This window comes from Leptosomus discolor, chromosome 5, assembly GCF_034619465.1.
Source record: "Leptosomus discolor isolate bLepDis1 chromosome 5, bLepDis1.hap2, whole genome shotgun sequence".
Classification (NCBI taxonomy): domain Eukaryota; kingdom Metazoa; phylum Chordata; class Aves; order Leptosomiformes; family Leptosomidae; genus Leptosomus; species Leptosomus discolor.
Genome location: NC_141395.1, coordinates 46,860,944 through 47,005,122, shown reverse-complemented (window position 1 = coordinate 47,005,122; position 144,179 = coordinate 46,860,944). Strand labels below are relative to the sequence as shown.

Genomic DNA, 144,179 nt, shown 5'->3' with positions numbered 1-144,179 from the left:
GCAGTCTCAGCACCTTCCTTCTGCCAATACCGATGTTTCTTCCTTGGTGGGTCCTCCTGGTCACTTTCCTTTCTCATGGTCGGTTTGATGTTCATTTGTTCCTGGGGTGTTCTCACCTCTGATGCTTCCCTTCTCCAGCCCCAGGTCCCACACTGCCCCTTATGTCCCAGCATCCCCAGCTCCTCTCTCACCAGTCCCTTCTTCCTCCTCACCTCTCTGCCTATTCTTCATGCTTTTCTCAGCCCCAGAGCTCATTTTCTCTCATCTGCTCTTCTTTGCCTGCATTTGAATCAACTTCTTTCTCAGTCCTTCCTGGACACAACACAGAGAATGAAGGGAAGGAAAAGATCATTAATGAAAAGATAAACCCCCATCTCTGCCCTAATTTTATGAGAAAGCCTACTTGGAATTCCCCAGAGCATGCCAAGTGTGGACAGACTGGTCCATACGATTGACCTGCTAAAATGTAGTATGTTGTCAAGTCTCTACCGCGAGCTGTGGTTTTCCAAGATTAATTATTTTTTACCAGATTCATAGGGAAGTTAGTAATTATTGCTCTGAAATAAATTTCGTGTTCCTCATGTATAGTCCATCTTAAACGAGAAGTTCATTATTTTGAATGTGGCGGAATTGTTTTCTTTTTTATCATTCTCAGAAACGGCTGAACAATTTTCGATGGACATTTCCTATCAGTCAGCTTCAAATTTGGGAAGCTGTAAATTTGCAGTGGAACTTGTTCCCCTAGTAGTTAAAGCACGTGTACATTTAAGTTTTCTAGGCCTCTGCCAAACAACCTGGAAAGCAAGTTGAAAAGCCATGTCTTCTGCAACTGCCTTGCTACCCTTTCACTGTTGAGCTGTAAGGCTTATAAGTGTTTTTATAGTCCCAGTCATTCAGAGAATGCTTAGATTACACCTACGGACTATTAGAACCACCTCTGTATAACCCACGCAACTGTTAAAATACTGTTAGTTTCAGAGAAAGCAGTAAGAATGTGCATCCTATGTATGTTTAAAGCCCACATTTACATCCTCTGAATTTTTGCTGCACATTTCAGAGAGGTTTCAGTCTAAGTCCAGGTGTATGAGTGCTTAAAGGCAGTTTTGTCTTTATACTTGCCTGTTAAATATCATGAGTGCTTATAGTTTTGTGATCCATACCAATGTTAATTTACTTAGGATGAGTTACAGTGCATTGCTGGATTTTCTTGACCTCAAGAAATGAGACAGAAACTTAACTTAAAACACAGAAGTAGTTTCCTTAAATTTAAACTGTGACTATAAATAATGCACACACTTTTGTGTAATGAAATAAATAGTAATGTATCCCAAATTTAGTTATAAACAACTAAAATTAATATTTAATTTTTTTTAAAGCTCAAGTATTCTATAAAATGCATCTAATAACTTTATAGAGCACCACAACACAAATCTAAAGAAAATATGTACAGATTTTAAGGAACCCCTCCATTTTAAATTGGTCACTTAAGGTTGATCATGTATTCAGAGAAAACATACAAACATTTTGTTTTCTTTTTCAGATATTTTTTACGTGATCTGGCTTTCTGTGGGATATAACAAAGTATTAGTACCATTGGTGCTGAATACCAGTAAATCATAACCTAACGCAGAGTTTTCCAAGGCCTCCCTCAAACAGTATGAAGACTTCTTGTTTCGCTTCCTAAAATTTATTAGTATTCAAGTTCAGTGAAGCTTACATGAATAACTGCAGAAAATAAACACCCCTAGGAAGTCTGAACAAGGTGAGCTATAGAAGCTGCTCTTACGCCGAAATCAGATGAGATCCACATTTTGTTCTCTTTCATGTTTCTCTTGTGATTTTTCAAAGGAAACGGTACAATGTCAATGAGCGCTTTTAGTAACACTCAGTAATGCCACAGTGTTAGGACACAAACCATTGTGAAGCAGGGAAAAAAGGGCTAAAAGTGACCAGCAAGGACACTTTAATGAACACTTGAATGCACCTCAAATGAAAACCAGATGTTCTTTGTTAACTTCAGCAGTAAGCCTTCTGTTCTGATTGAGGAAACTGTACCTTCATCAAGGACAGAGAACAAGGAGAGCTCTTTCCAACAACAACGCATATTTTTTATGTTTAATAGATAATACTGCAGAGGTATGTTTCTGTACCTTTCTGAACCTTTAAGTCTTACGTAACATCACTGATATAAATAACAACCCATGGCGCCGTACTTTTATGATTTGAACAGTACAGTTATTTATTTAAGAAAGCCCTGTAACACAATTTGCTCAACAAATGGAAAATATTTCTGCAAAATAACTACCCAAAAAACCTACAAAAAAGAACTATTTCCTTACTATTTCACTATACCAGAAGGAATACTGCAAATAAAGTGATGCTGTAAATAGAGTTTGATTTTCAGCATAGTTTTGATTTAATAGATCGTAAATACCATTTTTTAGCTATCCATTCTCCAGGTTCTAGTGGGACTGCCTAGGTCTGGCAAATCAACTGCTGACAGGAAACTAAAAATTCCTGGGAGAATTAGTTGCAGTATTAATGGGCATGTGTGTATCTGTATCAATACATAATACCTAGACATTCAGAGATATTGTAGCATTGTATATAAACTCTAGACCTTAAAAACATGTTGGCTTGTAGAACACCTACAGCAGCTAAGGCAGGTATTAGGTGCTGCAGTTACCCCTGTAGACCTGCATTCTTCTACAAGTACAACTTGAGGGACACTGCTGGAGCGTAACAACGGTAAATTGTCTCTTCAGACTTTAAGGAAAGGGTTTAATCAGAGATGTTCAACACTAATTGTGGAAACCTATAACATTCTATAGGTTTAGCACTGATTTCTCCAGGTCATCAGGTTGTTCTGCAGCACGTGGTGTGTGGACAGCTGAATCCTTGGTAGGTAGTGAGAATCTTGTTTCTGCCCTGGAAAAGATACAGATAATTTTCCTGTACCATCTGTCCCCTTTCCCATTAGGAGAAGTGGGACTGGAGGCAGAGACAGGTCATGGTGGGGCTAACTGCTCTGTGCTTCATCATTTGTTGGACTATATTAGTGGAAGTACAGGTGGGTTCCTGGTTATTTTAGCTGGAGGTGAGGAATGGGGAGGAATAGCCAGCTACTTGTAGCTGTTGCTCTCCACTATGTCTGAACATAGTTTTAGGATTATGTATATTGTATTATTTCATGAATTACTAATGTAATATGAATCATTTCTGTCTGCCACGTCAAGGCCTACTGAATGGAAATGTAAAGTCTCATGCCAAGATCTAGTTGGAGATAGTTTAATTTATGGCCTATTGACTAAAATTTGTGACCATTTTCTTCTGAGCTTTTAATATATGCTGCATAAGGGTTTATCAAGGCACTTGTATTATAGTAAGTGATGTAGGAGATCCGAAAAACTAACATGCAGTGGGTAATGCTAAGTAATATACTACAGTTCTTTTTTGTGCAGGAATTCTTCTGTAATACTTAATTATTTAGCCATTCATCTGTTTAGATAGTTAATAATTTACAATGTTAGGATGATAGGAAAATTCAGTTTGGAAGGCAACCTGAGAGGTCCCTAGTCCAATCTACTACTCAAAGCAGGATCACCTATAAGGTCAGACCAGGTTGCTCAGAGATAAGGTCAGACCAGGTTGCTCAGAGCTTTATCTAGTCCAGTCTTGAAAAACCTCCAAGTTTTTCACCTCAGGGTGAAAAAGGTTTTCCTATTATCCACTCTGAAAGTCTTGTGTTTCAGCTTATGCCCATTGTCCCTCATCCCCCCACCAAGCATCACTGTTAAAGAACCTGGCTGTTGTCTTCTTGATGACTCTTTGCAGTTACTGGAAGGCTGCTGTTAGGCTCCCCTTAAGCCTGCTGAACTTGGTAGAGTTTGCCTGATTTAATCCACTGGCCCAGCCACATGTTCTTTTAAGGAACAGAGGCCAGGTTTTAATCTTTAAACAACTCCCAATAGCTCACTGTTGTCACATGTTTAGGTCCTTCAGATTTTTTGCCCTCCTCTTTGTTTGTTAGTACTGAGCCTCTGCGCTGTACGAGTGTTGGTCTGACATTAGTGAGCAGTTGTGAGTGTTGTGCCCAGAGGTTCAGCATCAGGGCAACTAAAATGTTAGGGGGATGTTTAGGTTGTGGATACTCGGTGTTCTCTGTTGGCTGCAGAAGGGTTTTGGTTTCATGTGCCTCTTCACATAATAGAGGTAATGTGCTATTTACATTAGTCACGCAAGGTTCCTCCAAAGGTCAGTGGATCTCTCCTCTCTTGTGTTGTTTCCATTTAATCTATTCAGGAGGACATACCCTCTTTGCATCCTTCTTGCTTTCTGCCCTTTTGCAGGGGATTTTAAACTCTAAAATGAAAGTCAGATCCACAAAGCTACTGGGAACACCAGTTCATCTTCAGAGAACTTCTGTTTACCTCATCTTCACCAGATTATACCATTTATCCTACTGCTTAGAATTCCATAAAATACTTAGGACATCAGGTCTTTTTCTTTGATTGTTAGCTGGTTTGCTCTGCGTATCTTTAGCACACGAGATGTCTGAAAATGTTTGTGCTATGAAAAGTGGTTCATCTGGTTTTATGGACAGGGTTTTTTTTTAAACCAAATGAATCTGAGCTTCCTGAGAATGTGTTTCAAAGTTGCCATTAGCTGTCTTCAGTACTTTGCATTCAAAATTTTTTTGTTCCTGTGGCTGGATTGAGACTGGACTGGAGCTAGTAGGTGGGGACATTCCCATATGTCCTCAAACGGAATTCAAGGGTTTATCTTACATTTGTTTCAAAGTAAAATGCCAAAATTGACCAAAAATAAGCATTGTCTATATCAATCCTATTTTTTTTTAATTTTCCATTTGAAAGAAAAGATCCTGTGTATGCCTAGAGATAAAAGTGAAAATCTGTTACTTACTGGCCAGTAGTTTAAGAATACAGAACTGATTTGTACAGCTGAATTAATGAGTTTGCATACAGCAGTTAAAGCACACCAGAAATCACTGCATGTAAGGTGTTGGAAAGACCAGGTTCATAGATATTTTCAGAGCCTTGCTCATCTGTCACATCTTTATGCTTGGCTCCAGTGTTTTCTGACTTCTGATTCAGCAGATCATTTTGAGCACAAACTGTTGGCAGGAAATATGAGGAATTCACTGAGATTCTCTGACAGTTTTATACGTGGTATTTGGAGTTTTTTCCTAGAATATATAGTACTTCTACTGTCAAGACTCAGTTTACTTTGTCTAGATGTAGAGGTGGAAACCTTTTCTTTTTGATTTCTGCATTTATGGAAATGAGTGGCAGTTTAGCATTTTGTTCTCATCCTCAGAAGACTTGTAGGAGATTTAGTCCCATATGAGACTGTGGGGAGATGCACTAGATGGATGGAGAGAAAAGCATGAGAAGGGAGGGGAGCAGATCACCATGTCCTTCTGCATATCATAGAATAGTTTTGGTTGGAAGAGACCTTTAAAGGTCATCTTTTCCAACCCCCCTGCAATAAGCAGGGACATCTTTAGCTAGATCAGGTTGCTCAGAATATCAGAAATTGTGATCATTTAAGATTTGATGATAGCTGCTGATGAACACTATCTATGTGTAAATAGATGGACAGTTTGCTCTTTGAGCAGATTTGCTGACTTCCATTTGATAGCACCCCTGCAATGGCTTGGGAAGGCTTTAGTTAGCAACATGTACCCAGTTCTACAGATTTTGACTAGTTCTATCAGGATATCCCTCCCGTGCTGCAAGAAGGAAAAATATTAGTGTTTTGGTTTCTTTCTATTTTAAGTAGACTTTTTTCTCCAGTGTAACTGAAGTTTTGTTGTTCATTATGCCAACTAGTATGTCTCATGGAGAACTGAGGTCATGGAAATCGGCTGGGGAAGGACTTCACAGCAGCAGGAAGGAGTCCAGAAATGGCAGTAAAACTGTGGTTTTTTTCACATGGTTATTGAGGCCTATTAAGTTCATGTTTTAGTGAGCAAACTACGAGATATGAATTGATACACTGAGAAAAGAAAATTGGGGTCATTCCTGTATTTCAAGCTTTAGCAATTAAAAATGTAAATTCATATGTTATTGCTTGTTGTTTTATATAAAAGCCAGGCTGGGATACTGATTCATGGGATTTGTGGAAATAGTAAAATATATACTACTTTGGGAAGTCGTTCTTAGGTTCAATTTATGTATTTTGGATACTTTCTTCACTTCTTGTGAAGTTTATCCTGATGTCATCATAAAATAGATTCACTCCTGCTTTAAGTGATAGTGGTACAACAAAGTTATGTTCACGGTTCACGGAAGTAGATTTCAAAAGAAATATTAGATAAACCAAATAAGCCCCAAATGCACAATAACTTCAGTACAAATGAGGTTCTAAAAATGAGTTTTGGGTTACATTTGACAGGGCAAATATTACATGTATTCCTTCTGTTTCCTCCTGGTTCTGTGCATGGAGATTCAGTAACGCATGCGCGCAAAAAGCAGAACTTTATGGAGGCATTAACTGGTGTACTCATCAGTGCCAGATACCGACTCTTTACTAGAAGACACTGACGTGCAGAATCACTAGTTAGAAAAAAACCTGGATTTGCAAGCTCAAGTTACAATATTTCCATACTGTACTGGTGAATTTACTGTTTTAGAATACATGGAGCACCACAAAGCGGTGTTAAATTTTGCATATGCTGGAGTATTGCATGAAAACTCTGACTGCCAAAGTTTGGAGTTTAAGGTGGCTGACGGGAATTTCATAAAGAAAAGAAACCATGAAAAAGGGAATTATACTACTTAGATATACTTTCAATTCCCACCAAAATATCTCCATGTTATTTTCTTATTTGAGTCTTTTTTTGCTTTTATGACTTATTAGAATTTTGTCTTACAGTCTGGGAAAGCGTTGTAACAGGGAGTAGAAATCACAGATTATAATTTAAATCTATGGTATGATTGCTATTGCAACGTTGGTTATAGCTGTCTGCTGAGGTTTTGGTGTAAGAATACTAGTTCCTGGGGGGGAAATGGAGTTTGTAACTTACTTAATAGGAAAAATAAATAGAAGGTCCTGCTCTTAAACAAAATCCCTCTGCCCATAACCCCTTAAAGTTTGGACAGCATTCAAAGAATTCAGAATTAAAACGGTACTCCAACAAGCCATTGTGGAAATGCAACCTGAAAAAAGAAGAAATAAATGTATTTTATATTCATCTTGTATTTTATATAAAGCAGAAAAAGTCTTCATTTTATAATGCCTCATTTATATTTTAGCTTGGTTTACTGGAGGTCTCCTTAGAGAAGCAGAGAAGTGGATGGAGAACTTCATTAGCTCTTGAAGGACAGAACAGATTATTGAATAATCAGCAGAGATCTCACTTCCCAGCTGTTTGAATTAAATAAGCTGTAATAAAATGTACACAAATCCTCCCAGAGATATAAGTAGATGACTGTGCCTGAGGAAGCTGAATTATAAAAGAACATCTTAATTTCAGTCCACTGTCTCTGGCACTTTCATAGGCACTGAGAATATTTAACTCTCATAGAAATCAGGCTACTGAATTCTGGGCACCCAAGTCAGAAAATATAGCTCCTTATATTTTCCCATGACATATATTTTTGTTTCTTTATTTGCAGAGAAATAGATGGAAAAGCTTATCTTATAAATAACAAAAAATATTTTGTGATAATTTTTCTTTGGATCCTTTTGCTAATCCCCACTAGAATAAAAACTATCCAATTATTCATGTTGTAAAAGCCAAAACGTTAATCAGTCAGACTGTTAAACTGTAAGAAACTAAATATAATAGTTGAGAAGGGAAGAGGCATTACACCTCTATAATGACTCATGAATGATTTATTTATGTTAGTGTAAAATTAAACACCTACTTTTTATACAAAGTTGAGGAACTGTTTGTGTTTATAATGCTGAAGGAGGCACTAAACCAAATAACGGAACAGCAGCAAGAAAGCCAAACGGCATTGTATTTGTTCAGCTTAAGAAGGGGTTGGTTAAAAAAATGAGTAACAATACTGGAAAGCACTGAGACATATTTTTGTACGAGGTTACCAGTGAGTGTGGAGGTGTAAATCCCTTGGAGAATATATGTGAGACACAAAGAGGCTTCTGCATTCTTCATGTGGGTCACTGAGAAGGTGAACAAAAACGAGACAGATATGGTATATTTGGATTTTCAAAAAAGCTTTAGATTTTCACAGGAAGTGATTCAAGAAACATGTTGCTACTGACGTCTGTGTGGGTTGAAAAGTGGCCAGGAGAATAAAGAACAAATAGAAATAGGAGATGGATATTCATCATGCAAGACCTTCAGCTTCTATCCTACAAGTACTTCAATAAATACACTTATTAATCAACTAACAATAGGATGAGTGGAGAGGTGGCAAATTTAAGGTAATGTAGGTGAAGAAGATTAAGAAAGACTGAAGAAGTCCTGTGGGACTCGTTATAATTGGCAAATATGATGCAAACTATTTGGAAGGACTGCGTAAGCTGCTGTAGCCAGAGCTCCTAGAGGGGTTCGAGCATCCTTTTGTGTAGCTCATTGCCACTTCTGCTCAGAGCACAGCACCTATCCAAAATTAAAGTAGTTTCATTGATACTGGAAAATATGTTCTTTGTGCAAGTGATAAGCCTGTGTTAGCCATAGAAGCAAAATTACTTTTAGAGTTCAGGAAGTTTTAAAAGGATATTAACAAAGATAATAATGATAACGAGAGCAAGCATAAAAAGATATATTTTTTTTTAATGTTACATAATCTATATCCTTCAGAAGGCAAAACCTTGGGCAGTGATGTCCCTCTTTTGTTGTTCTGGAAGAGCAATCGACGTCTCTCTGATAAAATGGTACCATCAGATAGGTGAGAGCCTCTAAAGGGACAAACCACAAGGCTGCGGTGGTCACTGTGTTCAGAGTTCACCAGCAAAGATAAAAGTTCCTAAATGAGAAAATGCTTGTGCATGTACATGTCATCAGAAAGTGGAAGTTCAGATTGCAACCCCACTCCATTTAGCTTCTGGGTTGCACATTTACTGCGTGCAAGATGACACTTCTGTCTTATCTGAAAAAACATAACCTTCACTATTCATATTAATTCATAACTGATCACCTGCGAATGATCTAACTACTTAGACTTGTATGGTTTTAGTATCCTAGCCTAGCTAAGTGCTTCTGGAGACTTAGAGCTCAAAACTCGGCCCACTCGAAAAGCTTGTTAATGGGTCCCACATGACATAGCTATCAATTTTTTAGTATCAGATATACATGCTGTATCCATTATAACTTTCACTTAGGGGCAGGCTTGCCCTAACTGTGCAGGAGCTTGTAAGGCTTTGCTCTTATTTTGGGTCTGTAAGAAGGAAAAAAATTAACAATGTTAGATGAGAGTGAAACTGTGTCTTGCAAAAGACAATGCTCACTGTGTGTCTGGCAGAGAGAGGCCTGATGCATTGCAAAGGGTTGCAAGACTCACTCTCTGTTTTTAACATTTCCCAGGTTGTTTAAATGTGCGTTGTAAGCAATGATAAAATGACAAGTTATCATTGATCTGTCCTTTCCTCCATCTCAGAGGGATTCATTAAATAATGCATGCACCCATGTGAATTACCCTTCTTCACTATACTGTCCCCAGACCATTAGCCAAATATAGCAACAGCAGCATCTTTCAACCCCTAGAAACCCTTTGGCTTTCATTTAATTAAATTATCCCATTATGAAAACTCTTATAATGAGATTAAATTTAATTATTTATTAGACACTTATTTGCACTAGGGAACCTATCAATTATGCATGGTTGTGCTAAACATTTTTCAATCCATCACCTTTCCTTTTCATGGAAGGTGCAATTTATTAAGTGCATCTGAAGTACTGTAACAGAAGAGCTTTGGCAGAAATGTACATGCCATCCTCGTTCAATTACTTGCAAATGTGCTAGGAAAATAGAAATACAAAATTTTACTCTCTCTGCTTTTGAAATACAGCACACTGACAGTATTGCACAGTTTGCAATTATTTGGTGCATCTTCTTTTTATAATCTACATAGCAAAGTTCATGGACAATCATTTTAATTCATGGTTTTTTGGTTGTGTGTTGTGTGTTAACGGTTTCTAATTGCACAAAAGTTCAGATGTAATGCCTAATTAGAATAGTCCAAAGAAATATTTGTAGCACACTGGTTTGTAGCTGTGTACATTAAGAATTTCTCATTAATTTATAGAGGATACTAATATTCTCTTAGTATAAATTAGTTGATCATAAAGGTTAAATTTTACGCAAATTGCTAATGCATATAACCGTAAAACATTGTCAGTCACGTCTTCTTGATAGATATTTGGTTATGAAAGCAAAAACATGTAAGCTACCAAGAATTGTGTCAAGCAGAATGACATTTTCTGATGAATGTTAAGAAGAAGATATAAATGTCAATACAGCTCTGAGCTTTTCTTTTATAAGACCTTGTCAATATGTAATTAATTATTCAACTGGAGTTCTGTGGGGCTCAGGGCAGCATTTCAAAGAGCTTTCATTTATAAATTGCAAAGTCATCATAAGATTGCTTTTACTTTTTTCCTCTCCTTTTTTTCACATTTAGAAATAGGATATGTATAAAAGCTCATAGACACCTGTGAGGTGGCACACGCAGTGCAATGATAAAGTGAGGAGCAGTAGGTTTTTTAGTAGCAGTGGGCTTTAGCAGATGCTTTTAATACATTACAAAATTCTGCCTTGATTTAAAAGTACTCATGTTTCATGTTCAGATGTGAACGGGGGTCAAACAGAAAGATTTATGTCCTTTTTCTCCTCACTTATGCATGTAAGAGGATGTTTGCTTCATTAACTTTGAAATCCACTGGCCAAATAGACTGCATATTTTCGAGGATTTAGGTAAATGTGTCCCAAAGTTCATACAAATTACTATAGAGCGTTTCAATCCTCGTCTTGAAGGAATGAGACAAGATGCATCTGTTAATAAAAACAAAGCAGTGCTGCTTGTATTTGGCAAAACGGTCATATCTTGTACTTAGGACTTGATCAATGTCACTGGTTGTAATTATTTGGTACTTTCTTCCTGAAAATCAAGACTATTAATTAAATCTCAGTGTTACCCTAGTGGGCTTGATAGGATGGTTTTATTCCTGTGAGAGAGTCCATTAGGACAGCTCTCCAGATGATATTCAGAACTGAAGTTTACTTTTTGGTATGCTGCTTTTGCCAGCCAAGGATCTAGTTCTCATTTTCCAGCAGACCCACCCATCTTCCACTTGGGTAGAGATGCTCATATGTAAGCCCCATCTGTAAGATCAGTACATAGTCACACACAAGTAAATTTCTCCTGTTGAAGCACCAAGATCATATATGAAGAGAGTGGTGGTACCATAACTAGTAATTTTGGTCTCTGACACTTCCTCTGCAGACAAACCTCTGAGTGAAGCTAAAAAATAATCTCTAGACCAAACCATTTTCAACATAACTCTGCAATGAGATTACCATCTGCAAACTCTTGAATGGTGAAAGGGTGAGTTACGTTTTACATCTTCTCAGCCTAAAAGCAGCATTTTAATACATTTTTCAGCAAGTTACAGCAAAAACTTCATTTTAACTTTGGCAAAGATGTGACGATTGCTGTATTTTGCATTCTGAAACCTAAGTGCTGCAGTTAGCTGCAGAACAGCCCATCTTAGTTTGTGTTGGATGCTAGTAAGTTGGCAATGGTTATTCTCATTTTTCTCATTGTATAATCAGTTGGCAGCTTTGAAGTCTACTTTGAAATCTCCTTTAAGGATCATGTAGGCTACACACTACAATACATTAAAAATAGTTTTAAATGCATACTTGAGACATGAAAATGAGATTAAAATGAAAATGAACATGAAAAAGCATGCTTGAGACATGACATCTGTCAGCCACCTGTTTAAATTACAGCTGTGTAGTCAGGCTACATGCATTGGTAGGTGTGCTCAATTTTTACACCTATCTTACATGAAGGTTTCAGTGTTTGCAAATTGCCTGTGGTTGCAAGTCTCCATATACTCCTCTTTTCCTTTCACATGTGCTAATATCTTTTTTTTCTCAAGTGGTACAAAAAAGGTGAGCCTTCTAAGAGCTTCAGATGCTGCAACATTAAAGAAAATGTACAGCCAGCTTGTATTGTGGAGCAGGCTTTTTGGATGCAGCTTTTCAATACTTTGGATACAGGTTTTGACAGTTTCACCTGGGCAAAGACATGACCTATGAGGAAAAATAGAATGGCAGTGATGATTTCATCATTGATATCAAAAACATGTTGGAAGGCTTTTCATTTACAGCTTGCTAACAGCTTGTTAACTTTAATTAACATTCTTTTGCTTGCATTTTTAATAAAGACAACAATTACTAGGGTACTGCATAGGTATCAATCTGTTAAAAAGCTACTAATTTCATCTGTGTACCTTTTCAAGCTTTATTTTTAACACTCATGGCAAAAACACATGGTGTGGCCCAGTCTAGCTTATTATAATCGTTTGTCTCATGTCTTTATTAATAAAGAACAGCATGAACTTAGTATGGTTCTGAATTAATGTAATTTTAAAAGAAAGATATGAAGTTTAGTAATATTACTTAGAGGCATAAGTTTCCACCTTCGTTGCTTGTTTAATGCTTCCCCCTTCCATAACTGTTTAACTAGAAACAGCTTTCTGCGGAGGAGTTAAGATATGAGTAAAAATAACGTTGTATCAGGGAAATTATGTTAAAAAGGAAAAACTTGTTAAAAATGGAGGGAAACATGGGGTTTCAGAAAATTGCAGGATGCAGTAAACATTTTAGGACACTTTAAATGCAAAGACCTTTCAGCTTTTTTTTTGTTCTTACAGCTTTTAAAATATTTTTAGACAAGTGAAACTTTGTTTAGTTTGGGTGAAAAGACTTCTGATTTCAGATTTGCTTGGTTCAGGAAAAGATTCCTTTTCAACAGAACGCTGATGATTTTCCCGATAAAGACAACCATAGCTGGAAATCTTCAAGGCATCAGGTCATTAAGCCAGGGAGAAAGACTCTTGCTCCCCTATGCCTGATGCAAAGCTTTTTTCCCATCATTTTAGGCTCTCAGGTTGCCAACACTCTTCCCATTTTCCTTGAAACAAAGCTGACAGCCTAAGGCTTTCCAGCAGGCTGTGTAACAAAGCCCTTTCAAGGCCTAATTGATGTAAAATCAGGTTCATTATGAGCTCATACATTGTGTCCGTTCTTGTGGCTTTGACTTCTTTTCTAGTGGTCTCATCCCTCACTACGTTCCTATGCTGCCTTTGATTTTATTTGCTGGTATTGATCAAAGCAGATTGAACAAATGGATGAAAAAATAAGATCCTCTTCACTGATATCACTCTTACTCATGACCTGCTGCTACGTGGTGAAGAAGACAAAGTCAATCTGGCCCATGTATGAGACAGGACAGTTCAGCTGTGTACAGCACCAGGTCTGAGATGAAAAAAAAAAAAGTTCAAATGATCCATAATGTGGAAGAAGTGACTTCTTGATTGCAGCCGTAGCTAGGCCCTGATAACAGGCAATGTACAACCAACTTGGGGAAGGATTTTGTGTCTGTAGTCTGTAGTGTTTTCCTTCGTTCAGCAGCTCTATAGGGTGAGCCTGATTTCTTGAGGTACAGCATTGCTTATATAGGTAGGGACTGAAAGGATTTCCTGTGACAACTGACAGATCTTACCCTCTGGGGAACCGTCTTTCTATGTAAAATGAAGTTGCTCTGTCGGCAAAATGAAAAAGGTCATTAAAATAGCTGAACAGAACTTTAAATGGAGATCAGGCAGTTTCTTGTTATAACCTGGCTTCCTAAAGAAAAAGGCCTTTGCAACCACATTCTTTGTACATGTCTGTCTAGCTGTATGTCTCCTAATAATAACCTTTTAATTGGTTGGGAAATCTCAATCCAGTCTGACAGAGAGCTAGCAGCCTCAAAAATATCACTCTCCTTCAAGTTTTATGAAAACAGGCAGATGGGTTCTGGAGAATGTGTGTAGATGTCCTTGGCTGATGAAAGGCTAAAGTCAAATATATCTTTCAGTAGACATCTGTGAATCTACCTTGTACTGACAATGGAAAGGTTGGAGGTGTGCGGGTCCTCAGTACAGGCTGTCTGCCTTTTGGCCCTGGGGGTGCATTTGGTGGGTGCAGCTCATTGTGTGTCTCTCTCCCCAGACTGGGGTTTTGGTAAGAGGTACATGGTTGGTCTCTGTCAACCCTAAGCCATACACCCTCAGCGCTCCCAAGCCCAGAGATTGCATTTTTAAGCAATTTGCACCCCAGAAGCTAGACGCTTTCCTCTTAGGAGCTACATCAATCTCATCAGCAAACCTCGCCTTCTTCCCTGTCCCTTGATTCCCTTCTCTTAAGCTACACCATGATCTTCTCTTCGAGTTTCTCAGTGCAGAGCCTTCAAACCCACTGCAGCTGCTGCACCACTGGATTTCATCGCTCTTTCAGGTGCTGCTTTGAGCTGGCTCTGCTCCCACCATCTGCCTGGGTTCACTGCCCTGCCTCCGTGGCCTCTGAACCTCTTGAGGTTATCTGTGTGGAGAAAAAAAGTCCTCCCTTTCCCCACTCTTGGTTTTCAGGAGATGTAAAAAAGCTGGTTAGAAGCAGCAACTGTGAAAATTCAAGCCTATGAGCTATAAAACAGAGGGAATCTCTGGCAAGACACTGTAAGTAACTCTAAGCCTGTAATTCTCTCTACTCACAGCCTTGCTCTAAAATACCCTGGCTGACCTTCCTGGCACATTGTGGGGAAAGTTCAAATACAGTCAAATGACAAAAATCTTTCACTTACAACTTGCTGTCATTAGCTTCTGGGGAAGGAATGTCAAAAGCACGGTTTCTGGGACTGTTTGATGGGTTACCAGGTTGATTATGTATTATAATGGTTTTAGCGGTTCTTTTGAGCCTACTTTTTTGGTAATTGTACTTTTAATTATGTCAGAGGTTCCCAGGATATTAATTTTCTACATATCTAAATAGGCATTTTAGCAAAGGAATTAATGGAAATGTCTTTAGAGATGAGGATTAGGAGCAGCATGAGGAGTTTAGTAACTCTGATTAGGTGGGGACTTTTTCCTTTGGGTATAAAATGCCACTGGAGCATCCTGAAGCATCTGTATGAAAAGACCGCATGCCCCTTGTGTATTTATAGATTGTAGAGAGGGAGATGCAGACAGTACATACTTGGAATTAGACAGTTATTTTAGATGGTGGAAAGCAGGAGGGAAATTTTCAAATTAGAGTGTGAGAATGTAACCATGTGACTCTTATTAAAATTAATAGGAACTGTATAGTATAGTCCCTATGCACCTCTTTGAAAATTTCCCTGGGTGTTTCTCTATGAATATTTATGCAATCAGAAATAAAATGCAGACAATGAAGCAAAAGCTAGTGTAAAAACAAAGTGATCATGTAATTTACATGGTTTTAATTATTTGACATAAACTCCACTTTTGTCCAGTAATAAAAAATGCATAATAATGAAGAAAGTAGTTAAACACAAAAGAAAACAGTTTCAGCAATTATTTAAAAAGGAAATACATTTCTGATTTAGTTTCTAAAGTTGCTTGCACTTTTAACAAAGGTATTTCAGATCAGTAGTCCACTCTGGTTTTTTTTTTAGAAAAAAGACAGATGATTGCATCACTCGAGAGGTTTATGTCAGTCAGATGACCAGGTATCAAACAGCCTTCTGGTAGTGTACTGAGAGTCTTAATTTGATCTCAACATTGGGTGAAACTAGTTGTTTGTATTCTGAAGACTGTATGTGCACCAAAGGATAATATGAGGAGGTAAAAGGAAAGGGGTATGTATTTGCTTGAGAACCCCACCTATCTACCATGTCCTCTGTCCAGTTGCTGCTGACTTACTGAAAGACACAGGGTGCTTATCTTTAATTAAGTCATGAATGGTGTTAATTTTATTATCCACTGGTCTTTTATTCAACAGCATGAATCCAAAGCAAGGTAACTAGCAAGGTTCGTGGCTCCCAATCATCAGCTCAGCTCAGTAAAAGAATGAAAATTATGATATGGTGTCTGCACCCCATCCAAAACTCAAGACCCGCAGAATTAATTTCAGCTGTTAGTATTATTGTACCACCTTTGCTTTCCCAAGCAGATGCAGCAGGTCAAAGAATGGCAATGAGAATAATTCTGAATCAGTACAACCTTTAAGAAACCTGTTAGGAAAAGTAGATATTCTGCAGTTTCTCTGGACTTCCCTGTCTTCCAAGTGATTTCTACATTTTGAAGTCCTGTCAAACTGAGCAGCAATCTTCCGCCAGATAATTCCATCACCAATTAGTCTGTCATAGGCTTTGTCAGTTTATCTTAATTTCTCTGTCCTATGGACTGAATACTGGATACCAAACAAAGATCAAGAGAAAAGAAATGTTATGCTTTCTCTCTGTACAACACTGCCTTAACCCAAACATCCTCCTCCCCTGAAGTTGTGAAGCAGCGAAATTCCTCCTCAGGACCCCAGACTGGAAAAGGAAACAGTCACATCTCTAGTAGGACCAAGCTGTTTGTACCTCTCCTAGCGAGACCCAGCATAGGAATGGGTAAAGGGGTGAGGAGAAATATATAACGAATTGATCGTTATCAGAGAGAGCGATCCCTCACGTGTCACAAACAAAATACAAGCACCCTCTCTACCCCATGGAAAATCTAAGGTAACAGATTTCCCCTGGGAAATACATGTGGTTCTTCCTCAAGAGAAGGAGAGTTTAACTGACTTGTGTAAAGAAAGACAATGGTGTAAATCGGTTAACCAAAGGATAAATTGAGAGAGGGCTAGGTGTGTGCCAGGTTGACGTGGGCATCTCCAGCTGTTGACAGCGGCTCATGAACAGCTGGATAGCAGGACCAGCTGGCTCGTATTGCAACAGGGCTGTCCCCGCTGCCAATATGATTCAGAATATCTGTGATTCGTACTTCAGTGGTTCAGATCAAGAGAGCTGGTAGAGTGAACACCAGAGATCTAATAAATACATCCACTCCCTTTTCTCATCTTCAAAGTCAAGAGAAGGGAAATAAGCTTCCAACACACAATAAGGCAGTGACCCTGTGTAGGAGAACGGACTCCTCGGAAAGTATTTATAACGTGGTTAGGGGAGGGACACCGGTATGTTGGACGACATGTTGACTTCTCTGATAGACATTTTCTGAAAAGTAATTTCCAGAGCTAACAAGGACTTAGGCAAATGGAGAAATAATCAGGTAAGATGATCAAGACTGAAGAAATTAAACACTCTTTCAGGGTGCAGTTATGAAGAGATGATTGGGATGCACTTAGCAGATTTCAGTTAATGAAGTCAGAGTTGTGATTGCAGGCACGTGCAGAAAACGAACAAATTTTAAATGGTAAATCAGTATTTATGTTTTCTAGACTTGCAGGAAGTCAGGGTTTCATTTGTTTCAGTCCAAATATTTGAAAAAAAATTTTATGGGAAATTTTGAAAACGTTGTTAGGACTAGCTCTTTTTGAGGGGAGAGGGTTCCCTTAAAAATATAGTTTTATTTTCACTGTCAAGCCAAGCTACTCTGCTGTGCTGCAAGAGGTGCAGTGTCTGGCCCTAACAAATTGCATTTGCATGAGGATGTGGGTGTTGTGATGTTTTCTGTCTCCTGGTTGGCCTTAGCAGGGAATGGTAGCCTAAGCACAGTGCTCAGCTCTGCAAGGCTCAAAATGGCACGCAGTATGCTCATACCACAATTTAAGCACCAGTTCCTATCTGACATCATTAATTGCTTCATTTTTCTTAGATGATGTTTAATACAGTTATTTGGGTTGTGTCCTAAGTTAAGTTGAAAGCTAAGGCCAATTCATGGAGGTGGGAGCAGTTTGAAGGTATTTGTTTTTTTTTCTGATAAACAAGAAAAAAATATCCTTTCACTTTGCTGATCCAATTGATAATTATCCAGTATAATGACTCATAATATTAATACTTCGTTGTAAGTTTTATTTTTCATTGTAACTGTTAACCAACAGTCATTAATAAGATGCTAACCTTTACTTTGTATTCCATCTGTGACTGGAATACCAGAGGTCAGGTATCAGTTTTAAAGGCTGAACATCAGTTTCCCCATTTCAAAGCATACTTGTTTCTGTCAAGCTTTCATAAAAAGATGTTTCAAAATTCATTATTTTTTTAATTCTATTTTGTGAATCCATTTGCACATTTCAGAAAAGCAAGCAGAGTAAGGAGTAAATTTGTTGGGATTTTCAAATTGTGGAGCTAATCCAAGATCCGTTCAAGTGAACAAAATTTACTGGATTTACTTCTTTCAGTAGAATCCACCCTACGGAGATGTTGGTTTGGACATCATTTCATTTGATGTTAGGCAGGGAAAGATGCTGTGTCATATTAGTTCTTCTAGGGTGGGAGGAAAGAAACACATTTTCACATGCTAAAGGAGATACTAAATGGATTGGCCATTCCCTTGAGCAAATGACACCTATGTGCTTATGGCATGTTGCTATGTGGAAATCTTATAAAGTCTGGATATCACTATTTTTATCATTTATTAGGTTATCACATTTCCACTGATGTCTGCACATGTACTTTCATGTTTGTTGACCATTAAATGATGTCACTGCTTTCTGATTGCTAATAGTTTGCATGACTGTTACTTCTCAGCTGTTTGAGGGAAGATTTATTGGTATTATACACGGATCATTCTAGCAAGAGAAAAGCCATGTATGTCCTTAAACAGAGCTGAAGCTGGAAATTTGGCAAGTATTTTTAAGCTGTGCAGTGCAGTTTTAATAAAACAAAGAAACTTATGTCTTACAAAGTTACAAGCAAGCTTAGGTGAGTGTAAAGGTTTAGCAAATCAGTGTCTCAAACCAATCTCTTAAATCACTGTGATTTATTCTCTTTTTATTCACAGTCATGAATTTCTAAACCAAATGTAAACAGCAGTCTTCAAACCTCTTATTCACGGTCTCTAAAGTCCACTTCTCCTACTAAATTAATAGGAAACATTTTTACTGCATATTAACTTTCAGCTGTTTTTTCATTGCCATTCACTTGAAGTCACTTTATGGTACTCATTCAAATTCTGAGAAACTGGTGTCTTCATGGACTTCAGTGCATCTAAACATGAAGATAACTAGACCTGGCTCCTGCAACCTGGGCTGTGAGGGTAGACTCCAACACTGGTACACAGCCCTTTTTTCAGGTCAGAATGACTATTAATGGGTACCACAGTCCACCTTTGGGTCGCGGGACAGTGGCCTGGGCTGAAGCAGACCCCAGCACTGGCTGACAGGTCCCTCGTAATGTAGGACCTGCTGAAACCTATTTCATCCTGCACATTTATCGGATGGTAAAAACAATTTTAAGCAGCTCCATATTAGATTGCCGTAAAAAAATAGTTGACCTACCAGTTGTTACTTTATGATGCGCACTGCATAACTATTTACTATTATTTATTTACTATTATTTACTTACTGACCAGAAAAACAGGAGCCAAATCCTGGAATTCATCAACTAGTAGAGGAAGACTTGTATAAAGCTCCTGCTGTGCTTGGTATACCACATATGTCTGAGGCCAGTTCCATAAAAAGAAACTTAACATTGAGTTGATCCTACTTTAATTTAAGCTTTAGAGATGCATACAAAATGTTTTACAGTATTTTGGAGGTGACAATATTGATAGAGTTTCCTTATGTAAGAAAAAAATAGAACTAAAAATGACGAGGATTTTATGAGAGGGGAGACAGGAGGGAAGAGAAAGCCATTGTAAGGGTATTGTTGCTGCTTTGCGGCATTTTTTTCGGGTCTTACAGAGGAAAGAGAGCCTTACGGTGCCCAAGCTGTACCCAGCTGAGGGGCAGCCACTCTCTATCCCTTGGATTTCCTCCTTCACGGCTGCAGGCACCATGCAGTTCCTGAGACTCTTTCTGAATTCAAACCCCTTTCTAGATGTGGTTCAGGAGGGGGAGCCTTCATTCTGGACACTTGTTTTCCTTTGCAGGGAGGGGTGGGGAAGCAATTCATCAGTGGCTGCAGGGGCCAGGGATGCTTTCCCGTATGGCCACTGCCCGTGGAGCACTGCCAGTGTCCTCAGCCAGGGCAATGGAGCCCTTGTTTGTGTCCCAGGCACCATAAGGCATCACTTGAAGCATTCAGTCTCCAGCTGTATATAATTTTGACTTTATTTCAATAAGCAGTCATCTGCAGTGGAGTTCTTTGATGGAGTGTGTTTCAAGCTAATACTGCATTTTTAGGCTGCTAAATCTACTAAACTTTCCAAGGTATCTCTAATTTAGGGTTTGCCGCTTTCCAGAAGAGCTCTTGAAGATCAGCCTTGCTACACAAAGGTACCCCTTTTATGAGTATAAGGAAAGTGGCACTAGATGCACTGGAGATAAATAAGCACTTTTGAGGTGCACTCACCACATTCCTGATAGCTGCCAATGATTATTTTTAAAAAATCAAATTATAGGAGTTAAAACTGGTTTATCTCAGCTTATCCACCTTTGTTTCGAGTTCTTTGTGCGGCTGCGTTCTGCTGTATGCATCGTTGTGCCCTCTTCTCCTTACGTTATTGCATTCCTCTGGTGTCACTGCGTGAGAAGCATCCTGCCTCTGCTTGGCGTGCAGCACCTGTGCTGTGTCTTTCAGCACATAAATTGGCATCCAGTGCAAGGTGTGTTTCCCTTTGCCTGTGTCTAGTTTAGCAACACTATTTAACGGAGGTTGTTGTGGCGACTCCTGTGTTACAAAAGGCAGGAAATCCTTAAAAACACATTTTCAGAATTTCGTCAGGGGAATCGCTCGGGTGGATAGGAATGCTTCAGTCTTTTGTGCCTGCAAATGTGGTACAAGACAGAGGGGCAAGGTATATGATTTGTTTTTTTAGCTATTGAAATCAAACTTCTGCTTGTTCTTAATTCTTCTGAAACCCTCTTGAAATCCTTATTTTAACCTGTTTCCCTCTAAATTAATGACAGGTTTGCAGGGACGAAAGTACTAACTGCCCTCTGTGATTTTTTTTTTTCCCCTTGAGCCTAAGTTTGAAAGGGATCTGTCATCTTGTGTTTGTGGGCTGAAAATATAGGTGTAATCATGAATAATTGGTTTAGGAATTAAATATTTCTTTGGAAAAGGTAGATTGTCAAGCAGGAAATATATGTAGAAAATCTGTATAATGCACTTAATTTAAAAAAAATATGTATTAGTAGCCTGGAAGTATCCAGGCAGTAAAAGGAGTTTAAGCTTTGTTTACATTTTGGCTGCAAGAGGTGCCTCTCTTTAAGTATTTATATAAACAAACCAAAGCTGCTGTTTTCATTAGCATGTAACACAGAGCCCAGTTTCCTTACCTCGGAGAACATTAAACTAAAATTTGGTGGCAGAAAGCAATTCAATCTCTTGCAAATATGAGTCCTGATAAACCTTACAGTATGGAAAAAAACCCCACAACCTTCAAATTTCGTACCTATTGACATTGCTTAATAAAAACATCTCGAGTGCTGGTGCTTCTGGGTGTGTTTCCAATAGCAATGTGATTGCAAGGCTCTGTGGATAAAGTTACCAATCCTTTGAATTCTGACCTTCAGTCTAAAACAGCTTTAGAGGTTACTCTTTTTCCGATTTGTGAGATTGCAGAGAAAAAGTTAATGCTGCTGGAAGGAAGCGGGGGAGGGAGCCAGGCTTGGAGATGAGAACTGGGACTTTGAAGCCATCTGAGAAGTTGTCCTCTGGCCTTGATTTGTAACAACAAATATTGTCAGTTTGACTCTGAGTAATTACACTAAGTTTCAAAATAAAGCATGCAGCAATTGAAATTTCTGTGAACACAATTACTATTGAGACCAAATTGATTTCAAGGGAAATTAGGCTGTTGAGTTTAGCAAAATCTGGATTCTTAGGGGGAGCCATAGCTGTCAAAACCTGAGAGCTAGCTTAAGCCCATCATCTGTGTCTGCGGGGAGGGGAAACCCCAGAACTGAGTGCCCCCCCAGACACATCAACTGGAAGTGTCTGTCTCTCTACACTGAAGATGACAGTTGGGATGATCCTCTTAAATGAAATGCTTAATTTTAGATGGTTACAGTTAGGTGAGAATCTAACCCCTGCTGAACAAGCGAGGGTCATGGTGTAACTACCGTAAGGTTCAAAATAATTTATTGTGGTAAATTTCTTAAAAACAGTTTACAGGAAAAGCAATTGATGCAAGTGTAAAATAAATTGCCCTTGTAATGATTATTTTAACTTAGACTTTTTCCTTCTCATGACGAGGCCCAAAATGTGGAATATTTATGAACTTCACTTTTAGAAGATACTTCACCCTTCCTGATCATCATAAGAAAAATATGTGTGACTGAATGTTTCAAGGTTAAGGACATACATATTTACTGTATTTGACTAATGCAAGGTTTGTGATTTGAACGTGTGTTTGTGAATCACTTATATTAGTCATAAATGCAGTCTTGTCTCAATAATTTGTCAAAGTGAGCTTGGATTGCGTTCTTGCAACTTTTTTCATAAGTGCTTTAATTAACAATTAGTTTCTCTATATCATTTTTTTAATTTGCTTGTGCAGTCTTCTATGTCAGCAGCTGAAAAATTAAGCAAAAATTGACTCAAAAACCTGCAATACAGTAATGATCCACTGCTCCATCTACTGTTGAACAGTGACATGAATAATGCTTCAGGAAAAAAATACGGAACACATTTAGGAAATAATAACAAAATGGAATTTGCAACAAATAAACCTATTGTTTCTGTGGTTAGTGAACAAACATTTTTCTTGCAGAATTAAGAATTCTGAGTACGACAGTAATTCAGAGCTGAAAAATAAAGAAGAACTTTCCATCTCCCTTTTCACCTTATAGGAGGTGCTGACAAAACTGGGTTACTTCATCTTAGTGGAAAACAGTTGGAGAAAAGACAGTCTAGCATTACTGAGCTGACTCATGTTATACAGTGCGCTGTGTTTGTGCCACTGGCAAAAGTGTAAGTTATTGCTGTGAAAAAAAAATTTGCAATGGTTTGTAAATTCTACCTTTTTTCTGGTAACACTAAATGAAAGATGAGGTAGGCTTAAATAGTTGTGGGAGGACAAGCTATGTAAAAATGGCATGTGTGTGAAACAATGTGTTTTATAGTCTTTAAAGAACAATTACTTGATTATTTTGTCAGCTCGCTGGTAATCTCTCATTTGTACTGCATTCTTCGTGCAGGTAGCTTTTATTGCCTGTTAAGAGTGCTAGCAAGGTGCTCCTCATCATCACTGGTGCGTTGGATTTGACTTGTTGGTTTTTGTAAGCTAATTGTTATTCACACATCACAGGGAAGGATGATTATTTTCAATTTTTAGGCAGTTAGGTTTCCATGCTGAGCTGGAGTAAAAGCTTGAAATGTAAATTAGAAAAACTAGCTCTTTCTCAAGGATGCTCACAGGCTGCAATTTACTCCTTTCGTTTCACCCCTTATCTTGCAAACAGCTAATTCTCCAAATAACTTTGTTCAAAGACAATCATGTTGCCTTCAGCAGAACTACTAAACAGTCACTAACATGTTTCTGTATCTTTTGAGCTGAGGTTCTTGTGCAAAAATAAAAAAAGTTACATTCTCCCTATTCTTAAGTAGATAGATTAAAAATCCCCCTGTAAAACTACTGAACTTGAAAGTGGAAAATAATTTTCAGTAGTTCAACTTCATAGACAAGACATTGCTTAAATGAAGGCTGTTGTAGTTAGAAAAGTTACATGACTTTTAAATCAGGAGTAGATCTCAGAACTCTGCCCTCAGAGTGTCACAGACCTGATGTCTCAGTCTTTAGGGAAGAGTGATGCCATCACTTTTGGGCAGAGGATCTACTCCAAGACGTATTTTTGTGTGGCAATCATAAGTATAATTACCTTCATGAGATTTCTAGAAGAGAAAAGTTATGTAGGAAGTTTTCAGTTGAGTGTTAGATAGTATTAGATATATTGAAAACTTACCTTCATGTTGGAAACATTTACTACACCCTGCCAAACTACTTACTTATTTTGCAGTTAGAGTACTGAGCATATTTATAGTTTATACTGTTTGTGTCTATAAATATATATTATGCTATATATTTTCCCCCTTGTACACGTTGCTTTTAAGATGCAACAAATCTATTGGAAAAAACATGCATATCTTGATTTTGGAAAGTGAAAAATTGAGAAACATGAAGGCATTTGCTATCAAACTAGACTTTGACTGCTTTTTCTGTGGAAAATCTCTGCATTTATTTATATCATCATAGTCAAGAACTATTTCAGAATCATGTCAAGTCATACTCTCATTCAAAAAGCTAAAGCAGTATCTACTTAAGATTAATGAAGACTGCTGTTTCCTATTTTAAATTAAACAAAATGATCCTGTACTTCAGACTGAAGTTGCTGATTAAAAACAAGTACAATTGCATGCAAACTAGGAAAGGTGTCATTAGAGCCAGCAGTTCATACACATTTTGACTAAGGACGACAGTTAGCAGCATGCACCTTTTCTTATAACACGTTACACGTAGACCTTAATTCATTATTAATTTTATCCAGTGTATCTTGAAAGAATATAATGAAACTCTCTTTCTCAATCACACTGATAGTTTTTGGACAGAATAGTTAAAACGGTTGAGTTCTGTCACTTTTTTCGTTTGTATTTACCAAGATCTTTCTACTTTTGCTCACGTGAGTAGCATGAGACAATAAGGGCTCCTGTCAAACGCTGCAAACTCCTGCTCCAGCCAGGGACGTCTCTAGGCAACAGCTGCTATGTGTAAGATAAAACTTGTATGGAGACAGAGGAGGGATGTCTCCCCTGCTTCAGAGGGTTCTGGCGTTGCATTGCAGTTGTTACGGGAAGAGCCAGGCGGCGGCTTTTGGGAGAGATGGGATGCACCTCTTGCTTTAGTGAAGTGTGGTCTTCCTGGGCCTATTTCTAATGTTAAATAGTTCAGTAGCATTTCCTACTTGGAGACAAACATGCAAACATCCCACTGTTCCATAGCTTACATCTAATTTTTCTTAATTATCAGCACATCTGGCATTGTGGCACCTAAGCGCCCAGTAAATACTGCGTTCAGGATGGACCTGCTTTACTTCTGCTAAAACAAGTGTCTGACACTGCATATGGAGTCAAAGCCACATTGCAATGACTAACAGTTGTAAAAATATGCCAAATCGCTTGTTGTGCATTTAATATTATGTAATAGGCCTGGTCCTTTACTTCTTATGACTTTTGAGATGCCAGCTGCATCAGCAGGAATGCAGGATGAGGGCAAATTCAGGCATGACATATAAACACACACAAATCCCACTGAAATCTCTGTTCCAAACCCAGCATTAGCACAATTGTGGTTTAAAATTGTTGTTGGGTGCCAGTGATCAACAACTCAGACTGCACTGATTCGGTATGCAGTTAGTTGGAAGAACAAAACCAAAAAGCCAAATAAACAAACCCCTTTCGAACAGGTTTCAAATAGGTGCAGTGCTCAGCTGGCATAATCAGATTAGCTATTGAAATAAAAAAACTGCACTGACTTAAACCAAATGAGGATCTGCTCCATGGTATCAGCTGTAGGGTAAGTTCATAGGTTAGACCATAGCGTGGGGTAATGATATACACTAATCTGAAGCCCAATCTTCAGACATCAGATAAAGAACTTTAAGGCACTGTTTAATGGCTGTATAAACACAGAGGACCCGACTTTATCTTATATCCCCCATCTAGAGCATTTATCTGGCTTCAGTTCCCATACTGCCTACATGCCATACTACAGAAGAGATTAAAAATTCAAAGCCGATTCTTTTCTTGCAATGCATCGTCAACACCCTTTTTCTGATCATCTTAGCCTCTGTGTAATTTATCCCATGTTTATCATCACATCATCAGGCTTGGGGGGGGGGGAGGGGGGGGGGGAAGGGAACTGTCTTAGTTTAGTTAAATACAGAGACTGGGCACACTCCTAAAGTTATTACTTAGACAAAACTCCCATAGGGACTACAAACTCTAACCAACAGTAAACCTGTTTCAGTAAGCTTTATATTTAGACCAGTAAAATTTATTCATATATTATTTGTGGGGGGGTTTTAAAATATGGAATGATGCAGATTTACGCAAAAATTCACATGCATCACTGGAAGTCACAGTGGTATTTTTTTTTGAATCATTTTTTGATTTCCATAGCATCATTTAAGTATCACTGTTTTTGAGAAAGATTTTTGAGTTACATTTTCCAGTGTTGGATGGTACCTCAAAACAACAGTATGATTTTTTTTTAGTTTTTTTCCAGAAAAAAAAAAAAAAGTGCTTGTTTCCTGAAAGTATGTGCCTGATCTTTGTCGTGTAATAGACGGAGCTCCTACAGGCAGTGAAGCAAGACGTGTGTCTTTAACTTTGTATAGGATTGGGTAGGGTTTTTTTAAAATGATCTTATTAACACTGGTAAAGACTTCAGGGGTAAGCATTTTCCAGAGGATCATGGCTGCTCCAAAAAGCACATGGTTGAGAATGATTGCATAGTTTTGTATTTCAGGATTTTGGTGGATTTTACCTGACAGAACCGCGTGCCTCTGCAAGCAGTAATTTATATTTCTTTCACAGTTTAATATAGAACATCATAAATAGTTTTCTTGGTGCGAGAGCTGGTTTGGGACTATGAAGAAGTAAAGGGATCGTGTTTGTGCTGGCTATGCAGACGGGCCCAATCGAAAGCTGCTTATTTTGACCTGGGTTCCCATATATGGTGTGTGACTGTCCCGAGATCCCTTTTCTCTGCTAACCAAAATGAAATCCTAGGTGCCTTTTCAGCTCGAGGTTGACTTGTAGCTTTGCAAACCGATCTGCTTTCCTGAAGTATTCCCCATGTACGTGCTACAAAATAATGTCTCGCTTACTGGGATGTAGTAGCCAGAAGACATTTCTTCTCTAGAAGTATTGCTTTCATTCACAGATTAGTTAATTGAAGGTAAGGATGTATTAGCCGTGAATAACCACAGATTTTTGAAAAGAAAAAAAAGTTCTGTTTCAATCTATTTATACAGTATAAAGGGTTTTTTTATTATTTATTTCATTCTGTAGACCTGGCATAGTATTAAGACTTCTTCTTTTGGTACTGCAAATCATTGTGCTGTTTTCCTCATCATATGTGGATTACGTGTACTGAGAAAGTGTAGAAAAATAAGTCTTACACAAATTGAAAGATACTGTCTACAAAGTGGAAATGCTCCGGAGAACCCTGGTTAAATTTAGTTATTGTGTATGCTGTCATGTTTTTTAACAAAATGCATATATTTTTTAAAAGATTTTTTTTTGGTTATGAGCAACTAAAAGTGCTGTAATAGAAATGTATCATAAACCCATTTCAGTTTAATGGCTTACGAATTAAATTACTTAATTACTTATTGATTGGTAAAAGCTAAGCTTTAAGGAGTTACTGTTACTTAATGCACAAATTTAACTCTATGCAACCGTCTCTCTCTTGTTTGGAAATATTTACAAGGTTTATGGAAAGGGCCTTTACACAGTTTTAAATGTAAAACTTTAGTAGGTGAGTAGTAAGAATTTAAAATACATATTTGGCTATTTTTACAATTGTTTTTCGGGGTATAGATATTTCACATATCTGCATGGTTGACGCCATTTTAAAAGTTCCAGATACTTTATTTACTAAATACCTTCAAATTGGAGAAGGCTGGCTTAAATAGTTTTAGCAGACCCTTTCTTTACAAGGTTGCAAGAATCTCAGATATTTGAGAACAAATCTGTTACATATCCAATCAAAACGGCATGTCCGGACGTGCGTGCTGGTTGTATGCTGGGGAGCCTCTGTGAGTATCCTTATTTAGCTTCTCTCATTGATATAATGGTGGTTTAATTCCAGTTATTCTATTAGTGCAGCTTTTGTTTAAGCCCGTCTTACTAGAGGGGATGTATCTACGCACAATTCAGCTTTTTCAATGAGGAGGGACCCTAGGGATTCATGAGTTGTTCTGGGGTGAGGCTGAAAAAGGTGCACAAAAAAAAAAGGGGGGGGGGGGGGGGGGGCGGGTGTGGTGCTCCTCTGCCGTGAGGGCCGCCGGCCAGGGGCGCGCAGGTTCCGCGATCCCGGCTCCGTTCCGCCCAAGCGGGAAGGTTGCCTTCGGACCGCTCAAGCCTCATTGCAGTTGTTGCTTTGAAACCAAGAAGGTTGGGACGAGAGAGCAGCTGCGGTTTGCATTACAAAAACAAAAAGAAAAAAAAAGAGAGAAAAAAAGCAGCAGCAAGGGCGGGCGGCGGGGGGGGGGGGGGGGGGGGGGGGGGGCAGCGTGCCCCCAGGCACTGCCTGGGCAGCCCCACACGGCTCAGCGAACAGGCGGCGGGGCTGGAGGCAGCCGCCCTCCGCCGCGGCTTTGTCTGCCGCCCGCCGCCGCCCCGGTCCCGCTCCCGGCCCGGGGCGCGCCTGCCCCGCCGCGCCATGGGAGGCGCCGCCGCCGCCGCGCTCTGAGCCCGCCAGCGCGGAGGTTGCGCGGCGCGGAGACGGCGCGCGCCGGCAGCGTGAGTAGCGGGCGGGCGCGCGCTGACAGCACCGCGGGGGCGGGCGGGGGGAGGGGAGAGGGGGAGAGGATGGACGCAAAGCAGCGCGGGTTGCGCAGCGGCGGGGGTTAGGCGTGCGCGGGGTTTGCGCGCTTGTGGCGGGGCGCGGCGCGGCGGTGGGCTCTGGCCGCGTCCGCAGGCTGCCCGCAAGGCAGCTGTGGGGCGGGCCGGGGCGGGCCGGGGGTTCTCCCGGTTTCCTGATGGTCCGGCAGAGAGGAGTAACGTGCTCGTGAGCTGTTAAATTGGGGGGGGGTGTCGGGGAGTGGGCGCGTAGTGTAGGAAAGCCACGGACCCTTCTGAAAGAGACATGGGAGCGTGAGAAAAATAAGGAAAAAAAATTGGAAGGAAGAATGCCTGACAGAGATTTTGACAGCGCTTGCTGAAGCAGGAAATCCTTTTGCTTAATGTGTTTAAATTTTCCAAACACCAAGGAAAACACACGGATCCCCACAGGAGAACTTTTCAAGATGACAGAATAAACATCTACACAACTGAAATACTTGACGTTTATTGACGTTTTAGGTGGCTTATTTAAAACGGTGATCTTAGAACGAGGAAGTTAAAGACCTTTTGAAGTCTCATTAAATTTACATCGTGCTCTTGAGCAACAGAGACCCAGAAAACATTCCCAAGTAGGTATTTCTCTCGGTGTTTCTGACAGACACCAACAAGGGGATGGACTGCATTTTGCAATGAAAGGTTTATGCAGGAAAAGTTAAGGTGTTAGTGCATTTCAAAGCATTTCTCCGAAGGTGGTTAGGTTTCAGTGTTGTTTTTTTATTTTATTTTGGGAAGTAAATATGTGAAAACAAGGCAAGCTGAAGAGATAAAAGCTTTCGGAAAAAAAAAAAAAAAAAAAAAAGAAGAAGATAGTATATTTCATGTAGTTTGTTTAAATTTAAAAATGATCCCAGGGAGAAATTTGGGATGAGAAGTGGAAATGTTGTGGAGTGTGTCACTGGAAGTTTTTAATATTAGTTCCCACGTATAAAGAATCTTTTCTTTTTCATCTCATACTGAGACAGTTCGCGAAGGCATCTGCCAGAACACAGACTGCATGTTTGGTGTGTATAAAATGAATTAATAATGTGTATATGTGTCTGTAAAAATACATACGTGTGTGTATATACGTTACATACTTCTATGTCGGTAAACATGTACGCTCACAGCGTTTCACATGTTGCTTGCAAGCCCCTGACATGCAGTATTTAGCCAAGCACCTCGCTGCTGTCGGAGTTTTCCCAAGGCCTGGTAGAGTTTGGGAAGGAGTAGCCATCCGCTCGTAGCATTTCTGTGCAGTGACAGGCGGCTGGAGTCACGCTTCGCCTTTGGAGAGTGCTGAAAAAAAGAATGAGTAATCATTTTGTTTGAATTGCAGTAAGTATGAAATATTTCTCGGGAGCCAAAAAAATCTTGGAAAAGCAGAAGGACGTTCTTAAATGGCTGGTCATAATAGGAGCATTGTCACGTTGTGGTGCTTCTTTCTTAAAGGGAAGAGAGTGTTGGGGTTTCAGAACATTTCATTCATGAGCGTATGAGATGAGCACACAGGATAGCACTTTTAGAAGAATTTAAACTAGTAATTAAAAATGAAATAACTGTAATTACCTGCTTCTAGTTTAATAAGCGCAATTTGTCTTTGATGTGAGTATCTAGTGAAGAAGCTCTACCTCTTCACAGCCCAGCGATCCAGCTGTGGGAAGGGGGAAAGTATGACCAAGTTCAGTGTGTTGCCAGCAAGGTGCCTTTTTGTAGCCAGTTTGCGTTTTAGTTTTGTAACGTTTTGGCTGTTTGAAGCCATTATGTCTCTGGGTGCTGATTGCATAGGGCTTCTAAGGAGGCGAAGAGCGCTGTTGGGGGAGAAGTCCTCTCCCTCCACTTCTTGCTAAAAAATGACAGATTTTTTTTTTTTTTCCCCCTAAGGAGGATCACTCTGATTTGAAAACTGCCATTGTCTCTGAAATTTGCTTCTTTAAAGTCGAACTGTGTTTTAAGAACAAGCGCGTGTGCTGGCAGTAGTTTTCTGGGTTAACTTCTTATTTTCACTTAGAAAATTTCTTTTCAGCTGGAACAATGTTTTAAATTATAGCCATTTAAAAAAAAAAAAAAAACCTGCTCCTAGCAAGCAAAAATATTGTGGAAAACCTGTAATTTACACAAGTACCTACATTTTATTTGCTCTGTACTGCTGAAATTCAGAATCCCTTCCCATTTACAGTTTACGTTTCACAGAAAATTATTAACTTTTTGGCTTCGCACATGATCTCCTGTCAGATGCTTTTGATTTGTAATTTAGCAAAGTATAATAAACAGTGCAAAAGTCATGAATTTTCCTCCGCATCCTGAGCTCTGTGGTAGGGAAAATGTGATAAAATGTGTACCTTAAGTCTTGTTTGATGATCTCTCAAAGCAAGTTTCCCTTCTGGAAATAATTTCTGGGGTTGAAGAGCATGGTATTAACAGATTTAATGTGGCTATTCAATGGATTGGTGGAGTACTATGTGAGGTTTAACAAAATGAGAGAGACAAATTGAACATCAACAAAACCTACATCTGCGAAGAATTATAAATTTAATTAGAAAAAAGGCAAACTTAAAAGACCTCATTAACTAATCAGAATTTGATGTTACTGATTTAAGATTCTTAAGTGGATGAATTTTAAGTAGCTTTGCTATCATTGTTCTTTTTTTCTTGCATGTACTATGTAGTGCCCAGATCTGCAATCCGTATTAAGGAGCAAGATGTGAGTGTTACTGACAATAATGAAATTATACACAGTAATATTTTGGAGGTATTATTTAGCATATAAGGTGGTTTAGTTTAAGCAGAGTGCAGAGTGGGCAGGGTGAGTGACAGCTCCTTTCTTCTCTTTTTGATTTTTTTTTTTTTTAATGTGTCCCTTTGGCGGGCTGGATAAGGCTGTTGCTTTTTTTTTTATTTCCCCTTTTTGTTTGATATGTGAGTTATGTTGCAGAACTTCAATTATCCAGAAGTCTGTTGGCAAAATGGGAGAATGTATGAGAGCAAGCACACACCACCCAGAAATGTTTTTATTCTATGAACTGGTCGTCGTAAGTGTGGTTCCTTACTACGTTGTAATTTTGTACTACACATAAAAAACTGAAAGCATGTGAAGTGTAGCATTTTGTAAACTGTAACTAATTTCACTCACATCTGTGTCTAATTGTTGTCTGCATTCGCATTCTTGAGAGTAGATTTATTTTTCCTGGACCACTCTGTGGATTCAGCTGACCAGCCTAAGTGAGGATTAGTTGTTTTAAAGTTATTTTGATTAAAGAGTCATTTTTAAATATGGTAACGTGCAACATATGGTTTAAATAATCCTTGAGACACAAAGGAATATATCTAAAGTATGTCTAATGAAAATTAAGATTGTGGATATGAACTTTAACAAATCATAAAGTGTTAGAGGACATATAAGGTATATATTTAATTCACGCTGAATGAGCTGTATTTTTTTTTGCCTTCTCCCATGAATCCGTAAGTGAAATCTCCCTCACTATACACATGTGTGCATGTGTGTGTATATATATTTGTATGTGTTATTATTTTTTTAATTGGGATAAAATAAAAAGTGAGGATTAAATGTAGTTTAGAGTTTAGTGAAGTATGAATAATACTGTAGGGCACTTTGGAAAATATCAGTTAATTAAAGCATCTGTTTGGAAAAGGAAGCTTTTTCTATTCTAAAGCGTATGTTTTAAAGGATCCTGTGCAAGAGGGAGTGAAGATAGCTCTGTAAGCAAACTTAGTTCTCACCTATAATTTTTTCCAGGTGTTTAGAAGTAACAGCAGAAACATATCCTAAGGCACTCTGCTGCAGTTGCTGGGGTAAAGGACTGGAAAAAAAAAATCTTTAAAACAAAATGCAGCGTTTTGAATCTATCTTGCTTGTGTAGTTTGATTTGGCACACGACGATGTATTGAAAAGCACGTTATGCACTACTTTTAAGTACTCAGTTGTAAAAAGATTGATGTTTTTCAGCGTGCATTAGTGCATGCTCCTTGACATCATTTGTAATCTTCTGCATTGCCTGGCTGCCCCTAGCAGTTGTTTACTCTTGCTAGTAGTAATTCTGTCTGTGATTAAAAATAACAAAAAAAACCCCCAAAACCCTACAGACACATAAGTAGGATTTGCTTGGATGATTTTTATGGCACTTAAAATGCCTCATCTCTCTTGTCTTTGCTCTGTGATCGTTTAAGAGATGTCAGTTCAGGTTGAATGGAAACGCACATGAAGGATTCTCAGTGCAGACGTTAAGAGGATATATACCTTGCCCGGAGAAACTTTTGTGTGCTTTTAAGGTAACAGTGTCTAGCAGCATATCTTCACCTGAATTTTATCACCTGCTGACAATCGTTACCGCTATAGGGAAGAATCTGTTAGCAAAGCAATGGTGTTTTTCTAATAGGATATGAAAATCTGTTACTCACCTGAGTTATGAAAGGAGTCATTTTATTAAACTGGAAAATTATTGCTGGGCTTCCCAGTGGAATCAGATTCCTTTTCTTGATGAGTGATCTTAAAGGAAAATGCTACAGCTTCCTCCTATTTATTTAGCCAGAAGTGTTCTTTTAAGTCATTTTATCAGAAATCTCATTAGCGGCTGGAGTTTTTACGAGTAAGACTTTGTGCAGTAACGTGTGTGTGGGGGGTTATTCTAATTCACCCCGGTCAGAGATTGTTTTGGGGATGGTTGTGTAATACTGTTGGTCTTTACCAACAGTAAAGATCTTTATGGTAAAGATCTGAAAGTCTTTACCATAGGTAGGTAGATTGGAAGATCTTTACTGTAGGTAGACCTGCCTCTTGTTGTGTGGCCCCACCCAAAAATAGTGTCAGCCTTTGGGGTGAGCTGGCTTGTGGGTTCGCTGTTGCCCAGGTGCAGAGGAAGGATGGCGAAGAGCGGAGGAAGAGGAAAGCCAACACGACGAGGGCAAGAAGCTGCCAAGAGTTAAGGGGATAGGAGGCGGAGAGAGCTCCGCTGATGATCACCAGAGGGCTGGAGGATGCTGGGGGGCTTGGGCCAGCGCGGCTCCTGCTGCCCTCGGCGAGGCGGCGTGGGGCGGCAGGGTTACCTTCGCGGGGGTGTGCGGGGGAGCCATGCCGTGGGAGGAGTGAGCCCCTCTGCAGCTGTCATGGGCCCCTGATGAATCACTAGCCCGTCACTTGGCCGCTGGCCCCTGGCGCGGGGAGGAGGGAGAGAGACCTGCCGGGGAAACAACAGTTGAGCCTTCAATTTAAAGACAATATGCCTTTCATGGGCACCGCGCCCTCCTCCTCTCCTTTTGGGTTTAAAGGACAGAATTGTCATCAGCGGTGATATCCTTTCTTTAAGTTAAGGCCTCATAGTAAAGCGGAGTAATAGAGGCTTCTGTTTTTCCCTGGTTTACAGGTGCAGAAGTCCCAAACCAGTTCAGATGTTGCTGTTTCCTCAAGCTGCAGGTAAGGATTGGGTTGAAAATTGCTATTTTTCTGCAAGCCTTTTTTTTTTTTTTTTTAATGTCATGTAATAAGTAAATATTTATTCTTGTTTTCTGCATTAAGCAGAAGTGCTGGAGCGTCGCCTTTACATGCATGTAACAACGTCTGTAAACCACAAGCACGAGCACTTTTTCACCAAATTGTTTGACTTTATATTAGAAGTTGGCTTTTTAAACTCATCATGATGTTGCCCTTCTTTATGTGTAGATCGGTTTAGGTAATGAAATATGAAATGAAGGATTTGTGTTCAGAACTTGGGATAAAATCTCAGTTAAAATGTGAGAACTTCATAGCTGAAATGACACTTAGGCTTAAGGATATTTATACCATCAGTGTGGGAGGAATTTTTTGTATCAGTTTAATAGTCTTTAAAAGAGCCTAAGCATTTCTTTTAAACCGAAAAATTACTGGTTCAAATGCCTTGGAGGCACACACACAGTAACCTATGAAATTTCTACTGGGAGCGATTACTTAGACTGAATACATCAAATAACATTATCAGAAGTTTTAGGTATAAAGGAGCAAAAGGATGGGGCAGTTCAACCAAGGGATATGTCATGGTGATGATGTCTATTGGCCTTTTTTTATAAGGCTCTTAAAAACACAAATCGGAAATACTCAGCTGCTTGGGTGTTGTATAAACATTTAATTTTTGCTTTGAATCGGAATTGCTCTCTTGTTTTGACTAAGCGACAGCTGCTGAGATACAGCAGAGTGCTAAGGCATACTAACACCAGTGTGGATTCACTGTATGTTGGTCAGATCCCTTTTCATTTGGGCACGCTTTATGTAATCCACAAAGCAAACAAGTGAGCAGACATAATAATGTTTTAATGCTGCATTTGTTTCAACGGAAACAGAGGAACAATTAAGTAGTTTGCCAGGGTAAACACATACATCAGGAATATCTCATTCCCTGTCAGTGGATGATAGGTTTCCACAATTGCTTCAAGTGTTTTATTTGGTTTAGAGGCTCATTATATTGCCACTGAGTGTTAAATCCTGAAAAAGCAGAGTGTTAATTTATTAAGAGAATATATGTCTTTGTATATTGGTGATTCCGTCTTTGTACATATCTTAAAAATACCAGGTGACATGAATGTTGAAAGTACAGTACTTGGTATCTAAATTTTATTCTGTTAGAAGCTGCAGAAATAATTATGGTAGGTGGTTAGTCGTGTGTGGGGCTACAAAATGAGCTTAGCCCTAGAAAAGATCAAGTTGGGAGAAGCTGTTTTTTTTTCCTAAGTGTTTTCAGGATGTTGATTAAGAGTGGGCAGCATCTCATGTGGGTAATTCCTCTGTAATCCATGTTAGATATGTCACTAAAACTAGTTGCATCTTGTTTTCAGGTCTATGGAAATGCAGGATCTAGCCAGCCCACACAGCCAACTCAGTGGTAGTAGTGAATCCCCCAGTGGTCCAAAACTTGATAACTCCCATATAAATAATAATTCCATGACACCCAATGGCACAGAAGGTGAGCCACCGTTTTTTTAGTGTTTCCTAGTTTGTTTTTTCTCCTTGTTGCATTGGTGTTCTTGCCATCAGTAAGCTACGTAGAGGAAACGTTTTTAAGGTGTTCCGTGTTTATGTAATATGGTGTGGAAAGCCGATGTTCAATGTTTATCACTAGGTACTACTGTCAAGTTTCAGCAATAGCTTTCATTCCAGGTTTATGCTCCTTTCATAGACTTTGAATGGACTGAGCAGTGCAGTATGTGCAGAGCTTAAAAAAAAAATTCCAAAAAACCTGAAAGGGTAGTGTAACGATGAGAAAAAAAGGTGTTTACAATCGTCGTCCTACAAAATGCCATCTTTCAGTCTTTTTCACTATTTCAGTATTTCTTTATGTTCTCACTTTTTGCAAGCTCCTAAGGCTATGGAAGTTTTGTCAAGTAGGCTAATAAAACTAAGTGTTGAAATTTCCTCGGGCTAGCTTGCTGCTCTGATGGAGTGGCCAAAATTCAAAGAGGTGTAGTAATTCAGTGGGGTAAAGTGATACCGATTTTTCAAGAAGCAGTCAGGCAGTTGATAAGTTATGTTTGTTCTCAGTAGAATACTAACAGCAGACTAACCTAACTAACAGCTTTGACGGTAATATAATACATACATAATACATATAATAATACATCTAATGAAACACAGAAGGATTTATATAATAACCAGCAAAAAATACTCTTTCCTGTAACATTTCTATGGCAATGGTAGGAAAGATCATACATGACATTTGGCTAGCTATGTGAACAGATTTTAATGCATTACTAGAAAAGAGGGTCATGCAGCTTCAATATTGCTGTTCGATATAAATGTATAGTTAAACAACTGTAGTAGCAAAAATACGCCTTTTTTTCTTAAGAACTGGGTCATGTTAGTGATGTCAGACTGTTCAGGATTATGGACATACATTGCATTCTTCCAGGAAAGGCACATGTCAATCAAACAGATGTCGTCCCCCCTCAATTCCCCAGACATCTCTGTTATTCGTTCTAATTGGAGTCCTCTGTAGTGGGGAGGGTTTATGGGTTATCAGATTAACAGGCATTTGTGCCAGAGTTGTGTGTAATGTACTTTTTGCTATTGCTGCAGAAGTATTGCTGCAATTAATTTTTAAGCCATTTGAAAAAAAAAAAAGTAGCTTTTTAAAGTGTGAATACAGTGCTTAATTAATATGTTAATATAGTTTAAGCAGAAAAATCTTTCATATCCACAGATGAGTCTTCTTCCTTTAAAATACCCAAGTAAATTATTATATTTCCATATTGTATTATCAGGTATATACCAGTTTTGCTACAGGATAAAATTGTTCAACCCTTTCAGATGAAAATTCCTGTAGCTCATGAAAGCCTTTGCTGTAAACTTCACCAGCTTTTGTACCTTCTGTGTAACTTGAAGGTCCTTTAGCAGCACAAAAATAGAGAGTGTTCCTTGAAACACTGAAAGACAGTCACCATCTGGCTCGACTTTTTGTTCTTGTGTGCAGGCATACGCTCTGAGAAATGGGGTGCTTAATGTTACTCTGCCAGGAAATGAGCTGTATCTTGTGTCTATTCATGCACTGACCTCAGGTAGCAAATAATTTTGGAAATAATATCCAAACTTCTAGGTAGGTATCATAGTTTATTGAGGAAAGTAAATTAAACCACGATAAATTACTTATCCGACACTAGAATTTTAAAGTTCAGGCTAACTAATTTTGGGTGAGTTCTACCCAGAAAGCGCTAACTTGCAATACGTGTTTGCCTTCTGAGATGAAGCCAAACGGTTTTCTTTTGTTTGCAATTTTCCCTCAGGTGACATGACCCTGCTCAGCACTGCGGACTGGTTGCTAAGCCCTAGCAGACAGAGCCCCACAGGTTTGGGTGGCTGTGGTGGGCGCAGCAGGCGTGGGCACTCCGCATGCATTTTCAGATATGGTCCAGAAAGCATCCTGAGAAATAGCTTGTGCTTAGCAATTCTGGTCTAAACTTTCTAAATCGAAAATTCCTGTCTCTGGTTGTTCTTGAGTGACAAAGACGGAAAGGTCTTTGAAAGAAACGTAATCAAATACTTTATTTGTGAATTAGATGTGTGCCAAGAGACAAAATTTGTGAGCGAGTCAGATGCCCAAGAATCTGAATGTGGAAATTTTGCTGTTAGTCTGTTTTATCTTGAGGTAATGTTTGATTTGGGTTCCTTGAGCTGCTGAACAGGCGTAAGAAAAAATGGGAGTGAATGAAGCAAGGGTTTCTTATTTTTTTTTTAATGAAAGGTGGAGTGAAATTATTTTTTCTGAGATTCTTGAAGCAGAATCCTGCTGAGACACAAGTGGCAGATTGTAAGGATGCAGTCGTAAGGGCTTGCCAATTGCCTTTCTTAAAATGTTGCAGTGTGGTTTGCTTGCTTGTTGCACGTGGAGTGGAGATGTGGGTTGCTGAACCTTCACATGTTAAATATAAATGTGAAACCAGCTTCTAATTTTCTACGCACTCATTCTCACTAACATGAAAGAGCCTTCCTTTTCTGGCATAAGGGACCTTCATGTGAATGAGCAACAGACCCTCTAGGTATTTGCATGTTATAAATATCTCGTAAAGATATGTTAAATTTGATTTGACTATGGGTGTGATTTCGGCAGGTTTCCATACCCCGAAGTGCAGGATCTGTTCACTAGATGAGGGGGAGAAAAAAACAAAACAAAACAAAACAAAACAAAAACCAAAAAAAAACCCCACCAAAAAAACCTGTCCCAAAATGAAATGGCACTGTTTCAAACAAATGTTCATTAATTCCTCTAAGGCACATTTTCAGACTTGTCTCTTATTGATGTTGTTCTACAAGAGGATGTGGTTGGAAGATAGCTCATTGTAGTTAGCTAATATTTTTAGCTTCACGCTTAGTGGTAAATTTTCAAAGCACTGAATGGGGATTTAGTCGTGTGATTGAGTTTAATCTCTGCTTGCAGCTTTTATATAATAACTCTTCATGCCCTTAATTTCACTTTGGTAGGGCAAAACTACTGTAGTGCAGAACTGACCAGGTAGTGCTGGTCGAGGACTGCTGCTGAAGAAATGCAGGGAGTTTTGGGTGACTGCTATTTATTTCCTTTTATCTAAACATTTTTAAACAAGTCAGATTTACTACTTCTTGTCTCAGATAGCAATTCCTCTGCAGGATTCTTTTAGAGCATAGTGATTGCTGTAGAACAAACACTATCCTTTTAAGTTTGTAGCAGATCATGAGACGATCTTCATAGCTCTGGATGTATGTGTGGTGAGGGGAAAAGAAGCATTTCCTTAACATCTTGATTAAAAAAAAAATCATAGCTAATAAGAAGTAATTACTTTGCTGGTGTTTGGTTTCTTTCTTCCTCTTCTCCAGGCCAGGCAGCATGGTCTTCAAACCAGTGACGGGGAAGTAACAAGGAAATTATAGGCCTTGACCCGTCAGCAATTTCCCAGGATCAAATGCAGAGGAGTAACACTAAAATGCCTGGCTAAAGGCGTTCAGATAAATCAGTCCTGGCATTCCAAGATGGTGCCGATGGTAGAAATACTACAGTATTTGAGTTTTCCATATTCTCTTTAACTGTTTTTCCACAAAATACTCTCTGTCACAGGGAACAGCAAACACTGGACACCATTAAAAATTTGGCCCTGTATGACTTGCCTAAGAAAATCTGTTAAAAAAAAAAAAAAAAAAAAGGCAATTGAAGTAGGCATCAAAATGCTCATAGTTTTGCCTTATCTCTAATCTTCCTTTGTCAGCAAATTGCTGGGGTGGGTTGATACTGAAGGAGTTAAAGAAACAATAACAACAGAAGCTAATAAAATTGCCATTCGTTAAGTTTTATCAGACAGCTAGTGGCTATTCCAACAACAGGGACCATTTTTGTAGATGTACTTTAGAGGGGAAAGGCTGTGAGTAATCAATAAATTTGAAAGAAGTAGCAAAGCTGTTTTCCATAGTAGACAACTGCATCCGGTTTCTGCCTACAGTGATCTTTACTTTTATCTAAAGAATGTAAATCAGTTCTGTTGGATGACATAGAGTGAGAAAGAAAAGCACGTGGCCCATCGTGGTAGTGTTTTATGTAACTGGGATAGAAAGGACCAGATGAAGACTGGGAGAAGGAGCCATGGTTTTCCAAGCAGCTACACTTCGTTCATGTTAGGAGTATGGAGATGCTGCTGCCCTCATTTTTGAGTGTTCAGAAGGAAGACGAGAAGGCATTTTCATATCAAGCAGGAAGGGAAAATGGATAACAAATTGAAGATCAGATTTTCAAAGATACATAGGAAGGGAGGCTTCAAAGGCAGTTGGACATCAAAATTCCTTTGGGAAAAAAAAGGTTCTTGCTCTTTAAGTACGTGCTGCAACATGAGAATGAGATCCCACACAAAGGCAGTCAAAGCTCCCCACTACGTGACTATCTGATGGGTGGCTATTAGAAAGGTTGTTTTAAGTCTGGTGAACGTAAATCTATCTTCAGGGTTTCAAAAGGCAGCGCTGTGTAGTATGTTTGCTGTTGAGTTGCGATATTGTAGAACGGAAAAAAACCTGTTCTCAGTGTTTTCTGAAGTAATGGTGGAGTAAGGTATTGGAATCCATAGAGAGGTTATGACCTGGTGGTTGTTATGGCACGTGGTGTAGATTTCTGTAAGTAAATGATATGTTGAGTATTTGTTGTAATTCTAACAATACTTTATGGCACTCAAAATAGTCTTTCAGTATTACAATCAGGCGTGCACATTGGCAGTGAATAATTTTTAATTTTTGCTGAGTAGTAGTTATTCATGATTTTGTGTACTTTGGGGTGCAAAGTTGTGGTAGGCAATGGCATTCAGACAAAATGATCCTCCTTTGGCAGATGCTTGGGTTCTGGTATCTTTTAATTGCTCATTTCTGGACTTTCTGTCAGTTATGCATGCTGAAGTTTCCAGACATATGTTTGTGATGAAGAGCTTGATGGTATGAAATTTGTAATCAATGCAGGGATACCTCTGTATTTAGAAATAGCATTTTCCTGAAAGAAAGGACCTTGTTTTAAGTGAATAGACAATAGCAGCACTGGTTTCCATAGATGTTTGAGGAAAAGAAAATACTCCAGCTGACGAAGGACTTTAAAAAAAGAATGGAACATCTTGGAAGCACCATTGTTTTAATATAATTTATTTTTGCAAGCTTTTCATAAACATGTTCACAGCACGTGCCATTCTAGACTGCAAGTGGAGCGTGGTGGTGTGAGACCACCCTCTGAGTGTGACTGAGGGTCCCAGAGCCCCACAGGCACAGTGGCTTTGCACAGGCTGCGGTATGTCAAGAACCTGTGAAGATACTACTTCACCAAAAACTCTGTCTACAATACATCACGCAAGGTGTGTCATCTCTCCAGTGGGACCAGCCTGTTAGGCACGATCTGCGTGTGTACAATTGCATGGTTGCGCAGCATAAGATAGAAACATGATATGCCTGGCCAGTAATACCGATGAGAAGGAAATCCAGCCCCTGCTGTTGGTGTGCACTGGCAGAAACTCCAGGGAACAGGAATGGAACATCTTGGTTTAAGATCACACCTTAATAGACAATAGGTTGGTATTGGAAGAGCCTTAGCAACTTCAGAGACTTGTGACTTGATGATTTAGCACTTGTATTTGCATCTTGTAATCTTCTGAGGGGTTTTGCTCATAGGTATCAAAAAAAACATGGAACTTGGTTACACTTCAGGATTAATCATGTCATCTGACCCGTGGTCGTTGAGTGAAGTACCTGTGCCACCTGGTTTGATGAGACAAGCTGGAGAGTTTCCTGCTGCTTCTGGGTGGAGGGAAATACAAATCACCAGCTTTGTATTGCCCTCTTTGTTTAGGTAAATTTGGCTTTAAGTTTGGCAGTCCTGCAGTTCAGGCCCTGGCCAAAAAGTAGAGGATGTTATTTCCTGCTTATGAAAGGTCCCACCCGCTTTGTGGTTCTGCTTCTGTCTTCATGTCTCAGTTTTGAGTCTTGTACACCTAAATGGCAGAGCAGGCTTGACGTCTCCATGATGCTCTGTGTTCACTTGAAACCCTCCATGTTCCCAGAAGGTAGGTGAAGACAACCTTCTTTGCCATTAATGGCTGGGGCTGTGATGTTGTGTGGTCATTCTGTCTGGCTTTGGTTAAAGAGTATGGGTGTTTTATGTGGACACTCTGCAAACTGTTACCCATGTGCAGGGGAGTTGCCATGGTCAAATTCCCAATCGAGGATTTAAGAAGAGCAGGAAAAAAAAAAGGAAGTGGGCCATAACACCTCTAAAAGGATTGTTTCTGGCTATATGCTGCCTCCGTTTGGACAGGAGAGATACAATCTTTTGGTATAAATCAACAAGTGAGTGTGAAGGGGTAAGACCATTAGTTTGACTCTGATATCCTGATCTCCTAACTGCAGTGAATGAGGCTATTTTAACCCATGGCTGTACTTGTCAGATGAATATCCAGGCTAAATCTTGATTAGCAGCTACAGATACCATCAAAACTTGTCTTCACCCAGATGTTTTGAATTTTCTTTCTGATTTAACACTGTAGTGGTGATGCCATTTCTTTGTAAATTTAAGGTTTTTACTGCTAGATGAGCAGTACAATGACATTAAAGCTCTTTTGGTTGTAATGCGTAATGTAAGAGGAAGATGAGGGTCGTGGGGGAACGGTGCCACACCGTGAAATCTAGCTGTTAGCTGCAGCCCAAGTACTGTGGAAGTTTTGAAGCCTTCTCACATCAGGAGAGCAGGAAACAGTCTGGGCTTGAACCAGAATGTGCTGCTTTGAGCAGGGACTTTCTTTGAAAACTGAACATAAATTTAGGATGGAAATTACCTTATAGTAATTACCTTCTGGTAATTTCCAGACAATGAGATTCAGGAAGAGTCCTCTGCTTTGAGAAGCAAGAGCAAGTAAGTTTATCGGACTTCATAGTCAGGAGCTGATGATTTGATAGTCTGTGATAAAAAGAGAGAATATCCTGGGTAGGAATTAGTATAATTGAGTAACTTGTTTATAAGTAACCTGTAAACTTTAGTAACCTGTTCATAATGCAAGATTCTTCAGTACAAACAGCGGAGAGTTTGAATAAAATAATGGAAAATATAATCAGCTTAGAGATTCAAGGTAGAATTTTTGTTCTGTTGTTAGTGATAATTGTCTTTGAGCTTTCAGGTGAGCTTTGGGCTTCTAGTGGGTACAGAAAAGGATGGTATCAAGAAAAACAGTGTACAAATGGAAATGGATACATAAAATACCTAATCAAGATGTCTACCTGGTGTTTAGCTGCTAACATTTTTTGCAAATGTCACCTTAAGACAAACCAAAATAGGGCTAGAGATTGTATTTATATGTACGTCTATAGACAAACTAACAGCTTCACTTACTTTGTTGAGGCTCTTTGTGCCCCATGCACACTGAGAGCTGTCAGCCAGAAATGATTTCGTTTTGCCCACTTATTCGTATAATACAAAGAACATAACATTAAAGTATTAATTCAGTCTTAGAACTGCAAAATTAAAATCATTCATCCATGTTTACAGTATTTCTATTCTGGTTTAATGTGTATGGCATAGCTGTTAACAAAGATTAGTTCAGAAGAGCAAGCCTTACAGGTACTTTAGATAATGTAATTTTAAGAAGATATTTAAAACCCTTACTTTTTGCATGCTGCAATCTTTGTGATTTATTCAGATGACTTCTGTGTTAGGAATGGCCAAATGTTAGGTCTTGAAGTCCATATTTAAAACAGCCAGCATCCTATTCCCCGTAACACACTCCACTGCTGTATAGGCCAGTGACTGCATGACAAGCTGTGAACTCAAGAGTTGTTACTTGGCCAATGAACCACATGAACCTGTGTGTTCTGGTCTGAAGTTCTCTCTCTTTGTGGAGTTCAGAAACTGCCATGTAAGTAATTTTTAACCACCTTTTGTAATACGGCATTTTTGCATTTGCGGTCTCTGAGTGCCTTAAGAAGAAATATCTTGACAATTGATACAATGTTAGATGAGCAGTTATGCTGTCTCAGAATTTTTGTGCTTTTTTTCTCAGAGCTAATATGTGTGTTATTATCTGTTATTCCTATTTTTGCCATTATTTGGTTGTGTTGTTTTCTTAGACAGTTTCTTTTTAAATTTTGCTTTTAGAATCTCCTAAATGACTAGAAAAGGAAAAATAGGGAGTAAAAGTGTCTCTCTGTTGACATAGCTTCTTAAGCTCCTTGGTATATAAACCAAATCTGTATCAGTAATTCTAAATAAGTGTTGAATTTTTTCAGCAGGTTGGAATACGTTAGAGTTCTTCTTGAACTTCTTACTGGCAATCTGTTTTATTGCATGAATGATTTTGCTGGCACAAAAGCTTAGTAGCATATTGCTAAATCAGTCTGTCTCTATAATGCAAATCTGATAATTCTGCACCTCTGAAAAGGTCTGTTTTGATAAAAAAGCAGCAGAAATGGGAACTCCCCTGTTTCACTTCCTGCGGTCCTTGCCATGATGGAGCACGCTGTTGGCAGTTACTGGCAGGCTTGCAATGTGTTCTGTGTAGATGTGGCAATATTCCCACTCATTGCCCAGGGTCATCCTGTGAAAAGGTTAGGACACATTGCAGAAGTGTTAATTGTCATGGAAAAAATGGAGAGCTGAAATCTAGAGAGTGCTTAAGGAGCACATGGCAGGGCCAGGTTCATGCCTGTCCAAAGCCTTGCCTCCTTGGACAGCTTCCTATGTCTCTCATGATAGACATGAATTACTGGTGCGCTACTGCAATAGACTGGCAGACTTGTAACCTTAGGAAATCCCTTTGCAGCTGTCTTTCCCCATGATTCTGGGGTGAAATATGCTCAGTTGCAGGTCAGTTTTTGCCTTGGGCAAATGAGAGACCTTCCTTTGCAGTGACAATAGATGTGGTAAATATTTCCAGTGGGTAAAACTATGGCTGTTCTTCCCAGTTTATTTCTTTGTATAGCAAGCTTTCATCCTCTTGAAATGTGTTTAGGCTCAGATAGAAGGAAATATGCAGTCATTGTCTGGCAGTTTGATTAAAATGCTTGGGGAATGGAAGGCTTTTCAGTTCCTATCCGTCTTCATTAAATTCCCGACTAGCTGCAGTGCAAAGGTCCGTTCAGGTCATGGTTGTTCCTAAAGGTGGCATGATAGGGCTTATTTATTATCACCCTACTAATGAGTATCCAGATCAGGAATAATGTGAACAGCCTTTCTTATCCTGTTTTTTGTATACTCAGTAAATAAAACGGCTGAGAGAGGAGACATAAGGAACAGTTGTAATGAAAAGTTTGTGAGCACCTCAGTCAGCAACTAGAATTAATTTCCATGAAGAAGGCACTGCAGTGTATTTCATACATGTTGTCTGGTATGTTCAAAAGTAGTATGTCTAGTAAACAGCATTCAGTTATAAAGTTATATGCACTGAAGCGTTGCTCATGAGTCAGAGAGACAGAAATTTCATTTTGATGAGGTTGTGCCCAAAATCATCTCTTGAACAAGCATCTGAGATCTAGATAGGTGCAAAGGCACATGAAGTGGGCTTTTAAACCAGTGCCAAGAGAGGTGTTTACATCCACTTAGAAAGAAATTGTCCCAAAAATCTTTATCTAGGACAAATTATGTTATAAGTCTTTATATTGTGTGAGGTAGCTCAGCGTAGTCCTTGAACTGCTAGTTTGTGGTGATCCAAACAATGACATTTTATTTTATAAGGAATGTAGAAGAATTGTTTCTTGGGTAGAGAAGAGGGGAGGAGTTTGGAGAAAGCATGTACTGAAATCTTCCACCCTTTACCCCAAGGAAGTCTCATCTTCCTCCCTTTTCCTCCCCCACAGCTGTCAGCTATAGAGAAAAGCATCTTTCATTGTTGTTTCCAAAAGCATAATCTCATTATGGAAATTAGGTTCAGAAGACTTGCAAATTTTGGGGAAAACTGGAGTAATCTATGAAGGAAGTATTAGTCTGACTGTAAAATGTAGCTATGATAAACTTCTAAGAAAAAGCAGAAGATAATGTAGATGCTATAATTTTTGGTATCTAAATTTAAAAAAAAAATGTGTAGAACTTGCTGTAAAAGTATGGTGGTTTCTGGAAAATTGCTTGGGATAGATTCTTTTACAACAAATATTTTGTTGCATCTGTGTGTCAGACTTTCAGTATTTAATTATGGAATGGATGTTGGATATGTTATACTCTGTGTTTTTAAGAAATACATTTGTATTAGAGTTGTCATTCAGATCATGAGTGCACTCTTGAAATGAACCTCTTGACCACACTTCCTTACCACATGTTAATTCACCTTGTGGAGTCTCTTGGACTTCACTTCTTTGCAAAAAAGGTGCTCTGCAGAAGTGCAGCTAACATTCTGCAGCTGCTGATGGGTGCTCCTTCCTTGGGACCACACTAAACCTAGCATGAAGTAACCCCCGCTAATGCCTAAACTGTGGATACCGGACCCTCTGCACCAACCATTTCACTCCATGAAACTTCTCTTACTGGGCTGCACTGCTTCTTAATGCAGATGTAGCAGAGTTTTGTGTGGAGCTAGTATTGCTCTCCTGAGTTAGTGTGTGCAGAAAAAACACCCTGTGTGAGAAGCAAAAGAAAATAGTGGGTGATCAGTAAAATCTTAAGAGATTGCATGTAAATCCCATGGTTGAGTTCAGGTGAAGAAAATAGTTAGGCATGTGGAAATAAGAATTTGGTTTGTCAAGGCAAGGAAAGGGAAGGTCCTTTGTCAAAAGGGGGAAGTGCCTCTCCCTCACCCTTTCCAAACCTGGCACCAAAAGGGTTTCTGCTAGTGATGGTTGTAATTCCTGAACACGTATATGTAGGCAAACATACATGCATACACTCAACACCCATGTCAAGATGGCCCTAGGGCTTTACTTATCAAATAGGGTGCAGTTTACTGTGGTTTTCTTGGATTCACCTTCTGCAGTGTTACTGAACTGCCTGGCTGGAAGGTCAGGTATGCAACAGCGCTGATGCGTGGGAGGCGGTGACTCTGTGTGTCAACAAGAGCGAAAACAGTGGGATGTTGATAGTAAGATCAGCTCTGTTGTTTTCCGAAACATCATCCCCAGTTGCTTTAGGTGTGCTGTAACTCCTAACGCTAGATATGTAAAAATGGATTTGAGAGATTGCCGTGCTGATCCGATAACTCCCTGGGAGCAGGTATTGTGCTGCTTTGCATCCATTGCCAGGTCAGCCCCATCCTTGCTCCGTGGATCCGGAATACTGTTGTTACTGAGATTGCACTGGAGTAACAGAAAGGGCAGTTTGTTTATTTACTTGGGCTTTATTAAAAATAATTAAGTAATAATTAATTATGAGGCAGGAGAGGATCTTTCTTACTCTCATTCTTTTTTACTCTGACAGCTATGTTGGGTTGTGGGTGCAGAGGGAATAAAATGCAAAAGCATTCTTTAAAGTGTCTGGTGAGGACTGTCCCCTTTGTTTATTCAGGGTTTCTGAGTATAAAGTTGGGTTTCATTTTAAGAGGAGAAATCTACTGTGAGGAAAGTGTTTTACTTGTCACAAATTCTTATTTTACTTAATCACAAATTCTCATTTTTCCTCTGAAAAGTTGTTTGGATGGAAAAAAAAATTGAACAGCCCTCAGAGAAACCTATTTAAAAATTATTTCCTTTTTTGTCTGATTTAAATTGCTGTCCTTCAAGCCTGTAAATGTCTGTGTGGCCTGATCTAAATGTGGACCCTTATTGTTGGGTCTGCAGGATTAAGAGGAATCAGGACAGGTGCAGAGAGTTGCATGAGGACTTCTGGTTTGTTACAGTGGCTCTTATTCCTTGGGGACAGAAATAACACTCTTGATCATTTTATATGTATGTATAAATCATAGCTGCCAGTACTTTGCATTGTTTGTATACACAAATACACAAAATGCAAAATATCGATAGCCATGATTTAAAACAATTTTGGCAGATTTTTGTTTTATTGAATTTGTGGCTGCAGTGAGTGTGTGTGCATGTGTGCGCAAGAGTATTAGGTGCATATAGAATATATTTTATTTATATTTCTATAGTTAAAACAGAACCAATGAGCAGCAGTGAGATTGCTACTACTACTACCACAGACGGGTCTTTAGACAATTTCTCAGGATCAGGTAAGGAATAAACAAAGGTTTTAAGCTTAGCGTTTTTTCTTTTACTATTTTGTTATCCCACGTGGTCTAAATCTATGCACAGCTGTTAAAAAGCCTCGTGCATTTTGCAGCTTATCCCTATTTCTGTTCATCTTACTGAGATAGTGTAAGTCAATCGGAGTTTTTCCTGAGTAAGGAGCGTTACAACATCAGCCTTATTAATGTCCATTTGTGTCTTTGGTGGGAGTCTCGCTAGGGAGTGTTCCGGCCCAGAGTAATTACTCTCTTGTTTTCTGTGAGCAAACATACCTGCCTCTGCGATTAGCGTTGTAATTGAGGGGCAGGTCTTCCTCATTTATTGTAATTTCTTGGTATCAGGGTATTCGTTCTTTTGTCAGGCTTATTTTCTTCCTGGAGGCCAAACGCATCTTAGCTTCTAATGTCCAGGAGGCAAATACTGTCAGAAAATCCTAAGATGTTTGCACAGTTTTGCATACCTATGGATTAACTGTGGTATTTCTAGCACATCATTTTTATGGTGCAAATCAAATAAAAAAGGATTTAATACTATGTTGTGGGATTATCTTTTCAGAGTAGAAAAATTTCATGTCTTGCAACCAGTCAGGCTCCAAGTAGCCAACACTTTTCTGGTCTTGTCACAGCCTCCATTTTCTGCACATGCTTTGAGTAAGAAAGTATCAAACTTGAAAGCCAAAAAAGTGTTTTAGAGCATTTTAAATCTCTGAATGAAGAAAAGGTAATGTGTTTAATAGTAGCCACATACATATGTGGTGATCTGACTAAAGGCTGGACTGTAACATTTCACATATCTGCAGCCTCACAGGCCACAGAAAAGAAAAACTTTCGGGTGTGGAAAGCACAGAAAGAGATTCCCTGCTTTCCTCCATGCTTTGCGAGTGCTCCTGGAACATAAAGATGATGGATTTTCCCTGTAGTTGGCCAGGAAAGGGGTAGCAGGCGAAGGGTAATTATCCGTGCCTTGTTTATTTCCAAGTACTTAGCAATAGGGCCTGTTGTTTCTCTGGCTGTCTGATTTTACAGTAGTCTCATAACCTGCCACTGACCCAGTCCCGGCAAAGGCTTCAAACCCACCTTGGGACCTAGAGAAGAAATGCCACCCTAACGGTAACCAGAGAGGGAAGGGCTCCCGAAAATAACGCCCAGAGCACATCTGCCACGCTCCGGGCGGCATGCAAAAATACCGAAAGAAATTGGGATGGGTTGGCGTAAAGCTCTGTGCCAGCAGCCGCTGGCCTGCTGGGGGAGAAGGTTGCTGTTTAGCCTCCTAGCTTGAAGTGTTTCACTAACAACATTTGCACATTGGACGTCTTGATGCAATACTGACTGATTCGAAGGTCTGAAAGCACTTTAGAAAGCAGATAAGATGAGGGGGAAAGAGAAGGAAGTGTAATATGGTAATATATCGTTTGTGTTATGGAATTTATTTTTTTTTTAAAAAGAGACACGTGCTCTGAAGCTGGCCATGTGTTTTCAATCGAGGCACGTATAAAGCTTCTTCATAAAATGTAGGTCTTAAAAATTCTAAAAGTTAATAAAATGTTGCACTTGAGATATAAATAATCCTTTGAAAATATGAAGGGAAGTGTTTCCATTAGGAAATAGGTTGTTTGCATTTGAAAATGTTGTCTATGTGCTAGCAAAGAATAAACTATTGCTCAGGAGTTGTACAAAGGGGCAATTTAGTATTTGAGATTTGTAATCAAGATTTTAATGTTCAGCATTCTTGTATAGTTCCTGATAAAATATTATTTTCTATCTAAGGTATCAATGATATTTGAATTTAATTAAAATCTTGTTAATACTCTGAAATTCTATTAGGAAAAATAATATTTGTCTTTGGTGTGTGTATTTACACTTTTGTGTGCTTTCTTTTCTCCTTGGTGCAGCAATTGGAAGCAGTGGTTTCAGCCCAAGACAAACACACCAGTTCTCCCCACCACAGATTTACCCTTCCAAGTATGATATCTTTTAAAAATAATAATAGTGGTAGTAATAATAATAACTGAAATAGGCAGATTTTAACCTCATTTGAAATAATAATTAGGTCCATCTGTTAAGTCATAATTTAAACCGCAGCAGCTTCTAGGGAAAAAAAAAATAATTTTTAAATGCTAAGAATGTCTTTGAAAAATATTTGTAAAGTTCTTATTTTACTTATTCTTTTATTGATTTCTTATTGTTGTTTTGTCTTTGTCTTACAGTTTCTGTTGTCTAGCACAGCCTATGATCATGTGTTAATGAAGTAGCAGGATTATAATATGGCTAAAAATAAGTACACGCATGTCTGTCTAATTCAGTGTCTGTCCTATTTTCTCTCATTTGCAATCAATAGCAGACCATACCCACATATTCTTCCTACCCCCTCTTCACAAACGATGGCTGCGTATGGGCAAACACAGTTTACAACAGGGATGCAACAAGCTACAGCTTATGCCACTTACCCCCAGCCCGGCCAACCCTATGGAATCCCTTCATATGGTAAGAAATCACATCCATGTTATTTTATTCCTGAGGTAAATGTTTTTTAGATCGAGATTACCTAACCGTTGCATTAGTACTTAGTGGGACAGCCATGCTCTCGAGCATTTCTTGTGGAAGACTTGTAATGTCCCTGTTGGAGTGAGCAGTGCTTAATCTATGTATTAAAGAGCTAAGGAGCCACTCAAGAGGATGATGACTCTGTTTTGGGATCAAGTAGAGAGATCCATTAGGCTTTTATTGATGATATGAAAAAACCCACACTGAAATGGGAAAAGAGATCTAGGGACTTCCATTACACAGGCGCAGCTCCTGGTGACTTGCCAAGGAGCCCTGCTCTCCAGCATGCTGTAGGGTACGTTAGTACCTAAAGGTCTGAATTTCAGCTGATCCAGCTTACTGGAACCCAAATGAATCAATGAAGCTGTGCTGATTTTCAGCAGGTGAAAAACTGATTTTAAAAAGACCCCCACCGAAAAAAACCCTCACTTTCAATGTTTTAAAACTCCCTGGAGGTGAAAATTGAGGTAAATTGCCACTAAAGCTCTGTCTGCCTGATGAAGGAGATGGTACTAAGTAGCAAATATTTCCAAAAAAAATTAATTTAAAAACAAGCTGCTGTGGGTGAGACCATTTTGCTGCCAGACTGTCTGCTGGCAGACGACATAACAGTTCGTCAGCGAGGATGCATTATTAGAAAATAGGTCTTAGACTCCTCTGGAGGAACATATTAAAAAATATACAATCCACATGCTTTTAGCAGTATATTTTGTAAAGATACATTCAGGTAATGTAAGTTTTATACCAAAAGGACATTATAAGCAGTGCCCCTTAAAATCATTAAAACTTTTAAGTGCAAAACTGTTGAGTCTTTCGTCCTGAAATCTGCAAGTTGAAGTCCACTGGGTCTCAAGGGTATCCTACAGCAGATTATTGTGAACAGGTTTTTTTCTGTTATTTCCCCTTACTTTAAAAATGTGTTTCATTAATATATCATCAATAATTATGATCCAAGGAAGCATTCTTCCTGTGGTTACAGCCTTCATTACTTACAGGCAAAAATATGGTTATAAACATGAACTGGGTGTTTCAGTTTCAGTTCCATTCCTCATATTTTAAACTTACACAAACAAAACATTTTAAGGATATTTAAACTACATCTTCAAGGCTACAGAGATGGGGATTCTTCCCCCCACCGCCACAAGCTCGTGTTGCTGCTGAGAGCTTGTCTGCTGTTTCCAGCTGGATCAGGTGGTGTGATAGCAGACCTTTCCCCACCGTGCTCTTCTTGACCTGTTTCTCCTGTGGACACCTCGTGTGAATACTTGGCTGGGTGTGGTGGCTTGGGCAGCCCAAACAGTGCCTTTTATTTTTTTGCTTGGTTCCTCTGGATGAAATCCTGACCTCACTGAGATCCACTATAAAACTCCCACTGACTCCACCAAGGCCTTGATTTCGCTACTTGTCTCCTGTGTTGGAGCTGTAATTAAGAGTTGCTTTACTTGGCAACTGCTTGCTGGGGGTTAACATGCCTGCCTGCTCTTTTGTTTTGCTTTTTTGCCCTGTCCATCTGCTGTGCCTAGGACCTTGGATAATTTTGCCTAGTGTTTTATGTTGCAGAGTTGCTTTTGACCACTGAAACTCCCCACTCTTGAACCAAGTGGATTTTAATGCATTCAGTTCTTTTCAGACAGTGCCTTGTGGTTGGGGCTAAGGTGCTCCTCGCTGCTGTACTTTATAGGAGTAATATTTAAAAACAAGTAACTATTAGAAAGTTTTACAACCTAACACCATATATAGTTTTGCATATTTAAGGCGCATCATATAATCCATGCTCCCAAAATAAATTCTGTGGGGAACACTGGGATGCTCATTTGCAAGAACTGAAGACTTATTTGGAGCCAGAATTCTCCTCTGGTCTGCAGCTTATACCCCATGTACCATCTGCCTTGCCTTTCTCTTGTCCAGGCAGAGAGCTTCCAGCAGGAGGAGAGTTAGGAGGAGACTTAGGAATATGTGAAAGGAAGAACTCTGAGTTGGAGTGGGGGGGCTTCTTTCTTTTTGTTTCTTTAGTCTGGGGCTTACTGGAAGAAAAAGTATTTGTGAATTCCCGTATCAGCCTCTCTCAAATTTTCTCTCTAGGGCAGAGTTTGGGAAGGTGCTGTCTCAATTGCATCTCTGGCCTCTTCATTTTTCTACTCCCCCACCTCCACTGCGGTGCAGCCACACAGGCAGGAAGGGGGGTGGAGGGGAATGCCACTGACAGCTGCCTCTCAGGGGCCCTTGGCTCTGCTTCATCTGCAAAGCCCTTGAGGAGGCTGGAGAATTTCCTGAAGCACCCTCCTTCTGCCTGCTCTGGTACCAGCATGAAGCAAAGGCTTCGCTTACCAACTTCTTTTCTTTCCAGATCCTGGCAGTCCCCTTATGTTTTCTCACTGTCCTGTCCCGCTTCCTTGTATACATTAGACTTGGGAGAAGGAGAAGGGAGCATCAAGGTGTGATGAGTGAAGGCCTTCTGGATGAGAGCTGGTGGGAAGAATAAGTCCCAGGAGATGAAAGGCTCTTCATAGCATGGAGGTTTGCAAAAGGGCATGTCAGTGCCAAGTTGTCTTCACTCAAGTGGCATCCTCCTGCTGCTGCCTTTGATCATCTCCTCCCTCTTCGTCTGAGGTGGAGAGATGAATCAGGCTGTTAAAGCTGGACTAGAAATGTAATGCTTAATTTACTTAAACTTTCCCTGAGCAATATTTAGTCAGCATTTCAGAAGTCCTTAAACAGACAACAAATAGGGATTGCTGGTACCAAAACATCCGTAGCAGGAGTTTCCTTGTGGAAACGAGGTGTCAGATTCGTCATTGCGATTGTTTAATTGTAACGTGAAACAGAAGAAGCAAGTAAGCATCAGGGAAAAACAAGCAAACAGGGTTAGTCTGGCGCTTAGTCGGTCTGGCAGAAGGAATTAAGGGTAATTAATGACAGCAGTTGAGAAATAGTGATTTAAATGGCAGAAGAAAATATGCTGCCATTTGTATATAGGGAGATACTGAGGTTTTGCAAACACAGTAACTTCTCAGCCCTCTCCTACCTTCAAACGTTGTTGAATATTGCTTTAAAACAAAAATCCAAGCAGGAAATGGATTTAGGTTAGCAATTATTTTCAAAGGAGTGTTACTGATTCACACTTAGTTAATTCAGTTCAAATAACGGTGGTTTCTGAACAATGAGGTATCACTGAATGCCACGGTGAAGCCTAAGAGTATTGTATTACTTTTCCATTGCTTTGGCTGTATTTATTTTAAAATCGTAGTTCATGTTGGGACAACCTTATAATTAAAACTAAGGGACAGAGGCTGAATTGTGGGCATTTCCTCAGTGTTTCACTTGCTGATATTTACTTGCTTGTTGCCTCACAAATTGGAGGAAGAATCACTGAAGCTGGGAGGCAAATCATTCATGTAATTGGACTTTGGATTCTTATATTACTAAATTTGGAAGTGAGAGGGTAATGCGATGTGTAATGGATTTCCCTGTCAGTGCAGATTAATGACTCTCTGCTATGCTTTTTCCCAGTTTGGGAGATTGCTTCAGGAATAGTTCCTGTCTAAGTTGTTTATTTGTTAATAGACTGAATGCCTCCTATAGTGTTTAATAAGCTTTGAAAAATCATCTTTATGCTTAATGCTACAAGTTTTCTTTATCCACTTCTAATTCCTTAGAAAGCTATTGGACTCAGACCCATGTAATTTTCATGTAGGAATAATATACAATGCAAATCTCAGTTATGTCATTGATGGGTGGATGGTAGGAGAGCCTGGCTATGCTACGTTTCATTAAAATCATATAAAGTTGCTAATCTACTTCTGTGAAATGTCATGAATATATGGAAAAGTTAGCCTCTGGCAGGAAAGGAAAAAAGGAATAATGCAGCTTCCTGTTCATGTATAAATTTCTTTTGCAGTTATTGGAAACACAGTTTTGAATTTAACCTCTCCCTGGTGAACTTCAGTTTTATGTGTGCTTTTGGACTATCCTTACCCTGTTCATTTGTGCATGCTCTCAATGTTCGTTCTTTCATGCATGCAATATTAGGTATATGTTAAAAATGCTGTTAATGAAGTGATTTTCTTTTCCATCCCTTTTTGAATATGAACAAATAGATTTGCTGTCACTAACTGATTTAGGTGCATTGTGGGCAGGCATCAAGACAGAAGGTGGATTGACACAGTCACAGTCACCTGGACAGACAGGATTTCTGAGCTACGGTGCCAGCTTTAGCACACCTCAACCTGGACAGGCTCCCTATAGCTACCAGATGCAAGGTCTGTATAAACAGATATTACCGTTAATTAGATATAGTTAATGCTATGGGGTTTTTTTTCCCCCTTATTTCTTTTCATTCCTAGGATAAAAATGAATGTTTGCTTGAGGACTTCCTGCTGATGTTATTGCAGTTGAAGCTGAAGTGGTGACTGCCTTTTCTGAGAGCAGCAACAGGCCAGCTCTCAGCAGTTTGGAAGATCCCTTGCTTAGTGACTTCATTAATTTTTAAATCTTGAAGTGTTGTAGTGTTATTACAGTAAAACTGTATCTCCGAATAGCAGTAATTTAACACATAGTGAATGTGACAGAGCGAGTTCTGGAAAATGTGTCAGGTTTATGAATTTAGGAAGTGCCAAATATAGTTTGACACCTGAGTGTGTTCAGGCAGGCGAAAGGAGATAAAAATACCTACTGCAGCTGTGGATGTGGCTAAGTAATGATTGCAGTCTGTTTCTTTGAAGTCTATTTAAAAACTGTAAGTCTGTGTATGTACGGGCTATTATTATCAATTGTATTTTGTAATCTTGCTTGTCTGTTTAGTTTACTTAGTATCTTTCCACCTTATTCTCCCAATTCCTTTTTCCCCTCCTGTATCGGGAAGTTGCTGGGTGTACATGGCTCTGGATTTTCACCACTTTAAGGGATATTTTAAAGAAATCTCTGTTTACAACAAGTAGCTAATTTTGCATGTCTGCTGCAGGACTTTTCACCCCTGAATTTGACACTTGAAATCAGGTGTGTTGCAGATTTTAGGATTGTTGAAATAGGTGACCACTCACAAAATCGGACCACGTTTTTTACAGGTTCGGCACCTCTCCTTATTATTATAATGCTTCATTTAAATTGTGCGCCATCATGTAAATGCTCCATAATATGTCCTGAGGCAGAAGTGCTTTCAGAGACCAAGTGGATGAGGTTTTGATTTTGTTCCACAGCTTTAAGGGTGTATTGATCCAGTCCTTCACTCAAACACAAGAGAGGTGTTTTGAGTTGTTTTTTTTTAAAAATCCCTTTTTGAACTGTGTGTTGAGTAGCTCTGTAGGGCAGAAGTAACCATCTGACATCTGAAGTATTGCTTATGTAGAGAGCTCTGACAAGTGAGAGGAAGATGGTATAAGAATAGTACGCAAAATTCCATCTACGTGCTGAATAGTGGTGAACTTCTGCTCATGGGAGTATATATAAATATAACCAGGTTATTGGTTTTGCTTTCTGCAGATAGCCACAATTAAAAAACCAAATGCACATGCACACATCTACTGAAAAAAAGCCTTACCTCTCTGTAGGAGAGAGCTCAAAATGCTTGCCAGCAGCAACTACAAGGAACTCCTGGACTGACATTCCAGCTCTTAAGGAACTGATAATTCATGGTCTCTAGGAAACAGAGTTATTGAAAAATCCTGTCTGTGTTGCCTATAATTTCTATTGCAGTAGTGCCTTGGTGCCACGGTCACGTATCCTGTTGCGCTAACTTATATAGCCAAATGAAAAAACAACCCCCGTAGAAGTTGGAGGCTAAAATAAAAGACACAGGCTAGGAGGGCATAATATCGCAATAAAGCTGACACTGTTTAGGCATAATAAGCAGTCGTCACCCCATATTGATTATCTAACAGCTCTAAAGGTGGGGGGTTTTTTGTAAGATACAGAGCAGAGGGTTGTCAATAAAAAGGGGGTTTAGGGAGGACAATGAAGTAGTTTTGCAGATGTCTACAGGAAACTCATTCGGTGGAGGGAGGAAAGGGGGAGCAGCATGGGATAACGTGAGAGGGTGCTTGTTGGAAAATTTTAAGAGTAAGCAGTGAATTCTGGCATTAGTAGAGCTAGGACTCAGTCAATGGAGTACATAGAGGTCTGTCATAAAGGGTATTGCTTTATTTTCTGTGATATGCAAAATGTGTATGAGATCAGAATTGTCAAGGTTGTGAAAGGGTGGTAGTTGTCAAGAGGTGGAATAGTAAGATCTTGGAAAGCATTTCAGCTGTACACATCGAAAGGCAAGGATCTAAAAAAATTCTGCAGAAGAACTGTGTTGAAGATGACCCAGTTGTGAAGCTGTAGTGAGAGGAGAGTCAGATGCCTTGATTTCATGACAGTATTGTCCGCAGGGATGAGGAAGGAGGGGGTCTGAGCCTGGGTTGTGCTCCAGCTGTGCCGTGCTTGGGCTAAAAGCTGGCTGCCCATGGGAGGCAGTAGATTGCTGAGAGGCTGGCTTGGGTGAAAGAGCCACAGGTTGGAGTGAGAGAGTCTGGATGTCCCTGTGGTATGTATGTCATTTCTGTTGTGCTTGTAAATGGCATGGTGTGTGGATGGGAGCAAGACTGGTCTCCTACAGAAATGTTACAGACCATAAGAATAGAGATAAGGAGAACATTTCAAATTAAAATATTAGTGGAGTTGTTAGAAGCTAAGTAGAAAACAGTCACCTTTCTAAACAAATAGGTCTTTCTTGCAGTTAAATGTTAACAGTATATGTCTATACTATACATGAGAACATATGTCTTTTTAATGTTTTCATTAGGCCAACTTTTGAATTTGAAGCAACTTTAAATTGACTTTAATTCTTCCTTTTGATTGAACAGATGTTAAAAGTAAACAGGAACATTTGTTTCCCTTTCCTCATTTAATTTTGGAAGGAGAACCTATTCATAGTTTCAACTATTATTTAAGAACAAAATTGATTCTCTTGACACCAGACGGGGGTAGTGCTGCTGCTGTTTCAGTTGTTTGTGCAGAAGCCTCCAGAGAGGGAAATGAGTTTATTCTCCCTTTCCCCTCTAGCAGTATTATGGGCAGGCTGCAGCCCCGGCCTTGTCATAGCCCGCAATAACCGTTCTTCATCTCCTGCCTGCGGCTGCTGAGCTGCTAAATGGAGATAATGGATCCCACAACCTACTTCACAACCAAGCGTTACATGACAGCGTGCTCGGGGCCCTGCTGGCATTTTTGCCTGCAGTAAAGGGGATTTCCTAGCAGCCTTGCAGTTGCTGTGCTCACGCTCCCTGGTTGGGGTTACCTCGTGCTCAAAAGCTTTGGAGTTATTCCGGTTCTTCTCCCTGGGGCAAATGTCCCCCTGCAACGTAAAGGCGCTCCCTCATGGTGCGTGTGCAGCCAATTAAACCCAGTGCTTTTCCTGACCCTGCTAAAATTACAGCGTGATTAGTCACCGAACAATAGCGGAGGGAGAGACTGCCAACTTTTGAAAATGATGAGGAAAATCGCTGCCTGTGACTCCTTGCTAAGGTTATTCTGGTAACTGGATTTTCATTTGTTACAAACTTACCATCCCTTTAACAGTGGGTGCAGAGGGGAGAGGGTGGGAAGAGGAGCTGGGTGGTTCTGCCACCCCATCCCCCCCCACCCCTCCACCCTTACTTTAATGAGCGTATTCCTTAAGCTGATTTTCATATAAGTTGCTTCAGAGATTTTGAAAGACCACTTACATGACTAATGGCTGTGGGAATGGGCCGTTGTTCCTATATTGGCAGAGTTATAAGGATTGCCCAGTGAGGATAAATGAAGTGAAGGACTGGGGGAAACGCCAAGGAAAGACGTCCATTTGCACCTGTCTTCTTGAGTATCCTGTGATTGTGATAAAAGCGTGATTTTTCCCCTGCACCCGATTCTTCTACCACTGGAAGGGTTCTAGACCTGTGATGAGCACCAGCATTTTTTGGTTACGAAGACTGTGATGTCTGAGAATGTGCTAACCAATTGGTTTGGGGATTCATCCATAAAAAAAGTAAACGTTAAGGTATTCAGTTATTGTTATACAGTATAAAAATATTGTGCTGGATTGCTAAGCTGTTACTACGACAACAAGGGGGTGTTTGCCAAGGTTTTTTTAACACTGTAAGCAAACGGAAGAAACCTTGAGTTTAAATAGCCCATCTGGCTGTCTTAGGCTTTCCCAGGAGAGCTGCACTAAACTTCTGCCACATATATTGTACCCTGATGATAGACATAGCCCATGGCAAGGAGGCTGAGCTAGGAAAGCAAATGGACTACTGTGGCAAATACACAGGGGAGGACGGCATCCTGCGCCTCGTGGCGGTGCGGGGGTGAGCCCCACGCCTGGAGCCTGCGCCCTAGTCCCAGCAGGGTCCAGCCGCCTTCCGACGCTGACTGGGATTCCCAGCTTTAATGTGGGTCTGCACTCTTTGTAAAATAGACCTTTGACCTGCAATTTACAGCTTTTATCACATTTTAAAGCTACGTAGCTGGACAGCTTGGGGCAGTAAATCTCACGCATTTCATAGATACTCTTATTTTTGTGTCTGTTCAGCTAAGGCAGGAACAGCAGCTCTATGCCATGCCGTGGCCAATTATTTCAAAAACAAATGGCAAAATTGGAGCATTTTAAAAATTACTTTAGGCCAGTGGTTCTGGGTGGCCCGTAGAGCTGTTTCTGAGAAACCTGCTTCATGTTTGTTACGGTCTAGGAGACCCCTACCCCTCCTCTATAGGAGCCAGTGCTGACCATGAGATGAAAGAGAGAGATCTGCATGTTAGTGTGTGTGTGTCTTTGTCTGAGAGGGGGTGATGCTGGCTGGCATGTAATTACTCTGCTCATTTGCTCTTGCAAATTATTTGCCAAACTTTCTGTGGAAAGAGAATGTATTCATCAAAAAAAGTTTTGTTTTGGTTTGTTTTTTTTTTTCTTCTTATAACTATGAGAGGCCTTTTATATGTTTTCAGAATGGTTCAACCGTGCACCTATAAAACTTGTGTTTGAATGCATTACTGAATCACTCAGAAATAACTATGGAAATAAAGAGACACAGTGACTTCTTCCAGCCAAAGCACTGTTAGAATAAAATAGCATTTCAAAGTTTTGCAATTTAAAATATTTTTCAGCTGTATTTTGGCTCTGGGGTTTGTGATAATAAAAAATAACATCTGTTTTCCAATTTTAAATTAAATTTAAAACAACATGTTTTTCTCATTAGTACTGTTTATCTGTACTATCTGCTAAACTTGAATGTCAACTCTTCTGCTGAAGTAATCTGATTTTAGTTCACAGGATTAGTAGCATCTATCAACAACCTCAGAGCTTTTGCACTAATAGAAAATACAAGAGAAGTGTTTACAGTCATTATCACATGTTAGGTTTGAGCTTCATCTTTTACTCCCAGTTCTGTTGGGCTTCACGTCTCCTACTTTGAGGCTTAACTTGTATGTGTTTTTAGTAACTTTTGCAATCAAAGCATTTAATTATTTTTCTTTCTGATTTCTTATAGCTAGAATACTTATTGGTTTGGGTTTTTTTGTTTGTTTGTTTAAAAAAGTAAATAGCTCGCAAATGTCTTTCAGGGGTTGTACTAAGCATGCAGCCCTGCCTGCATTTCTTGCTGTTTGGAGTTGCAAGAAATGTTGCTTTTCTCAATAAGTAATGGCTGCACGGGATGTGGTTGTTAGTGGAGTTGCGTTAGGTACCTCAGAGGATGGATGCATCTGTGTGCCTGGCTCCCTGTTGATTTCCATCCCTCCGTGCCTCCTTTGCTCACCTGCAAGCTTTTACTCCTAAGGTCTCAGTATAGCTTTTCACTAAGGCAGGTTTTGGTGGCAAGGGAGGCTGTAAACAACCCATGAGCTTTAATGTGAGCTCCTCGCTGGCTGGTGCTCTCCCGCTGGATGAGTTCAATAGGTTGCCTCATTACAGACTTTCTGGTGGCTTATGTAGCTTCACCCTGTGCATCCATATGTCTCAGCTGGTGGCTGTGTCACTCTCGGGTTATAACCAGCAAGGGCAAAACAGCTGAAAGGGGGTTTCTGCCCTTTTAGTGGAACAGCTTCTCAGGTTAGGTATTAAACAAGAGCCCCATCTGTCTATTTTTCGTGGTTCATGAAGAGGGGTGGAGGGAGGTGAAGGCAGTAATTCAGTCTCTGGGCTAAATTCGATCTTGGGTCACCCCTCTCAGAGAGGTACTTTTTTCCCCTGTGTCGTGCCTGGTAGACCATCAAAAAAGAAAAAGGTTTGCGGCCCAAGGCTGTCCATGATCGATTAGTGAATCCTAATGGCTTTGCAGTTGGGCTGAGCTGCTTGGAGCAGGGAGTTGCAGCTTTTGCTGTTCTGCTGAGGGGCTGAGGCTCAGGGAAGGGAGGGGACCCGGTTCTCAAAGGCAGTAGGAGAAATGGGGCCAGTGGGCTTCACGGAGGGGAGATGGGATCTCTCGGGACAAGGCTCACAGTTACTGTTCAACAAAAACTGGAAGTTAAGAAACCCACCCTACTTCCACAACACTGAGTGTTATTCAGAGGGGTGGGATAGCCTAATACTCAGCAGACCTGAGGTGGCCCCAGATTCCTGCCTAATTTTCAAGTTTTTCTTTTTATTGCAATAATGAAACACAGGGTATAGCAACAATGAATTATCACTTTCCACATATTAACATGTTATAGAGCTGATGACAACCAAATCAGTCAACATATGGGAAATATTACAAATATGCTGTATCCTTCTGATATAATCGCATGATGGAAGTTATTTTCCAATACTGTGTTTTAGTAATTCACATAATTTTTCATTTCATTTCAGGCAGCAGTTTTACAACATCATCAGGAATATATGCAGGAAACAATTCACTCACAAATTCTACTGGATTTAATAGTTCACAGCAGGTAAATTTGTAAATACAAGTTGAGGAAACTTTGGCAAACTTAGAATTCTCAGCCACTGAAAAAATGGAGCCCATAAAAATGGAGCTTTTTGAAAGAAATTAGCATCATTTGAAGTTACACTAATGTTTATAAAAGGTTTTTTTTTTTCAATTTGTCTTCCTCCAATAGTAGAACTAATGGTCTGGGCTTGATGTTCTTATTCATGTATCTTCCTCAGTGTGTCTAATAAACTATTTGTATGAGAAGACATGCTAAATTATGTGTAATTCAGGTTTTGTTTTACTGCCTCACAGTTTTAGGTCCTGCAGCATCCAATCTAGGAAGCATACGTGCTGAAAGTCTGACATATGTTTGTAGTTATATTTTGGAATTCATACTAAAAAGTAGCAAAACTTTGATGGACTATTCAGTTGCTTTTTTCTCTTGCAGGAATATCCCTCTTATCCGAGTTTTGGCCAGGGCCAATATGCACAGTATTATAATAGCTCACCATACCCTTCACATTACATGACAAACAGTAACACCAGCCCGACGACACCCTCCACAAATGCAACATACCAGCTTCAAGAGCCACCATCTGGCATCACCAGTCAAGCAGTTACAGATCCTGCAGCAGGTAATTACATGGATTTTATGGTCCCTGTGAGGCACATTTTTGTAAGTTGAAAGGGGGTTGAACTGGATTTTTTTTTGTGTAGTTGTTGAAATTTTTTTTTTATTATTTCTTAATCCTAAACCTGTGGCATGTCTTGCACAGATCCTAACAGAAAATAGACTAAAGAAAACTGGGATCAGTAAAAGTTTTAAAGCTTGTGAAAAAGTTCAAGTTGTTTGTATTTATTTGTAAAATGCTTGTGTTAAAAATAGCAGGATATGGCAAAGTCTTTACACTAAACCAGTACCTGATGCTTTTAAGTTCTGTCTTCATTAAGATAAACCCCTTTGATTTTTCCTAAGATGGAAGTCAAAAGGCCTTCAGACCATAGCCCAACTGTCCACTTGAAAGAGAGCTTTTGTGTTTTTCACTTTCAGACGACATGATAATGCTTGTAATGGGGAGTTGAGATTGCACAAGTGTTTCCATTTTAAGAAAAGACTTTCAGTGGCTTGTCCCTTTTCCCAGTCATTTTACCTTTCTTGCTGGAATTTGGCAGTCCTTTACTAGTTGAGATTTTTTTTGAACATTTATGCCAAACTGCTCCAGCTGTTTTTGGAAATGAAGGGTGAAAAGTATTTTTCACATTATTAAAAAACTTACTTTTTTTAACAGTTCAAGCATGTCAGTTGTTAGTAGATGGCAGAAGTTTGAAAACTGTCAGAGAGGAAATCCAAGGTTGCAGTAATGCAGTGAGAAGCAACTATGATTTGGTAATGTTATCAGGAGGTTTTGTTTTCAGATTTTGTTGGGGGAGGTTGTTTTTTAGTTTTCTTGAAGTGTTTGATAGGACTGATACTGCATGTGCAGTGTGAGCTTTAATATCATTTGCTAGGGCTCTCTTGCTTTCCTGCATGAGGGTGTACCTGAAGGAAATGTGTGTGGTGTGGTCTTTTTTGATACATTTGATGAAAGTAATCTAAATATGTGAATGGATATTGGAGTCTGTGACTTTGGGAATATATAGATGCATATTGGAGTCTGCGTAATTACTCTGCTTTTCACTTTGTTTTTAATTTTTTGGGTTTGTTTGCATTTCAAATTGGAAGCAGTAAGTTCTTTTTACCCCAGAAAACAAATGTGATCAAGTTCCTTCTATCAGTTCCTTTTTAAGAAGTCTTTCTTTTCTCCCTCAAGTCTTTCATGCTCTTGTTAAGAAAGTTTTGTCTACAAATTTGGAAGAAGTTGTTGGGCTTTCTCATGGATGGGTCCTGCACCTAAGCCCTCTTCTAGTTTATGCTTTCATGTATTGAAAGCTGTATACTCATGGGTGCCCTACCACAGCTCACCTAGACATAGCCATTCCTTGGACATGGGCACACCTCCGCTGACATTGCTGGGACTGCCGCTCTTTCCTGAGATATTTGTTACTGATTAAACAATTCTGAAAAAAGTTTCTTCAAATAGTTAGTAAATAACAAGTCTTAACGTAGCTATAGGGTTATCTTGGGCTGGCTGCTTGTATCACAGACAGGGACATGTTTAGGAAAGTACCTGCTGTGGGCCACTGTCTATTAGCAGCAGCTAATGGAGTCATAGAATCATAGGATATTTTGAGTTGGGACCTTTAAAGGCCATCCAGTCCAACCCCCTGCAGTGAGCAGGGACATCTTTAGCTACATCAGGTTGCTCAGAGCCCTGTCCAACCTGGCCTTGAATGTTTCCAGGGGTGGGGCTTCTACCACCTCTCTGGGCAGCCTGTGCCAGTGTCTCACCAGCCTCATTGTAAAAAAAATCTTTCTTGTATCTAGTTTAAATCTACCCTCTTTTAGTTTAAAACCATTATCCTTGTTCTGCTGCAACAGGCCCTATAAAAGTCCCTCCCCACCTTTCCTGTAGGCCCCCTTTTGGTACTGGAAGGCCACTAGAAGGTCTCTCTGGAGTCTTCTCTTCTCCAGGCTGAACAATCCCAACTCTCTCAGCCTGTCCTCATAGGGGAGGTGCTTCAGCCCCCTGAACATCTTCATGGCCTCCTCTGGACCTGCTCCAACAGCTCCATGTCTTTCTCATGCTGGACACAATACTGAATCACAGAATGGTAGGAGTTGGAAGGGACCTCTGGAGATCATGTAGTCCAACTTCCCTGCTAAAGCATGTTCACCTGGAACAGATTGCAGAGGAAGGTGTCCAGGCAGGTTTTGAATATCTCCAGGGAAGGAGAATCCACACCCTCTCTGGGCAGCCTGTTCCAGTGCTCTGTCACCCTCAGAGTAAAGAAGTTCCTCCTCATGTTCAGATGGAACCTCCTATCATAGAATCATAGAATCATTAGATTTGAATAGACCTCTTAAGATCATCAAGTCCAACCATTGACCTAACACCACCATGCCCACTAAACCATGTCTACAACTGCTACATCAACACGTTTTTTGAACACCTCTAGGGATGGTGACCACCATTTCCTTGAGCAACCTGTTCCAATGTTTGACTACTCTTTGTTCAAAGAGTGTGCCCGTTACCTGTCGTCCTGCCAGTGCGCAGGTACTGCAGGTGGGGTCTGACCAGAGCAGAGCAGAGGTGGAGATCACCTCCCTTGACCTGCTGGCCACCTTCTCTCAGTGCAACCCAGGATACAGTTGGCTTTCTGGGCTCCAAGCACACATTGCTGACTCGTGTCCAGCTTTTCCTCCACCAGTAACCCCAAGTTGTTCCTGACAGAGCTGCTCTCAATCCCTTCATCCCCCAGCCTGTGTTGATACTCGGGATTGCCTTAACCCAGGTGCAGGACCTTGCACTTGGCCTTGTTGAACCTCATGAGGTTCTTTCTGTTCCCTTTCACCAACATGGTGGCAGTCAGTAGAAGGTGTAGAGCTAGATCCAGATTTCTCCATTTATCTTTACACACTCTACTTATCCTTATGCATTTAAGTTAGGATCAAGCCCAGTTAGGCTCCTTCAGTGGAGAGAGATGAGCACCTCTAGAGCAGTATGTAGAGTTCAGTTTAACTACCCTTAATCCAGAGGTGCCATAGTTTCTGCCCTGGCATGAGAGCAGTTTAAGGTGGTTGACATACCAGTGTTGGGTTCCTAGGTTAAAATTAGGTGAGAACCTTTTGCTGCCTCACAAACCTTGAACCTGGTAGAAAGGAAGTGAGGACCAGTCAGAGAATCCAGTGCTGTGTGTGCCATTTCCCCTTGGACAGTGTAAATTTTTTTACTTTCCTCTTGCTGAGGCTTATTGCAGAGCCTCAGCTGAGCTCATATACAGTATGCTCAGGAGACAGAGCTAGGTTGAGGTCAAAGAAAAGAGGGATTAGCATGGAGGAAGGGAAGTCTGGTGGAGTGGGAACAAGCGAAAGGTATATTAGAGTAAAAGAAATTCACAGTTGGATCAAAAATACAGAACCAAGGAGCAAACTAACCAAATTTTAATTACAGTTAGTCAGATTTCTGTAGGATATTTTGCCACACCTGGTCAGATTAGGCTGCTGATTCTTTACCACAACTGGAATGCTGCATGTGATTCTGTCATATGGGGAATGGTGCGGAGCAGTGCAGAGCAATCACGTTAGGCTGTTGTACCCCTTTAGCAGGACAGGCTCCAGCTGCTGAATTGCAGCTGCTCTTGCTGGATGTTGATATCCCTAGATACCTTCTGTAATTAAAAAAAAAAAAACATGTAATCTGTGCAGTTCTGAACTATGCCAGGACAAGCACAGAACAGCCTTCAGACTTTACAGAGGCACCAGAATAATTTGACAGACATAGGTGGTTCCTATGAATTTGGGCCAATAAGTGAAACAGAAGAGTCTAGTAAGAGACATGTGAAAAGAGAGAAAGTAATTATGTGCTCCTGTGACATTTTTAGTGGCGTTTTGTGGACTCAGAAAGCTCAACTAATTTCACTTAAAATATGTTTAAGTCCTTGTCCAAATATAAAATAATCTTTTTATGGTTTCCCACAGTTCCTAGCTAAGTATGCAAGTTTTTACCACGCAGTCCAGGACGTCCAGGGATTCTTGCAGAAGAACCTGAGATTTTCCATGCTCAGTGTTTCTTCTTTCTCTTCCCTTTGCAGATCTGAAAAATTTCTTTGACCTCAGTCATGAAAAAACCTTTTGATTGCACAGAGGTTGATAGTCCTTGCCTCCATAAATCACACATTCAAATTAATGTTATTTTCTTGTGAAGAGAAGGCGGTATTTTTGCTAGTGACATAATCAGAAAATTATTAAACAGAACAATAAATCTCAGTGTGACATTTCAAATTTTATGTGTGCTTTGCTTCAAATTCATTCAATTCAAAAGTAAGACTTTTCAAAGTTGTTTTTTTTCCACTTGTAGTATTCTAACTTTTGCTTAACAGAATAAAATGTTTTTCATCAGAATAACGACAAAATATTAGGTTCCTTCTGGGTTGAGCTTTCAATCCATACATGAGTAGATTATGCCAGGTATGAACAGTGAGTTGCTGATTTTTCATGTGAGCTGTAATATGTAAGAGAAGTAATAATAATTAAAATTATATAAAAAAAAAAAAAATAAAAGTAGACTAATAAGCGGAGATTAACTCTCTCTTCCAATACGCAAATTCATTAAAGTAGGTTCAGAGCAAACAAAAAGAAATAGTACTTTGTTGCATACAGGTAAGCTGTGCAGCGCCTTGCTGCAGGATATTGTGTATACAAAGTTTATGCCAGTTCAAGCACTGCTTAGACAAACTCAAAGATTGGATTTACACAGATAGTGGTGTCAATTCAAGAAATTCTTGACACAAAAAAATCACTGGAGACAGTGGATGAGTTAGCACTGTGTGTATGTCTGTCCTTTTTATGCTCACTCTCCTAGTCACCTGCTGTTAGCCAGTGTTGAAATTTATCCTGGACGAATGGAGTTTTGCCCCAATCCATTATGGTATTCTGAAATAATTAGAGGAACAGTCATAACATGTATTTCTAAGAGCTAATGTAGAAAATGATTACTTTTTCTAAACCTTTAATAAATTTCTCTTGCGGTATTTCAACTCTATCAGCTGGTTACAAAAAATGTTGATTTGTGCAAATTTTTGTTTAGAAATTCAGTCAGCAAAGATGAACTTATCCTTCTGTTTCATATGATGCTGTATTTATAAGTTATTAGACAGTATTTCTTGCAAGAGAGACTTGCATTGTTCTTGAGATTTGATCTGTCTCAGTTTTCTTGGTTTCTGCAATAAGTATGTTTAAAATATTACTGGAAGGGGTTTTTCATATTACTCACATACTTCACAATGCAGATTAAAAACCCCACAAGGGCTGTGCTAGCCAACAAAAATTGTTCTCAGCCATGGGTTACCATTTTGCTCTTAAAGACTAAACTTCTTTTTCCTTGAACACTGTATCATATTTAGTATCGCAAAAGGGAAAGCTGCTTTTACAGTTTCTCGGTATCATATTTCATAACAATAAACTAGACATAGGAAAGTGAACCAGAGCAAATAGACTATATAGGCAACTTTTCACTAATACCAGTATGGAAAAAAATACTGTTTTATTTGCAGTACATTGCTAGTGTTCTGATATTTGCTCTTTTTCATAAACATAAACGAAGAGTAAATCTGGAGTATGTGTTTATATAGGAAGGAAACTCCCATGAAAATTCTGTAAAAGCAGAAACGAGATTGAATGCAATAATGAATGGTGAAGTTCAGCACTGGTTTTGCTTTTTTGATAAAGGTTGTTCTCATGCTCTTACATTCACAATGTACAGCTTTTAACTCTTTTGCATTCCATCCAGCAATATATAGCCTGAATCGCTGTCACGAGATGTGTTGAGGCTAAGAACTTGATGCACTTTTCAGTAGACATTTTAGTAGATAAATAGGATGTTCATAACTTGTTTTAGTAGGATTAAAAGTAACAATAATTTCAAATTGTTTGAAAGTGTAAATAATAGTAAGGAAGAAATGCCTACAATGGAGAGAGGTACTACCTGCCCATTATGGGATTGCGTCATCTTTTTTTTCTTCAGCATTGAAAGTGGGAGAAAGATCTGGGCCACTACAGGGTTTGTTAATACAGTTGTTGTCATACGTAGTTAATGTATACTTTTATATATAAGATATTCTGTTAATATGATATTTTGTCATTATTTTGAATACACAATCCTAAATCAAAAAGTCGCCCAAGCCTTGAAATAAATAGGCATTTTTTGCCAATATTTTTAGCAGACTATTGAGGATTTCTGTCAAGTTTGTAATAGCATGCTTGTAGTCCTCAATAGACAAACATTAGATTAGTTTTTCAGGTGAAGATTTTGATGTTTTGTCAAAACAGCACTAAAGACATCCTTCTATGATCCTGTCATCCGGCATTATTCTATTTCTTGCAATACTTATTTAGTACTTTTTCTTACCTCTAATGTAGTTGTCAGACTTTTTTATAGAGAAGTAAAAACAAAAATTAAAAAATCCTCAAATACCAATGTGATTCTGCTGCGTTGTTTAATCCTGGTCCAGTTTTATGTAAGCAGTAGAGGCAGAAGTTTGTATAGCGATCATGAAATTTTGTGTTTCACTTTATTTACTCAAAAGTAAACTATGCAAATTAAGAAAATCATAGCATGAGACTGACATATTCAAAATACTTGTATCTTATGTTTTTATTTTGCTGTACAGGAGTTGAAATAACACTGGCTTGGGGATTTAAGGTCTTTATTCAAAATTAAGTATAAGATTTGAGGGGAAACCATTAATCAGGGCACAGTCTAAATGGAAAATACTTGTACATGCTACTTGCAGAGACATTTGACTATACTAGCTATCCTACACCCATCTCGTCCATGTGATTTACGTTGTGACATGAGATATGATTACTTTGATAATTTGTCAACAGCAAGAGCTCTACCCACACATTCTCCAGTTGGATTTACCGAGAAATAGACTGGATTTTGGGATTTCTGGGGTGGCTAGCTTTCCCCAGATTTGTCATTTGATACTATTACTGTATAGTGCATTGAAATCAATAGTAAGAAAATACAGCAATTATTTAGGGGGGATTTCCATAACAAACAGAAGGGAGTTACAGAATATGGCATTGCAAATGGTATCTCTATGGCTGTATTATCTATTCATAAGTAATCGAAGTATTCTTATTTATGAGGTGATGGAAAATTGTCCTGTGTGACAAAACCATCAAAACTGCCCCACAATGATGTGTAAAAGGGAAATATATGCTTGTGAAATGTTATCTCAAGTTGCAATAATATGGTGCCTTGAAGCATAGGGGGGAGTCTGCTACAGTATGGTTCATGTAGTTTAGGTAAACCAGAATGTAAACATTCCTCACAGTTAGGTGTAATTTTTGTCTGGCTTGGTGTCACCATACACTACAGGGGTTACTACCAGGGGTCAGGAGCAGGGGGTACCCATCACACCTGGAAAAGGAAGCATACATTTATAGAATCTGGGTTTAAAATGTTTTTCTGACTGACTAGAGAAGTCAAGATTGGGTCTATTACACTTGGTCAAGGTTGACCCTTACACTCCGAGTGTGTGAAGCAGAAACAAGCTGTAATGTTTAGTGTCAGCCTGGGGCAGAGTGCAGAGAGATCTAAAATTACGTGTCTGTTAATGGATGTAGAAGAGTAACTATTGCTACATTATTAATATAACTTTGTGAAGGCACATGCAACACATAGAAATGGCTGTAGTGGTCCAGATCGGTGGATCAACTGACCCCGTACCCTGCCTGCTGCAGTGGCCATCAGCAGACGCCCTGGGAGCAGCAAGGACAGTCTAAGCTTGTATAAGACTTGCCCTAAGTGCTTTTCCAGCTTCCAGATATTTTCACCTCAGGGGATTTCTAAAGCTGCTGTTCGTATGTTTAAGGTGTGCCTACATTAGCATTTTAGTTTGGAGCAGGAGTCTGTTTTGAAGTGAAGAACTCTGGCTCAGCAGATCAGTCCTAGAGCACCCAGCTGGAGTCTTTCCAAACTAACCTGGAAGGTGTCCTCCAGGACAGTACCTAATTCTTCCAGCTCCTATTGAGGATGCGTAGGACAATAGGTCAGGCTGGACCTACACTGAAATGACTCCCAGAAGCAGGCACTGAAGCCTGGGGTCATGTCTACCACTTGTTTGGTCCCACAAACCCAACCTGCTAATGCAGCATGGCTGTAGCACCCCTGAATGCTTCTTTTCCAGGGGTGTCTTCAGGCTCCTCTTGAACCCTTGTAATCTTTTGGGAGCCTGGAATTTTTTTACAAAAGGTGTTGCAAATCTCCCAGGTTTTGTCTGAACTCCTTGTGTTTAACCTGGCTGCTGCCAGCTTGCGATCTTGCTGTAGTACTGGGACAGGCAGTGGAGAGCTGATCCTCATTCCCATTTCCGCTCATGCTTTTTTGGAGGGGTGAGTTTTCCCCTGCGCTACTCTGCATTTGTGGTGCTCAAGAACAGGGTAAAATTTAGAAGCATAATAATTTCCTTTGCTAATGTTAAAGTATGTCTGTTACTATGAAGTCAGCTGAGGTTGAACAAATTAACCCCCTCATATCAATGAACGTAGAATGATGGGTATAACAATAACATGTTTTGTGGCTATGTAGCTTGACTTCAGCAAGGCTTTTGCTGCTCTGATGGTTAAATCTTTTCACTTAACAGTCATATAAGCAAACTAGGCTAAAGCAGTCTAGTAGAAACTGCAGCAGAATGGTACAAAGCTGTTTAGGAAACCATGTTCAGAGAGAAGTCAGTGAGAGCTTGCTGTTAAAATAGAAGGATAGCTACAGCAGCATTCTTCAGTGTCTGCCTTGGGCCCAGCATTTTCATTAATCATTTAGATGACGGAACAGAATGTGTTTGCCTATTAAATATGTAGATGACACCATGCTGAGAGGGGCTGCAAGTTGTTTGGAGATAGGATGAGAACTCAAAAAATGGAGATGTGATCTGAATAGGAGCAGGTGTGAGGTATACATTTAGGCAGGAATGATGAACTGCACAAATGTGGGATGGGGAATGTTGGCAGCTCCTTCCAGGCTGTACCTTTCCCTGCAGGCTGCTCTCAGTACTCCAAATATTAGTGGCACACTGAGTACCCTCAGACACTGTTGTTTTTCTTGCTCCAGAATTTGTCAGGGCTTGGGCTTGCTGAGGCTCAGGGCTCAGCTGGATACTGAATTCTTTACTTGGGTTTCCTTATGAGGACCTGAGAGCGACCATTGGACAGTGAGCTGGTAACCCAGCCATGGACATGGAGGCTGCCCTGTTGAGTACATGCTATGATTTCCCTTTACGTACACGGAATAAGTTTCTTGCACACGATGTCACCTTCCCCCTGTTGGTTACTGCCATCTGTCACACTGTTCATAACAGACTGGTTGTTGTGTCTGTTTCCTGTGTAGGCTCAGAAGCTCCAGGTAGTCGCAATGTTGTGTATTCAGTTCATGTGCAGTATTTGGCCAAGTCTTTTGAGAAGCGACCAGTTGGGTGTTGCTCCCTCCTCAGAAGATGATCTAGAGGTCCTGAAACTAAGATTTATTGAAAAGATTGCAGAAAATGCAAATTGTTCCTTGCCAAGTGGTGCTGAGGGGAGGGTAGCCTGTGGGACATGGGAAGTAAAGATTTGCTTGACTTTGCTTTGGATTACTTGTCCAGTTTGGAGAGACTATAGAGAGCGATAATCAGAACCTAGAAAAGAGGCTCATCATTGAAGGGTTAACCTAACAGCAAAGGCGATCTGAGAACAGACTTTAAATGCATGCAAATGCAATGAAGGGCATAGATTCCTTCCCCCACCCGCACCCCAGCCCCCTTTCAGAGATTGAACTTATATTGCTGTAATGAATGCTGAAGCTGTATGTTCTGTTTCTAATGGCATGGCTGTTAAAGCAGCAGAGTAGATTTCCTGGAGAGATCCATAAGAGCAAGACAGACAAATCTCTTGGGAATGATGCAGGTACAGTGGTCTTGAGAAGAGTGGGCTAAGGTGTTCCCAGCCAGCCTTGGGGTCCTGAGGCAGGGTTGGGAGTCTTTCTGTCGGCTGAGGGTCTGGTCCACTCAGACAGGTGACTTGTGCCTGTGAAGGGGAGGTGGAAATGAGCCTCCACCCAAGCTTGCAGCCCTGTGTTTGAGGTTTCGCTTGCAATATACTGAAATGAAGGTGTTTGCAAAACTGGAGAGCTGGGTGGCTCTTACAAACAGACTTTCTTCCCTGTCCTATTTCTGTGTTTCTCACTCAGAGCACACACTGTTTTTACTTGGGTTTATTTGTTGTGAAGGTTTGCCTATACTTTTTCCATGCTATCTGTTCTCTGTTTTATTTAGTATTATTACTACCCTGAATTTAATACCTAAAATTTTTAGGCATATCTGTGAGAGGAATTTTAAAAACTGGGATCTAAAGCCAAACTCCTAAAAATATTGTTAGAGACCAAGAGCAACCCTAATTTAAATTAGTCAATAGGAAATGCAATTTTTCATTACCTCCGAATTTTAGAGCACTTATTTAGAACATCGTTGGCCAATATACCTGTTGAAGAAAATCTGATCTGTTTATTTTACTGGCTTATAATTTACTTCAAGGCTTTTGTGCGTTGTTTTCTTTCTTTTCTTTTTCTTTTCTCTTAAGGATTTTAATAATAAAAATAATCTATAGCAGGTAAATTCATTTAGGTTTAAAAGGCTGGGAAAATTTGTACTAGTTGAATTATGATTTCTCATTCATGTTTAAGTACAGTGGGTGAAAGCAATCAGCATTCAAATTTTAAATAGTTTAAATAAATATTCTGAAGTATACATTGTCATAGGAAAAAATGTGTATAATTGGAACATACATGATCTTCAACATTTAAACCTCTGTCTTTAGTAATGTAGACTAACGTGGCTGGATGATTTTTGTTGTTTGGCACATACACAGAGTAACTTTTAGGTATAGGTCAAGTCTCTTTTGAAGGTTCTTTGTTTTACCTTGAGTTACATCTTAACTTGGTATTCTGCTTTGTTTAATGTAGCCTGAGATACTTAGGTAAAAGTATAATGTGAAATACATTATGTCCAGTTTCCATTAAGTGTAGATTTGAAGGCTGAACATGAGAATTTCAAGACCTTTTCCTTTCATTCAGCACAAGCAGCCTTTATTGAGTAATTGTGAATGTGTGGTGTTACACAGATGTCCTTAATGTCTCCTCCTTAATCTAACCTTTGACCTCAACAGGATGTTTTTTTAGGAGAAAGAATCACTTGTGTGAGAAGGGTACCTGTCTGTTCAAACTGGAATGCCATCACCTATGCTGATCAAAAAATAAAATTAATATTGATACAACTATGCACATCTACTGAACTCTAAAGAGCAGTTAGTGAAATTGATAAATATATCATATGCTGAAAATTCCATCTGCCTTCACAGAAATAGTTTTTTTAGGAAAAAAAAATCGATAAACATCAAAAAAAGTCTTTTCTCTGTGAACTTAAATGAAAGGAAGTCTTTAAAAGAGATTTTAAAATGTGTTGTTGCATTTCTGAGGAGTATGGTGCTTCTAGTTTAATGAGTTAGGAAGGATAATTTATGCTGGGTGTGTGCTTTGTTAATGTTTGAGCTCTTCACTGTTACTAAGTCTATGGATGTTAAGAATAATAAAACACGTTTCAACTAGCATGTTTTCAGGAAAACTTTGTTCTTACATGCGTAAATCATCATTATTTTTTACCTTTTCAACAACAGTAAATATTTTTGTAAATAAATTTTGCTGAAGCATAATAGTTAATGTACAGTACTGTTTATAAGGAATTGTATCCTGTCTTGAAGGTGCTCATTGGAAAGGGTCAATGTTGAGTAGGCCTTTGAGGAACACTATAAATTTCATATTCATAGTTGATGCATATTTAAAACTTACTAACTGAAGTTACCCTGGCAAAATAAGGACTCTGTTTTATGCCATATTTAGAAAGACTTCTATATTGTAGTGTCACAGGTAAAACCAAGTTTATTGAACATTTTGAAGTTCAAACTGAAAGGTAAGAATGTAATTTCTTTATTACAGCAGAATACAGTACAATCCACAGTCCATCAACACCCATTAAAGATTCAGATTCAGATAGATTGCGTCGTAGTTCAGATGGGAAATCACGTGGACGTGGCAGAAGAAACAACAATCCTTCACCACCACCTGACTCTGATCTAGAGGTACATTATATTAGATGTATTTGACCTGTTACAGGCTATTTTTATCATTATTTTGCACAGAGAAGTATTATTTACACATCAAAAATAAGTGGCATTGGAGCTCCCTTTCTTTTTTCTTGTAACAATATTTTCATAGAAAATAAGCGTTTTTCTTCTAAAGAACCATCTTCATGAAGAGCACCTACTTTGGAAGATACTGGGGGTTTCTTTCTCCTTTTGTTTAAAAAAAAAAAAGAGCAAGTTTTTCCCAAGTGAGAGAAAGGTTTGCGTTTGGACAGGAGACACTTCTAGCACAATAGTGGTTTTTGTTCTCTCACAAGTGTTCACATTCTTCCCAGAGTGGCCCATGCTTTATGTTGAGAACGCATCTCCTGTGACACACTGTAGCTATGAGTGTCCACACTGCGTTACTTTTCCCTTCCAAAAGCCTAGCCCACTTGTCATCATGGGAAATACAATCTCACCAGGATTTAGAATACTTGTATTTGAACACTTTTTCATTAGAGTATCATTTTGTGTGTGGTCGGAGGACAAATTTAAAACACATATTTTCCATTGACTGTAAGCAAAAGTATTATTTACTGATGCCATAAATTCTTACACATGCAGCATCTAAGTTCAAAAATTTTAATTCTTCAGGTGCCTAAAATCTTTAAAATTGGACATAGATTAAGGGGTTTCAAGTGCTTAGCGGCAGTTGGCTTTATTTTATTTTTAGAGGTAATTTTCAAGAGCAGTTATATGAACTTTGTTTTGTAAAACTTGCAGAAATACAGAATTCAAACCCCGAAGATTTAATTTTCAGGGGCTTCTCTTCATTTATTTCAGTTTCTATCTCACATCTGGCTTTAAAATAATACATTGCATAATCTCATTTTCTATGTGTATTTGACAGTAACTATAATCATATAATCATAGAACGTATTGGGTTGGAAGGGACCTCCAAAGGTTATCTAGTCCAATCCACCTACAATAAGCAGGGACATCTCTACCTAGGTCAGGGTGCTCAGAGCCCCATCAAGCCTGACCTTGAATGTCTCCAGGGATGGGACTTCCACTACCTCTCTGGGCAACCTGTCCAGTGATCCACCACCCTCATATTAAAGAACTTTTTCCTAATGTCCAACCTAAATCTACCGTTTTCTAGCTTAAAACCATTACCCCTCGTCCAATCGCTACAAACCCTTAATTTGATATAATAGCAGTTGTAGTAAAAAGCGAACAGATTGTGTTTCCCTGTCCTGGAAAAACCTTGTGTAAGTTCTGAAAATAAATGACAAGGAAACTATGGTTTTCATATATAACCATTTCAATACAATTTTCTCATTTGTGTGCTTACTGATTCAAATTTTAACTTTCCATTTCAAGTATCAGCTTCACAGAGGAACACATTGATTTGATTCTCTTTTTACAGAGAGTATTCATTTGGGATTTGGATGAGACAATCATCATTTTCCATTCCTTGCTTACAGGGTCCTATGCTAACAGATATGGAAGGGTAAGTGTCAAGAAATTGATGGGAATTTTCATTAGTATTTGCTGTTTTATGGTTGTTTCACAAGGAAGACCAGAGCATTAGTTGATTTCCTAGAGGCAAACCGGTACTGGTATTTCCAGACATAAAAAATCAAGGAGTAAAGCTGTTTTGCATGTCCATTCTTTGCACTTACTCAGCTCTTATATTCAGTACATAATTAAATAGCATTGGGAGTAATACTTTGACCACTTGAGGTTGGTCTGTAGGTACAGCGTGTCTGAAACCTGTTGATACCATCAAAATCTGCAAAGGTTTACTTCCCCTCAGAGTGTAAAGAACTTCCAGGAGTGATTGCTAAAACAACATTTGAGTTCTGAGTGATTGGAAGTGGACTATGCTCTGTATTGAGAAGGCAAGAGGAAGAATACTTTTGGACACAGATGGATTAGTCTGAAATTTTTTAGCTTAACTTTTTTTAAATCTACATATTGGCTGATGTTTTTGAAAGCCTGCTTATGAGTCAAATCCTTCTATTATGCACAGTCTAGAAATCATAACTGACCTGATGAATATCTCTAAAGACTGTGGGTTTCCTCAGTAATTCTTAGAAGAGAAACATGGTCTTAGGTGAATAAGAACAGTTCATGAATGAAATGCCGTTGTGAAATCAAACTTTGCTTTTTTAGGATTGTATTTGAAAGCTAATGTCTCAGCTTGTGCTACAATCTGTTATGCCATTTCATGTTCACCTCCTGTGAGGCATAACTAGAATGTGATTCTTTGGTAACCGTAAAAAAATCTATGTGTAAAGAACAACTAGATAGCTTTGTCTGGCTTCATGTAATCACTCTGTCTTCTTGTAAAGCTTATATTTATCAGTAAAAGGTATTGCCCTGTGCCCAGTTGAGTGCTGGGCAAAGCTGCTACTGATTCAGTCCATGCCTGGGCCAGGTTCTGAATTCCTCCTAATAGGTTTTTGCATTGTAAAAACCTTAATCAGTACTGCTTTGCAGCCTTTCTTGCTTGTTCAGGTGTTGTGTATTTTCAGAAGTGTTTGCTATAATAGCAGCTTACCTGTTTGAGGAATATAATTATTAAATATAATATAATTTCATTATGTGTCAGAAAAGCCAGTTAATTCAGCAGCCTTGGTTTCCTAGGTGTTATTAGTTTATATTTAGGTAGTAAAAAGACTCTAGAACTTTGTTTCAACAGTTATTGTATGGATGCATATAGACAAGAGCTTTATAGGGTATTAAACATTTACCAGAAGTTATTTTCTATTTCTCAGGCCAAACCCATCTTTTTTCATGGCACCTCAAAATCACCACATCTATGACAGTTCAGTTCAGAACAAGGAGAACAAATCCCAGTGCTCTCAAAAAACCTCAGTGCCAACAGAATCTTCCCACTTGCTTTTGGGCAGTAGAGTAGTGCTGGAAAAGTGTAATTAGTCATTGCCATAGAAGTACTTGTGTGAGCATATTTTTTCCATTTGTTACTAGTTCCTTGTAGTGGTTTCATTAAATGGGCCTGAACATAAACGCCTTTCTTCCTGGCTGCTTGAGGCTGAGGAAAATGGCTAGTATTCAGCTGCAAAGAGATATAAATATGTGTGCTGCAAGGAGGTGACTGACTCCTGATTGTGGCTCCATGACTGTTGGCACTGTTTACTCGAGAAGTAGCTTTGGCCCAGCTGGCTCTGGTTGCATGGCATGTGGCAGAATACTACTGCATTGCTAGACAACAACAGACCGTTGATGTTAAGAGGGGTTATGGCATTAGTGCTTATGCTGTGGATAAATATTACATCTTTTTGTTGAGAGGTAGCAACATGCATGTCATGTCCTTGGCTTTCAGATGCAGTCATGAAAGAGTGCCATTCTTGCTTTGTTTTCTTAAAGTTTCATTCATATCACAATTTCTCTTGGCTTATTGACAGCTTCAGACAACAGTTAGTGATTCCACAGACGTTAGAGGAAGATAGTGTCAAATGTTCAAAGCAAGCATGCTAAAACATGCATCTGTCATATGACAATTGTAGGGTTTATTTGCGGCAATGAGAGGTGCATATTTTCTTTAAAGTGTTTCCTAATGATTTCTGGCCCTTAAAATCAGAAATCCAGATCATAAGTCAATTTGAAAAAAAACCCAAACAAAAAAAAAACACATTGAGGGAAATTTTTGTTCTTTTCACCTATGTTCTGCCTTTTGATTGACCTAACATCGCGTTCTCGTCTGTTTCTGCACTTTGGTGAGGGCTAGCAATGCCCTTTCTAAAAAGTAAATCTAAGCTGCTTACATATTCATTAAAATAGACAAGCTAGATCTTCAAGCAAACAAAAATATCCTAATTAAATAAGAGGGGATTTGGCAACTTGGCATTCAGTTCTTTTCATAGTGCTTGAGTGAGCTATGAATGATGAGCAGCCCTACTGCTGAAGGGATTGATTTTCTTTTCCTTCTTCTCTACCTTGTTCCTCGTAACTTCTTGCTTGTGCCATGCTTTTCTGTATGGACGTTCTTACTTTTTCATCTGTTTTTATCACCTGCTTTCCTTTTGCTGCTGTTGTGCTCTGCTTTCTCCCTGCTTTTGTCCTTCAGCTTTGTTGGAACAAAATAATGCCTTTGTGTTTCAGTTTGTGCAGTCATGTTATAAACGGTTACATTTTTATTTAAGGGCAATTTGAATTTTGTGAATTTCATGGAAATGTATGAAACTCTGTAGGAATATGATTTGTCCTTCCAGAAGAGAAGAAAAAGAACCAAACCATACCAAAACATTTCCATTTGCTTTTGGATTTCATTTTTAATGTGTACAGAGAGAGATCCATTGATCAAACATAAAGTTATCAGTTACTTTAATTGGCATTAGGGCTTCTAACACCTCAAAATGTATGTTTTGTGCCAAATATCAGCTGATCAGAATTTGGAATTTGGAAACAGTCTGAGCCTTTCTTTAGTATCTTGGAGCAGGTGGAAATACATCCCAGTGTTGGCACTAGAATACTGTGGTCTTTACGTACATTTCCGTTCTCTGTGAAAGCATTTATATTCAGAAGGTTTAAAGGAATTTTCCTTTAAATTATAAGCTATTTTAATGTGGTTTAATATATTTTAGAGATTGAGAAAAACAAAGCCTGGTTTCACTTAACCCTTCATTCTGTGACCTGTAGGCTTAAGTGGAAAATAAGCCTTGTACCCAAAGTGAACTTTCCTGTTTTTCAGCTTCTTGTTTCTCCACAAAACAAAGAAATCAAGTGGATAGAATTTAGAAATGACATACAGACAATGTTTTGGCTCCAATACTGATATTCAAAACAAGAGGCCTGCTTAAGGAGTTTGACATTGGTATTTCTTTTCTTTAGCTAGACTGTACCTCCCTTGGAGATTTGTACCTGATTTTGACCATACCTGAAAAGACACTCCGACTGAACCTGCAAATCCCAATCAACAAGAAGAGATTGTTAGCTCTCCTCCTCATTGTGTGACACCTTACAATAATTAGTTAGCAATTAGTGGCTTCAGGTTGCAAAAGAAGGTTCAGTATGGAGTTATTCTTTTAAAAACCTTATTCTTGGCTTGTCTTTTTCTAAAGTTTTCAGCCCCCACTGTAGTGTCTTGACAGCAGAGTTTAATCTACTGCAGTGCCTTAAACCAAGGCTCTTGTGCATTTTAGTACAGCAGTTGCAAGATGGTGACTACACAGATATTTAAAACCCTAATGCAGGTAGAGCTTTTGCTTCTGTGAAATACGTGGGTATCCAGAGCTGCAGCTTAACACAGTTTTTATGCTAAGTGGAACTGTCTATAGAAAAAGATGGTGTTTAATCAAGCAATTAAGGTTTCTTTGAAAAGCAACCTGTTTTGTTTCTTCTCTTAGCTTTTATGGTATTTAATCTGACATTTTCAGTAGGTGCCAATGATTTTCTTATTTGTTTTTCTCCTAATTAAATTAACTTAATAAATGGCGTTACTTTAGTATTATTTTAGAGAAATCCCCATTCCGTTTTGTCTGCCTTTTAAAATTACCTTAGAGTGAAATGGTTCACAGAAAGCTTTAAAAAAGCCATTTTTTCAGACTCAGAAGTGTGATAAAAAGTTTAATAAAATACTCAATTTAGGTCATGCATACATTGAAACTTAAAATATATATTCACAGCCATTTGATTAAAATTAACCATATGGGTTTGTAACCAGTATCGTGCTCTGCTTGCCCATTTATTCTGCTTTTCAAAATGATGTTCAAAATGTTTTATGGATGGAAGCTCAGAATGGGATTAGTTCTACACTGTTACATTAGCAGTTGATAATCAAGATGTAGCTGGTGATCTTCAATTTCATCTTAGAGCCTTAGTTCATCTAACTCCTTCTAATAACTGAGACTGCTGTGGAGTGACTTCTGTTAGTGCTCAGGCACCGCAGAAATCCTTGTTTGCTTAAAAAAAAAAAAAAAGCCAATGAGCCATGAAGGATGGTGGGGTGGTAACTGGGCACAAAGATAAGCAGGAATGTCAAGGGAAAAGTAGCCTCAGGCTTAGCTAGAGAGAAAATATCACCTGCTTTCCACCTCACATGCCTCCAAAAGTAAAATAAAGGAAGATAAAGGTCTACAAACAGAGTAATATTAAAACAGAGAGACAGAATACTTTTGTTCATATTTTAAAGTCTTTCCATTTGAATTAAGAAGCCAACTATTCTTTTTTTTGGCAGTGCCAGTTTAAATAGAAGGCTTATTTTTAAGGGCAAAGTTCATCAAAATAACATGATGCCATTTTTCTTTCCCATTTAAAAGAGTTATTTTTTTGATACTAGAAAGCTTATTTAATCTTAATGTATGTGAGTTCAAGAATAGTTTTGTGTGTTCTATATAGCTTTGTTTCTAAATGTTCCTTTCCAAAATTCTTTTTCTGGTTAGTTTTACTTGGGTTTTGGCATTTCCAGGAGGCAAACAGGCTGCCAAATCACCATTCTTTTCCAGCTCTTTGCTACTGACACATTTTGCCTTTTAACCAGTAGTTACAGAAAAATGTTTGAAAGTTCAGAGATCATGTTGAAACACCTATTAATTTGATTGAGAGGTGGAAAAAGAAACTAGAGACTGCATCTCTTGGTTTTTAACTTTCAGTTGTCATCAGGTTTAGAATATTAACTTATTTTAAGTAAAATATGGATTGTCACTTCTGCAGTTCTATTTAAAATGTAATTCCTAACAAACTAACACTGGTAGTAGAAGGTGTCATGAGATAATATAACATGTTCTTTCAAACTCAAGCTTCTGTGTGTTTGAAAATACTTGGCATTATATAAGAGAAACTCTGTATCAAATGTATATATTAGGCTTTCTTTTTGATTTTTCAGGTTGAAAATATATAAAACAAAAAAAAAATCAAAACAAGACAAACATCTGTAATGCATTTGGTAACCACAATGCTGAACATGCTTTTTTAGTTTATTAACTTAGTGAGGAATAAGTTGTTATGGTAATTTCTGTAGAGAAGTTAAAGTATGTTACGTATTAATAACAAACAATAGATTTGTTCACTCTGCATGGGTGGGCCAAACTGAAAGCATAATTAAAGCATGGTTTTGTGGAGGGTCAGGGAGTGGTTTAGAATATAATTGCTATTTGCAAATAAAACTTTAACGGTGATGTACTTTAAAGTCAGTAGGTATTCCCAGGACTGAATCCTTTCACTTGTGACCAGTGAGAGTTTATTTTGAGTAGCAATAGCACTATCGTGGCCCTGGTTGATCACAAAAACTTGTAAACAGTTTTACAATCCAGAGAAGTTTTAGGTGCAATGGATCTGCCCTTTCTGCACGGAAGGCAGAGACCCCATGCCAGGGATGCACAAGGGTGACCGCAGGAGTCCTGCTCCAGAATCATGGTATCAGTGAAGTTAAAGTCTTATTTTTAGGGTGTTACTGGTAAGTGTTATAGTAGAGGATTAGAGAGTTACTGAAGTTAAACTGAAGAAGTGGATGTTGCATTTAATATGTCCAATAACCTCTCTTGAAAAGCAGTTCCTCCAGTTTGTATTCTGGTATGTGTGTTAGACACAGTATTGATGGTGTACTCACTTAATTCCTTCTTTAAGGATCCACCCACTTCTGTGTCTCTTGGACTCCGAATGGAAGAGATGATTTTCAATTTGGCGGACACGCATCTATTCTTTAACGATTTAGAAGTAAGTGTTCATTCTTTTAAAAAACATAGAGGTGATTTAATATTTATCTCTTTTTGTGTGTTGTTAGACAGTTTGACAAATATTTTTGGTTTCACAGTTTTAATATGGAAACATTTAGAAAATACCTGTATAATTTAGTCATTAGGATATATAGTATCTACATTAAGTGTCTGCACTGGCATTCAAAGGTTACAGTAGTTTAAATGGTAGAGCTTTGTCCTCACAGATCTTGGTATTTATGACCACAGTAGACAAGTTTTAGAAGTGGATACAAGAAAAGCGTCTATAAACATTAGAATTCAGTAGTCTGAACAGGCCATTAAATATCAAACTTCAACTTCTATAAACAGTTAATGGCTGGGTACAGATTTCTCACATCCCACTGTGGGCAAGTATTACCTTAACCCTGAGTGAAATCCTTAGTCTTATATACACTGTCCATCTTGGTAGCCTGTTACTGGGGGTCCTCTCTCTTCCCCAGTGGGAAGATTTGTTGCATGCTAGGGTTTTTCTGCCGCGCGTGCCACTCCCCCGTGGTGTGCGGTGAGGAGCTAGTGTCGGCATGCCAAGGGCTTTTTCAGCCTACGTAGGCTATGGTTTGGCGATGCTTGTGAGATTGTTCTAAAACTATCTGAACTGCTGAAAGAGACTGTCACCATAATGCCTGGCTGTTTCATCTTAGAAGGGAAAAAAGCAATTTCTGATTGTATTTTAATAACATGAAAACATGAAAACAGTCAGATTTCTTTCCCATCGTAATGAAGACAGCTGTTTATTTAAAATCCAACTGTTAAGCAAGCTTGTGGTGGGGCTGCCAACACACATTAATCATCAAGTTGTTGTTTTGCTAGATTTTAGAATAGTGTGTTATTCCAGACAGGCAAAAGAATCTAAAAGATTCAAATGCAACTTTTACTGATCAAAGTTAATTGGCAGCAATTGGCCTTTAAATATTTCCTGATGTTTCCCTTTCCAAAATCAAGCAAAATACACCTTATTTAATAGATGAGCCAAAATAATTTGAAAAATGCCAGTGTGTGATAGACCTCAAATGTGGTTTGTCCAACATCTGTCCTATATTTTGATTTCTTTTCATCTCAAAAGAAACCACTAACAGATGATTTGGCATCTTAGAATTTAATGAAATTATTTAAATGTGCTTTATTTTTTCTTCCATTCCTTAGTGGAGTATTTATTTTTATACTTACAATAAAGTAGATGGTTTCCTTAAATTTTTAAGTAGTGTTTTATGAAGGTAGCTATATATAAAGATATGATTGTTTTGGATATAAGAAACATGATTAGTGAGTTGCACGTATAGGATTGATTTTTCAGATTTGTAGAAAAGTATGACAATGCTAGTTATTTTCCAAATCTGTTTCTGATTTCTGGTTATATTTCATTTTATCCAGAGCAGAAAGAACTACTGTGTCTTACCAGCATATTCAATAAAGTTCAGTGTGTTTGCATTTGCTGTGCATAGCTAGATAGTTAGTAGACTTGTATCTACTTGTCATACATGTTTGTCAGCGTCACTGACTTTAATGGAAGTTAAGCAACTGCATCTTAGGGACAGTAGATGATCTTCTGCTAATTGGCATGTTAGATCCTTAACAGTATAGCATAGCGGTTTATTTACTGACTGAAGAACTTTGAAGCTGTGTGTGACAAAACTACTGATCCAGGTGTTCACAGAAGCAGAGGAGCTCACTGGATGAGCTTGGTTCCTTGCATTTCCCCCCTAACAAGCCAGTTTATCTTGCATCTCCAAACTCAAGTGTAATAGTCTGTGTCTATACCCTAGTCTGTCTTCATACACAGAGGCATTTAGGAGCGAGCAGTTGTGTTCTTGTCCTTGTACATGAGCTCTAAGTCCTTATTTCTGGGGAACATGAGCTCCAATCTGAACGATCTTGCCCTGGACAAGGGAGTGAAGAGCATGTTCAGCGTGCAGATGAGTGGGTTTGTGCTTGTGGGTTGCCATAGAGAAGTCTTCAGAGAAGTACACAAGGAAGAGACATAAGAGAGCCTGTACATTGTGCGAAGCAGCACATAAGGACTAGACCTGGCCACAGACTGAGGCTTTCAGTTTTCCAGAAATGTCAGGTTGTTAGAAACATGTCAGACGTGGTGTTTTTGAAGGAACATATTCTCCAGGAGCTGCAGTTTGTTGTTTTTGTGAGCGTCACCATTATTAGCAGGGCCTGCCTGGTTCCCAAGGCCTGCGACCTCAGGGCAGATTCCTCCCATCCATCTCAGAAACTGAAAGTCCTTGCTTGGTGCTTTGGAAGTTCAGGCTGCCCTACAGCTCAGCAGGCTTCCATGAAAACTGCGGGCAATCTGGCTTGGCTGTACCTCAGGCTTAAAGCATCTGTTCCTACTGATGAAGGACTCAGTCTGGAAGATCTAGTGGTGACCCTGGAAGATCTAGTGGTGACCCTGCTCAGGCCTGAGCTTTCCAATTCATGTGTGCAGGCATCTGGGCTGGCAACCTTGCCAGCGAGCCACAGAGCTTGGGCATCCTTGCCCAGAAATAGTATGAGGACAGGCAAAGCTGGATTTGGAACATGTCTAACCCGCAGTGTAGCCATGTCTTGGGGTCTAGGCATAATTCAAAGTGGGAACCTGAAAGCTGATGCTCTCCAGCCCGCCCAGGCTCAGAGGATACCCTTCCTGGCATATAGAGAGGCTGGGTTAACAGGCAGGCAATCATCTGTCATAACTTTGGCCTATGATGCACGTTTTTCCAGATCCCACAAGTTAATGTTTTTTAATAAAAATTTTCTTTTCATCAGATGTGTTCCAGAAAGCTCTAATCAGAACAGCTGTCTTGTCATCCAAATTAGTGGGAAACTACTTTGTCATCTTATAAACTGCTGAAGACTGATTTAACAGTTTGAATGCAAAGGGCAGAGCTGAAGCAGTGGTCTCTGAAGCACTGCTTGATTTGCTTATGACCTAAATGGCTTTTAAAAGCTCAACATAGAGATTTATTTAATGTTACTAGGTTAAATTCTAAACTTCAGCAGTCAATTTTAGTCTGTATAAAGTGAATCTATGCCAACGTATATCTGTTGCAAACTAGTTTACCCATCCTGCTTTAGTAGGGGATACAATCAGGTAAATCCATCTAATTTCCTGTATGTTGATTTTTATGTAACAACAACAACAATAATAATAATGATATTTGTAAATGACATTTTTCAAACTCAATGAAAAAATTCAGTCAGACCTCACTGTCTAGCTCTGAAGTCAGTATTCTGTTTATGAATGGGTGAGCTGCATTTAGATTTACAGTTAGTTACTGCACCCTCAGTTTCTCCTATTTTAGTTTATTGCTTTAAGAGAGATGGCTTATTTCCTTCACTTTGCACAGCTATATTTGGAGTAATTAATTCCAAATTGGTATAATAGCAAATAATTTCAGCTCTTGAAGGAACATTTCTTAAACAGCATGTTAAGGGGGTTTGGCAAGTTTCATTAACATACTGAAAGGAAAATATTAATATTTACTAATGTATAATTTGATCTAAGTACCATCATAAACAATGTTTTCTTGCAGTAGCAGTAATTTCATAATGAAATTATAGAAGTATACTGGGCCAAACAGTAGAAAATAGTGCAGTGTTCTTAAAATTTAGATTCCAAAATCTGCATTTGGGCTTCAAAATAGGAAGTTTAGGTTTTCAGTGTTTAAAATTTTAATTTAAATATCTCATACCCTGTTCTATAGTACAATTCTAATTGCATACAGGAGGGAGTAACTGCATTGATGTAGTGCTCTCAAGAGAACCAGAGTTATCGCGTCAGAAAAGAATGTGTGATTTTACATGCTGATTATGTTGTGATAGGGATAATAAGGTATAATATTTTAATGGTCTATATGGAGCAATTACACATATTAGGTATTTTAGGATGTATGCTCCAGTGTTTTAGGGAAATTAGCAACTTGATGATAGGACTGAGACGTGATGTCTACCTGTCTGCATCTTTAAAGATTGTGTATATTTACATATTTATACTTACCCTCTTAAAAGATGAGTTTATTAATTTCTTTGGCATAGCTGGTGTGTATTATTACTGGGTATGTTAAAGGAATAATTGCCGGCAGTGAATGGTTATAAACATCTTATTTTTAAAAGTTAGTTCAGCGCTTTACAAACTCTGTTCTAAAATGGCACTGTCTCATTAGATCTGTTCTGTTAGAGATATTTACTGAAGCTGAAAATGTCACTTATGAAGCCTTTTTTTTAATCTTAACTAACACTTTTATGAATAAGATACTTTTTTTTTTTTTTTTGGTCCATGTTGGATTCTATTTAAGTAATTAAAATCAAATTAATTTGTAGTTTTATTTCATGAGTATTGTTTTTTTTTCTTTTGGGCTTTTTATTTCTATTTGTTCATTTCAAGTTTTCGGTGTGGGCTTTTATGGAAGGGTTCAAAATAAGAGTGTATACATTATGGTACTATAAAAAAAATTAATTTTGACACCTCCAAGAAATGCAATAATGCATAAGGGCACAGCATCACTTTTGTTTGTGGAGTCTCTATATGCAAAGTGGTGGTGTGTGTATGGAAGTAATTTATAATGAATGGCAGTATGGTATGAGTTTTTTAGCTAAATTGGTTGATGTATTTCTCATCAATAAGATAAAAGATGAGGGAATGCTATCAGGTGTTACTTAACACAGTAACTTTGGTTCTTTGGGAAAAAAAAAGAAAAATCGTTAGTTATATTCTAACAATTAGGAATACTGACCTTGATTAATTTCTCCTCAGATTCTTACTTAAAATCCACTTGGATGTATACTAATGTGTTCCTGATGAAGATTCAGAGCATAGTCTCTTCTGTGTGTCAAAAAGAGCTGCATAAGTGCTTTATGATTGCAAGTATGCTGTTACTTCAGATTAATGAACCTTTAAGGCATCACATTAGCGTATTGCTGGGCACAGACCCCCCTGGAAAGCTGCCTGTGTTAGGGTTGGATGCAATTTCCATAGGATGCGGCTATGTCTGTAACCACGGCTGGCCTGAGCGGCAGCCTGGGCAGGTGGGGGCCACGGTGCTCTCTTCCCACCCCCAGTACTGGGCAGCACCTTTGCTCCTCTCTCCTGCCCACCAGCTGGGCTGGCTGGCCCTCTGCGCCAAGAGCAGCACAAGGGCAGCCATCTGCATTGCTCTAACTCTCCTGCCTCTTCACTCCATTAAATAAAGTTAGAAAAATACAGAAACATTTTACAAATCCTATACTTTACACATACGGGAACATACCGGACTCATGAAGCGTCGAGATACTGGCTTACGTAGATGCATCTTTTCACATTTTAAAGCAAAGAATAAGCAACATTTACATCCCTGCACTCTCACGCTCTGTGTTTGCCCTGTAAACCTCTTCCCTCCACCCATGTGGCAATAAATCCTTCTAGGACTCCTGCAAGTCTGCAACTGCTAGCTTGGATTTTCTCTGATCTAGAAATTGATAGGGAGAAATTAACTGCCAGGTATTTTTTATGAAAACTGCCCTTTGTGGATTGCTTCCTGCATAATTTACTATGCAGATGTGCCTGATCTCCTTGTTTGTAGCTCCCAGTCATCAGACTGTCAGTACTTACCAACACTGCCTCACCCTCGTATTCTTTTGCAAGCTCAAGGCTGTGTGAAGGGCAGCTTTTACTACTTGAAATGCGACTGGGATGCCTGACACACAACACCATGCAGAGCCTCTCTGTTCCCTAAAGAAATGCAAAGGACTTCTAAGGCCCACATTGCAATACAGACTCTCACGGCCCTAAAGCGGATGGTGATACCTTCTGTACTAGCACCAGGCACTAGAGGGATTGCTCCAAGAAGAGGTGCTCCAGGGAAATCGTAGTGAGAGCTCAGGCCTTAGAAGAAAGGGAAGAACAAAACACCAGCCCAGCAACTGTGAAGCTTCGTCTCAGAGCAAAACTTGTCCAATGTTAGTCCCTCTTTGGCCTTTGCCTTCCGTTCTTACAGGTGAAACTAGGCTGCCTCCCTGCTGCTGGAAGCAAATGCACCATATAAATCACTTCTGGGCCTCAAGGAGACCTTTTCTTCATGACAGGGACATATATTCTTCTTTTCATCAGCCTGAGAATTTTCTCCTTTGTAGGTCTCGGTAAGTCTGCAGGAGACTAAGTGACTTTCCTCCCAGGTGCTTCGGTGACCATGCACACAGCCATGTCCCCAGTGTATCATGCAGTGCCCTGTAGGAATGCCTTTGAAGGAATGCAGCCATATGTTCTGTTTCTTTAATCTGAAGGAGAAAGGGAAACTGTTTCCCCTCAGACCTTGATGCTTTAATATGCCACAGACTCAGGCTGGTAACTTTTAGCACAGTAGCACTCTGAAGCATGATTTGGGATCGTGGGCATTATGATAATACACATTATTGAATAATAACATTCAGGAGACTTATTGTGCACAGGTTACTGCACATCTCAAAGAACCATGACCACTGAGGGTAAAATGCTCTTCTTTCTGAAAGCATTTTAGCACATCTGGTCCTGGAGTCAAGTAATCCAACAAGTGAACTGCTTGGCTTCAAGCCAGCCCTTAAGTGCAGGCTTTGAGCAAGCTCCAGAGCAAGCTGGGAGAGCAGGTTGGCCACTATTAGCAGTGTGGAAATACATCATTTATTCTCTCACACCTTGTGGAAATGTCTTACAGCCAGCTTGGGTAGGCATGATAGGTATAATGTCGCCTAGATTTAAACTTAACTAAGTCGTATGGAGGTCCACAGTCAGTGATGGGAGTTGGGGGAGCTGCAGAGACATAGCCAGGCAGACCAAGGAAGTGGAGGAGTACTGTGAAAACAGGATCACCAGAGGGAAAAGCTTGCTCAACTTCTCTGCACAGAAAAATTCAGATCAAGGTCGTTTTCTGCCTGAAGCAGTGCTCCAAGCTCTGAACATTTACAGGGTAAGCCTTGCTGGCATTGTATACTAATCAGTTGTCCGGTGCACGTATTTTACATACATCCTTGTGTAGAATGAAGTGAAATGAGGTCTGGTTTTGTGATTGCCATTACTGTGATTCCTGATCTCTTTGCCTTTGTCTCCTAATCTACAGATAGGGATGATGAGGGTGATAAGGATGGTATCTACAGATACAAGGATGATAATTCTGTCATAATGTACCCTAGAGGGAAAAGAGACAACTGAATCTGGTGACTGTATTTGTAATTGTGTACAGTTGTAGCTGGCTTTCTAACAGTGCTTCAGCTTGGTCTCTTTAATATCTCACTCCTCTGGAACATCCTGGCACCAATGCTCTCTCTGCTGACACAATTGCATGTATTCAAACAACTTTAAAAAAAAAAAGGGGGGGGGGCCAAAAAAAAAGGACAAAAAACCCATTGACAAGTAGTTATCCAAGAAAACGTTCCAATTTTCCATTGTATTTGTTAATTTGTTTTCTAGTGGGTTTTTATATTGCGTGATTTTTGTAAGTTGTAATTATTCCAGTTTGAGTTATTCATACATTTCAAGTAAAGTCCATTTTTTAAAACCACAGCTTAAAAAAACACCCCAACATTTAGTGCAGAAGGGAATCAGTCATCACTAGTCATTGCAGTGTTTCAGGTGTCTGTACTTGTGAGCTCGTAACCAGTATGAACTCCATGTAGTCTACTGTTTGGTACCAGGGCTTCTGTTTGGGATGCCTAGATTTTACTGTGGTACAAATGAGCTAGAGTAAACAGGAATGCTTTGTGAACAAACACATTGACACTTAAATCACCCAGTATAGTAAAGAGCATTTCATAGAATCATGAAATGGTTGGGTTGGAAGGGACCTTAAAGACGATCTAGTTCCAACCCCCTGCCGTGGCAGGGACACCTTCCGCTAGACCAGGTTGTTCCAAGCCCCATCCAGCCTGGCCTTGAACACTGCCGGGGAGGGGGCAGTCACAGCTTCTCTGGGCAACCTGTACCAGTGTTTCACCACCCTCACAGTAGAGAACTTCTTCCTTGTATCTAATCTAAATCCACCCTCTTTCTGTTTAAAACCGTTACCCCTTACCCCTTGTCCTGTTGCTACAGGCCTTGGGAAAAAGTCTGTCCCCCTGTCTTTCTTATTCCTATATATTTATATATTGAGAAGCCACCATGAGTTCTCCCTGGAGCCTTCTCTTCTCCAGGCTGAACAACCCCAACTCTCTCAGCCTTTCTTCATAGAAGACATGCTCCAGCCCTCTGATTATTTTTGTGGCCCTCCTCTTCTGGACTTGCTCCAACAGATCCACACCTTTCTTGTGCTGGGGACCCCAGAGCTAAACACAGCACTGCAGGTGGGGTCTCATGGGAGCAGAGTAGAGGGGGAGCATCACCTCTCTCAACCTGCTGGCTGTGCTTTTGATGCAGCCCAGGATACAGTTGGCTTTCTGGGCTGTGAGTGCACATTGCTGCCTCATGTCCCTTTTTTTTTTTTTTTTTTTTTTACCTGCCAGCATCCCCAAGTCTTTCTCTGCAGGGCTGCTCTCAGTCAATTCACCACCCAGCCTGTACAGATACGAGTGACTGTCCCACCCCAGGTGCAGAACCTTGCACTTAGCTTTATTACATTTCATGAGGTTCATGTTGGCCCACCCTCCAAGCCTGTCAGGGTCTCTCTGGATGGCATCACATTTGTAAGTGGCATACATGCTAGTGAAAAAAGGTTTGTGATAGCCAGCAAGATAACTTTTAGTGGTATTAAGCCCATCCCCAAAATGGTATCCAAAAGTAATTTCTATCAGATAACAAAATATGTTTTGTCTAAGTATTCTCCCGACATACTCAAAAGTGTTCCTTCCAGTGACAGAATTAAAGCTCGTCACCTTCCCAGGAAATAAAGTGCCAAATGCTGACAGGCTTTTCACGGTAACAGTTTTACCTGCCTATTACAGCTAGGTTCTGCAGAGCCTGAAATACCAGATTTAAGGATTGGCCAGTACAGGAGAACAGTGTACTGAAGGGCAGCTGTAAGGTACCTGGAATTCATTGTAATGTCTGCATCAGAGCAGTATATATTCAGGGTCTGTTACTGGAATCGCAGTTCTACCCCATGTATGGCAGCTGTAGTTGCAACCGAAACCTTAGGTTTGTGCTGCAGTGGCAGGCTCTGAAGGGTAACGTAAAAATTGCTCTATAATGAAGGATGTGAGATAGCGCTTTGAAAATTCTATTATAACCAATAGTGAAACAATACAGTTGTTCTAAAAACCTGTGTAAGGCTTGACGGAAATTAGAAGATGGAAAACTGTCTGTAAGATATGTAACAGACTGAGAAGTTTGCAGTATATGCGGACACTTGTACTGTCAGTCTGTTAGCAGATTTCAAAACACTGGCTTACGTTACATTGCTGACACATATAAACACCTGCCCTTAATGAATTTTTACTTTTGAGGGGCTGCAAAGTCCCTGATACATGCCACAGAGCTCTCCTGCCAATGCAGATCGTGCCCCTAAGCACAGACATGATACACTGCTTGATGGTTCAGCATGTTAGATCCAAAACTAGTAATGGTGTGATTCATCCTGAAGGCCTCTTAGTGCCAGAATTGTCATTTCAGATTTGAATAGGTTCTTTTAATAATTGTTCTATTATTTCAGACTTCTGGGATAATTTCCAGAAGTCTGAAATAATAGAACAATGAATGAATAAATAGTTGATACTAATAGTAAAAGCAGTTAATGCTGATACTAGTTAATGTATTGCTTTCCATTTATTCTTGTGTAGAAAGACTTCTCTTTGCCTTTTAATATTTCACAGAACTGATTTGAATAAAATGTTTTTTACATTTTCTTTAAATATTATGAATACCACTGAACAAAAGCCTATCAACTACCAGAGATGTCAGTACTCTAGTTGTGACTCATTCATAACAGATTGATGTATTTCCTAAGTAGTCCATTATTAGTTTATAACCTAAAAAACTAGAAAGTTTCACAAAATCAAATAACATTCCTGAGCAGTCGTGTTTTGGTCTCTGATTAAGCTGACAGATGTGTAAAATCTCATACAGCCACTCAAGTCCCTGGTGCAGCTGCAAGTGCTGAGGAGTGCAAGTTAGCCCAGCTAAGATCATCAATTTACACTCGAATATCTTTCCCAGCCCACCCTTTCTTTCACATAATGCAGTTGTTTTGTGCTGATTCCACCACTTTGAGGCAAATTTTTTTTTTTTTTCTCACTGGACTCTTCCAATGCAAAACCTAGGAGATAAACTGAAGAAAACATAATAGTCACCTTCAGAAAAAAAAAAAAATCTCTCCTTGTTGATTTGGGTACCATCTTAAACCGCAAACCTCAAATTTACATTATCGAGGTTGGTGTTTTAAGTGGATTAGTCTCTGAAAATGATGTGCCTTTTATTTTAGGAAAGCTAGGCAAAACCAAGTGTCATCCTTACATGCCATTTTGCAGGATGAGAGCACATCAGCCAGTCCTCGCATTAAGTACAAAGATTTGAAACCACAGCGTAAGCATCTTAGCAATATGTGTGGTAGGTAGTTTCTATCAGCCCCTTCAGCCTAGGTTTAATTTTGACATGAATTTACAATGTTATTTACAAGTTGTCTGATAGCTTGAGAGCCAACGTGCAGTTTATGCTGGTGTGGTTTCATGTGAGTGCTATGACTGTAGTTTAAATTTTAAGAAAATAGGCATGCACATGTATTTTAAACAGATCTGTTTGTGTTGGGTTTTTTGGTAGGAATTATGTTAAAATGTTGCTACAGGGAGAAAAAATAAGACATGTCTTTCATTCATTTTCTTTTAAAAGCACAAAAGGAGTGCTTGAAGTTGTTTCCCAAAATGTTTGAGTTTCACAGTCTCGGGAGATTTCTACTGTTTCAGTGTGGTTACAATAAGGCCTCTATCTGAATTTCATCCAGTGCAATGGTCTAATGAAACTTTAAAGAAAGGGGGAGGGCATTATTCCGTTTACTCATTGCAGTATCACTTTTATTTTCCTGTGGTTTAAAGTAAAATTTGACTGATGTTAATTGTATTTTTAAAATTTGTTGTTAGATACAGTCAAGAAGCTGGGTGATTCTATAGTGAACTAAAGCGATCTTAATTGGTACTGTTCAAGCAGGAGGGTTTAATGAGGATTTTAAAAAATATAAATGAAAAGTTTAACAAAAGCAACAAGGTATTCGAGGAATGGAGCATTTGGGTTGGTTTTTTTTCCCCAAGATCCTTGTCCAGTCAGAACAGGGCAGTCCAGGCGCTTTCTGAACACTGCCTGCAATACTGTGCAGTCAGGAGATGATGGTTCTTACATGTTCACTGACAGCAGAGTACAGACTGCTGACATGAGTGCAGCACTCACCTGAAATATTACTGCCGCAAGAAAGTTCAGCTATATCTAAGCAAATGCTCCCTTCTGAACTGTAGAAAATTATTTCAATCAGTTGAAGGATCTCCTCTTTTTCTTCTGTGTCTTTGTGTAACTCGCATCCCAACTGTGAAGTATGGATACACAGGGGAATAACTCTTTCCCTAACATTGTTGGCAAGGGGGAGAGCCAGTTGTAGCAGCAGTTATAACCCAAGTTAGAGGTTTTCTAAGAATTTTCTCTGACTGAAAAGTTAAAAATCCAAGTCAAATATTTCAGTTCATTTATTGGAACAAAATGTGTATATATTTTTTAAAGGTGTGTTTCCAAGACCAAAACTCCCATTATGGCCTTGGTCAAATGAATAAAGCATAAATCAAGCCATAGTTACCTACAAATAAGGATTGACAAACAGAACAAAAAAGACACTGAAAACATACACTGACTTTTTTTTGTCCCATCACTTTAATAAATTCAGACAGAAATTTGAATACAAGCAACCTCTGACTCCCAAACTGTCAAGAGGACTGACTGACAAAACTAATGTCTTTTTCCTGAATCTAATCTCCACTAGTTTGGCGTTTAACAAAGCAAACCTAATGACTAACAGAAGTGTCTTCCACAAAAAGTCGTAACGCAAACAGGTTTTTTTCTAATTGTTCCATTATATTGTAAATTCATACATCTTTCCTTACCATAGGAAGACAGGCAAAATAGAGAGGAAAAAGAGTTTTGTATGACTAAACTTCTAGTTTATAATCAAAACCACACTCAAGCATTTATGCTAATGAATTTTTTCACATATTGGGAAAGAGTCTATAATTTTAAATACAACCTTGTATATTAAGAAAAAAGCCTATATACTGCTTGACTATTTCCAATTCATCTTTTTTTTTTTGTTTTCTTTTTTTGTTAAAAAAAAGTACTGTGAAAAGACAATTTAAAAAACTTGCTAACAACAAAAGTGCTTTTACTGAAGGATTAACTCAGCAATGTGGTAATATAGCTTTTATGTATAAACTCCATATGGTCATGCAAAGGGTTAAGCTATGTGATTTCAGGATAAAAGGTTTCCTGAGTTGACTATTATTTCTATGGTCTGCCAACAACTTTGCAATAAATGGAATGATTTTTATGGGAATGTGGTTATTCACAGCAAGACTACAGTTGGTGTCAGTATGAAAAATTCTTCTTTAGTAGATTCTCTCAGCAGGGATAACAGATCTGAAAGAAAGGCAAAAAGTAGTTACAGAGAACTCTGGCTGGTGTTGGTGACAAATTATGTTTACAAAATGATGGGGTAACCCATTGAAAAAGAACTCAGAACAACAGTAAATCAGAGCCTTGCTCTTCTAAGTACTTCTGTTCCAAAACAAGTTACTTGTGATTGTGTGTATCATTTAATAGCTTCCATTTCTCTCTCTCCATAAAGCAAGTGAGACTTCTAGGCTTCCAGTTGCAAGGGTGTGAACAAATGCTTCAGAAATCAGTAAAATTACTGCAGTTATACCATCATCCTTGAGATAACATAAAATATTGGTAGGTATGAATTACGATAATTCAGGAAAAAGGAGAAAAATTTTCTCCTTTGATTGTATTTTAAAATTATTTTATAATTATTAGTTATAATTATAATATTCATAATTTTTATTATTTCTTGGTATCACTGGTCTATTTTTTACTTCTTTATGTTTTTTGAAATAATATTATTAGGAGGAGAGTGTGATGAAGAACGCATTTATTTATGAACGTAGTTGGCATTAACAGTTACTGCGTTTAGGTTCAATTTGTGATAAGGTTTCAGAATGCTTAAAAAATTAAACCTTTGATTAAGTCTGCAGCACCGCCATTAGAGCTGGTATTCTCTTCCATTCAAGATGAGGAGTAAAGTTACCTAGAATTTAATACTTCCCAAACTATACAGCAACTTTATGGGTTTTAATTGTCAGATCATTCATAAAGAAAGTTGTTGAATGGGGGGGCAGGATTGTTGCTATTTTGGTTGGGATTTTTTTTTTAAAGCATTGGTAGCAGCTGTTTAAGAGGTAAACACGGCAGCTTTTAGTGCTTCCTGCTCTTTGTTACCCTCATGCACAATTATCCCAGTTCTATTGAAAACATTTCATTTGTGAACTTGTCTCAGAGCATTGCAAGAACTCGGTGCAGCATTATGGCATAAATTTCCTGTGTTGTGCTGGGATTGCCAATGGTGTACCAGCAAGGAAGAAAATCAGCCTAGCTGTGTTAATGTCAAAAAAAAAAAAATTGGACCAGTACAGGGCAACAATGTTGTTGATAGATGGAGGTTAACCTCTCTGGAGGTAAACAGGTGGGTTTACTGACCTAAAAGTAAATATTGGCTAAGATGATGTTGAAGAAAATAAATTTCTTAGGAACTTTTGATTTCACATTCTCTCAAACCAGAAAAATAGCATGTGCATTCTTTAATATACTAGGAAATATTTCTTCACTAGAAATGTTTAAAAACAAATATATGAAAGAAATTTTTTTTTTAAATTATTTTCAAATGAATTAAAGATAGTTAAAGGTGCAGTTGAAAGCAGAATCAGCTCTTGGTGATTGTTGAATGTAATCATTCATGTTCATCACATCAGTATTTATTGCTGGTAATGTAGAAATTGAGAATATAACAGTACAGCTTTTCCTAAAGTGATGGGTTTTGCCAGATGACCTTCATTTGGCAGTGAATAATGGACAGAAGTTCGTATTCAGACCAGTAGGTCTGGTTCTACAGACAGAAAACAGCTGTTTTCCCTGAGATAACTATCTGATTTTGGCAGAGTTAGTCTGATTTGGCTGTGAGTGGAGGATGGGTCCTGGAAAGTCTTAGTCCTTTACTTCCTAATTGGTTAGCTGGATGTTGAGTAAGAAACAACTGTAGTTGCTTATTACAAAAGCAGGTAGAAGGACTGTAGAACATACTGAAAAGAGATTTCTGGGACATCAAACTCAAAAATATTACAGGAAAGGCTGTTGAATAAGCCTTATTGCTGGTGAGATATGAGGGATGGTTGCAGGGAAAGGAAAACTTCAGATAGAGCTGGCTGAACTCTCTCTCTCCCACCCCCAAATACCATAAGGATGGCATCTGAACTAATCCCTGGTCATCCAGGGTAGAGTGGTCCAGTGCTCTACAGAGGAATATCTATTAAAAAATTGCCTTGTCTTATGTGGCTGAAGAGTGCATCTCCTCCTGATGTTTGTGTTGTCTGTAATGGCAATCTCCTGACCAGACTGTGACTAGGTATGGTTTATGAGGAGCCTGAGAGTCAACTTCTGATAGTTGACCTTCAGCAACAGAGAGTTCTGAGAAAGTCAGATGTGATTATTCCAAAATCTACAGGAGAGGTTTCTTTTTTTTTTTTTTTTTTTTTTCCAGCACGGCATTTATTTGTAGATGTAAACTTAATTTTTAAGGTACTTAAAGTCCTGTGAAGAGTAGCAGTTCACTTTCTAATGAACCCGTCAACAATTGTGGACTCCTTTCCTGCAGGCAATGCAGCAGTTATCTTAGCCCATTCAGACTGAGACACAAAGACCATCTATTTGCATTTAGTTTCCCACAGTAACAATCGAAGAACAGCTCAGTTTTGTTGCAGGAAGGAAGGAAAGACAAAAAAGGAAATAGAAATCATGGTATTCCCTGATACATGTATGAGGGAATGACTGGAAATAGTGTCTCATCTACATGATACTACAGCCGTGGGTGACTTGCAGAAACTCATGAAGTTCCACTTCATGAACATGGGACTACATTACACCACACATGAAGCGGTAGGTGAATGAACAGAAATGCAAAACTAAGTCTTCATTCATAGGCAGAACTGTGGCTCTGCTGGTGTGTGCAAAAGCCAGCTAAAAGCTTCAACCCATCTGAAATGCATGATGCCTCGCTGTTGTGGAATGTGCTGTTGTGGTGCATGAGTGTTAGAGTTACAAAGAGTAACAAATACCTCCTTAGCTTGAGAAGATTATTCCTGTAGACTTATGCAACTTACTAACTACATAATTTATTTCCTTTCATGTATCCAGTGATGAGCACCTTCATACTAGGTGCCACTGAAAATAGACCTTATATGATTTCCTTTCTCAAGAAAATCAGGCGGAGTGGTCTTTGCACACATACAGCTCAGCTGAAATACATGGGAGCCTACCAAGCTCATAGCATCTCTGTATCACTTTATTTACCTTCCTGTTGCTTCTCCCTTTCTCTGAATGTAGGCTGCAAGGAGATGTGGCATGCCCAGAGCTCTGGCAAAGCAGGTAGTTGTCCTCTGCTGCAGCTGGGCAAGGCAGTGGTGTCTCAGCTCAATCCCTGCTTCTGCCACTGAGCAGCAGCGTAGGGGTCAACATCTGCCCCATAACATCAAGGGGGGAAAGAAAGGGAAGGAGAAAAATGCAAAGCGTGTGCAAAGGTCTTCAGGCTGCCCATAAGAGCAAAAGTTGTAGCTCTGTACTGGCAAGGTTAGTAGAGAGGATTTTAATCCCAGTCCCATTAGCAAATAATTACAAGGACGGGAGACTCGCTAGCCCAAAGCATTGTAGCTTTCTTTCAAACACAAGCATGTAGGAGGTGATCAACAACTCATTTAAATTGGTTGTGCAGGACTGAAAGAGAAAGCTTACATCTTCTTGTGAAAATTTCCATGTCAACCTCTCATTTCCTTAGGTATGAGACATTGTTTTTAGGCTTTTATGGAAAAATCATTCTTTTTCTAAGTTTGCTTTTGAAATTGTTTAAAATTTAAATATATTTGAACAACCTTTAGTATATAGTGTCAATAAAATGTATATGTTCTTGAAAGTATACTTTCAAGTTAATACGTTTGGGAATAATTCGTGACGTGCTGACTAGGTTCATGACTCTTGTTAGTTCTTTAAACACATTCGTATTTTATTTTCGCTGGCTTTCATTAGTCATAGAGTTTTTTTCTTTTTACAAAAGTATATATCCGCAGATAACATGAATCATGTCATAAAGAAGGTATTTACAATGTAAAGTGCTGTACTTTTAAACTAAAGTGAATTTGACATTTTGAACTTAACACTGTCCTTTCCGGGAGTGGCACAGACTCTTTAAACAGATAAACTTGAGTTCTATTCAAACGTTTCTATCTATGGGTAAAATTCTTTCTCTGACACCCTGCTCTTCCCTTCTCTTTTCCTGCAAAATATACAGAAATAGAATAGCAAGTTATTTTGTCGGAGTTGTAGCAAGAATTGATTGTTAGAGAGGCACTCCAAAGCACTTCACTGAATAAGATCATACATGACAGAAATAGAATAGTTTTATGTTGTGTCTTGTCTGAACAGCTGGAATGTAATGAGCGTATTCGGAACAATAGGGAGTATCTCTGAACTAGAACCTGAACAACACATCTACACTCTAAAGCAAGCAAGAAAGCTCAGGGCTTTGGAGGACTGCAGTTATTGTGATTGTCCTGAGTTCTGCATACCCTCTGCTAGAGGTACAGTTTTACATTTTGGTCTTCCTTTTCAAGAGAAATTTTTCAATGCACTGAGTAACATATACAGGGACACTATCAGTTCTTGGAATATCTGTTTCATGACACTTATGAAGTACAGAAGACTAGCAAAACAGTTTTCTTTTTTGCAGTGGGAATGCAACTGGCACGTTACAGATACTATATAAATGCTTCTTTAGGTCATGTTTTATTTTAAATTGGATTCTTCCAGTTACAAGGTGCAGCTGAAATGAAAATGTAAACCTTTATTTTAGTGTAGCTACTTCAATAAACACAAGTTGCAGAATAAGATCTGTATTTATTTTGGAACAAACACTGTTTACTTTAGGAGTATTGTGTTTAATCCAAATGCACTTGTTCATGTGGACAAGGAAAATAGGATGTTAATCACTTTTTCTGTTAGAGGAGAATGGCATCCATTGTGCATTCTAAAAGGGTTGCGTGTCCGGTGCGGAGAACTCTCCTAAGTCATTGGCTATGAAAATGAGTTTGTTAAATAATTTTAGTTCTTAGCCCTCAGTGGTTTTAATAGCTAATAGTTTATATAGATGATAGCCTTAAATTATTTTTAGTTTTGTTTTGGTGTGCTATTTTAACAGTAAAAGTGGGACTTGGGTGTTTGTTGTGATTTTTTTTTTTTTACACTGTAAGCTTCTCTTTATAGTCTTAAGTTTAAAATGGGAGTGTTTTGAAAGCCTTCACAGCCTGATTTAATTCCTTGACTGTTCATCCACAAATTGTCAGGCAGAATGAAGTGGATTTCAAGAACTCTCTTTGTTCTTCATATCCTGTGCCTGACCCACAGGTAATCTGCACCTTTTTTCTTCAGCGCCAAATAATTGTGGTGGGAAAGAAGAGAAAATGTTAGGGTCACAAAGTGCAGGCTAGACAGAGATGACAGGTCCTGCCAATTGAGTGCCAGCGTTGAGAACCTGTGAACCGTGGCCTCTGCTTTTTCACATGGATTTGTGCTGTGGGTTAGCCGGCACTCTGCGATGATGGGTTAGGAAGTTCAGCACTTCAGCCTCTATTGCCTTGGCTTGAAAGGAAGTGCAGAGGCTTTTGCATATTTAGCAAGTACAGTACAGGAGCATTTGGCACAGGCCATACACATATATATGGGATGTAGGTGTGTTGTTCTATGTAATGTTGGTTTTCTAACCTGTACTCATAGAGATTTTGCTATCCTTCTAGCTGAGTAAAAACTGGAGGTTTGCTTGTCAAGTTTAATGACTACTTTTAACATCTTTGCATGTTATTTTTCTAAAATTAGAATAGAGACTAGTTGGAGCAATCTGCTTATATTTTGCAGGAAGATAATCACAGCTATAAGTAACAAGATGTAGAAACAAACAGTTTTATAATAAAAAATAGTCGTTCACAAACTAGCTTTGGAATATGCAGTTGTCACTTGTTTTGACAAAAACATTCCCTGAGAGTCTGTAAGCCTGTGTTTCCCAAAGAAGCATGTTGTGATGGCTTATAGAAGTGATGAGTATTTGTGGAGCAGATAATAATCTGGAAGGGTATATATCTTAAAGGGCATATATCTTATTTCTGGAAAAGACATAAGCAGATATACTGCTGTTGTAAAAAGCTGCATAGAAAACACAGCAGTGTACACTAGGGGATTTTTTTTTTTTTTTTTAATTAAGGTTTTTTCAGATACATCACATTTGTAAAGGATTGCAGCTTTAACTTGTTTTGCCAGTTCTCACATGTACATGACCAAATTTCTCTACTGTTCAGTAGGGAGAATGAAGCAGTGGATATAATTGCATAATGACAGATATGAGAGGAACAGAGAATCCCAGCAATCATTTCCTGCGAGTTGGCCAGCGTCCAGGCTGTCTCAATGGGCAGGCTGATGTAAAGGCAAAATGAAAATAGCTTGTTCTGAAAGGTGGTTGTTGGGGTGGGGTTTTTTTCCCCTCTCTTATTTGACTTTGCAGACTAAGGTATTGAAACAATTAGTTGACAGCATGGTGTTAGTTTTCTCACGGTAAATTAAGAAGATTAACCAAATGTGGAAATGTGTTTTAGCTATAATCAGCAGATTTGGGACTGTAATACTTCAGCATCCTCTGAGGTTATGTTCATAATATTATTCACATTATTCCTTTTCATAATGTGCAAACTTCTCCAGAGTTATCTTTCGCTCAGTGTTTATTCAAAGAAAGCAGAATTATTAGATTTATTTTCGTTAGTTTTGTAACACAGAAATGTAGAGGATCAGCATGTTAGCTGTTGCGTCACTCCACTAGCATTGGCACAGATAAGAGGAACTTTTGTAACAACCTTAATCTCTTTCTTTTAATTTACTAATTTTCCTATGGTAAATTGAGTAGTGAGGCATATTTTACACAATTATGGCAGAAGTGCATGGCTTGACGGGTGGTAGTGAAGGAGCAAAGTAATATAAATATTTGCAGAACATTTCTGCCATAACTTAATGCTTTGCATATGAATCTTTATAAAGATCCTAAGTTAGTTTAAAGGAATGATTCCAGAAGACTACATAGGTCCAGGCATTTTAAGAGCTGTGAATGATGACTGTGGAGCATCTCTGGGAGTTTTTGGCTCGTCATACAAAAACAGAAAAGAGAAGGAGAAAAAGTTAGCAGGAAGGAGTTAGCAAATGCTTTGGGAATGGAGGAGGGAGAAGACACAACCTTTCCATGTACAAGTCTTAGGCTAAAGAGCCTTAGGCTAAAAAAGCAGATGAATGACTCATCTAGTCATTCATTTTCGATGGTTGTTTTTCTTTGGCTTACTGAGTTTCACTGGACATATTTTCACTTAGCAAATGATTGCAGCAGTTTTACAGAGCTCCTGCAATCACATATCTGCTGCTGCTTCAAGCCCCAAAGCAGAGGTGATGGAAAGGAACATAGAAACAACTCTTAATTGCTCCGTACAACATCTGTTGATTTAATTGAGCTTCTGCAGGAGATTTGTTTCAAGCTAAGCTACCCATTGTGGCACTGAAAGGTCTGTTCAAGAGAACAGCAAAGGACAGCATGGAAAGTAACTTCTTAAACTACTATAGGTACATTTGCGAAGTTACACATGCTGACTCTTGTTTTCCCTTTGGCTAATTGGTAAGTCCGCAGACACCCGCAATATCACCATTAATGTTGATCTTTGAGTATGCTTTGAGAGTGTTACTGATGTTTTAGATCACTTATCTAGCATCCTCCCTCATCCAAACTTGCACTTGTTTTAGATCACTTATCTAGCATCCTCCCTCATCCAAATTTGCACTTTAAAGTTATACGGGAAGTGTTTCCTTTCTCTCCCTTGACAATGGCTTTTGCTGGGATCTCCCTCCTACAGACTTTTAAATCCTCCTGCATTTCACAGCTTGCTGTCTTTCGTGCTGCCATTCCTGAACTGAAAAGCCCCACTCTCTCTCTTTGCAGAAGATTAGTTTTCTCTCTGCCTCAAATTCTTTCTGAAATTGTAATTCTCCATGAAGCCTTTTGAACAAACCCCCCCAGCTTACAGACAGCACTTATTTGACATAGCTCTGGGGGTGCTGCCTTGGGCAGCTGCCAGGCTGCTGCCAGGAGGGCCAGTCCTGCTCCCACCTCCCAGTCCCACTCTCCTGACCTTTCCCACCGCAGCTGTCAAGTTAGTGTGCAGCTCGCACAGAAAATCAACCAAGAAAAAACAAGCACTCCAGGTTTCTGACCAACTTGCCCTATGATTGTTGGCCACGGCTGCAAGGGATCTGCAGCAGATATCTGAATCAGTGCAGCGTCACTTCACTAGACTAAATTACCCTTTGCGAATGCCTGTCCTATCCCATGTCTGCCCCTCATATACAGAATCACAGAATATGCAGGCGGTGCCATGAATAAGGTCTTTTAAAGTTTCTGTTTGCTTTAGTAGCCCAAATCTCGTTTTCAAATGCAAATTAAGCACTTTGGCAAGGGTTTCATTAAAATCAGTGCAGTTTAGAAGACCTGTGTGAGAATAGGGTTTACTTGCCTAAGATGCTTTGCCCTTCCGAAAGTAGTATCCCTGAACTATATCAAGTGCATTTTGCTTTCCAGGGATTGATCTCAACGGGGATAGCTGCATTGCAGCCTGTCTGACTGAAATCCAAACCTTTAGTGCAAACATGTCATAACTTACAGTCCCTCGTGAAGGTTTCAAACTGGATACACTGAAGTTGCAAGGTCAACACCTTTAAGAGCAAAACACAGCTTGCTGCATAATCTTTATACATAAACCAGAGGATATTTTGCTCCTTACTTGCCAATTCAGCCTGTTTTAAAAGAGAATCCAACAATTTTAATGTTCTGCTTTGGAGCTGTGTGCAAAACTGATTCTATCATAATAAAATACATCTGCATAAATAACATGTATTGATACAGGGACTTCCAATATTAATTTCAGGTATCACTTTGCCAGAGAAATTAGGGGGAGAATAGTAATGCTGCATTTCCTATGAAAATTTTACAAAATTGTCCAATATATCCGTAAAAGTTTGAAATGGTAAGCCTGCAAACAAACCAGTATTGTTTTTTTTTTTCTGAACGGCTGTTTAGCTCTAAGTTCGCTCCCGTCACAGAAGCTTTTTTGGGAAGTACTTGAGGATTTTATGAGTCTTTCTGTTTTTATTAAAATATATCTTTGCAGAAATGCACTGGTTGGAAGTGCATACTTCATTTGTCGGTCAGTGTCAAACTTCGTTTTAGCATATCCCCAATTACGGTGCATGTTGAGTAAACTGTTATTTTAAAATGTTGAATGTGTGAGTGCTTACTTATAACTAACCAAGGGACTGAACAGTGTCTCAGGTAGTCTTTGCCCATAAACAAAATGCTCCACACACCGCAAGCAGGTGAAAACAAAGTGTTCTGAAGGAAGGTTGGACCAGATCAATTAATGGTGGGCAGGTAAATTGGCTTCTTTGATGATGTATTCCTAAATAACTTTACTGCTAAAAGAGTAATTGCTAAATGGGTGTTTTTCCTTCCCATGTTAAGGGGTTGAAGAATGCACCCATCACTCATTAGTCCGAAGTCCAAGTCAGCTAGACAGCATGAAAAAATACCTGGCACTCAAAGCTTGCGTTTAGCCTCAAAGCTGTGTCCTGCCACTCAACAGGAGCAAAACAGTCATGCACTGTTTGTGACCTTCCTTTGCCTGTAACGTAGTGTCAATCACATGAGTCTTTAATCCTTTCCAAATTATAACACGTATCTCTTCTGCTTGAATTTTGCTTCATTCCTTCCTGACTTTACTTTTTTCTTCTTTTATTCCTGACAAAAGAGGACACTATCTCTCTCTATTATATCCAGCATTTCACCTGAAATTAGTAATGTTCGTGACCTTTTCTTTAATTTGCTTACTTTCTTGACACTGTTTCTATATCTTTCCCCCACCAGTTTTTAGTCTCTGATTTCTTTTCTGGGTTTTTCTCTCCAGAATCCCTCTTTCTTTCAATACCATGGTTTCTACTTCTAATGTGTCATTTCAGTTCTCACTTTCTACCTACCATGCAGTTAGACAAAAGCGGAGAATGTCTGTGATGTCCCAGGGCTTGTGATGGTCCCAACACCTTGCAGCATAAATTAAAATTCCAAGTCCTCAGGTCCTCTCTAATTGTGGGATCTAAGATGTAGTGGTGTCATCTTTCCTGCCTGAGAGTGTTGAATTTGGAAGGCTATTGAATTATTCCTTCTTTCAACTGCTCCTCTGAGAAGCTATCTTCTACTTCTTCCTTTAATTTTGTGGTTACTAAAAAACCCTTTCTTTTTCCCAGATTTCTATTTTGAATCCTCTTCTCCAGCAACTTGTTCCAGTTGTCATTCATGTTTTCCAGGCTGGGAAAGGAGACTATTGACTTGATAGTTTTCACTGCTACATTGACAACTCAGGCTTAAGTTTTCTCTCCGTGGAGACTTTGAGAAGTCACTGAGCAGTGGAAGAGCAACTACAGTAGGAAACTTGTGGATTCAGGAGGGTGTCCCCCTCATTAGCTTACACTCAGTTCATATTTGAATCATTAGCTTTGTAGGCATTTGGATGGACAGTTCCTTCCAGTTTTTTAAAAAAAAACCTTAGTTTCTGTGAATTTGATAACTTGCTGAAGAAGCTTCTGGCTTTTTTTTAGCCAAGATGATTTTCAAAGCCTGGCAACCTGGCAACATATGTTCACACTTGTAGTTTCATCTGTGTACATCTAATATATTTTGTCTGTCTGAGGAGGAAATTCACTATATGGTGGTTAAATATGAGCAAATGTAGTATTGTCTTTCCTGTGCTGATTGTCGCTCTTACCTCTCTCTCTAGCACAGGCTACCTATGTGTAAAATATGAAAGAGTATGTATTACAGAATAAGAACATGTTGTACAAGTGTGAAAGACCACACCTTGTTCCTCAGAACATTTGAAAAGTTTCTGAGATATTTTTCATAGACTTAGTTTTTAAAAAACTGGAGACCACAGCCATCATGTGAGGCCGAATAGACTTCAGCTTTTTTCTTATCTGAGGTTGTTGACCTCAGGAGAGGAGAAGAAGGTTACAGGGTCAAAGTCTTTTCCTCCTTGGAGCTTGCTGCTTGCTGGGAGAGGGTTGGCTGGAAAATAGATGTTTTAGAAAAAGGGTTGAGGGTCATGATTTTAATTCTGTTAGGGAACAGCTGGTTTGAGTTTCTTTCCACTTCTATCTTCCCTCCCTTCCTCACAAATCCATGGAGAGAGAAAAATTTGTTCAGAGGAAAGCAGTAACATAAAAATAAGGTATTGCAATATTTTCATGTTTAAAATAGAACATGCTTGTTATAGGGCTTCACATTAAGAGAGAGAAGAGGAAATTATTAAAATAATTGAAATCCATTATTGTTTCAAGCATTGAATTGAGATTGATCTGGAGTGCCAGAGGTTTGTTTGTTTTCCTGCCAAAAGTTAAATTGTTAGTAGTAATGTTCTAATGTTTTTTTGGTGGATAAACAATATGTGTTATGATTTTTGATTTAGTGATGGACTAAGCTAATTATGAATGTGCCCTGTTAGTTCGCGTACAAGTCGCTGGAGAAAGATACTTTGATTTGCCTATTTCTGATCAGATTTTTTTTGCATGCTGATTTCATGCACTAAGACCAAAGAGAGAGAAGGAAACTCACAACTCTCAAATGAATGGCAAACTAGGAACAGATTTTTCGTCTGCACTCCTCTGAAACACTGGCCTCAGGCTGTGTTGGTGTGTGGCTCAACAGCAATCAGAGGTCATAATTTCATTGGCGGTTAGCATCAGGTTTAATTTTTCTAATATGTTACATTTACCAAAATGTCTGGTTTCAGTTACACTTATGCACTGACTGAATCAGCTTTGAGCAGCATGATGTTTTTAGGTACCTGAAAGGCTACAAGAACGTTTATGGAACACATATGCTAATTGTTTTTAACCACTTTCCTTTCTAAACACAAAAATGTGTTTTTGGAAAGCCATTTAACAGTAGTAGCTAATGATGGTCTGCATGTATTCTAAGAAATGAGCACAAGGAATAGGTAAAATAGTTGTTTTAACAAGACTGCCATCTACTGATTTCCACAATTAAAAATATCCCTGATGAGTAGATTGTTCATAGTTTTTTTTAATAGCTTTATTTTTGAGGTTTGCAACATCAAGAAAATTTATAAAGTCTTTCTGTCACCTTAGGAGTGCGACCAGGTTCACATTGATGATGTGTCTTCAGATGACAACGGTCAGGATTTAAGGTACAAGAGAACTGAACAAGATAAAGTGTTGCTTTGCAAGTTCCTTCATGGGAAAGCGATGAACTGCTGTAATGCTTACAGTAGCCCACTCTCTTTTTTAGCTGTCTTAGCCCTTGCAACCCAGCAAAGTGAGTGGCTGGTGGCTGAATGTAGCCTATTGCCTTTTGTTAATCTGGGGGTTTTCTTTTCTCTGACTAGCACCTATAACTTTGGAACAGACGGTTTTCCCGCGGCCGCCACCAGTGCGAACTTATGCCTCGCAACGGGGGTGCGCGGAGGAGTGGACTGGATGCGAAAATTGGCTTTCCGCTACAGACGAGTAAAAGAAATATATAATACCTACAAAAATAATGTCGGAGGCAAGTGACTTTGCAGTATGTAACAGATACAGATTAGAAGTGGTAAAAGGGAAGAACTTTTGGTTTCTGTTCCTTTTTTAACATGGTAACATTTAGTGAGCTGTTTGTGGTGTGTGGAAAATTGTCTCTGAGCTAATGAAAGCAAAGGAAAATGACAGAACATTACTTAATTTCCATGCAGACATGCCCTTATCTACTCCGCAGGTCTTCTTGGTCCAGCAAAAAGAGAGGCTTGGTTACAACTAAGAGCAGAAATTGAAGCTTTGACAGATTCTTGGCTAACACTTGCACTGAAAGCACTCACCCTCATTCATTCGAGGTGAGTTCAAAGAGTATGGGGTAGTTAGGCAACTTTAGGATATCTGTGGATGATCTAGAAGAGGCTGCCTGGTCTGGTGGGCAAAACGCTGAACTTGGAGGACCTTCTTCTCATTCCTTGTTCCAGTCTCACCATGGCACTCTATCTTGCTTTCCTTACGGTGGAAAAAAAAACTTTCTTTGTAAGTGGCAATAATAATAGCGAGGGGTTCTGATGGGAGGGATAAGGTTTTCCTTCTTTTGTCTTGTTTTGTTTCGTTCTGCTTTGCTTTGTTAAAAAAGGATGTTTGCATTTTCTCTTCCATAGGACAAACTGTGTGAACATTCTCGTAACAACTACTCAGCTAATTCCAGCTCTGGCAAAAGTCTTGTTGTATGGACTAGGGGTTGTATTTCCCATAGAGAATATTTACAGTGCAACTAAAATAGGTGAGCTGTTTTTGTAATGTTTTGATACATTTGAAGCTGTAATTCTAAATAAAAAGATACTGTAGTCTATATTTCTTATGTGCATCCACTGTAGCAAATACAGAGATTAGGAATACTTGAGCTCATGAAACATTTCCCATGCTAAAATATCCTAAAGATGCTTTTCAAATGTTTGTCATGATCCAGCACAGAAAGCTTCTTATAGCTCTATTAATGCTCATGCAGCCTCTGTTAAGATGAAATATAATTGCTTTTTTGTCATCATTTCTCAAAAATATGAGGCTATGTAGCAGTCAAGAAGGCTTTTTGGTAGGCTATGGGTACAGAACACTGAAGTCTTCCCAGATTAGCAGAGGAAATTCTGTAAAGGTAAGCCCTGGCTCCATTTGTTTTCATGGGCTCTGGAGCAAATTTTGGTAAAAAGTTTACTAGAAGCGAGAATGTTTTGCTGCAGAATGTAATTATTTAAGTTCATTCATACTGACTGTAATAAGCTTCAGCCGGGCAAATGTTTATTTCTGTTTCTGGTTCAATATAAAAGATGTTATTCTGAGCATGTAGAAGTACGTAGGACCAGATGGCAATGGTGCTTGTAGTTTTTAACGTGATTATGACATATCTGTTCTGTCTCAGATTCCTCAAAATTGTAGGCTACATGAAAACATTTTTCATGTGTTCTTAAGTATCTATAATACAGGAAGCTCAAATGGCTGAGAAAAAATGGTGGGTTATTTTTGTTTGGTTTTGTTTTTTTTTGAAAACACTTGGTTGAGAGTTTTATGTAGAACATAGAAATGTTATGGTACCATCTGTCAAAACTTTAAAGTAAATTAAAGCTTTGAATTATAATACTTTAAATACACATTTTAATTAAAACATATTTTAATAAATATTCACTTGTGACTTCATGTCCACAGGACAGAAGGGTATTTTTGGAAAACTGTGTTCAGTCACTGACTGTCACAAGAAATCATGAGATTTTTGTAACATGACACAATTCATAATTTCCAAGCACCATTTCAACCTAGTTAGCGTGAGGGGTTTCTTATGCCTGGCGCTGTTGTTAAAGGGTGCAATTGAGTAGTTTGGCTTCTCTGTTAGCTAGAAACCTTTTTTTAATTTCCAGCCTCTTTGTTCTTATGCTGGTATTGTTCTGTAGCTGAAATAACTATTTTGAAAAACACAGTTTTTCCCATTGGTTGTTGTAGATACACAGGTAAGCATGTACCATGACCACACTGAAGTAGTCTTTCAGAATGGGGACATTTGAGAAAACTCAACTATAAGCGTTTACTTTCTTTCTGGCTTCCCAGTAGCACTACCTGAAGCTTCCCAGTATGGGTACCTATGTGTAGGACTGGAGCGCTGGGATCATGTCCCTATGTCTGTGCAGTGAAGTAATGAGCCACATTAATGGATCCCAGTGCAGGATCAAGGACCTTGCCCGTGTATTGGATTACAGGCATTTAAATCTAAATCTTTTGGGTGACCTTCTAAGTCAGGATACTACTGTTTCAGGAGCTGTGATTAATCTTGTCACAGGTTGTGGAGAAAAAGCTAGAATTTCAACTCAGATTCAATCAATTTGCTCAGTTCAGGATACTGGCTGTAAACAGCCTGTAGAGAATTCTCTTAGTAGGGAAATTCCCCCTGAAACCTGTCTCAGATTAGGGAAGGAGACAAGAAAGGTGATGTTGTGGACCTCTAGTCCTCTATGGGGCTACCATGGCGTGTGTACTAAGGGACCTCACGGAGCAGATTTGAAGGTTGCCTGTCAGCTGCTGTGGTGGAAGTAAAGCTGCAATCGGCCTTGGTACACCATCCTGCGGGAGAGGATCTTCTCTCCCAATAGCTCTAATTATGTATTCAAAGTGCTGGGGACATCCAGGCTAAAAAGTGATTATTTGGTGTCATCCCATCACCATCCATTCTGAATAGTCTGATCTTTTTCTTTCAGGAAAGGAAAGTTGTTTTGAGCGAATAATTCAAAGATTTGGAAGAAAAGTAGTGTATGTTGTTATAGGGGATGGTGTCGAAGAAGAGCAAGGTGCAAAAAAGGTAATGGCCCTTTTTCAGTGTGGTTTGATTTCAAGCGTCTGAAAGCAAAATTGTTTTTTCTTCAACATGGGACAGCGTGCATTGACATTTGGGTTTTCTGTCTTTGCTTTATGAAATATGTTTTGACCATATCTCGTAGAAAGCCACATTAAACTGTAGATAATGATGCGCCCTGCTGTTCTCCAAAAGACACATTAAGCTAGCTATGTATGTTTGACGTATTTCAAAAAGGAGCCAGAAAATGGACCCTGGCTTTTGTGCCAAGAACTAATAGTTCTGTTTTCACTGGCATCCCAAAATATCACATAGGATATTATGAATATAAGCAAAAAATGGCATTTCTTAGTGATCAAAGGCAGTGTGCTATTTGACTATGTGGAATACGTATATGAAATATGTATATGTCGCCCCTTGAAAAGTTATGTAGGACTGGAGTGGGTATACATAAATTTCAGTTTTCTTGTTTGTCTTTTGACATTTTTGACTTTTGAATTCTGTGTTCAGGTAACTACTTGTGGCTTGTCCTGCATTCATAACCTCAGTTAACTGGGCAGAGGATACTATTTGACTATGTCTTTATTACTTTTTGCTTTCCTCTGTGAAGAAGGGAAAAACTCACTTTTTTTTTTTTCCCTAGTGTGGAGTAAGCTCAATAAAAAGCAGTACTTCCCACTGACAATCAGTAGCATTCCTAACCTTGCCATTCTACCCAAGTACAGCAGATACAGACTCTTTGCTTGGAGGAATGAGGCATAATTTTGGCTATTTGAACAATAGGAGAAGGAATAGGAAAAAGGGCATTTCTGGTTTTGCTTCCCTTTACAGGTAAATTGCTTTTGCACAGCTGCTTTTTTACCATGAAACTCTCTGTGGTACTTCCGTATCTGTTTCCACTGTAACTTTCCAAATTGGAGAAGTGAAACTAATTAGTCCGCATGGTGTTTTAACAACCATTGACTGGTCTTGCTTCATGAAATGTGGGTTTTGTGCCCCCGAAGCATTGCGGGTAGGTTCCCGGCTTGTCCTGGCCCTTCGCAGAGTCTCAGTTTCATATGTCCCTTTGGCGGACTGACGGGAACAGTTTGCTCCTTTCTCCTTCAGAAATGCCTTTCATCTTTGTGGAGAAATGTTTTCCCGCTGTAAATGATTACATTTTAAAAGCTGCATTTAAGATCGGGGTAGGGGGGGCAGGGAATTCTTCTCTTTGTTCCTTTTCTGTTGCTCGGTGAAATAGTGTTGTATATGATAATGGCAGGAGTAGTCCTTTTGGTAACATTATCTAATTCAATGCTTTTTTCAACAGGAAACATGATTCAGAAAAGCATAAAAAAAAGCCTTTCCAGTTGCTAAGAGGAGTAGCAGTATAGAAAGTTCCTTTGTGCCATTACTTCTGTGTATTCTTTCTTGGTGGAAGGAATTTTCAGATTCAAAGCATGTTAGATGCTCTGGATTAAATTATCTGCTGCAGCAATGCCAGAGAAGTCAATAAGTAGACCAGCAGACCTGCCTTTCTGCTGAAAGTATTAATTTGATTAAGGAAAATGCCTCTTACTCCACTGCAAAAAGAAGTCACCATTTCACACTGTGAAAGCAGGATTTGCCTCTTAAGTTTTGGCCCTTGCATCCTGCAAGAGCAAGGACCACACAGTGCCTTGTGGAACAAGGAGCTACTCCAAACCCAGATGATGCCTTTTTGGTTATCTGCACCTCAGGTTGCTTTTAAGGTTATCAGGAGGAACAAGCATGGGAATGCAGCCTAGTGTGTACTGTGCTTCAGTGTAGAGACGTGTGCCCTGTCTAAGGAATAAATGGTATCTCTGTATTAGAAAACTAAAAGCCTAGACGTTGTCTGGAATGTGTAAACACAATAGAAGACAATTTACCCCCACAAAGGCACCCAAAGCCCATCAATTCAAAGTGGCATAACTGCCCCATGATGTACCCCTTTGCATTGCTTATCCCCTGAACCTTCTTAGCTGGTTCCTCCCGACTCTCCTTCCCATCAACACGTTGGGATTTGTGATATCCTCAGGGCAGGGACAGCTTTTGTGCTATCCCTTTGCACAGCACTTTGCTGAAGGGGTTTGGCCTGTGGTGAAGCCCATAGAATATGTATGTTTCTTTACACTCTTGAAGCATAAACAGTACACCCTTCTTTAAGTAGCACTTCATTGACTATATGTAAACTATAATGAGTATTTTAAGTAAGCATATAAAATCAAACCTATTTAATTTGAGAGATTTTTTCTTCTGTGTTTGTTTAGTGAAAAGAGCTGAACTTCCAGCTTAGGCCATAAGAAAGTTAAAGTTTGCTATTAAAAATAATTTACCAATAATTTATCAGTTACTTCACCATAAAACAAGATTTTAATTTATGTCCTTCATTCCCAGAAAATCCTGAGTCAATACAACAGTAAGAAAATAAAGGACACATTTCAAATCTTTTTATTATCGTCACTATTGTAAAAATTCAACAATAGAAACTTTTTAGTACCGTTTAAAAGATTATTGAGAAACATTTTTAGGAGAGACTGTTTTTTCATAAAATGCCTCTTTTGATTGATGAAAATAGATACAGTACACTGAGGCAAGTGCATGCTCTTAATTTCACATCGCACGGGACAAGCCATGGTATCAACACCTTTGTTCAGCTGTCATGTCCAGCAAAATATTTTATAAGATGATTAAAATTCTGGGGACGTTTGCGTTGCAGACTGAGGAATAATCATACTCTTCAGTTCAGCAACCAGACGGCTCAGCTGTAACGCCAGGGTTCACGGGGAGGTTGCTACCTTCAGATCAGCTTCCCCTGGAAACGAGGGAGAGGAGGGGAAAGAGAAGCAGGTGTGAGATCTGAGGGGTGCTCGGGATGTCCATGGGCATCAGGCGGGTGCCATGTGGGTCAGAGCCACCACATCTGAGTGCCACCACCACACAGCTCTTCGCAGAATCGGTTTCTGGGGTTTTCTGCCACAGACTCCATTGTCTTGGCATTTTGTTTTGTTTTGTTTTGTGTTTTGTTTTGCTTTGCTTTGCTTTGTTTTGTGTTTTGTTTTTTGTTTTGTTTTGCTTTGCTTTGTTTTGTGTTTTGTTTAGTTGTGTTGTGGTTTGGTTTGGTTTGCTTGAGCTCATCTTTTGCCTTTGGAGACACAGTCGAGAAGTACTCATAAGAAGGCAGAAAAAACCCCCGATGCCTGAGTTTTTCTACTTAGCAGAATCCTCCAAAGGATTTCTAATTTGTGAGAGGAGACAAAGGAGGGGGCTCTCTGCACTGAGGAGCTGGATTTTACATCAGGTGATTCGGGAGAGCCTGGGCAAATTGGCTTCTCCCTTTGTCTCCAAAACGGTCATGCTGCCTTGGAGGGAAATTGGGAGGAAAAATCATAAATCTTTGTGGAGCAATAAATAGAATATAAATGGGTATCCAATATGCCACTGCTTTTAAGCTCACAGTCACACTGTGCTGGTCCGGTTTGGGGTAGGAAGTAAAGGCAACCGCTTAGCACATCTGGCAGGAACAGAACAAAAATACTGTGAAAGATGATAGAAACTGATGAGTGTTCTATTCAAATCTGTCACAATTCTCAGGAGTAAGGTTTTTGTATAAATATGTATTCATTTAAGGGAAGGTGGATAGTCTGCACTTTTCGGTATTGCTGTTAAAAAATGGTCTTGTTTTGCACGTGTATTAAGAGAAACATTTTATTTTGTCAAATACAATAGTTGAAGTTTTGTTCTTATAGTAAATATATGCTAAGAACTAATAGTGCTTCTGTTTCAGAAATAAAACACCTTAATATTTTAGGTCATTTAATAATATTATAGTTATTAAATTTACTAACTTAATAATTTAAATTTTTGTGCTTTTTACACCAAAACCAAAATCAAACTTTTGCCACCATATTTCATCTCAAATGTCATAAAAATTAAATAATTAAAAAGTTCATAAATTTATTTATTACCAAGTATCATCTACAAAACAATTTGTTTTTAAAAGACAAAAGCTTCATATGTACTTGGAAGATATTGAAATAGTACACAAAATCATTGCTTTACTGCTAGTCTAGGTGGACATTCCTCCAATACACAATAATGAAGTCTTTCTTGTAATTTCATGAGATACTAATGCATCCAGTTACATCGCCTATTTATTAGCGGTTAGCATTTGTCATCTGTTCTCCCACAGCAGCAAATGAGATAGTCGCATTTTTCAGTGTGCTTAGAATAGAAGACACGTGTTCTACAGGACATGTGTGCTGTGTTGGCTGGGATGGCTTTCTAAAGGCAATATTTAGTAAATATATATACAAAGAAACTCTTGCCTAGTCATTTGGTAGGAGAAAATATACTTCTGTCTCGAGTGTGTTGCCACTTTTGATAGGGCTGAATAGTTGTGGATAAATGGGTCATGTTAATATAGGAATAATGTATAAGGTTTTCTATGGTAATTTTGTTACTTTAAAAGTTTTAGTTTTGTACAATCATTTGTTGTCTTAGATGAGGTGAAAATTACTGTGTATGACCCATGAACACACATGCATGTGTATGGACGCATATTTGTGTGAGACTATATATGTACACAAACATATACATATAGATATGTAGATAGATCTATCTCAGGTTTGTTTCCCCTCCTGTTAGCTATGAAGGCTGTGCCGAAGGATCAGACTGATAGAGATCTGAATCGGCCCCATTCATCCATGCAGAGAGCACCGGCGCAGATTCCAGCCCCATGCAACCACCGCGTTCCTGGCGTGCTTTATTTCTTGGGAGTGTGCTGCTGGTCTTTTGACCTATATGCGGGAGAACTGAAAATAATTATAATCCTGAGGTTTACACAACCTCTTTGTTTTCATGGGACTCTCCAGAATCATTCCACACCTCACTCCTGTAACTACGTGGAATAAATGGAGGTATACTCACAACAGAGGACACTTACGTGAATTTGAAATAGAAAGATACAGCCAAAATAATGACCCATTAAATTTTAGTTTAAAATCTGACCATAAACAGCTGAGGGCAATCCAAAACTCAATATTGCATATGGACATCTAGCAAGAATCACTGTGATTTGATTTAGCAGAAGCTCAACCTTCTGTTAAATTAATCAGGTTTTTTTAGCTGCCCTGGCTGCCTGGTGTGTGTACACTCTGTGATGCTGAGGTTGTTACTAGGGAAGCAGTATAATGCTGGAGCTGCATGAAGTGGGAGCTGGAAGCCAAGAATTTATTACTACAATTCTCCCTATTCATTAGTTTGCTGTATGATCTTGGAGGGCATCCATATCATTGACTCTTGGCTTCTGCAGAGACACTACGCAAAGGCAGGTGTCCACCAAACTCCACCACGCCACCGGCCAAGTGCAATCAGCTGGCAAACACTTCACAGACCTGCTGCAAGCACGAACTTGTGCCCAGTTGTCCTTGATGTAATACCCCTATCAGATGTTAAAAATTCTGCCAGGAAGATCTGGCAGCCTAAATAAGAGATAGGTGCACAGAAGCTTTTGGAGAGTCCAGAGAACAGCATGATTAGGAATGTTTATTTTGTTTTGCTGTTGCTGTTTCAATTCCTGAACATGGTGCGAGAAATGAATCTTTAGGAAAGATTTGATTTGGAAAGTGTCTGACCTGACAGGGCTCAGAGGATAGACTGTCTGTATGGTGTAACAGGGAAGACACTGGGACATGGAGTTGTAACTGAGTGAGCTAGTTGCATCTAGTTTCTGTTGCTGGTGGAGCATAGGGACAATACAATGGAGGTCTAGATTGAAGATGTAGAAATAGTAGGTGTCATAGTCAGTCTTTAACACTTCCTTCTTAAGGAAAGGATTAATCTGTGTTTTGGAAATATCATAAGTGTTTTTTCAAACAACATCTCAATTGTCTCTGAATTATTTTGGTTGGTTGGTTTGTTCTCTCCATAAGCATCTATTGCTCATGCATTTGTCTTCAAGCTGAGATTCTCAAGATTTGTAACAATCTAGAGTAAAGTGAAGCAGAACAGAAACTCTTTCAATGGTGCTTCCTTGTGGGTCGTTTAATTTTCTTCCTGAAAAAATTTCTTTGCTCTAAAAGCTAGGCATACTCTGAATGTGGGCATCTGTTGGTGCATCAATACTACATTTTAATTCAGATCAGGAGTGTCATATCAAAGCAGACCTTCCATTCATTCATCCTCACTATACTTTGATAAGCATCCTGGACTGGTTTTAGGGGTGAAGTAGAGCACATCTTTTGGATAGAACTAAAGAACAGTATCTTGTCCAAGTGCTCACTAAATGCTATGCAGCTGCTAATGGGTACTTTTTCCACAAGGGCAGACTAGAGCTATTCTGAAAACCCTGAAACCTGGGCACTGGGTGCTCAGTGCCATCTGCTTTGCTCTGTAGTCCCTCTAATTGTGCAACTGTCCTTGCTAACACTTGCCCTTCGTGGGGTGCACATTTTCCAGCTTCCTTACAGTCCTCCTTTGCTGATCATACAGTCCTCCTTTGCTGATCATATACAACTCTTTAGTCTTGATTATTAATATTAATTAATTCAGTATTATCTTCTCTGACTCTCGCAAGAGTGACGGTTGATTGTCATTTAACAGTTGCTATTTGACTTCAGAGAGACTTGCCTCAACTTACATGGTTATGTTTCTTTTAAAAATCTCTGCTTTGTTCTATAAATTCAACCCAATTTGTCATTACAACATTATCCAGATTGAAGCAGTATTGTTCTAAAAATAATCATTATTTAGACACGGACAGACAGATGTTTACCTGTGCTTCTAAAGACAAATTTATGAAAGGGTCTGTGCTAAGGTGTTTGCCTTCTGAGATAGGTATAAAGGAAAATTACAGGGCTTACAGTAAACATACAGCTGGAAACAGTTTCACATTGTTTTCAAAATTGTTCTCTAACTTAAAATTTGAGGAGAAGATCTGGATGAAATAAGAAAGTCAGCACAGAAGTGATGATCTGAAGAGATGGAGTTTCACCACTGATTTCAGTAGAATTAGGAATTTACTCAGGAAGTGCTGAAGGAGGATGAAGAAGGCCTTTGTAGATTGTAGATAAAATGCTTGGGGAACTCAGAGCTATTGTGATAAAAAATTGCTCATGGTTTGCCTCCGTAAGATGCCAGGACACAAGCTCACCCAATGAAAAGGTGAACATGGTCATGTTGGCCTTCAGTACATAGTTGAATTGAAACTATTTTTCCCTGGGATTTATGGAATGTTTTCCTGATGAAAGCTGATGGTTATCTTTTTTTTTTTTTTAATGCAAAATTTCTTGCTGACACTATGATCCCTGGTTTAGAGTATAAAGATAGTTCTTAATCAGATTTTTACCCTTCATGGATGAGGTAATGTGTGCTTTATCCTGGTATTTGTGGTTTTGGTTTGTTCAGGTTCTTTGCAAATCTAGACCTCCATTGTATTGTCTTATTTGTGTTCCAGGCAGGTTTTATTACAGCTAATAGGGAAAAAAAAACCAACTTATTTTAAAAATTGCCCTGTATGGAAAAGATGTCTTAAGATTGGCGCTAACAATGAGCGATGTTATACAAACCACTGGGATAAAATTCCTTTCAACGTGATGTGAGCAACACATGAGCTATTCTGAATCACCATGGCTGTGTTCTTAACTCACCTGCCAGGGATAGTTCCACAAGGAACAAACATGTTTTGATAGTAAATAATACTTTCACTTCCTTTATTTTTTGTTTTTTTTTTTTTAAATCAAGTTCTGTTCCCTTCCTCAAATTACCTGCATGTTTCATATATAGGTTCTTTTTCTTAATTTTTTCTAGAAATAATATTTTCTTCTGCAACGTGCTGAAATCTGTTTTTCTCATAAAGAGATGAGAACTCCCCTCCCTTCCTTATGATCTCCTGACAAGTTTGCTGTTGTTCCTGTTGGTAAATAGATTTGCTATTATTGAGAATGTATGCTGAGGGAGTGGGTCAGAGAAACCGGAGCTAAACATGAAGGGCTCGAGGTTTTAAGACCTTTTTCTCTCTTTGCAATGTTCCCTTCTCCTTGTGAAAGACAATAGGTGGGTCTAAATACCAGAATGCTTGGGGTTATTTTTACATGTTGTCTGTACTGTTCACAGCATGCTATGCCATTTTGGAGAATCTCGAGTCACTCTGACCTTATGGCCCTTCACCATGCCTTGGAACTGGAGTACTTGTAGCAGCTCAGCAGCACTTTGAAACCTCAGAGCCTCTTTCTGCCTGTGGACGGAATGCCTGTGACTTGTGTCAGCATTGGACTACAGAACTTTGTGATTTCAACATGTTGACATACAGCTGCAATTGGTCTTAACCCTTGCCCTTTCAGTAAACAGAGGAGCATGTCTATTTCTTCAGAACAGCTGTTGACTCTGGTACAGCAAGTCCAACGAAAATAAGCCATGCGAATGTTTGAACAACTTACCTTTACCATATTTGCTACCAAAAAGAAATAGAGAAGGAAAAGGAAAAAAGGAAATAAAAGGTTCATACCTGTGAAGAAATAAAAAAGGACCTACAAAGGCTTTGTAGTTTTTAGACTCTTCAATGTGACACACACCCTTTCTTCAACACAGCAAACTTGATTGCACAATGAAGACTGAGATTTTTCAAAATACCAGTGGAGTAATTTTCTTGTAAAGAAGGTTTACTTTTTGGTTCTCATACCCAGGGTACTCTGTACATCTTTACTTATTTATGAACAGACTATATTTTGACATCATATAACTGAGGATATGTATAATAGGATTAAAGGCTATTATAAACCTTTGCCTTATGGTACAGCAACTACTTTTGATTTTAGCACATTACAGAGTAGTTTAAAATATGTCTAATTTAAACTAATAGGTACATCACTGAGACAATCATGTACAGGAAGAATTTTTGTGTAAATTTGTAATAATGAATGATTCTTTTACATATTGTTAAGGTAAATGCTATTGAAAGATAGTAATGCCTTGTTAGTGAAGAATGAGGCCACATGTGCACAAACTGTTTGTGCAGTGCCTCGTCAATGCATTGGATATAAATATGTAGATAATGGATTTTTTTTAGGTAAATTTGTCAAGACCAAAAGCATGGATGTCAAGTGTCAATAGGAATTGGGTTTTGTTTTCCTCATCTGTTTCTCTACCTTTCTCTTCTCTCACCTACTCTAATTATGAAAAGATTGATTTCTCCCTCCTGCCCCCCCCGAAGGAAATACAGATAAAACACAGCTGAAGAGGAGTCCTTTGCTGTCTTCTGCTTCCTCTTTTAAAGTTAACATATTAACCCTTTTTTAAAAGTATTGAAATATTATTTAGGAAGTTCATTCTATAAAGCAATAGAGAAAGAACAAAAATATATTTTAAGACATGACTTAAACTGGAATCTTGGTACCAAATAGTTTCAGTAGTCTCATCCAAAAATGAAGGAAACTATCATCATTGTTATTTTTAGAACTTAGAAATGGGAATATTTTGGAGAGATTGAACAAGAATACTCATAGACATTTAAGTTTTTTAATCCTCTTCCACCAGGAGTCAGATTTACCTAAGATATAACTTCCATTGCCGGCAATGGAAATACTGAAATAGTTATCGCCAAGGAGTTAAAATCTGCTCTTGTCTATACCCATTTACAGGACAAACTTAGACTGTGTCTGTCTGTGACCTGTGACTTTTCTACCTTGAAGGCCATGAGCTACTTGGTCAGATAAACTGTTAGTCTGACTTTTCACCTTGAATTGTACCAATTCCCTTTGCCCAATTTAAATCTCTTCATTAAAAAGAAGCCTTGGCTTAGTTGGTTCATTCTCCAGCTTTTCTTCTTGTTTTCCTTTGCTAAAAACACCAGCCTTGAAACAGCTACCTGCAAAGCTGCAAAGCACCAGTGTAGCTACAAAACAACACCCTTCTCTATTGAAGGAATCATATTGCTGCTAGAATTCAATGTTTGTGGATTGCTTTATTACCAACAGAGAGGTTTTTACCCTACCAAGTCTTGCACATGTGCTTTACTTTACCTAGTATGAGTGCTGGAATTCGCACGGTACTCACATATGTACATAAAGCACACTGTGGGTAGTTTTTAGAACTAAGACTATAATTAGCCTTTTTCTTTCCTCAAGCAAAGTAGACAGTGATGGGGGGTTGGTTGTCTTTTTTTTGGCTCTCTTCAATTTTTAGTCACTTGCAGACTGAAAAAACCAAACAGTTTATCTGGGCCTTATTGTACAAAAAGTGTGTTGTGTCCACAATTGTGTACAGAATTTTTCTTCATAAATTTTGTTTTAAATTAATAAAATTGATTTGTGAACGTATTAAACAATTGTCTTGTATGCAAGTCTATGATATTTCTGCCTTCTAGGTTGGGAGTGTTCTCTCATCTCTTTGCTGTCCCAAGGCAGAAGTTGTTCATCTGCTTGTGCCCAGCTGAGATGTTAAATAGGATAAAAAATATTTGCATCTAGTTTATAAAAGGCTCATTTAGATGGACAGTAGTTGTTTGGCTTACCAGCAGGAGCTAGAGAAGGTCAGTGCAGAACAGGGGCTTGGTGCATGTCATCCTGGAAATGTGTGCCTAAGTGACTCATAGAAGTAAGTGCCTGAATGTTAGGTGTTCGAGTGCTTCTGAATGTCACCTGAAGCAGTTCGTGTGCCGAATGGATGAGTCCCATTGTTCAGACGTCTCACTCAGGTATATAGCAAGTCTCCATCCTCTGAGGATCTACAGGCCTGAACATCTGTAGGAATTCAGGACTGGTTTTTATCTTTTACAAACAGAGTAGGGCTGTGCTTTAAATCAGAGGGAGAGTGGCGGTGCCTACTATTTTATAGCAGGTGCTTTACTGTAGACCCATGAAGTATTGGTCCAGGGTGTGGGTTTGATTTGCTCTTCTAAGGAGAGGGAGGGTTATCCTAATTAACAACTTTTAGACTACTCTGCCCCAGCAACATCCTTCACTCCTCCTGGTACTGCTGTGCCACCATGCACAAAGGGATTAGTTTGGCCAGAGAATGTAGAAAAGAAGTCAGTGAACCAAAGAGTGAGTGGGGCTGCCATGAAGAGAAAATCAGGGAGGAGAAAATGTGTCCAGCAACCATGGATGGTTGTTATGCAGTGGCTGGTGAAGAGCCCTCTTTGCTCCTCTGCCCATGAGCGAGAGCCTTGAATGGAGGCTAGTGGGCACTTGTGCTCACATTCTGGTCTAGTGAGACCTGGCTTTTGTCGATACATTGTGGTACAGCTTCAAAAGGAGCAATGGACAGTGCTGCAATCAAAGAAAGGCATGGCTTAGTAAAGTATGGGCTTGTATCTTCCCAGAAAGGAAGGGAATTAAGTCAGTATAACTTCTTTGTAACAGTACTGACCAAAAGGATGGCATTGCAGTCATTTTCTGCATGGTGTAGAATTGAGATCTGCCATGTTTTCTGAGCAGCTTGATCCGACTGGCATCTGAGGTGCTGGAAGTGCCTGCCAAGTCAAGTCCTTAGGAGATTTAGAAGAAATGTCTACTTTCCAACTCTCTGATGGCCCTCGGAGCAAGCCGGGAACCAAGACTGGATATATGTAAAGAGGTGAAACAACTAAATCAAATAACTCTTAACTTTACAGACTGATAATTTTAGGTGAGGAACAGGTTGATAGTTTCATTGTAGAGTCTGCTTAAGTCTCACTTTAGGTAACTCGAATTCGTTCTGTATCTAGCCTTTAGCATCTCTGTCAGGCCCATGGAAGAAAAAAATAACTTGAAAATGTTATGGGCAACAAACTAAGCTGTAGTATTATCAACCTCCATGTGCTAAACCCCTTTCCTTTCTCATATCTTCCACACTTTCACCTTTCCTCCAACAAGCATTTGCTTGGGTTTTGCTGCAGTGTAGCTTATTCTTTGGCAGTGCTTGTTGCAAGATCTCCAGCCCCACTGTCTGTGAAGGACAGTTCCACTATGCCACCAGGTGCTAGAAATTGTCTTCTCTTAGGAAGTGGCTTACCCTCAGAAGGCTTGAAGTCGAGTTTTCCCTGTTACAGAAAAATTGAACAAATTCTTCCAAACAGTAGAACTCTGGAACAAGCATAGTGGCTGTAATTTCATGAGGTTTTGCGATTTGCTTCTGCGAATGATGAACAAAGCCTCTGAGGTTTGCTGTTTCTTGTGATTACTAGGATAGAGGTCTTTTGGAGACTGACATCCCCTTGCCAGCTGGCCACATTTTAAAAAGCCACCTCTAAAGCTATCTCCTCCCCTCGATGCACTGAATGCAGTGCTCACGTGTGCTCCTGAACTGTCCATTAAAGTGCACTGACTGTTCTGTTGAACTAATTTTGGAGGTTTTGGTGCTTGATGGATGGGTTTGGTGGATGACCTCCTCTTTCATCATTGCTTCCGATCTCAGATTAGTCTTAAACCATGAACATGAAATTGCAAATGTTGCTTGCTCCAAACATTTGCTTCCAGAACCCTGGAAGGCCTGTAGCTAAACGTTATCTGACATTACTGATGGAGGCTAAGTAGTCTAAATACTCTACTGTGAATCAGCTCCTTTGATACATGAATACACATACTCGTATTAAAAAATGTTGCCTCGGGTCCCTCATTCATTTTGAACTTTTGCATCTTAAAACAATTATATGTACAGTACTATTGATGTTTCTGAGGCAAAAGAAGCCAGATGCAATATATTATTCTGCTGTAATCCATTAGGGCATTGAGTTCACAGTGGCAAATCACAATTACAGCTTTACAAACTTTTATTTATAATGTGAAGATTAAATTGACCTTTTTGTTTATATTTTCATCCCTTTTTTTTAAAGCTCACAACCTAACAAATGGAAGCAAAACCAAGACCAACCAAGGAACTGCTTCTGTGTGTTTGGCACTGCCGTGAAAGTTCAATGCTCAGAATAAATTAATGTCTACATGTTTTCATCATATATATGTGAATATTTCTATGCATGTTTCAGTTTCTGTATGTTTTCGGTGGCACTAGTCCGCTGTAATAGGCACCTAAATCCCCTCTGAAGTCAGTGGCTTTCTCTTCTGTGCTTCTCAATGCTCGGAATTTTTATTTTTTTTTAAAGAACTGCATATGAAGACCCAGCTTAAATTGAGATCTTGTAAGAAAGCGGGGATTCCTGTAGAATGAAGGGCACCACGTTATGATGTAGGTAGCGCATAAGCTTGAGGTTGGCTTTTTGGAACATGCCAGCTTGAATTTTCCATTTCTTAGATGTTCACTGGTAACAATGTTCAGCTGTAATAGCTTTAGTTCTAAGAATAAAATGCATCAAAATCATTAGACGTACGTAACTTTGAAGTAGTGCCAAGAAAGTGAAATTAATAATAGTGATTATTATTATTTATGTCTTTCAAGACTGGAAAGCATGCTCAGTGAGTGGTACCTTTGCCTCAATAATGCTTGCAATGCAAGCCAATAAAATATTGTTAGAAAGTCTCTTTTGCCATTTCCTACAAATTTCTGCTTCTCTCAGTGTTGTGATTCTTGAATTCTGCCCTGCACATGCATAGAGAATGGGTGTCAAGAGACATGTTGCTTTGTGTCATATGCTAAGGAGGGGCACAGTCCTGCACCAACTTTCCTCTGTTCTTTGTCAATGGCAAGGCTGCACAGCTGCCACTTTTGTCCTTCCCCTTTTAGCCAGGGACTGGCTCTAACAAAACTGTCCATCTCTCTTGTGCTGGAAAAGGACTAGAATAAAAATGGAAAAAGCAGGGGAAAACAGTCAGCGCCCAGGCTGAAAAAAAAAACAAGGGGAGAGGTGTGAGGGTTGCCAGGCTCCAAAGAGGGTCTGTAGGTAACCAGAGACTGTCGCTGAGTGGAGCACCTAGCACTCCCAGGCAGCCTCCCAGAAGCTGCCCAGTGCTTTGCCCAGGGATGTGATGGGACAAGGGACTGGTGAGAGGCCCTGCAGTCTCTTGGCTACTCTATTCCACCAGCTTCATGGTGTGGATGGCACGACAAGGGGAACAAGGACATACAGTAACTTCAAGATGGGCCTTATATGAAGATGGTATAAATCAAGAGGAGGCTGGCTGCAGTCCCTCTTCTGGCTCTTCCTGAACCTGTTTGCTGTTCCCATCACCCCTGCACAGCTGCAGCATAGCCTCTCACTGTGTGCCAGGAAGGCCGCAGCAGGACCTGGAAATCTGTAGGGTACGTGTCCTGGAGTACCTCCACAGCCTATTAACTGTGTGAACCTATATACACACACACACATATATGTTGCCAAGCTTGGTTGCGACAGCACAATTGAAATGGTGTGTCATTGCGCTTATTGACTGACTGACTTTAAAGCAAATGATTTGCAATAGCCAGTGCCCCTTACTCTCGTTCTCCAGCAGAGCTATGAGAGATAAATAGGTCTCTTACTTTTGCCTACTCAAATCATCCTTCTTTATAGCTGTTTGTCGACATTTCATTTTGTGTTAGCACAAATAAACTTTCACATTCTGATATACTAGGGAAAAATATATTTTTAATTCTGTACAAATATTCTACATTGCCATTTCTGGTTTTTAAGTGGCTATTCGTTTCTGCTAATGGTGTTAGAATAACAGCAGAAGGAAAACAAAAGATTTGGATTTATCCAAAGGAAAATACAGCTCTGCCAGCTCTCATGGAAGCCACATGATGTTGCCAGCTAACACCTTGTGGAAACCAGCCCAAGGCACAAGTAAGTATGTTATTAACGATCTGCCCTTTCCATTGCTTCACCACCACTGGCAGTTATTTTGCTGGGAAGAGGTATTTGCGTCTTGGGTTTTGTTTCTCAACCGCTCTTCGAAATCTTCTGCATGGACTGCTGACTACAACTCCCTGAAGGGCTGGCCTTTGACATTTTGGTATTTCCAGACTCATGTATAGATACAGCATTATTTTCCAAAGTGGGAATTGAAGCATTTACAAAGGAAGCCCCAGTCTGTTTCGTTTTCTTCATTGGCAGCTCATGTCAGATTTGACATGGAAGTGAGATGAGGTCTAGAGACTGCATTAAACTGAGTAGCTGGGACTGTAAAGACAGGCAATATAAGGCAGAGGAGGTGGAGAGTGGTTAGAAAGAGAAAGAAGAAAACATAATTTCATTTGAAAAATGTGAGATAATAAACCTGGGGAAAAACAATCCAGAGCAAGGAGTAGGTAAGAATGATGAGTTGTCCACCATGGAGTGAATTAGCTTTACGTTTAGGGACGTAAGTTTCATTTCTTGGCTCTGCCACGGAACGGCCCTGGCCTGTTTTAGGGCCTCAGCCCAAAAAAAGGCTCAGGCTTGGCAAAGCTAAATGTCGCTGTGGCTGGCCACCAACAGTTTATCCAGAGCTTCAGCTGGGCATGTGCACTCTCCATGGAGAGAGCTGGGAGCCTCGGTGAGAAGCTGCTGAAGTCAGCTACTGGCACCAGAGGTCAGCACAAAATCCTGCCCTCCCTGGAAGACTGGGCACCACATCTCGCCCCTCACAGGTGGCTGGGAGCCCTTTCTCAAAGGCAGCTGCTTTCCTCACACAGGAGGCTGCCTTCCAGTCAGAAGCAGAGGCTGCCTGTGCTGAGGCACGTCCTGCGCGGCTCCCACTGCTCACCCTCTCTGCAGAAGCTGAGTGATTAGTGACAACTCGCATGGGATAGAGGTGACTTTAAGCCAAGTCTGCTCTCAAGCCTATCCAGATCGATGTTTTGCTCTCGGGAGGCTGCTGGCTGTTCAAACTCTCAGAAAGTCAAAAGAGTTTTGTGGGAGCAGAAGACAGGAAAGAGGGAGCGAGCGAGCATGCAGGCTCTCAGGGAAGCACATGAGGGTGGTGTTTGCGGAGCAAAACCACTTTGCCTCTGTAGAGCTGCTTAATGCAAAATACAGAGGGTCCTGGTAGCTGGCACTTAAGCCAGGGCTCCTGCCTCAGAGGCATGTACTTACACCTCCGAATTACAGTGATGCCCTTTGCTCTCCTCAGCAAAATCCATTGGGTGGACTGGGAGAGATTCAGCAGGAGGGAGCAGCAATACCTGTTTTCCCTCCTCTCGAGAGTAAACAAATGCAGTTCTCGGTACAAAGAGGAGCAACTGAATAGAAACAAAATCGTGACATTCCCTTTTACCTCTGTAAGTGCTATAATTCCAGAAGGGATTACTAACTTTGCATTAAATTCATGTTCCAGCTCCTAAATCTATCTATGCAGTCATTATTTATTTATATGTGACTCACTAAACATTCACTAGAGCAGCTCTGTCATAGATATCAGAGGTCCACTTACATGCCATTTGGTATTTGTCATTAATTTGGGAACACAGGAGGTTAAGTCTAGTAATATCTACACTACGGAGCAGGTAAATCCTCTAGGAGTCCTTCTGATACGTTCTTATAAAATGAGAGTTTGAAAGTCAATTTAAAAGACACAGATTTATTCCCAGTAACAGCCTTCCTGGAGCTCTTTTTTTTAAGTCAGGAAGTATTTGATCAGGAGTTGAAAAAAAACCCTAAACTATATACTTAGTTCTCTAGAAGACAAGGAAAGCTCAGCAAAATAAAATGAAAACGAAAGTAATCAAGGTTGCAATATCCCTTTTAAATGGCAAGTGTGTGGAAAAAAAGTAACTTCTTGTGAATGTTAGCAGTCCTTTTTTGTGTTCTTGCAATCCAGCTGAAATCCACTCTTCTGTAATCTTTTGGTCCAGCATTTCTCAAGCACTGGCTTTTATGCCACCCGATTGCTCTCCCCATTGCTCCAGTTGCTGTGTGAACCACCAGGTCTCAGGATTTTGCTGAGGGTCTTTCAGCATTTCCCTGTAGAAGACCCAAAGGAGGAAATGGATGCATAAAGCAGGTAACAGAGCCGATGTTAATATCTTCTTGGGAGTAAAGGTGCTCTTGTTACCGTTGACTGTTCTTGCTTAACATGGGAAACAGGCTAATATGGTTGCATGTTAAGTGACAGCTAAGAAGTTCGGTTTCTGAAGTATTTTTTATAATTTCATTTATGGTAGCTATAAATTTACTTCCATTGAAGTCGAAGACTAGATTTCCATCAAAATCTGAACATAAACTGCCTATTACAAATCCCAGACATTGGAACAACCATTGGCTTCAATAGAAGTTATGGACATCTGTGCAGATCTCTAACTGTTGCAGACCCTGAAAGCTTATTGGCATTTTTGTTTAATATTTGCGGGTTTTTTCCACTAGAAATAGAAATGAGACAAACCTGATGATTGCCGTGGCAACCCTGAGCCAGAGTTTTCTTCTGAAGCCTTTCATTTGGTTCTTGAACCTTGTTTTGCTTGGGAATGTGGTTTGATGTTATTTCCTCCTTCCTGCTGAGCAGTCCAAGTCCTGAGCGGGGCTGCTGGGTGATGAGAGAAGATACTGACCTCATGCTCCTTTTGGGTTTTTTGTTGTATTGTGTTTTTTTTTTTACCACCTTTTTCCCACATTTGTCTGTAATGAACTGATCTTCTATGATCCTTTTCTTGCCATTTTAACTTCTTCCTACTAAGTGCAATGTCTCCTCCATATTCAATGATACCCCAATGTTTTAAGCATTGACATCTGAGACAGAAACTATTTAATACTTCCATAGTAGTATATAGTACATTTCCTTCTGTTCTGAGATGGAGAATACTGTACCTGAAATGTGCAGAAAAAGTTACAGTTCAGATGCTAATATTTTCCACAGGCTTCTAATTACTGTTTCATCTGTATCAAATACAGACTGATGTTCAAACCTTGTGTAGATCTCTGGCAGGACTTTGAATGGTTATGTTGTCTCTGGTCAGGTTTCTAAAAACAGTCTAGTAATTTTGAAAACATGATGGCAAAAGGAGTCCGTTCCACAAGACACTGGTTTAATTCTTAGACAGTGGCTTTCTGCTGAATATTTGTGGTATCATTCTAAAGTGTAGAAGTACATGGGATTTCTAAACCCTCAGTTTCCTAGTGGGAATAGTTCTGGACAGATGGTTTTACTATCCAGATGACAAATTAATTGCCAATAATTTTGTAGAAATAAAAATCCTATTTGAAATGATGACCTAATTGTTATGTAAAAGAAGAATAGACTATTGTAAATGCTTCATTGTGTAACTTAAATCTGAAGATGAGCTATGAATGCTGCTTTCAAATCAGTCTGTTAATTACACTTTGTTAGACTTGTAGGTGACATTCAGGGGTTTCTGTTTATTCAGAGGCATAAAGCACAGGGACATTTTGGCTCTCATAGATGGAAAAAAAATAGTCTAATCCACTCCTTTCTAATTGTAAATCAAAAGTAGACCCCCATCAATCATACTTTGAAACAAAAATGAGGAACAGCTGCAATTTGAGGTTAAATCCAATTATTCCCACAATTCAGTAGAGAGATTTGGATTTTGGCCCTTTGATTTACTCATCCACCTAAATAACCAAATGACTTTGCTTTTAACCTACAAGAGGGTAACTAAGCAAGAAAAGCTAACTAAGACGCAGTATGTTTATGGCTGAACCAGTACATGAACATCCTTAAGTGTATGTAACAACGGCGCCATGTGTTTCCATTTGCAGTCATTTGGATTTCACTTCCAGCATCAGTTGCACAGTTAGTATCAGTGTGCTTATGAGGAGTTCCCAAATGGACCCAGGGCCACCACATGTCCTTCCCACCCATCTTCACATAGACTGTTGTGAATCTGCATTTATGCAAAATCAGTATTTTAGCCACCAATCACCGCCTTTCTTCTGTTGTATCAGTTGTGTGACACAATGAATCAGGAAGCAGAGGCAGCGGCATATGGGTCCATACCCATCTTGCTCATTAAGAGCCTCAACACCTTATAGGCAGGAAGAGCTGGATTCAAGCTGTTCCATATACAACTCTATTTCATATGTCTGCAGAGTACATCTCAGCTCCCTTGGTCTTGGTCTTTTGGTATTACATAATGCTAATTCCCTACATTCAAAGTCAGTGTAGGAAGGCTGCAAGAACGTGAACTGTGAAATGGCAGAGCTATGGCTTGTTGTCATAGCGTATTGGATCTTCTATGCAGGTTGGAGTCCTGTTTATTAAATTCAAGTCAAGTCATTGAGTTGCATGTCAGATCCTCATGTGTCATTCATTTTACATCTTCACTTGTAAGATAATCTTCTGTTTCATCTTCATGATCAGTGTTTTCCAAAGGTGGCCTGGGTAAAATAAATAAAATAGCATGTATTTATGTCTATGGCCAGAAGAAAGACTTTGTTTCAAACTCATCAGAATACTCCTTAACAACAGTGTGCAAAATTTAAACCTGTCTAAACAATGCCAGGAGGAAAAATTGCATTGAAAGTGTATAAATAAAGTTATTCATTCAGTCTCCAACACACAGATTAAGCATACTGTTAGTGATGTAACCCATGAAAAAATACACTATAAAACCCTAGCAGTCAGACTATAACCAACTCTGACATCCTTATATATTCTTGTAAACCTACAGTGGTTTGTAGTTTTCTTTGCTGCAAAGAGGAAGGCAAACAAATATAAATTGAAATGCACAGCTATGATTTGAAATTACCCAGCCAAAAGCTGAACAACTGTGTCACTTTAGTCATCCATCAGCACTGGTGTTTTGTTCTGCCAGAACTCCTCAGATCCTCAGCTCTGTACCACAGACAGTAAATCCTAAACAACCATGTTTTAGTAACTCTAATTGGCACAGCTGCTGAAAAAGACCGAAGATCCAAAAAATCAAATAGGATAATGGTAAAAGCCTCTGCCCACAAACCTAGCTTGTGGTCTCTGCAAGTTTGCCACGACATTTCAGTTTGCCAGATGCTGACTGCATCAGTATGCAAATATTCTACTTCTTCATTTGAGTTGTTGAGGATGCTTCGTAGATAATGACCATTCTGGATCTTTGAAAATAAAAAGATAGGATAGGACAGGATTGAAAGCAGCAAAATAAATAAATTATTTTTATTGAATAATGTAACTGACAGAAAGACAGCAATCATTACTTATCTCCCAGAAACTAAAAGACAGGCAGCAGTTTGGGAGAAAGGACCAGCCGGGCTAGGAGAAATGATTTGGCTTATGGAGCATGTTGCATGCCATGCCAGCACCTGTGGCTGATTTTAGAGTCCATATTAGCTGAAATACCTTGTAATAGTTTGGTTGGGGCTTAGCCCACTCTTTCCAGGGTGGGAAGAAGGACAGGCAGTGCTCCATGGCAGGAGGAGCTGGGCTCATCCTACTGTAGCGCAGCCACGTATGACCCTCTCCTGAATTGGGGATCTTCACTCACACCTCTGCTGCACTTGCAGGGACAGCTGAGCCCCTTCAGAGCTAAAATACTAAATGCTGTGCAGAGTTATACAGTGTGTGCATGCCCTGGACACTGCCCTAGGTCCCATAGGAAAGCAAATCATGAATATGGCCAGCAGCAAAAAGCCCCTATCCTTATCAACTGTTGTCCTCCAACCAACCCACATCATGGAAATACATTTTCTAGCTCGAGCTGATACCTTTTGTGAGTCAGCAGTAGTGTATTGGAAGGAGAACAAGGACTGATGCAGCTCCGGTATCCAGAATGGCTGGGTTGTATCCTCTGATTCCCTATGTCATGCTAAGTGACTTATCAACTCTGTTTGATGTCTCTTACCTCTTAGTAAAAATACCATACACAAAACAGCTGTTGGGGTACTGGCATGTTCACAGTTGGGAAGCACTGTGTGCTTCTCCAACATGCAAAAAGGTCAAATGTTTTCAGTGATGTCAGTATTTTATTGTTTGTACATTTCCATTTTAATTGTAGTATTATTTCTATTTCAATCGTTTTACTCCCCACAGATCCCAGTGGATCAGCCAGACGTCCTGATGTTTATGAGACAGTCCACCTCCTTCTACTTCTCGTGCTCTTCCTCCTCCTCCTCCTCCTGATGAATTTCTGTGTCCATTGAGAGGGTTCCATTGTGGCCCAACTCTGGCTTTCCATGTGGTGTGTAGGGTGCAAAAAGAGATAGAGAAAATGGTCATCCTTAGTGACCACACAGCAAAAGTACATGGAGATGACACCTCCTGCTCTCCCACCCCTCAAGGCTGGTGGCTTTGCAGGGAGGAATCTCATCTCTTGTTGAATTTGGATATTTGAAAGAGAAATCCACCTACAAGCAAAGCTCCTAACTCCACCTCTGCCCCTGGCCATGGCTACTGTCAAGGTGTGTGCCAGACAATTACAGCCCAGTAGCCTTTCACATTTCATGAAATTTGAACTGGAGTTGAATCCTAGAGCTACTGTGCCAGCTAAATGGTAAGGGTGTTGTGAAAGGTTTACTTTTGTCTGAAGGGAACAATCCAAGCGGGAGAGAGAGAGGAAGAAATAGTTACACAGAAAAAGCTGCTTCAATTCCAGTGTTAATAGATTGGTTCTGATGTCACTTTTCTCCCTCCCTTACTAAATATAATCCTCAATTTTTCATAAGTCTCTCTTTCTTTCTCATGTTTTTCATGCCTGATTGGCTACCCAGTAATTGGGATGGCTAGGCAAGGAGTGGGGGAGTTGATTATTTTGTTTTCCTCGATTTTTGTTTTTTAAAAACGGTAAGGATAAATGGAAAGGAAGTCTTGACAATATAAGCATTTGTTTAAACAATTGTTAAAAATAACATGCAGTTCTCTGTAACATTTGTTCTAAAATGTAGTATCTAGCAAGTCAGCTGCTTCTAAAGCTGTGAGTCTTAGTGATGTATCTCAGCAAGAGCTAGTGCTTTGCAGGTTCTTCTGAAGGATGCAAAATTGTTTAATAGGTATTTATCCATTAAAGAAATGTGAACCTTGGCCTGTCAGATGCTGGTAGAGGTTACACCACCTGACATCTGCATGTCGAAGGAGACACCACCACAGCAGCAGTGTCTAAGGCAAAAATTTAACTTAGAAATCCTGCCTTCTCTTTCTCGGTTTTGTTGTCAGCATATTTGTGTTGGCAGCACAGCCTGGGTCTTTCAAGGAGGCTGGGATGAGGACACCTGTCTCACTCTGGGTGATATAATTCCTGCACTAATTCATGATCATACAAAGAAGCTCACATGGGATAAATTGCCAAGAAGGATATGCTTAGTCCATGAGCCAAAAAGAGTTTTGTTTGGGGTTTGCTTTCCCTCTTGAAGGATAAATGGGGAGCAGAAGTGGAATGTACAAGAACCACTCAAGATTTTCTGGAATATCTGGGTTTATCTGATTGTCTAATGCCTATTCTGCCTATGTAGTTTCTAATATTTTTGGCTTAAATCCTACTTTACATTTGATTTTGTTGAATGTAATATTCCATCAATATGGCTGTGTATTTTTTGTCTCCTATAATTTGTGAGTCCAGATTCTCTGCTTGCAGTAAAATTTAATTCTAGTGGTGTCTATACTTGTCAGCTGGGGAAAATAAAACTTCTTTTATACCAGGTAAAATTTTGCATTCCCATCTACCCACCTGCTCTACACACCTGCAGTACCTGCCCATCACACCTGTACTAGTCCCACTCTTCTCCAGGCAAGATTTCACCCATCCCAGGTGCTGCTTTCATACATCTCTCCTTCCTCCAGAGCATTCCCAAGCAGCAGCAAGGGGAGAGACTCTTGGTCTGTTGCTTGTGCCTGTGGTAGCAGTACATTTTTGGTTTTGGAAAGCATCTAGTCAAGCAAAATAATTTCAGCTATTTTCACTCATACTTGGAAATTGATGATTTTTAGAAGGAAAGCACATAAATCAGGTGGAAGTTGCTAGAAATGTTTTATTCTTATCAGCATGGAGTAAGAAAATTTGTGGTCTGATATTGACAGAACATGTCTTTCCTGGGTTAAAATACACATTTACCTCTGCTACTGGTTTAGAAATGTTTTAGGAATACACAAAGGATTTTTAAAAATAAAAGCATGGTGCCTCAGGGAGTACTGCTAGTTTAAATAACACATGAAAAGTATTTATGATCCTTTTTTTATGAGGTGGTCAAAGCAAAGAACATCCAGCATGTAACATAAGACTGGCTAAAGAAGAAAGGTTTTTCAAAACCACATTGGAGAGTTAAGCATGAATGGAATTTTATTTCAATCTCTATTGCTTACTTAAATTAATGATGTTTTCAGGTGGAGTCTAAATGATAATACAGATCAAGGTGAGTTTTGCCAGCGAGCAAAACTCACCGCCAGTCTGTTATTCAAAGAATGTTACTGACTAATGTTGAAATAATCCTAAACAGATAATAGGTTTAGTGAAAGGGAATTTTTAGATAGTTTCAAACATTTTCAAATGCACTGGAATTGCATTGACTCATTCTTTAGCAATGGAGGTTAATACTCCTGAATAGTCCCACGTTAGATCTCCCAGTGTTTATCCAGTGTGTCCAACCACAGCAAAGCACAGAATAAAGGTCATTGCCTCTTGTTTGGTAAGGCAGTACCAGCTCAGGAGTTCCTGTCATGTTGTTGCAGAGTTAATGAGGTTTTCCCTAGTACAGGATGAAGCTCCAGTCCATCCCATCAAGGAATCACCTCCAGGTCTAATTCTTAAGATTGCCAAACCCTGGCTTATTTCCTGAAGCTCCTAGAGGGGTTTCAAGTACTACCACTCCAAAATGGTCTCTCATACACTTTTCTTCCACTTTGCACGCACTCACTCATACTCTGGTTCTAACTCATCTCTTCCTCTCCCTAACTTTCTTACCTCCACATAGGTCTCTGAGCTAGAAGAATGATTACAGAGACTTACTATCCCAGCTGTTTACTGAAGTTCTACAAGTCCAAGGTACCTGCTGACCAAATACACCAAACTCAGTAAGAGAGCTTTATACTTCTTGAACTACATCTCACCAACATAGGAGACTCCACTGCCTTCACGTTGTTTACTGATTTAACATTAGGCTTCACTGCAACTGTGCAAGCACTTAAAGGGTTTGCAGAAGTGCAGGTTGATGAGGAAAATTTGAGAATGGACATTGTTTTGCTTCTGCCTTAATTATGCCCTATTCATAAATATATATGAATATATTCAGCTAATTAGGACATTCATTTGAAATTACTTTTGCAATTTCTATGCTAGTAAGTAGAGCAGAACTGAACAAGATCGATTACAATGGGACTACCCTTAACTGCTTAAAGTAAAACATGGACATAAAACCTCAAAGAACAAACTTTATCTGTAAAAGGAGAGTTCTAGTATGCTATTTGTGTGACTTCATTGTGAATAAGACTGATGAACTAATCTGGATGCAAACTCAGTTTAAAAAATTTTTAACCATGTTTTGTTTTGATTTTTTAACTGAGGAAACTTCTCTTAAGCTGGTATCGTTGTGGCCATTTTGTAACATCAAAACATAACCTCCTACAGGAAAGGTAAATAAATCCTGCCAAGGATGGCATGAAACTTCAATAACCTTAAACCATTTTACACCTAAATGAGAGCATCTGTGGAAGGGATTAGCATGCTGTAATTTATGTGCAGTGACTTTCCACCTTGAGCTCGTTTGCCTTAACTCTTCTGTGTGTTCCTAGGTAGATAAGCAGACACAGAAAGTGCCTGGGCTGTGCTGGTTCAGTCACTTTATGGAATGATTCCACAGATCTGGGTGTTTGAAACTGGTCTTGCACAGAGACTCCTTGATTTTGGTGGAGGAGCTTCACTGAATGGACTCGCATCACTCACAGCAGCGCTGCAGCTGAGTAGGTTTTTCAGCAATTTATCGTTAGGGACGAGTATGTCTGTCTTGGTAACTATTGTCATTCAAGAGCATGCTGTTAGCTATGGTAATGGAGATTAAAAGCATTTTAAAATGAGACAGCTGCAGTCTCTCAGTTGTTATTCATTAACATTTCATCGTTCAATCTGTGTTATTGATTTTCATAGTGTGTAAAATACACAAAATGTGCAGAAAATACGATACCAAATGAAGGAGCGATGTGTAGAGAGAATCATGCAGTCTGAGGAACAACTACAGTGAAACAGGCAGTCTGAAACAGGCTGGGCATGAATTCCCCAAATGAAATGGACTAAGCTGCCACCTTTCATTTTAAAAGGCTGGAAAAAACTATTAAGTGCCTCTGTGGAAGTATGTAGCTGAAATGACAGCAGCTTTCCAAACCAGAACACAAGCCTGTGTCTCCACTTAAAGAGGTGTAAGATCCTGCTCAAAAACGTAAACAATTTTGGCAGAAAGGCTTTGGCTCTACATGAAATGGCACGTAGTTGGATGTGCATATATGCATTTGTGTTGTGTGTGTGCTTCTGCTCCTTGTTGAAAAGGCTGTGCAGATGCAGTGGCAGAAAGCTCAAAAGCAGAAAGGTACTTGAAGAATGGGCTGATCCAGTAGAGTCATCAAGAGGAAAAAGAGTTTTTGTGGGGAAGCTGCCCTAAAAATGTTGCTGCTAAAACCAAAGTTGTCTCCCATTGCTTAATACTACCTGGGTTCAAGAACACAGGGCTTGTAGCCAGAGAGAACTGCATACAAGCTACCTGACTCCATCATCAATTTCTCTTCTTAAAGAGAACAACCTTCAAGCCTCCAGTTTTTTGGCATAGCTAATCAAGTTGAAAAGAGCAAAAATATAATCTGCATGAACAGTACAAACTGTGCCTGGTGGTCAGGGAGCCAAACAGGCATCATCTAAATCCCAGGGAGGCCAATGGGATGACTCTGATTTCACCCAAAGTGTGCTTTGGGTCAAGTCCAGCAGTAGCATATGTATCATCTAAGCGTATATTGCTTCCCTCACAGGGTAACCATTGTTTCAGCTTTAAGTGGTTACAGAACAGCAGCACTCTGATAGCAAAGACGTTACACTATCACTATGCTGTTAAAGACAGAGAGATGCTTTACATCGGTGAAGCACTTCATCTTGCCAAGGACCGCTCCTGCTTTGCAAAGCAAGGGCTGTCTCCAATGCTGCCTCTGCTCCTGCTGGGAGTCAGGACTGTGAACGTATGCAGCCAGCATGGGCCCTGACAGGGATGAGAGCATCTAAGGCCTTCGGGCAAACCTCATGAAGTTCCATAATGTGATTCCCAGGCCATTTTGGACACTCTCTTCCCTTGGACTTCATGCACAACAAAGCCATGATGGGATTCTCAGTGTGCCTGGGCTCGGTGCCATATGAACAGCAGTTGTATCCTGGCAGAGGAGCAGTCCAGCCCTGGGCATTGCTTTTCTGTACTTTGGTAGTATTTCAGGTCTGAGGTCTCTATGAAATTGGTCAGAGAATGCGATTTGGCTGCATCACCCTTGCTGAACACATTAATTAACCTTCTTATTAAAGCGCCTGGCTTTTTCTGTAGCCATGCAATGTTAGTTTGCAATGCAGATTATCAGCTTGGCTCCATGGGAGCCAAACACTGACCTTCTTCTGTTTCATTCTCCTAGAGCCTCTTTTCCTGTGATTTTCATTTACATTGCTAAATAGTGCAAGCATACTCAGACGACTATCTATCTCTCTCTAGAATACAACAGTCATTTATCTGGGACTAAAAATGTAATAATGATAATAACAAAGCTGTCTCTAAGTGTTTATTTGAACACACCTGGTAAATCCACAGGAAAGGCTGAGTGCAGCGATGTATTTCATTAAAAGACAACTGATGTTTTATTTAATTCAATAATTAAAAGTTTTACAAACATCACCTCAGGGTGTTTTTTTAATAACTTGGTTTCAACTGAATGCCCAAGTCAACAGGTATGATAATTGTCCAAGAGAATAATTTTAATACAAGCAATAAAGTTTCTTACAGATTCAGATGTGTTTCCCTCAATGAGAAGTGTTTCTATAGAGATTATGATGGCAATATAAATTAGTCCATCACTCTTCTGTGCACAAACTATAGTAGGCTACCAAACGATTTGAGTAGATAGTTTTCTGCAGCAAATCAGTGATGGTATGGAGCTGTAGAACAATGGTACCTAGCTGGTTCAGCTTCAATTCAGAGAGGATTTTTTTGCCTGTTGGAAGGACAATATTTTGCTTGATGTAGTACATGGAAAGAAAAGAGATGCTGACTGCAGAGCTGTCAGATTGCTTTTCCTTATTTTAGATAGGTTGTTTTTTACAAACTGAGGACTTTTGGAGGGACATAGAAAAGAAGCTAGCAGGGCAATGTCTTGGGAGCAGTTAATTAGTGAGAACATGATACGAAAGGGGGATTAAACCCTCCTTTTGTCTTAATGAAATGGATGCTAGCTCCTGCATGGTCTATTCCCAGCCTGGTGCAGAAGCTTGACAGCTCTTCTTGTGCATTGCTTTAAAACGTATTCTCATGCTGCCAGTCCAAGTTCTGGCATTATCTTTACCCTTTTTGTGTCCTCCCAATCTTAGCTTTTTCCCCCATCCCTGCTGCTGTTTTCTAGATGAAATTGTTTCCTATGCCTTTTATGACAAATCACTTCTTTCTGTCTCCCTATGGGAAGAAATAGTTGTTATGATCGGGCATATTTCTTTTATGCATGACACATTTACCTTGCAAACCTTGTGGTGCCAGAAGATGTAACTCACCCTGACAGACATTTGCTATGCCAACACAGCCTCAGCAGTAATCATGGCGAGTGTTTCCTAATCTGCTTCAACACAAGGTTAGTGGATAAGCTCAAACCATGTTGATGAGTTTTGAAGTTTATGTGGCCACATTTACCCTGAGTGGCCTGCATAAAGTGGAGCTGAAGACTGGGAGAAGGTCCAGTGAGCCAGCAATGAAGGAATGAGGACAGTTAGGTCTTCAAGTACTCCAGTTTGATCTGGCAAAAGATGTCATTCCATGCCCCAAACTTTCTTTACAAGTGAGCCCTGATCCCTCAGTATTTTACGCCTTGCCTTGTACACATTTAAATAGGGCTGAAAAATATTTGTGAGGCAGGGATTTCACACAAGTATATGGGCTCCACCTGGCATCAGTAGATTACACCAGTACTGACCAGCTAAGAGCTTGGTCCTTTGTTTCTTAGGCTTGTGTATAATGCTATACATATGTGAGTGACTGCATGTGAGCATTGCAGTGAAAAGGAGAACAATCATAATCCTAGTAAAGTATGAACATGAATTGTTATAGAATTACCATAATAGTGTTTATAGCAGTAGGTATAACTGGTACCATGAGGCTGATTAAAGCTAAAGAGCTACTTTTCCTGCTCGCTGATTACAATTAGCTCTTCACTGAATTGCTTGCCAGAGGACTCCATTACACTACAGTCAATTGACCTTACAGGCTGTATTTTTAGTATATTTTAAATATACAGCTGAAGTTTTTCACACAGAGAACTTCACATACTCTGACCACAGGTGTAGTGAGGTGAGTGGAAAAATCTACCTGCAGCAAAAATAGCTGGGTCTTTGTACATACTGTTACATTAGACATTTGCAAGCTCTCATAAGCTTTTAAAGTCCAAATCTATTAACTATTTCTCCAGCTTGTGGGTAAGTCCCCATCAGTCTGCTCTCTCATTTAGGTATGTCATAAGATTACATTTGAAACGTGATCTGGGTGTTTAGTTTCCCAAAGCCCATATGCTACTCATGGTAAGTTTTAAGATACTGTACTTGTATTCTATCAGTCCTTATTTTCAGTGTAGGAGCAGAGCCTTTCACCTCAGAAATCTCACTTTCTCCATTTCTCTCCTCCAAACAAAACCTCCTTCCCCCATTCTGGTAAAAATCCCCAATACTGTAGTTGATATATAGCCAGCTCTGTACTTTTCTGGTACATGCTTTTGCTTTTGTATAACTGAGCAGGGTCTATTGCTTCCTCCGATCCCCACCTAAATTTAACATAAATTTTCACACCCTCCTCTTTGTTTTAATATTTGATCCCCCCCCCAACATCTTCCCTGCTGATTTTCTTAAGGCACCATGAAGGCTGATTTTGATCTCGCTGTGAATCTGACCAAGTAAGATTGGCATTTAACAAAAAACTCTTTTAGAAACAAAGCCCTGAAGACTAAATGCAATCACACTTATTCTGAGAGCTGCAGTCATTTGTCCTTGGCTTGTTTTTCCCAGAAATGACTGGCACAGGCATATTTTTTCATAAGGGTAGTTGGCTCTGCTCTCACTTGGCTGGTCTTGGGAGATGATTTCAGTTACAGTTTCGTCCGCCAAGTCCCATATTCCCTGGTGACCTAGTTTGGATTTTAGTTTTCCAGCTAGACCACCTGCCTGGTGTTAATTAGTTATGGTTTCCTTTTTATATGCAAAATTGTTTTAACTTCATAAGCTGGCACAGATTTGCCTGGGCTTCCCTCCTAGTCCTGTACAAACAGCGTTGCCTGCCTAGACCTGTCATCGGCACTATAAAATCAGCTAGCCTCAATCAGATATGACAAATTGTTCAAGGGGAAGGAGTAGGAGAAGAGAAGCAGCAATTAACTTTCGTGTTTCCCACTTGAGGCTGTTGTGCTCTCTGTAGTTAGAAAATCCTCGTCTGACTGAGTTGCTGGTTTTTTTTTTTCTAAAAAGTTGCTGGGTTTTAATCCAAAGCAGAATGAGAGGTAAAATGTCTTTAATAAGTACTAGAAGTCCCTGTGCCCAGATATTTATAATCAGGCTATGCATTTCTGGCAGGACTGCTCTTTCACACCCAGACTATTTGCTGTCTACTTATTACTATATCAGGCTGGACTGATTAACCTGTTACACTAATGGGTACTTCCAGCAATCTCTGTGCATCCTACCCAGTCCGTTCCTGTTGTAACTGGTGTTATGGGAACTGTTTCAGGCACACACCATGGAAGAACACCACCAGACAAGCTGCATGGCACTGAGGCTGCCCACCAGCCTGGTCCTCACAAGGATGCCACAACATTCTGATCTTCCCCTGGTCTGACTCTAGACTCTTCTTTTCTTAGCTGCTTTTTCTTGATATAGGTATTCTGCCTGCCCTACCTTCATAGCAGCCTTTTGCCTTTGGCCCTGACCAAAAGACTTCCCCATAGATTATAAAGGTTTTGTTTCCCTGGATTTTGTTCTTCTGGGGACTCAAGATTTACAGTTTGCTTTTCAGAGGTTTTTCATTGTGGATAAGTGATGGTAAAGGTGGTAAAAAAAATTTTATCTTTTCTAATCTTCTGTCAGCTTTCTCAGATGCCCTACTAATCCACCCTAGCAGAAGATGCCTATTTCTTGGTCAGAGCTATATTTCTTAGCTATTGCAATGAGTGCATGGCTACCCTGAGTCTGCTAGAGTTGTTACCACATCCAGAGTTTCATATGGATAAATGATCATCAAAGCTTAGTTACCTACCTGGGAATCACTTTGTGTTATGGCAAAGCTTCTGCTAATATTTCTTACAAGAAGCAATGAAGGCAACCATGACCCGCCCTCAGAACAACACTGTGGTTTAGCTGTTTGGCACAAAGGCTGTCCAGTACCAAATGGTGCCAAGTCAAATACTGATGTGGACTATGTGGCTTTGGATTCTGGTAGACGCAAACACGCAAAGCCATGTGTGTGTATAGTATGCCTACTTATAGGTCTTGCTTGTTTCATCGAGTGCATGTCATCTCTTTGCAAAATTTCATTGACCAGTAGCTTTTGAACCAGAGGTACTGTTAAGTTCCTCTAATATGAACATAGACCACACAATTTCACTGAATAACTCCAGACCAAATACATCTAACTGGAAAAGCGTCTATTTTTCAGAAAGATATCCAAATCCTCATGTAAGGGTTTAAAGTAGGATTCACTTCTAGCTATGTAAAAGTCAGGTACTTGGTGTACAACGGCCTCAAGGTATATTCAGAAACCTTTCATTTAAAAACCACTCTTTGAGCTACTGAAGCTTCCCTTTAGTGTAGTTTCTCTCTCAAAGGAAACCTAAGCTAGGTTAGATCAGAGATGTAGCTTTTGGATGGTTAAAATTAGGTGAAACAAAATTTCTCTCTTTTCATCAGTGACAAACGTACTAACTTTTCTGTTTTATAATTTCAGATGTGAATGACACTTGCCAGTTTTGAGTCAGCCATGTTAACCTTCATCTATACGGGCCTAGGCCCTAAGCTGTGCAATTCTGAAGATGCTAATTTGGATGACAACATGGGTACTGTCATCAGTCTGCTGAGACAGGTGACATGAGGCATCACCTGATGCCTTTTTCTGTTTCTACACTACACAAATTAGATCTAGAGTGACTGTACAAGTGTCCAGAAACTGAGTCTTTCACTACAGAGGAAGAGCCCATTCTGTGTACTGAAAAAGGCCTCCTTTCTGAATTTGGGCTGAATTTGTCTTGTTTCTCCTCAGATACTTTTCATGATGTAACAAGAGAACATCCTGTCAAGACCCAAATTCAACAATGCCCAAAGCTTACATACTTTAGACTCCAACCCAGAGATGTGACAAGGATGGAGCTGATCTCAAGCATATGAGTTACGCTACTGACTGTCACAGAACTACCTACTTGGTTAAGTGTCTTAGTACATCAAAGTTTCTGTGGGTCCATTAACAGTTCCTCTGAAATGAGAGGGCTATTTTATAGGTCCTTCAAATATCAAAGAAGTAGAAGTTCCCTAATACCACTCAAATTGTGTCTGAAGTAATAAACTAAATGTGCTTGGAACCATTCTTTGGCAGTGAGCACAACCAGCACTTGGGTTTGCACCATCACATCTTGCCCTCCAAGACAGGGTCCCTGCATTCAGTTTGCCCACCTGGGAAAACTTTCAGCTCCTTGCTCGCCCTGAGATCATTCCTAGGTATTGTATGGGAGAGCGCTATTTGACATGAGCCAAAACCATCCCTGGGACATTTTTAAAAATTTAGGAGTACAGGCAATTGAAGCCCGGTGCCTGGGAACATTCCTTGCCACTCTTTAATTTACCAGAATAGTTGTAGCCTCAGAGACTGAACACTCATCTCAGGTTACTTATACAAGCATGCACAGAGGCAGGAGAAAATTGAGAGGCAGATAGTTAGGAAAACAATCACTTTGTGCTTTCTGCAAAAGCCGCATATACTTAACTGTGATAATCTGGACAAAAGAAAATGGACTTTCACCAGGCTGTTGAAATGCTAGAACATTTCAGACCATGGAACTGTTTGTGTGCCGAATTCAAATCTTTATCCAAGAAATACTTAGAAGTTATAGCTATTAAAAAAATGTACTTATAGTTGTTATAAAATCAAAAATTATTTTGTGCACTTAAAAATTAAAAGATCATGTTTTGTAAACTAACAGAAAAAGGAAAACTGGATGACTGCGGAACAAAACAAAACACTCCTTCAGGAGTCTAATCCAGCTTGAAAGGTGAAATTTAAAAAAAAATAGTGATAATGTAAAGGGAGAAGATTCCTAGGCAGCTGTAAGCTCCTGTTAAATCAGTAGCATTACTGTTCTCATCATATAGCATTGACAAGCCACCCACTCCCATTGGGTTAATAATGTACACTCATGAAGAAAGACCATCTGCACTGAAAAGCCTCTGTTCTAAACAAATCAAGTACAACGTCCTTATCCAAAGTTAGCAAATATCTGCAAACAATTTACTGTAGGATGTACAGCAACTCAAATTGCACTCTGTGAAACCTGTACAAATTATTACCTCTGCAGAACATCTCAGCAAACAGAATGTGGCCAGTTTCAGCCTACATCCTCATTTTTGAATTTTCACAGAAAAGGCATCCATGCTTCGAAATTATGGCGGACCCTTCCCTTCTCTGTTAGTGTTCTCACTGCACTTGCAGGACTTATAAATAATTTACTGATGTTTAAGCTACAAATTCAGCCCTACTACCTGCTGGCCCTGAGGCCATTGCCTGAATTTTCCCTCTTTCTAATCAATTTATGTATACTTTTGTGAAACCGGATACATTCATCCGTGCATGCTTTAAGAGTACCAATTCTTTTGAAAAACTGTTCAGAAAAGACACCAGAGCTGATGCACCTTACAGTAGATGACTCCATTGAGAATGAATGAGGGGGAAGTGAACTAAAGAAATGGAAGGAGGAGAGCTGAGAGTCCCAGCAACAGCGCAGAGCCAGAGGAAGTGGGTAATGAAACCAAATCCAACAGCAGCTGTGCTGTGTTGCATATGGTGTCTAGCACAGATTTCGCTGGACTGTCCAGAGGATAACAGGAGGACGTACAGCCTGGCATGCACATTACAGCTTGCAATTTAAAAAGTTACAGTACTTTTTTTAAAGGGACTTCTTTGCTGATAAAAAACAAAACAAAACAAAAAACAACAAAAAAAAACCTCCCACCCAACAGAATAAATGAGGTGTGTTTAAAAAAATTAAGCATCTATTTCCAATTTGTGCAAGTTCATGTAGGGGATTTTCAGTAAAGTTTTTGTCAGAAGGATTTTCCCTTTGCAGTATCCATGCTGACATAGAAGATGTTCAGCTGGTTCAGTTGAATTATTAGAGATGTAGTTACATCGTTTTACCAGCTAAGATAAAATAAGTTCTCTCTGAAATTCCAAAGTGGTACAAAATGGAATCAACCTAAGCGGCTCTGAGATACGCTTCAGGAATTGAAAGTGGGGAACAGTGTCACTTTTTAAATTTGCCAGTTCTTGAGAAGTTACCAAACTATCACATGAATAGAACAGGCTTTGAAATGCTTTCCAGGTCTGTAGGTTGAAAGGGAGGAATTTCCCACAAAGAAGAGTAAAATGAAACCTGTAGTATGAGGAGGAACCATCCTACTTTCTAATTCATCATACATAAAAGCCAAGCGCCGGCCACAAATTGAGCTGGGATTACTGCAGGTCTTTTAATAAATGATGGCCTTTCTAAAGCAGAGTCTTTGCCAAAGATTATCTGGAGTTTCATTTGGGGCTGACAGGGAGTAAGATCATGTACGTTGCATTACTACGTTGGTAACTTCTGTGATATAGCCTTAAGCTTTGAGTAGCTACTGGTTACTGCTGTGGATGCCGCCCTGCTCAAATGGAGTGCTGGCTTGAGTATTTGACAAAATTTTTTACAAAGGCAGGTTTTGCAGCCTGAGCTGAGCTTCCTGCTAAGGTAGCTACTTGCTAACATTCTCTGAGCTAACTAGTTTAAAGCTAGTGTGGCCATATTTATCCTCTAAAAAATGCAATTAATTTCCCTAGATTTCAGCCACCTGAGGTTAGAAAGATAGTCTAATCTAACCATCTGGGAGAGGGCAGATTGACTTTAAACATGGGATTAATAGCTATAATGGGAATGGCAAACACTTCAGGGAGCTTGACAGGCAGAAAGTATTCCTTCTGTCCCGCTGCAGGTTTGAATTGAATAAGGAGGGGCTAAGACTCATATTAAGAGGAAACCCTTGCAGAGTATTCACTGGTGTTACTGAAGTATGGACAAGATAATGGCTTGAAAGCTTTCTTGGATCCCTGGATATCTCAGAGTTGTCTCAATCCATATAGCCTGATTGCCTTAATCTGTTCTTTCACCGTCACCCAGGGAGATGGAGTCAGATAAGTTGCTCTGAAAGCACCTAAGACAGATCAACTTTCTTCTGGTGGTGCTTGACTGTTCTAGACACCAAAGGGACTTTAGCTCATAAGCTAGGAGAAGCTCATAACTTTCAGCTAGGTAGACGTACGTGAAATTACTCCACTGTGGTTAAGCCACTCTGGTTCATTGTTGCAACAAGCCAAAGATAGCTGTGGTAGGCAAATAAAGTCAACTGCCACTGATGCCCAGCTGCTTGCTCCTACCCTCCTCCCGAGGCTATTGCCTCCTCAATTCTGCTGCTGTAACTAGTTGTCAGTGAACTTTACTTCGAGTTTGTGAATAAACCGGGGGCGCGGGGGGGTGGTGGTGGTGGAAAATGACTGGACAGAGTGATCTGAGGTGGAAAACCACCAAATGTGAATCAGCAGCAGCTGGGCTACATCATC

At 39.4% G+C, this 144,179-nt stretch overlaps 1 protein-coding gene across 13 annotated transcripts; it reads left to right on the top strand.

Annotated features, from left to right (window-relative positions):
- The first annotated feature begins 34,043 nt into the window (after positions 1-34,043).
- EYA1 (EYA transcriptional coactivator and phosphatase 1) lies at positions 34,044-117,568 on the top strand. 13 transcript variants are annotated; one of them, XM_086466168.1, is made up of 20 exons: positions 34,044-34,087; positions 35,479-35,606; positions 37,420-37,488; positions 45,060-45,071; positions 47,680-47,760; positions 49,668-49,737; positions 50,117-50,259; positions 54,417-54,578; positions 61,118-61,200; positions 61,630-61,794; positions 63,492-63,495; positions 73,814-73,956; positions 75,371-75,454; positions 81,535-81,624; positions 106,156-106,214; positions 106,413-106,573; positions 106,778-106,892; positions 107,199-107,320; positions 109,278-109,378; positions 117,488-117,568. In XM_086466168.1, exons 2-20 carry the CDS (start codon positions 35,483-35,485, stop codon positions 117,566-117,568), a joined length of 1,869 nt encoding a protein of 622 aa, XP_086322294.1. In that variant the 5' UTR covers positions 34,044-34,087; positions 35,479-35,482. The 13 variants fall into 13 exon arrangements, with proteins under 13 accessions (XP_086322294.1, XP_086322297.1, XP_086322293.1 ...); XM_086466171.1 differs by lacking the exons at positions 37,420-37,488; positions 45,060-45,071 and adding an exon at positions 40,123-40,137; XM_086466167.1 differs by lacking the exon at positions 63,492-63,495 and having other exon boundaries at positions 61,630-61,816.
- Positions 117,569-144,179: the final 26,611 nt, after the last annotated feature.

Excerpts from the sequence above, each read along its gene's own strand:
- EYA1 (XM_086466167.1), top strand. The coding sequence starts at position 35,483 with ATGGAAATGCAGGATCTAGCCAGCCCACACAGCCAACTCAGTGGTAGT. Across the intron at positions 35,607-37,419 it reads GACACCCAATGGCACAGAAG|GTGACATGACCCTGCTCAGC; the intron begins GTGAGCCACCGT and ends ATTTTCCCTCAG. Across the intron at positions 106,215-106,412 it reads GACAACGGTCAGGATTTAAG|CACCTATAACTTTGGAACAG; the intron begins GTACAAGAGAAC and ends TTCTCTGACTAG.